Source organism: Camarhynchus parvulus, chromosome 2 (genome assembly GCF_901933205.1).
Source record: "Camarhynchus parvulus chromosome 2, STF_HiC, whole genome shotgun sequence".
NCBI classification, from domain to species: domain Eukaryota; kingdom Metazoa; phylum Chordata; class Aves; order Passeriformes; family Thraupidae; genus Camarhynchus; species Camarhynchus parvulus.
The window spans coordinates 6,260,119-6,385,722 of NC_044572.1; the positions used below are offsets into that span (position 1 = coordinate 6,260,119).

At 41.4% G+C, this 125,604-nt stretch overlaps 2 protein-coding genes across 5 annotated transcripts; one reads left to right on the forward strand and one right to left on the reverse strand.

Moving 5' to 3' along the window:
• Positions 1 to 21,020: 21,020 nt before the first annotated feature.
• On the reverse strand, positions 21,021 to 103,403 carry XYLB (xylulokinase). 4 transcript variants are annotated; one of them, XM_030971542.1, is made up of 20 exons: positions 103,252 to 103,403; positions 100,847 to 100,929; positions 99,958 to 100,027; positions 98,098 to 98,178; positions 96,743 to 96,829; positions 95,487 to 95,615; positions 94,180 to 94,245; positions 92,390 to 92,416; positions 91,219 to 91,291; positions 85,803 to 85,921; positions 84,212 to 84,293; positions 83,150 to 83,190; positions 82,630 to 82,745; positions 80,514 to 80,629; positions 78,163 to 78,236; positions 76,698 to 76,794; positions 35,830 to 35,888; positions 31,281 to 31,368; positions 28,991 to 29,085; positions 21,036 to 21,293 (listed from the first exon to the last, which is right to left on the reverse strand). In XM_030971542.1, exons 1-20 carry the CDS (start codon positions 103,294 to 103,296, stop codon positions 21,210 to 21,212), a joined length of 1,632 nt encoding a protein of 543 aa, XP_030827402.1. In that variant the 5' UTR covers positions 103,297 to 103,403; the 3' UTR covers positions 21,036 to 21,209. The 4 variants fall into 4 exon arrangements, with proteins under 4 accessions (XP_030827403.1, XP_030827402.1, XP_030827399.1 ...); XM_030971539.1 differs by lacking the exon at positions 103,252 to 103,403 and adding an exon at positions 102,500 to 102,725; XM_030971543.1 differs by lacking the exon at positions 92,390 to 92,416 and having other exon boundaries at positions 21,021 to 21,293.
• Positions 103,404 to 116,710: 13,307 nt separating this feature from the next.
• Positions 116,711 to 122,197, forward strand: C2H9orf152 (chromosome 2 C9orf152 homolog). Its single transcript, XM_030944155.1, has 2 exons — positions 116,711 to 116,939; positions 121,626 to 122,197. The coding sequence occupies exons 1-2, from the start codon at positions 116,711 to 116,713 to the stop codon at positions 122,195 to 122,197; spliced, it is 801 nt and encodes a 266-aa protein (XP_030800015.1).
• Positions 122,198 to 125,604: the final 3,407 nt, after the last annotated feature.

Consider the following 125,604-nt stretch of genomic DNA (forward strand, 5'->3'; position numbering starts at 1 on the left):
ATATTCAGGCACACACTGATTTTATACAGTGTGTGTATATATATATGTATAATTTCACACACACACATACATCTATAAATGAAAAAATTAATCTGAAATATGTCACCCTACAATCTGTCAAATAAAGCTGATATAATAAATATGTCACTTTATTTAACAACTGATGCTGAAGAGAACTAGGCAGAATGAAAGAAATGAAGACAGGGTTTAGTAAAAACACTGAGGAAGGCAGAAATTAAAGCAATCAATCACATTCTCGTGGAATGTCTACACCACTTGAAATAATATTTTATTGTCTGCTATTGATTGGATGCCACTGAACAAAATTACAAACTATGAATCTGGTGTTATAAACAAGAATCACAATAAGAATAACTTATTTCAAAGCCTTGGCCATACACTTTGTAGGCTGCAGAGCCCTGGGCATACCACCACAACCTAAGGGACATCCTTGCTCACTGGCAATGGGCAGGCCAGGCTGCAAGGGTGCTGAAATGAGGGAATACTCCCATCTTGCCCTCCTTTGCATTTTAAACATGAACATTTAAAGCTTGCAAAATTTGGTAGAATTAGAGGACCCCACTAATCGAGGCATGAGAGAAGTGACACTATTTTTTTCAAACATTGAGGTCTCAATTTAGGAAGGAGAAGGAGAATACCTTGAATTTTATTCTGATGCAATCATAAGAAAAAATAAATAAATTATGCTGAATCAGAGACTAAAGCTGTGGTACTAGCAGCCAGTCTCAGGCATCATCTTGGGAAATGAAAAAAAATTCCTATGGGCTTTCCATCAACCAGCATCCCCAAGGCTCTTGGCAGGTTCCTTGCCCTTGCTCCAGTGGATGCTGCCACTCTGATCCATGCAGGGACATGGGACATGGGTCAGGACACAAGCTGAGCCTGATGGAGAGAGCACAAGACATGTCTCATCCTCTTGCTGCTCACAAGTTACTCATCAAACACTTCACTAACAGCACCAGGACAACCTGGGCAGAAAGGTGCTGTGTATGCTGAGCACTGGTCTGAAAGATTCACCTCCAGAGAGGATGAGTTGACACAGCAGTGAGAAGCAGGACCCACAGCAGCTTCAAAAACCCCTCTGAGCTTGGCTTGTTGTAAGGAGCAATGAACATGTGGCAGGGAGTTTTTAAGCAGTTGGGGGAAAGTCCTTTCTCACCCCTCTGAAGCTCAGAGGATGATAAAACAGCACCACTAAAACATCTAGAAAAATCAAATGAGATGTTTAGATAGGCCAGTCATTCCTGATACTATCCCCACTCTAAAATAAAAGTGGGCAAATATGAATGCAAAATGCTGGATGAAGGAGCAAGCAGAGAGGATGGGATGAAAACCACATCTCCCCTTCCTGCATTGTTCTGTGATGCCACTGGGCTGTCACACATTAGCCATTTACAGACACATGCAAATGGCATGAAAACACTGGACCAAATCCATCCACAGTGAAATCCATTGAGTTCCAGCAGATCTATACTGGGTTCTAATTAAGCTTATTATGTATAACTAAACATAATTCTAATTGGCAGCTTTGATTACACCCCACATCATTTCTGCTCTAATTTACCCACATAGGGCAAGAAAGAGTTAACACACAGGTCTGGCTCCAATGGTGACAGCAACAGGAAGAAAAGGGAAAGCCATCCCTTGAGCTGTGCACAATGGCAAGGAATGGAGTTGGAGGTATTCCCCACTGGAGAAATATTTATCCTGCTGCTATGCTGGAATCAGGTTGTGTCTAATTTACCTTCGTGCAGCTTTACCTACCCAATGGTTTGCCACCCACCCCTGCAATATCCAACCTCTGTTACTAGAGATTTTACAGAATGGGAGTCCTTATAGACATTTGGGGAGTAAAAGTTCTGCTTGGAATGTGAGGAAGAGTGTCTTTGTGCATGGGTGAGATTGTAGTTCAAGGGATTTAAAGTTGATAATTATTTCCTCCCATCTGCCTCATATACTTCCTCTTCTTTTATAGAATCCACACGTCTCGAATTAGGAGACAATCTCAAGCCTACAGGAATCAGCAATTCCAACCCCACTTTTCTGGGAAGGAGAAGTACTTCCAAGGGTTTCCAATTAATGTGGATGAGAGTTGTGTACACTGAACACACCCATCAATCAGTTTGGAAGGAAAAGCTGTCCTCATGAATTATAGTCACCTCAGAAAGCTTAGCCTAGATCTTCACCAGGGTGAGATTGTGTTTGCAGGACTGGGACTGCTCAATAGAGTCCATAGGCAGATCCATGGGTCTTGGTTAATTCATCCTGAGGATGCTTTGGGCCCAGAAAGACAATGGCCCCAGGTTGCACAAAAGCTGTGGAGGTAAAGGCACAAGTGGTTGAAAGGCAAGATACAAAGTGATTAGTGATGGCTCACTCCCAAAACTGCAGAGGTTTGCCCCAGATTTGTGTCTGGCCAGCATCTTTATTGATGCCTTTGATGAAGGGTGAAGAACTTGCTTGTAAAATGCCTGGTGGGATCAAGTCCTAAAGGGGTGCAAATGTTGAAAAGGACAGGAGCAGAATTCAGACAGGCCTCAGCCTGAAATGCATCTGAAAGTAGCAAGAGGGAAATCCAGAGGAATGAGTTCAACCTCCTGCCCTTGGGAGGGACATCTCCAGAGCGCAGGAGCAGGAGGGGCTTGTTTATGGTCTGGGGGCAGGGAAAAGGTCCATAAAGAGCCAGCAATGAGAGCAGCATCCCATCAGAGCTATGGTGTACTGACTGGAGGGGAAGCCCATGAACCTGCCATGGTATAATGGGGGATAATCCCAAGCTTTCCTGTTGCGACTCCCTGTCCAAGACCAGGGCAGCTTCTGGGCTCCCTATTGAAGACCAGGGAGGCTTCCTGCTATCAGGTCAATGCACACCCCACAATCAGACCAATTTGCTCTTTGGCCACTCCTGAATTTCACGGTGCAGCTCTGGCTTTGGGACCAAGCCAGGCTGTGCAGAAGAGGACACCACATATCCATGGCAAGGTTTTTGGGGTGGAAAACAGTGCTCTGCACCCCGTCAGCAGCAATGCTGTGTGCACACAATGATCATTTAGGGGGTGGAAGGAGCCTTCAAAATGCACAAAGCCAAAAGTGTCCAAACGTGAGCGAGGGAAGGCAGCAGGGTGGAGGAAAGCCATCTGGCACCCTCTAGTGTGACACTCTGAGAAAAGCTCATCCCTCCTCACCCAGCTCTGTTCCTCAGCAGCCTCTTTCCTCACCCCCACACGGACCACCCGTGCCCACAGGCTCTGTCTCATCAACCCCCTTTAATCACCATCCACTGTAGCAAGACACGAAACTCATTAGTGCGAGCAGCATCTCCTCGTGATGAGCCTGCCATGTCCCAAGACATCCAGCATGTGTGAGCCCGACCAGAAGGAGATGCACAGCCCAAAGAGGCTTTAAAGGAGATTTTCAAAGCTTTGGGACCTGGGTGGCTGAGAGTAAAGTGCCAATGCCAGGACATCAGGGCCACCATCACTCACAGTGCCACACATGCAGGTTTGGGTGTGAAAACTGATGTGTCCCAGGGCACATCCTGGGAAATTAGACATGTTGGTGTTGGACAGCATTAAGCTGGGAGAGAGTACATTCAGCTGACTGTGTGACATCTGGGGTGGGACATTTGTATTAAGAGAATCAAAATCAAAAAAAACAAAACCACCAAGGGCAGGCCAGGGTGTCCCAGTCCAGCCCGTACCCAGCAGTGTAGGCACAGTCACCCAATCACATTTCACTTTTTATGATTTGGCTCTCAAGTCTCTGGAAGAAAAACAACTTTCTTCCGTTCCTAATCACCTTCACTGTCCTCCAGTGAACTTTTGGGTAATGTATGCTGTGTCATCGGAGCAGTGCTGCTCCATGAATGGCAAACAGGCACCCTTGTATTCCTCAGGATGAAGATTCCCAACCAAGGAACCAACACAGAGCCCAGGCAAGAGGAGATAAAACACCCCAACCCAGAGAGCACCACCCCCTCCCAGGCACTGGGACCACATCCACAAACACTACTGAGCAAAATGTCCTTCTCTCCCAGGGCTTTGAAAGCAAAAGGATTTAGGGGTCAGGCCACGTGGCAATGGGACAGTGGTTGGTGGCCTGACCTTCAGCACCTGTGATGGTGTAGGTGGGATGTAGGTCCTAGGAGCAGCTGCAGCCATCAGAGACAGGACAGGGCCAAGCCCCAAAAGGACACGTGAGTGGTATAGTCACTACATTATTGTGGCTGTCCCTGTTGACCTTGAAGACCTGGAATCTAACCAACCTTTGTGCCAGTGAAGGTCACCCCTGCCTGACACATCACTACTGGCATTTTGATGTGTTGGGGGTTTCTGTGATCTTCACAGAGTTTTGTGTTTGGTTGAGGGCCTGCTTGTTGCCTCAAAACACTTCTGTATCCTCATCCCTCACAGAATCATTTAGGTTGGAAAATACCTCTAAGATGATCAAGCCTAAACCTCAACCCAGCACTGCCAGTTCCACCACGAAACCATGTCCCTCAGTGCCACAACTACGCATCTTTTAAATCCCTCCCAGGATGGTGATGCCACCACTGCCCTGGGCAGCCTTTTCCAATCCTTGACAGCCCTTTCAGTGAAGAAATTTTTACCAATATCCAATTAAAACCTCCCCTGGCACAAATACAGGACATTTCCTCTGGTCCCCTCAAAGACACCAACCCTCCACCTCTCTACAAGTACATGCTTTTCCTTGTCCTGTTAGTCCAACACCAAAGGACTCTGTTTGGGTAGGGGAAAACCAAGGCCATGTATCTCCTGCATCACCTCTTGCATCCTCACCTCCCTCCTCTGTGTCCTGTGCTCCTCTGAAGCAGGAGGATATTCCCCCATGAAAATCAGCTGCCAGTAATGCAAGCCATGGATCTGTCTCAGCTCTGGGTAAAGCTGGATCCAATTTTACAAAGCCCATCTCACAAGCAAGTTCATCTCCTATAAATAAACACAAAACCTGGAACATTTGCCTGGCCCCTGAAACAAAAGTGATTTTGCTACATGGCTTAAATTTTTATTGCTAGTTAGTGTAAGAGATGCAGAAACACAAAAACACAGGCTGAGCCAGGACCTGTGCAAGCTCTCACAGGCAGATCAGCCAATGTATCCCCTCAATAACATCTAAAAAGCCTCTTGCCTGTCATGCTAAATTGCACGGCCATTTTATGATGTGGACACATGTCACAGAGCCCATCCATGGGACACACTGATCTCAACTCATCAACATATTCACAAAAGAGTGCTTTTCCCCCTCCACCTCTTAGAGACATAAGATTTCTTCTTAAAATCAACTATAATTTTCAAACCAGAGACTCACCAGAAATGAGTGTACTGAATTCAGTGAGCTAAAGGTATCAGAGGTAACTCGAGCCACGTTCAAGGCTTCAAAGTTATGACCAGATCACCAGCCCTCATCAGAAGCAGCAGGTTTTTTGGGAGGCAGGGCAGGAGGCTAAACATTAAAACAACTCCTTTATATCAGCCCTTCCATTTACAAACCACAGCTCCCTTGACATTTGTGATGCTTGAACCTTTCCGGGAACCTACAGAAAGATAGTCTTGACATAGAAACTTGACAGGAGCAGTGCTTCAGAGGACATCACTTTGAAAACAGGTCTTGATGGCTCTCTATCCTGCCTGCCACAGCAAGAACCTAAAGAAGAGTAGCAAACAGACAACTCAGTGTGTAAAATTGGATTGTATTTTCTAGTTGTGCACTTAAGTCACAAAAGGAAGAGAAACTGGTGTCCAAACCTGATACTTGATCTATGTCACAGTGATCCACACCCACAGCTGCTCAATGCTGCTGCAGTAGGAGAACTAATACAGTAATACCCAAATCAAATGGCACATCTTTCATCTTCCCTCTGCCCTCCCCAAAAATTTTGAAGAGCCATTAAAGGAAAGCTGGAGGGCAGGACATTGCTCAAGGTCAATCAATGCATCTCCCTCATGGAAATTGCATCTGGCAAAGGTTTGGCCACAGGACCTCAGGAAGGTAACAAGGGGCTGTGTTGGTGAGAGCAGAGTGAAATCAGTGATAATGAGAGAAACATGACTGTAAAACTGAGGAGCTGGAACCAGTGAATGGAATGGAAAGATGGAGAGGAGAGGAGAGGAGAGGAGAGGAGAGGAGAGGAGAGGAGAGGAGAGGAGAGGAGAGGAGAGGAGAGGAGAGGAGAGGAGAGGAGAGGAGAGGGAGGAGAGAGGAGAGGAGAGGAGAGGAGAGGAGGAGAGAGAGGAGAGGAGGAGAGGAGAGGAGAGAGGAGAGGAGAGGAGAGGAGAGGAGAGGAGAGGAGAGGAGAGGAGACTCTTTCAGTTAGAAAGGACATCCAGTGACCCCTCTCTTCAACTCCCTGACTAGTTCAGGTCTGACCATGATAAAACCTGTTACTAAAGTACTGTCCAAAAGCCTCTTGAACACTGACAGGCTTGGTGCATGGACCAAGGCTCTGGAAAGCCTGTTCCAGTGTTTAACCACCTCTCAGTAACAAAATGCTTCATGATGATCCATCTAACCTCCTCCAGTGCAGTTTTCAACCATTCCCACACAGAGGGAAGAGCTCAGTACCTCACTCTCCACTTCCCCTCCTAAGGAAGCTGTAGAGAGCAATGAGGTCGCCCCCCAGCCTCCTTTTCTCTGAACAGGACAAACTCAAAGCCCTCAGCAGCTTCTCACAGGACATTCCCTCCTCTGCTTTGTTCTCTCCTCCAGACACATTCAAAGACCTTCACACCCTTCTTAAATTGCAGGGCCCAGAAGTGCCTACAGTGCTCCAGATGAGGCCACACCAACACTGAGTACAGCAGGACAATCACCTCTTCTGACCAGCTGGTCCTGCTGTGTGTGAGGCACCACAGAATGGATTTTGTCTTTTTGGCTGTCCTGGCTCACTGCTGACTCACAGTTCACTGGCAACCAGCATCTCACTGTCCCCACATCTCAGCTGGGAAAAGAGAGGAGTGCTCAAGCAATGGCACTTACCTGTGTTCGTGCCATTAGGGAACAAGATTTAAACACAGCACATTCTTTATTGGTTTCAATTACTAAAACAGAGATAGATTTTTTTTTTCATTTTCCCTATTATCTTATTCTTCTTGCTTTTTCTTTAGCCATTACTTTGTTCAACTCAAACTTACTGTTAAGTGTAGTCCCATCAATGCTGGTCAACAAAGCATTTAAGCATGTGCTTAACTCAAAGCAGATAATTAAGGGGCATTCAGCAAAACTCACCAGTACACCTCACTTTTTTTCTCTGAAAGGGGCTCTCCATCATTTTAACAGCTGTATTTCTTTTCAGCATAAAGTACCACAGCCACAAAAATCAATCCACTCTGCTCCAACAGTGTGCATCTGTCACTCAGCTCCCAGCACAGGGAAAAGCAGAGACACACACAGAGAAAACACTCAGCCAGTCCCTTTCCTTTAAGAACAGCCAAGAGTAAAAATATGCATAATTTAGCAGAACAGTTTTATTTGTGAATCAGGTTATTTTAAATGTCAGCTGAGGTTATGTTCTTGTCTTCAGCTGCTGCTGGGTGTTGCTTCAAAGTCATTCTGAGTCACTGCTCTCCATCTTCATCTGCTGATGGGCCCCCAGGTAGTGATGGAAACATAACTTCCCTTGACATGGATAACCTCCAATAAAGGAGCACCCTCCCTGTTGACACGCTGATTAGAATGAACGAGGGGAGGAGGAAAGGAAGAGAAAGGTGACTGTAGCTCTTGAAAAGCAAAGACAATGGGCCACATCCTGCTCCCTGACTCTGTGCCATCAGATTCACTGCAAGTTATTTGCAAAACGGCAAGAAACTCATTAGATTGCTGCTAGGGCTATTGATGGAAATGCAAATCTTTACCTACAGGACCTTATTCCACAGCAAATTAACAGCAGGCTGGGGAAAACCAAAAATCTGTATTCTCAGGGCTGGGAGTCTGTCAGAACGAAGTATAATCTCTATTCTTCAGATAGCAGTCCAAAAAAAAAAAAGACGTGTCTTGCATTCAGATTTTCCATTAGTTGCATCAACATTGACCTAAAAGAAATTCTTCCATGTTTCCATGAGCCTGAATAAGGTGATGATCAGGGCCTGAGAGTTCCATAAATTGGCCTGGCACCATATGAAAAGGCTGTGCTCGGAGAGACACAGCCTGGCTGGCAATTTACAAGACCAAGGGAAGTCTCCTCCAGAGTTATTTTGTTTTGGTTTGACACAAGATTTTACCTGAGTTGTTAATTCTTTCCATTGTCTTCCATGGACTTTGGATAAGGCTCCTTATAGCAAATTCAGCTTTGTCTGCCCAACGTGATACCTCAAGATATCATCTAGCTGAGAAACCAGGCAGAAGTTTTTCAGAAAAATCCTGACCTGGTTTTCCAAGGATCCTGCTGGGATGGCAACTGAGCCTTTGCAGTTGTTCCCAGTAAGGCCACCTGCAACCAGATGACACAGCCAGAGGCTTCAGCTCTCTGAGAAAGAGCATCAACACCCCCCACCTCCACCCCTCCATAGGACCTGCACTCACTGTCACAAGCTCATTTTCCACAGAGAGCCAAACATTGTCATTTACACCAATAAAAAGCTGAATTCAGCACTCTTTCCATAAAACGGATCGTGAACCCTTAACACCACTTGCCTCTCCTTGGAATAATAAATTATGAGGACAAATGGCAGAATCATTATCAGTTTCAATATCCAGTCATAAATAGTCTTGTAAGAACACTCAAATGATGGTGTTTTATTGCATTAGATATCATTGCCATTAATTACAGCATGAAACTTTTGTACTTTGATGAAAAGCATTTTAGCCAGCTTAGTTATAAATTTAAAACAGTCTTAAAACAAAAGTCACCCCCAAGCTGTGGTGTGGGGATTTTTTTAATCTATAGATCTGAAAACCAAATAGCACTTTTGACTTGGAATGACACAAAAGACAGGTTTTATAAAAGCTATTTTATTGTCCACTCATTCAGCTTCAGTGCTTACAGCAAACTAACAGTACCCATGACTGTGTTTTACAATAACATTGTTGGCAGCCAGATTTCACTGCTACAGATACTTCATAGTTCATTTGGTTTAGTGGGGATTTTCTTCCTAATGATCAAGAGGTGTCGTGAATCAATGTGGTCTAGTTTACATTTCTGCCCTGTTTCTTTTGTTTGGATCATTTCTCCCTCCTTCTGTTGCCATAACTCACCACGCAGGACAGAGTCACAGCTGGCTGTGGAGCAAGCCTGGCACCACCAGCAGCTGCTGGGTCAGTCCCCAGAAAATCTGGGATACACGCAAAATCTCACAGAGAAAAATCTCACAACTTCAGTCTGAGAGCTAAATCTTCAAGCAATTGTGGGATCTGTCTTCAGATTTCCAGTTCAGAGGGATTCAGGCTGAAGCAATTTACATTGCTGCTGCATGGCATTGATCACAATTTGCATTCGTTTGCAAAAGGGATTAAAGGGATTATCCCAACCCCAATCTGGGCGTGGCAACCTTGCAGCCACCACAGCCAAATTCCCCAGAGACCAGGATTCAGAGCCTCTGCTCAGGTAGACAACAGTTTATCTATTATAGCAACACCTCTGAATCCAAACAACCATACATGAATGCACAGTCCCAAATCCAGGTGCACTGCAGGAGTTGTACTGGATCCCAGACATTTCTCAGTAGACGTGGAGAGCACACTTTTTTTCCTTTCCCAACCCTTTAGGAGGAATTATGAGTTGCCCAGTATTTAAATTATTCTCAGGAGACCTGGGAGACCAAAATGTGACCCTTGTTTTACCAAAAGGTTCCTGTTTTGGCCAGGAACAGAGGAAAAACACCCAGTTTCTCAGAGGTATGGTGGGAATCTGATCAAGCTTAAGAGAGCTAAGTTTAGGAGTCAAAATCCTGTGACAGTCAATGGAGATCAGGTCTCCACCACATTCCACAGCAACTTCTTGGCCTTCCCATGCCTAGAAATGGTCCCCAAGGAGATTTGCTGTGTGACCTTCATGGAGACAAAGGTGAAGCTGACCAGCCTGCAGTTTTCTTAGGCCCTCCTTGCCTGAGGATGACCTTGACATCAGCCTCTTCCCCAGTCACCGGGGACCTTCCACAATCACACCTGCCTTTCAGAAATCACATTGAACCATCTTGCGAGGGCATCAACCATCTTCCTCAGCCCCCTTCAACACATCCACCTGGTCCCATGTATGCCCATTTTGCTTCACCAGTCCCTAAGCTGATCCTCCTCTATGACAGGCGGCACCTGCCTCTCCTAAATCCTGCTCCTAGGCACAAAAATGAAGAGGTTTGACAGCAGACCTTGCCAGTAATGCCAAAGGCAAAGAGCACCTCAGCTTTCCCCATGCCCTTTGTCACTATGTTGGCCAACACATTCAGCAGCAAATCAATATGTTCTCATTTTCCCTTTCCTGGTGATTTACTTATAGAAATCCTTATTCCTGCCCTTCGCACCCTCACCAGTTTCATCTCACTTTTGGTTTTTTGAATTTCATCCACGTTAGAGCATATCTGAGATCTGAGGACAAGTGACATTGGCCAAGACTCATCAGCTCCTGTAAAAACAGATGTCATTGTCGCAACTTGACTGTTTCTTGAAAGGGTGACCATTTGCTTTTTGACACAAAAGTGAGAAATTGAAGAAAAACAGCCTAACTGCTCATTTAAGGCAGCCTGTTTTTTCCCTTCTGCTTAGCCAGTTAAAACCTCATTTGACAATCTGAGAGTTTAGCTCCCAGTGCTCTTGCTTAAAATATAACAGATGGCCTCTAATAAGTAAATTGAAAAGTGCAAATAAGGTTAAAACAATTTTTCTTTATTGAATATCATTAACTTCAAGGCTGTCCACTTTAAAATGCTAATTAAACCTCACTTCCTTTTGCAGGGTTCTAGTGAAGAAAGATTGCCGTGAGGTAAATTCCTCTTGTTTGTAGAGGACCAGCCCAACAAACTGATAGCAAACTGGCCTATCATTTCCCAAGATTAAGAAGTATAGTTGGAAGCTTTCCATTATTTGTTCCTTCCTTACTTTTTCCTTCCCACAAACCAAACACAGTCAAGAAGGAAGAGGTCAAGTGTGAAAACCTGCCCTGTCCACACAGCAAACAACAGTTTCTCTAAAGGTCGCTGTTGGTCCAAACCAGTTTTCACACAGGATTTCTAGCACCTTGTTACCCCCTACAGCATGTTGTGCTGCAGGTGTGGGGCTCTGTATTCCTGGCACCAGGCACAGAGTACAAGAGGTCCTTAAGCACCTCACCCCCACCTCACTCCTAATTTCCAGTGCAAATTTATTCCCAATCAGTATGTGTCACTTGCTCATGTGCCAACACTGTTCTTTGGCATGAAGAGCTTTCTCCACCCCCAACCTGAAGGATTTTTACTGAATAACCCAATAAATAAGTTTTACTGAATAACCCAACTTCTTTGTGCTTCTGTCAAAGCAAGTTGAACTTTCAGCCTGCTCTCCTAGGACTTCCCTTCCCCTGATCAAGGTACCAGCCCCTCTTTCACCTGTTCCAGTTTGAATTCTTCTTTCTTCAGCGCAAGAGAGCAGATCTGGCAGGGTCTTACCAAAGTTCTGCATGAGGCAATGCTCCCTCTCAACTGGGAAGGCACACAGGGGAAGTCCAGAATAACATTCACCTTCTTCATGGCCAGGTCATAGTCACAGTTCTTAGGCATCATGTAAAAAAATGAATGTTTTTTACCTTTTACCTCCTTTACTCCCACTGAAGGTTGAACTCTAGTCTAAGGCAGATCCAAGAGGCACCATGACTCAGCCCCCAAAGAGAGCCTCATGTCCAGCAGATGCAAAGCAGACAACTTTTTGGACAACAGCCTCAGGATGACGGCCTATCACCATGAACAGAGAGCTCTGGGTGCTCCCCCTGCCTGGTGGGTTTGACCCCAGGTGCCAGTTTGAAGACCACCTTTGGTAAGCTGCAAGAACCTCAGGGAGGGAGAAGTTTCCATGTCTGCTGTAAACCTGAGCTGCTGTAGATTAAAAAGTCAGGATGCATCAGGCCAGAAAAAAGAGCCTCTGAGTGCCTGGCTCTCCTCACCAAGAATTCCCGAGTCCAGATGAATTCTCCCTCCCTATCTAAACATGGTTCTCAGTCATCTGAGCAAGTTAATTTAGTTTGTCAATTAAAGATTCAGAGTATAAATTACAAAATGCAGAACTTGATACAAATTGCCTGTCCAGTCTCACCTCTGTGATTTCTCATTCAGACAATCTGGCTGAACATTAGCATTCTTCACTTCAAACCACTCATATACAGATAATCTAACATTGCCTGTCCAGCAAACCTGAGTTATGAAAAAAGTTTCTGGGCCAAGAGGGAAGGGAAAAGAGCCTTTTAACATTTACTCTGGTCTTCATGGGAAGTCCTTTGTCCCACAGAGGCTCATCTTTCTTTCTGTGGAAGCCCATGAACAAGGAAGGTTGACAACAGGCAGGGGCAGTTGTAGCAACACTTGTTTAACCAGTCCATTTATAAATCATGCCAAAATCACACACAACATAGAAAAATCTGTATTCACTGGACAAACAGCAAAATGAGTCTGTGCTGAAAGGTTTTTGGGAGAGTCTGCCAAATACAGAATCCCAGAATGGTTTGGGTAAGAAGGGAGCTGTCGTGGGTTTACAGGAAGCAGGTTTTCTGGGAATGGAGTGGCCAGAGGCCAATAGGTGTTCAGATTCTAAACTGACACCAGGCTTGGCCACTGAGGGTGGATGCGCCTCTGAGAACACAGGGGTTAGAAGCAGAGCACTCCCTTGGGCTCCCTCTTTGATTTCCGGCCAGCAAAGAGCCAAGGCCTCCCCTGCCCGGCTTCGAGCTGGGCGGGGGAGAGGAAACCTGCGGCCCGGCAGAGGTAGGCCTGACCCCTCAGGATGGAAGGGTGGTGGGGGCACCAGGAGGCGTTGGGCAGCCCCCACCCGGGAAAGACAGAGGGAGAGAGGCCCCGAGAAGATTTGGGCAGCACCCCCCCCCCCAGCCAGAAGACGAGAGAGAGAAAGCTGGTACAGGCCTGTGGCCTTGAAGCTGTGGAGAAGGAGGGGGAAGGGGGGAGTGCAGCAGGGAAGGAGCCTGGCCGCGTGCAGAAGTTTGTTAACCCCTTTCTGGACAATGAAGACCTCACAGAGCATTTGGACCTTTCCTGGAGGGGAGATGGAGTGGATGATAAAGAGGAAATGGGCAAGTGAATGACAGTTGGAGCAGTGAGTGAGGCTGGGAGAGTAAAGAAGAGGCCGGAAAGAGATGATGGAGTAGCTGGTTGCTGGACTCTTTTTGGTACAGCCATGGACAGAACCGTGCTTCCTCGCGACACAGATGCTGCATGCAGGGGGGAGGCGATGGCTCAGAACTGAGAGGGTTCAGTTTTGGAGACCCCCCCGCCCCAGGGGGTAGACAAGTATGGGGGGACAAGAGGTCCCGAGAGTGAGAGGAAACTGTGCTTTTTTTGGAACTGGTCAAAGCACCCTTAAAAGGATAAACCTTGAAGCAGCTCTGTTCCATGTCCAGTGGTGAGAGCACTAGGCATGCAAGGAAGAGGTCACCATGGCCCCAAGAAGGACTCCTCTCCTCTTGATGGACTGGAATTGAGTATTTACAGGGTGATGGATAGGGAGTTGAAATTTGGAAGATGTATTGGAAATGTGGTGGGGGGAGGAGGAAATGCTTTTTGTGGAGTTTTCATTTTCCAGGTGTGTGTGTGTGTGCGTGTGTGTGTGTGTGGTTTTTTCCCTTTTGTAGTTTAGTTAATAAAATTTTTTTTCTAAGGTAGAGGCCTGCTTTGCTTATTTCCTGGTCACATCTCACAGCAAACACCAGGGAAGTATATTTTCATGGGGCACTGGCATTGTGCCAGTGTCAAACCATGACAGGAGCTTAAGATCATATAGTTCCAATCCCTTTGTCATGGGCAGGGACACCTTCCACAAATGAAAAACAACAGCTGTATTTTCTCAGCCAAGAATCACTCTGAGGAAAATAAAATATTTTCACAGCAAGGCAGAGATTGAAATGAAGTTTATTTGCTTATTCATTCAGTTGAACTCTCTGACTAAATCACATATTGGATTAGCTGCATTCAATGTCTTCTCTTTCCTCTGCTTGGGTAGGTCTTCCTTCTAAGGGACAAAAATTGCAGGGATGCAAATAATTTAACTGAGAAATGGAAATTGGAAAAACACATTGTTGCCTTTTGACAACATCTTTCTTGATCAAAAGGGTGTTTCTGCTATGTGCAACTGTCCTCAAGCAGGGCAGTAACCCAGCAAAGAAATTATTCCAGGAGTGACAGGGGAATGTCCCACACTAACCTAACAAGCTGTGACAGCCATGTGAAGAGATCTCCCAGGTGGCATAAGATGTGATATCCAAGTTGTTACACAGCATGGCTTGGATGACTTTTTAAGGAGAATTCCATCTTCCAAAACACCAGTATTTACCAGACCTGGAAGAAAGTTGAGGTTTCAGGAGGATAGTGCATGCATGTCAATCAGAGAGTAAATAGTGTCCTCCAACAGCAAGTAGAGCAGACCTTTGTTTTCCTCTGTTTTCCTGTGCAAAGCTCGTCTCAGTCTTAAGGGAGCTGTCTTTCACTGAACCAGGGTTCTGAGCTTGCAGGCATAACACAAATGCCTGGGAGAGTCCAGCTTGAAGGGATAAACACAAGCAAGGGCATGCAAATAAAGGACAAAAAGCTCAAGAATGGGAGTACCAAAGCTCTCAAACTGTGTCTGCTGGGTACCTCCATGCAGGTGTGTCTGAGAGGAATTGGAGAGGTCAGTCTCCTGGGTTTGACAGTATAGACAGAGCAGTCGTGGAATAAGAGAGCTTTCCAGCTGTAGAGTGGCAAATGGGGACATATCTCATCTCCAAAACTGAGACAAGCTTTCAATCAAGTCTTCAGGAGTTTTGGCACAAGAGAAATCAGCTTTTTTTTGTCCCCTTCTCCACACCGCTGCCTTTCTACTCAGTAGGGAGAAACTGCTCACTCAAGAGACAAATCACCTGATCTGTTGTAGACATCTGCCACAAGTTAAGATGAACAACAGCCAGAAACTTCTCTCCCTCGTGGTCCTCTCCTTTGATTGCTAAAGGAGCCCATATGACAGCAGACAGAGATGTCTACACTGGTCAGATGAATCCCACACCTGAATGACCAGACTCCTGTTTGGCTGATGAGATGCTAAAAGAGGAATGACAACCAGATGGATTCATTACAGAGTACTCTGCTATCATACACCAAATAAAAGCATCTTAAGAATGTGTCACAAATACCTGCCATCTAAAGTTATTAGAGAAAAAACATCTCACACAATTAATGACATCCCCAAAGTAGTCAGGCATGAGCAGCATGCCTTTTGGGCTACTGGGCAGGCTGACACATCAGTGGATGAGGTGACTGTCCTGGATTGCCAAGCAAATTGTGTTCTATTTGCCACCTGTATGGCAGCTGTCTCCTGTTCAGTGGGCAGTTTTCCTTATCTCTTCCACACCCAATCCTCCCTCTGGGGGACATCTGCTGATAACAGGCTATTGAATGTCACTGCATGGCTGATAAGAACTACAGCATCCCACTGGGAGATGTGAGCCCAGAGGGAAGAGCCAAGCATTCCTACCTGGATATAATCTTGAGTTTCTGGAACCAACACGGCTTCTCCACTGGATTTCCCAGAGGAACAGCAGCTGCCTCTTCCACTGGATCTTCAGAGGAAGACCACACCCTTTTCTACAGGATCCCTGCTCCAGCAGAACCACACCTGACACTGCAGGAGGGCTGCAGCCACAATTCCAATGGAACTGCCACCAACACCCTGACCCACAGGGTGTCAGGTTGTGTTCTGACTCTGTCAGTGTTGTTTTAGTTTACTGCATTGTTTATTTTATCTTTTTGTTTTCTTCCCTTATAAAAAACTGCTATTCCTGCTCCAATATTTTTGCCTGAGAGCCCGTTAACTTAAAATTTACAGCAATTCGGAGGGAGGGGGTTTACATTTTCCATTTCAGAGGAGGCTCCTGCCTTTCCACACTGAGACAGTGATTCAGTGAAAGACTGGAATCAGAGACTGTAGCAGTATCCATAGGCAGTGATAGCTGCTCCTTCACCCTTTCCTCAGAATATGTGCTTCAAGAACACTGAAGCAAGTCACTGAGTTCCCGCAGTGGTTGAGACGTTCCCAGAAGTCTGGCATCACCACAAAAACATTGTTCTGTTTGTCAAGGCCAGCTTTTAGAAGCGGGAGAGAAGCAGAAGAACAAGAACAGCAAAATTACTCTTGGGGCTGGATTTCAACAAAGTGTCACATAAGAGAAGTTCTCAGCATCCCTCAGAAGTGGAAACAGCCAACAGGGTAAATAATCTACAAGAAAATGTAGTTATCTGCAGCAAAAAAGGAAAAAACTGGTTCTAGGAGGAAAAATAATTTAAAAATATTACATTCTAGCAGTGTAAGCTGTGATGGCTGAAAGCTAAACCACACGAACTGACCAACCAGAGGCTTGATCCAGACTGCAAAGTATGGAAGGTGAACAGGGGTTACCCAGAGTTCATTCAGACTTCTTTTGCCTTGCACATCACATAGTGCTTTTGACCTGCACAAAATAAGCCTAAAGTTATAAAGAGGTAAGAATCTTCAGTGCAGACATGATTTTGTGCCCAATTTGCACAGGAGCATAAAATTTCAAGCCACATGGAATCAGGACTACAGTCACCTTCAGAGAAGCTTGTTAGGGAAATGCTCCTCACAGAACAGTGGTGCCCTGGTATCAGATGAGTGAATGTTCTGCCTATTTTCCTTTGCCATTTGTTTGGCCATTTCAATTTGCATTGAAATGCAAATTTAACATGAGGGTCAAGATTTCACCAAAACCAAAATCAGACAGTTTACATGAAAAATCATTGGCCGAGGAGAAGAAAAATCCAAATTAGTCCCTTTCACCTAAAGAGAGATTCTAAACTGGCCTGGCATTGATGACAACACCAAGACCAGACAGTTTAGCACTCTAAAATGTTGGTCTTTTTTCCCTCAGCCCCTAACCTGCATGCAGCAGTCTGGGGATCAAGGTAATAGAAACGAGGATAAAACAAATTATTTGTTCAAAGTCCTGCTTTGGCTTTTTGCGGCTTTAGATGTACATCCTTCACTGCACTGCTCTGTGATCTGTGGTGGTAGCTCAACTCCAAAGGAAAAGCAAGCTGCAAAACAAAAAGGTCCCCCCGGGATCACACACAGCAGTATTCAGCTCAATTACTTATTAAAGCACCAACACAGCATAGATTTTTTTTCAGTACATTACCTATTCAATCAGGACTCCAACTCTCTCAGACTGATCCCTTAAGAAAAAGCAAACATCTTTCCCTGTTTGTTTCCAGCTGCATCACAAAAGAGTTTAAAGACTTGAGGCTGCAAAGAAAACTGTTTGTCTTTGGGTTGTTGTACAGCAAGAGCTTGTGGGTGAATCCAGTGAAGCTCTGATTGACTGCTGAGAGCACAGGGCCATCGAGCTGGGAAAGGTGTTTGGATTTTTCCAGGTAACTCCATGACCCACCTCCAACCTAGAGCAGATTTACCTGTGTGGAACAGGAGCTGCAGGTAAGACAGCAGGGAACAATCCCTTTGTGGAAATCAAGGGTTTGGGGTTTTTTACAGGAGGTGAGATCAATTTTCCAGCAAGTTATTCTAGACTGGGAATAGTTCATCAGATATTTAAACACAGAAGCTGAACTTTCATCTAGGTAACATGGGCATGCTGTGTTGCTCACCTTGAAGAACAGTAAGGTCCCCTGTGGAGGAGGGAGGGAATCAACCTCCATCAAATATTTAGAGGTAGAAGCTGTTGCCTTGCCTTTAGATTTCTCTTAGCTAAGCTGTTAAGTTGTAAAATCACTGAGGTTGGAAAACAGCTCCAAGATCATCGAGTCCAGCTGATGCCACAACACCACCTCTGCTCCAGACAGCCAGAGTACCAGAAGGCAGAGAAGCTGACAAAAAGCCCACGTGGTTTTGGAAACCAAAGGGCACCAGATCCTTCCATCACTTTTTTAAAGGGATGTGAGAGTAACAACGTGTGTTTCCTTGGTGAGCTATTGTGCTTTCCTAGAAGGACAAAAATAAAAGACTAGTAGAAGTCTTACAACAGAATTTCTTCAAAGGACCTTTCAAGGGGGAGATTTATTGAGTCTTATTCTATCAGACACTAGTCAGTGAACATGTGCAACTTGGGTGAACTGGAAAAAAAAAGAGATTGTCTATAAATTCTTGTACTCCAGACACTGTTCCTCAGAGGCCAGCCCTAATAAACCCATCATCACAGCAATACCATAATTCAGTGGTGGCTCACTCTTCAGAGCCCTGCATCTTTTCTCAGGGACTCCTGCAGCAAACACACCATGCATCAGCTGCCCTGAGGACACAGTGCTTTAGTGCTAACATGGGACATGTCAGAGAGCTCCAGCCCAATAGCCAAGGAAGAGTCTCTCTTCTCCCTATCCAGAGAAGAGCTCAGGCCCAGAAAGTAGTTCAATCATCCAAACAATATCCTACTAGCACCACAAAATACTTTGCTAGGAGCCAAGATATTAACTAGAAATGTTCTACAATGTGCTATGAGCTGGGAAATGTGAGCTTTAATCTTCCCCAGCTGAATAAGAAACTGATCTTGAGCCTCCCATTTCACAAGCAAATAAAGCCAGAAAGCTACAAGAGACGATAATCATTTCACCCTGACAAAAGTAATGAGCTACACAAGAAATTGTCACCAAAACTGCACAAAGCTGAAAGATGTAGAGAAGGCAGAGTTACTGAATGCCTTCCTTTCATCAGTCCTCACCAACAAGACCAGACCTCAGGAATCTCTGACCCAGGAGAGCAGGGTAAATGAATATCAGAGGGAAGACCTTCCTTGAGTCGTCAAGTGTATGGAGAATCTCTTACAAGGAAAGAGTGAGCTGTTCAGCCTTGACATAGACCAGGCTTTCCTCCAGGCTCTTCTCAGTGACACCCAGCAATGGGACAAGAGGAATGGGCAGAAACTGATGACCAGAAAGTTCCACCTGAACATGAGGAAGAACCTCTTTACTGGGCAGTGACCAAACACTGGATCAGATCACCCAGAGAGGGTGCAGAGTGTCCCTCACTGGAGATATTCCAGAAGGATCTGGACACAATCCTGTGCTGTGTGCCTTGGGTTAACCCTTTTGGAGCAGGGAGGTGGGACCAGATGACCCCTGTGGCCCCTTCCAACCTGACCCATCCTGTGATTGTGACCTCTCCAAACCCCTTTCCCTTTGTGGTTAACTTTGACATCAAACCAACCAGTAACCTGGCAGAACTTCAGGCTAATGATGATGACAATGCTGCTTAAACTAGCAGGCATTGTTTAACTTGCATTAATTAATCCTTCTGCATTTCTCTACAGCCTTGCTCAATGACAAAACAACTGCTGACAGTGGAGGCCTGCAAGAAGTATTATATGCTTTAGGACTGTACCTTTGGACCCAGAATAATAAGCACATAAAAGAGATAGATGTGTATTTCTAATGCCACCTTTTAAAGCAATTGCTTAAAAGAATCCTGCTTTAGCAACTCGGAAATGTCATCCTTGACCTTCCTGAGTAATCATGCTAATATCAGGAGAAGTTGTAATTATTCAGTCATGAAGAAAAGAAGGTACTGTTTGTACTCAAAAGTGGAACATTTAAATATAAAAGAGAGACCAAAGGAGGAATGTGAGTATTCCCTGGCCACTCCAGGGGTGAGTCATAGCAAGGGGTTCCCATTCTCAACAGGATGTGGCAGGGATAGGGAGAGTGCTCCTATGCCCCCAGAATGTGAAGAATATGAATTTGAGTCATCCAGCTCCAGCAGGGCACAATCCAGCTCTCAGTCAATAAAGAGATCCTCTACTCTGCAATTCCCTGGCTTATTCCCAAGACACATTACAGCTTCTAGAGGAAGGGAAGAGAGGCTTCAGTCACTTTCATTAAACAATCTGCTTTATTCCCATGAGAAATTTTATCCTAAGGGAAAGATACCAGCTCCACCGAATGCAGTAAAGTGTTCCCACTTGCACAGGGATGTTCATTCAAATTCTGCAACTTCCACACATCTTTGCAGAAAGATCTCCTGGCTCACATTTTCTAAGATTTCTTCAGCTAAAGGCTACTTAAACCAGACTAAAACATTTTAAGTGAAATTTTAGCAACAGAGCAAGACAATCAAGCTGTTCTATTCAAGATATCCAAGAAAGAAAGGGGATATTGGGAGTGTAAGAAAAAAAATTATCTTCCTGCCCTGTTGAGAGCAGAGCATGACACAGAATTTCACAGCCATGACAAGGAGGAGGAAGAAAGAGAGTAACCCCAAGCTGATGTGCAGATGGACTGACTCTGCTTTCTGAAGCAGAAAGGAGGTGTATGAAACTTGCCATGTTTGCTCTCTTATTTTCTTTTTTCACAAAACTGATGTCAAGTAAAACATTGCACACTGGTATCTATATCACAGAAGATCTCTGTGCTTTCCACAATCCATAAACCCCTGCCATATCATGCTTTATCACACAACAGGCTTTCCATAGTATCATGTGACAAGAATTTTCCTTCTCAGAGGATCCCAGGGAGTCTTTAAAGACTTTAATCAGCCTCCTCCACATATTAAAGATGGGATTAAGTCAGTGCGCTTATGCTTTCTGTGTAGGCAAAGATATAAACATCTCCGAGTTACAGACGAAGAGAAAGATAGTCTCAAACATTTAAGCAAGAGAAATTGAGGAATTGAGACACTTTGCTAGAAAGGTATGCAGAGGCTGGCACACCAAACACATGGAATCAAAGCTGACAGAGATGGGTAGAGTGACTCACATACACAACGAACTTGACTTTGTCACCCAGCTCTTCTGAAACAGCAAGCACAGTCTGAAAAGTACCTAAGAAAAATTGAGGCCACAAACACACAGAGCAATATGATGCTTTTTTAATCAGGTTTTCAATCACAATGCAATTTTTTCCCCACCAACACACTCAAACACAGACATTTAAAAATTATTTGTCTACAAAGAGGAATGAAATGATTTAAACAGCTCCAGTAAATTCTGAGCAAATCTCTTCTGATCTTCTCCTTGGGAGCCTGCTCAGACAACATATAAATTTTATTTGCTTCTATTTCACAAGACAAGAAGAGGCTGGGTTGTAGATAACCTTCTGTTCAAGCTCAGCATATCTTTTCAGAAGTGGACGATAGAGCTAAAAAGGAAAAAGAAATAAATATGTCTCATTGAAAAATTAGATTTTTAAATTACACTGTAGTTAAAAAGCATCTTCAGACATGAAAAATGCAGCATCTTCACAGGTACCTGAAGATTTGGGCTGGTTTTTCCCCAGTTTGCTCATGAAAGTGAGGCAGAGTTTCCCTCTTTAAATGTCACAGTCCTTTTTACCATCGCCTTTACAGCTTAATTTTATGACATGCACAGGTTGTTCTTATTGTGACTGGCTTCTTGCTATAAGCAGAAGCCATTACTTCCAGCAGAAGCAGCTCAGCTAAAGTCACCTCTCCCAGTGTGCCATGCCCCCTCAGTAATGGCTGTGCTAATCACCCAGGCAGAACTCCTGTCCTTGCCTCCCTCCACTGCCCCAGGATGGATCACTGCCTCTGTCCCCTCCTCCTCTGCCTCACTAATCACCCCACTGCACCCTCCAGCACAGTCAGCTGGGTCCTCCTTGGCCAATGTGCTGACCAGAGCCTTCTAAAATGCACCTCACCCCCCCTCTCAGACTCCTGTACCTGTTTGAGCTGCTTCTATAATGCACATCTTTCACAGCCACATCCTTTCCCATCCACAGGCTGCTCCACGGCCATGTTCCTTGCTCCCCAAGCCCACAGGGACAAATGCAGACCCAGCTTTTATCCACAGCTACACCAAGAATCTGAGTAGCTTGTTTGTATTCTCCTAGCTAGAATTTTCCAGCAGTTTTTAGGTACAGTATTGTTACAACCATAAAAACAAGAATCAAAACTCAAATGTATTCAAAACCTCAGACTCAGGCACTTCCTGCACTTTCAGATATGGGTGAGATCCATGACATGAGAAACCCTGAATAAATCTCTGCTCTGGCTCCAGCCAAAAACTGTACTTCATCTAGATCTTGGAGATGCATTTTTCTCCTTATCTCCTCCCTTATCTGTCCCTCTAATAAAACCAGAAGTGTGACAAGCCATACCAGGACAGCTTTGCACATTTGCTGGCTCCAGCACAAAGAAGGGAATGCCATGAGCAGGGTCTCAGGCTTGAGCACTCCCTAGGAGGATGCCATAAGGTCAGATCCCTGCCACAGTGAATCCTAGAGGCTGCCAGTCTGCTCTACAAGCCCTCTGCACTGACTCATAATCAGGGCAGCCTCGCTCCTGGCTCCAGGTTCAGAGAGGTTATAGAGCCATAATGAATCACAGCCAGCAAACTGAATTACTGCTCTCATCAGTAAGAGAGATCTAGCATTTCAATGTGGTTTATCCTTTTCAGCCAACAACAGTGTGTGCACATGTATGAAAAATCCAGGAGGAAAATGTTTCAGGTGTAAACTGTGGGGATGTAGTAAGAGATCAGCTTCTTCCTGGGCAGGTCTCTGTACAGTCCTGCAGTAGCCTCAGTGTCTGTAACAGCCACACTTGCCCAAATTAAAAAAAAAAAAAAGAAAGAAATCACAAAGTTTTTTCATCTAGGAAATAAAAAACAGTGGGTTTTTGTTTTCTGTTTCAACTGATTGCAAAATACCCAGTTTTTATGCTTCCCTTCTGTTGAATGGTAGTTTAAGATAGACCAGTGAAAAAACTGGATTTATCTCTTCATTCCCATTTCCACCTTCCACAACAGCAGGGGGAAGTGACTTAATGGACATATTCTGCAGATGGATCTAGTTTTGACCAACTCCTTCCTTTTTACACACCAGATGTTACAGAAATTACAGTTTCATTTCTACATTTCTATAACAGATTAAGTACAAGAAGGGGTAGAAGAGAAGGAGCATCCACAGCAAGTGGAAAGAGACACTGTTTGTTAGCTAAGACAACAAAAAATGGTTTTTAAAGCCATCTCACAGTGACTGAGTCTTACAGTGCCTTCCACTGATTAAAGCAGAGAATCCTACTCACTCCTGCCTCTGCATCAGACTCATTCAGTGACCCCAGGTCAGGCATTTAACATGTGTGTGCCCCAGCTCTTCTTCTCCACAGGACAGTGATACTGAGATCCTGGAGGTTTATGCAGATTTATGGGGTTAGAAAATAAAATGCACCACTATTATGAAATGTCACATTACTCAGCATGGTATTTTTAACTAACTACATGAGGGCCTGGAGGGCTCAGAGAAGTACACATATATATTCTTTCCATGTTCCCAAAGAACATGAAAATATTGCTCCCATTTCTGGTAAATATGCACATCAGAGTAAACAAAACATTGAGCAGGCAACTATGGCTACACTGGGAGTATCAGTATTTCAAATAAAACCAGCTCCTCTATTCACTGAAGCATCTGTAATGAAGACTGGCTATTTCTTACTTCACTATTCTGTAAATTTGATAAGTGCTAAGTGCTTCTCAGCAAAGATTCAGCACAGCAAAGCTGCATTGGTAAGTGACCTCAGGCACTGAGAAAGGCTCCATATTATTTGCCCATCAGTATTTTTACAAAATACACACATTTACCAGAAGGCTGGGAAGTATTATTGTTAATACATCACTCGAAATTAAAATGTGTCAAAATAAATGAACAACCACATTTACTGACACGGTTTCTTTTCCTGTTTATTGGACTTAAGCACTTAGTTTGCTAATTGAGAAAATTCAGGCATTTGCAATAAGCTGCTCAGCCATTAGTGTAAATGAATCCTGCATTATGGACCATATGAAAAAAATTGCAAACAAATAGTCAAGAATATTTCCTGTATTCCATTCCTGCTCTTTGGGATAAAAAGCTGTGCAGTTCAGAGGGATAAGCAAAGCCTTAAATTCCTCCTCCTCGGGGAATTGGGCTGTAATACCACCAGTACATCATAGCTGATAAGTGCAGCAGCACCACAGGCTTTTCACAAGCAGTATTTTTCATGCCAGCTGAGGTTTGGGGCTGGGGCAGTGCACCTCCCATGAAACACAGAGAAGAAAATCCAAAATCCAAAAGAAAATCCAAACAGCACCAGCCCAGAGCATGGCCTGAGTGTGCACCCAGGTGTGTCTGTGGAAGGTGATTCTCCACATCTGCCATGACTGAAGTGCCTCCACAGCACCTTGGGCAACTCCTCCTGTGCAGTTCTGGGAGTCTCCTTCCTGAGGCAATTATAGAGATGTATTCTTATAATTGAGGTCCAAAGGGAATAAAGGACTCTCAATAATGCATAAAAACCCAAGGACATAAATTCCCTCTCTGCCACAGCCTCAAACCTAATCTATCAAACCACGATATTTAATAAAAGTAATTACATGTATCACAACACAAATCTTATTATTGTCCATAATTCAATTGTCCTTGCTTAATTATGGCCCTTTCTCCAGCTTATCTTTATAGCCTACTCCACAATGTTGACAGTACTCTGACTGTTTCATTTACAAACCCTAAACTTCTCTCCTGGGACAATTTGGTCACATTCTGACAGTCCCACAACTAAAGAAAATGCCAATGATTAATAATACATTATAATAGGAAATAATTTATCTTGCCCTCTCTGAAAAATGCATTGCTACAATGCTACCTTGTTCTCTAGAACAAATCAAATGTTTCATCCTGTTACTACATCTCACCACATTACCACCCTATGTACTCAACTGGGCTTTTACTGTTTAGATTGTCCCTGCCACCTTCTAAGAGCAAAAGCAGCTACAAATTATTACTACAAGGGACAATCCACATGGATCCTCCTGTCTCCTGCAATGCTCTGTTAGCCAATCACTGGAGCAATTCAAAATTTACAAATCACAAAGATGATGCTGATGATTATCTAATTTTAATCTACCCAAGTACATTTAATCTACCCTGAATAGATTAAAATTAATCAGTCTCTCACAAACACTTGCTACTTTTGATATGTTCCTTTTTTTTTAAACCAAAGTCAAATTAGGCATAGAGATTTGCTTAAGAAATCAAGGGTTCTCTTATTTTTCAAATCATAGCAGTTGTTCACTATTCTTAACAGAGAAAGAATACTCATAAAAGCAGAAACAATAAAATAGTGTTCTGAAATACTCTGAAGACTTCTCCAAGGACCACACCTGAAACAATTACATTCCTTACTTCAAATATCCATTCTGCAAGCCTATCTTAATCAGTTTAAAAAATTATTGGCTACACAAATCACCTTAATCAAACTTATATCAATACCTATTATATTTTTGTGGTTGTATTATTATTACCTACTTTGCACTAAATAACCAACCTAAACCAATTCTAGAAAACAACCTCCCCCCTCCAAAACCTAACTCAACAAAATACAATTATTTTAAATCAATAAATAGGTCATTATAACCTTCCTGGGTTATAGGGTCATTTCTATAAATCCACCCACTTACAAGGCAATTCACCAAAGTCAAGAAAACCTGTTAGGTTTACATTTTCCCTTCCTGAATTTTTGCAAGATTAATACATCTCAGCAGAGTCAATAACACAATCAAAAATCACATATCCAGAGGTAGTGAGCTGCTCTGTGCCTTCTCCCTGCAGAACCCCACAGGACAATATCACAACCAATCTGGCAACTCTGTCACACAGCTCGTATAAACACAAGTGACCAACTCCCAGACAATCATGTTCCCTCTCATGTTTTATTTTTGCTTAATTAACCAACTAGCCAACCACCCCTGTTTTAATAGATGACTAAAATAGATCTGAATTCTAATGCTAAAATAACAGATTATTTCTGTCTGTTAACATCTATTTATTGCTCTAGAATCTCCTGGTTATTTTTGTCATGCTTGGTGGTTCTGATTAATCTTTTTCCTCGGGGAAGAGAGGAGGCTCCAAAGAGGTGAAATGACTCTTTAATTTTTGCTATGCAAAAAAAAGGAAGAAGGATTAATCAGATTAACCCACAGATGACTGACTTGAACTAGTCTGGTTGAATGAGTGACCAAGGACTATCACCACAGTGGTTCCCACCAGAACACCTCATGACCCATTTGGGTATTGACAGAATTAGAAACAAGCTCAGATTAATACCCCTATCCAACAAAAATACTGGGAAATGAGGTTCAGCTAAGAGACTTGGGGTCATACCCACAGAGAGGGATTCATCTCTTTGAAATGGTCTCTTCAAGGCACCATGGTCTGCTGCAGGACAAAGTCACATTGTTGCCAGGCAAGTTGGAACTTTTGAGACTTCAGTTTCCACTAACTACTGATTCATGGCCCACCACAAGCCCTGTGTTCCCCATCTTGTGACTTTATTCTATTTTACCTGCCCATCAGTTTAATTGAACCAGAAGAGCTGCTTTGTGTGCCCTGCCCTTGCTTTTTAAAATCACATTCATTATCGCAAATGATCCCTCAGAAATCAAAGAGAAGCTTTTTGCATTTTTGGTTCCTGGAAACCCCTGCTGTGGGCATAGGCCTTGGCAAGGAAGGAGAAGCTACATCAAACTGTCCCATCTGACCTCTGTCTATAGGAGGTTTTCCTCTCTCCAATGATCTAACACATTGTCTCCAACCTATACCAGGAAGAAAGGATGAAACCAGAGCAGATTGCTGTGTTATGACCTGTTTTTTCTCCACCCTGCCAAGATCTAGCTGTAGCTGTCCAAAAAATGTAAAGAAGTGGTTGGGGGAATTTCACATTGGTGAGCCAGACTCTTTCACAAGAGCTCCTCAGCAGGACAGGACTTAACCTCAGGATGACTTTGAAGTTTATAAAAAGAACTATCATTTAAGTGAAAGGCTCTAACCTCAACAGAATGAAATTGGATGGACAGGGAGATGCAGCTCTGTATGAAACAGAATCAAACTGACTCATTGCATTATGAATTTTTGCTGCACTGTTCATGTTAGCACACTGTATTACTGACAGGCCCTCTGGCTTTCTGCAGTTTCACAGCCAGGAAACTAGCCAGGGAATCCACCATCAACTGCAAAATTATAAAGCAGGAAGAAAAAAGAAATGGTGTGGAATATATAACTGCAAGAAGCTGATTTTAGTGGAATGAAGCGGGAAAGCCAAGCTAAAGAGCAGGAATGGTTACTCCTTCCCATGCTGTTTGGCCACTGCCTCCATGTCATTCATTCCTATCTACTGGGGCAACAATTCACTACTGTACATCATTTAAAACCAATAAAAGAGATGTGCAAGGAGAGCCAGGTCTAACCATGCGGAAAAGGAAAGTATTGAGAAGGAGATTATTAACTCTTTTAGCTTCCAGGCCATTTTATGCAGAGAGCAAAACAGAAAGAGGTAGCTGAATTCCCCAGTGATCTCTGCAGTCAGGTTTGCTTGGCCCCTGCAGGGGTACAAGGTGCTTGCAAGGCCCCTGTGAGTGACAGCTGCATTCTCTGCCCTTGAGTTTTCTAGCTGAAGCAGCACCAGGGGGTCAGAAGCAGGTCTCTGAGCACTGCCCACCTCCAGCCCAGCTTTTCAGCACGCAGCATTTTGGGGAGGAACAGGGCAGCGACGTGAGGTTGAATCAGGCACCAGGGAGCTGCTCCTGTGCTGTGCTCCCTGCAGAGAGCTTCAGCTGCAGCACACGTGGCACAGGCCACTGCTGTTAATTATTTTATCTTTTAAAATGAGGGGGGAAGGTTGAGTAAATGAGATCAGATCAATCAAGTTTAAATTATTCAATGTCTTAATATTTCTGAAGGGGACTTCTATTCGATTACTGAGCTCCTCCATCTCAGTTAATAATTAAATAATATGCTGGCAGGCACAATGCAGCATGATCATTTCTATTACTACTCATGATGATATCTGGTGCTCCTCTACACATGTAGCTAGGAATTAGTAGTTTTGGCAGACCATTAATTTCCCAGTTTAAATAAAAGCTTTAAAACCTTGTTGCCTGTAGTTAGGCCACTTCCAAGTCTCATAAATGGTGGAGTGTGTAAGGCTGTGCTGATGTAAAAGAAGCTTTTGCACAGCTGAAGACCTTGGTGAGATTCACCTTTGTTATTTAAACATGTATTCTCCAGGAATCTTGCTATATTGTATTGTTTATTTATTACTGTGCATTATATTTGAAAAGCTGTTGTAAACTAAAGCCTTTGGCTGGGTGAGAGACGTGCAGGGCTGCACTGGGGAGCCTGAGACAATGATTCCTTCCTTGGTTTTACAAGGGCTGGAATCACACAGCTACCAGCAGTGACTCTCTCCTCTTCTTTGTCTACGTGGGCCATAAAGCACAAACCTCACCTTCAGACGTGCCAAAACTCACAGGATGGGCACAGGACCAAAGAGCTGTGCCTACTGAATCCTCCCAGCTGCCATGGTTTCACAGGAGCTACCAGTGATTATATACAATCGCTGAGCACTGTTTACAGACAGGAAGGGTTTTTGGAGATGTTTTCCAAGAAGCCAGAAAGTACAATCACCACCCTTTTGTCCATGCTGCTTGCTGCAAGCAAGTCCAGATTATTTTTTCAAGATTATCTGTTACAATCTGACTGACCTGTATCCAAATTCAATCTATTTTATAAAATTTTCTGTCCCTTAAGGAAGATATTTTGCTCTCTGATCACCCCTTGTTAGGCAAATGAATTCTCACAGACCTGGATGGTGAGATCAGATTAATGCATCATTACAACACCAAATACCTCTCAAAATCAAATCTGTCTTTACAACAAGGAATAAGAACCATATGACCAAGAGTTTCCTAAATTAATCTATTTTACCAGAAGAATTAGCAAACCACTACATTTTGAAGCAGACAGGAAATGAAAAGAAAAATGGTATTCCCAAACTTGCTCACCTCCTCAGCCCCTGGGGTGGGTGTAACAGCCAATCTGGGCTCTGGTGCTAATTTCACAACATCAGCCAAGGGCACATTCCTCTCAGCTACAAGTCCTGCAATGAGAATCACAATCCTGATCAATGCAAAAAAAACACCATGAGGGATGTGCCTTGACTCCCTGGCAAATTAATACATTATATTGATCTTCCCTGGTCAGGTCAGCATTCAGGATTGAAGGATAAATGGCAGAAGATCTTACATTCCTATGAGCTAGCCTGGGAAGTGGGGACTCTGTGATTGAGTTTTTGCCAATCACTCAATTCCTACCCTGGGGAACAGGTAAGCAGCAGAAATGCTACTCAACAATATCAGTAATTATTTATGGTTACAACAGTACAGTAAACAGCAGTGAAAATAGGTGGAAGCAAGGGATTCAAGGACAAAATGTGACTAAACATAAAAATTAAGAGAAATGAAAACACTTTTAAGAAAATATGCTACAAAATGTTAAATATATTTATACATAAGGAAGCAGAATAATAGGGGAGTTCTGCTAAGACAGCATTTTGCTTTGTGAGCAAATCACAAAGCATTTCAGGAGCTCCCTGCACACCTGCTAAGAACCCCAGGCTAACTGTGAAACACCCCAGATGCACATTGCAATATTATTAAAGAACCCTTGCCATCAGTATTTCATTTATGGTAGCAAGTCCCCGCTTTTCCTCAATTCCTTTGCCTGGCCAGGAGTGAGGCAGCTGAAAGCATCAATCAAAAATGCCATTTAGGAGCACACACAGCAAACACCCTGGGGCTTGGCTGGCAGAGGATGTGAGCCCAGGAGTCCCTCCATCAGCACAGCAGCCCAAATCCTCACTCAAACGCTCTGTCAGCCAAGCCTCCACTGCTCATATGCCAAGCTGGCAGAGGGAATACACATCACACACACATAAAATATCTGCACAAACTTCAATGGTGGCTCCACACTTCACGTGCATTCAAGGAGAAGGAATCTGCCTGCAGCATTAAGTGCTGGGAGGCTTCTGAAGCTGAAGGCAAAGTTTGAGTATAAAGAAAAATAGTTTGGAAACTCGACCCACAAGGTGCAAAAATGGTTTGAAATATAAAGATAATTCAAGTGTTTCCACTGTCCTGCAAAAGCCTGCTTGGCCTGACAGAATCCTTGTGCCTTTTCTGGAGATAAAGAGGAGAGCATGCTGTGTGCATTAAACACACCAATTCAGGTTTTGGTCGTGCAATTTTCTGTGCTGTTTTCAAATGCAAGAGATCGTGTAGTCTTTAGATGCTATAATGTGACAGCAGAATTTGCTTCTAAAATTAAAGCTTGGTTGATTTCTTCTGATAGTTGGTGCTATCTTTTCCATGCTTGTTGCAATCCCATAGTCTTACATGAACTTGTAGAAAAGTTACCCATGTCTTAAAAGCCCAAATCCTAAAAAAACTGAGGCTAACTGAAGTTGACCTAAACAAGGACTTCCACGCTCCTTGAATTGTTTAGTTGTAAGATATTAGAAACCATTTTAAAATACATGGATAAAAATTCAAGTCTTAAATAGCTGATGGCCCACCCTTAACACACACCCACATGCATTAATAGATATAAGTTAATTAACATGTAAATCCTGGGGCTTGGACTGTTATATTACAGTGAGTGATGTAGCACAGCAAGCAAGATGACTGGTCAACCTGAGTATCCCAAGATTCATGCTTTTACAAGAGAAAGTGCATGGAGCCCAGGACACCTTGCATATCATTCAACTTGATGTTTAAAAGCTGGAAGATAAATATAGGTTTAATATTGGCCACCAGTATTATAGGTCGTCTTGTCCCTGCCCTCAATGATCTTCTTTGCTGGGATCAACCTTTTGTGCGGTTTGGCCATTTCAGCAACCCAGTTTACAGCCCAGTCCCCAGACTGGGGCAGCAGGCTGCACCAGCACCTTCAGTTGGCTGTACTGGATGGATGTTCACCAGCCCCTTCAGTTGGCTGTATTCTTCCATGGATATAACTCAACATGTGAAGGCCCTAGACCGTCCCTGGACAGTACCAACACTTCCCACACCCCATCCCTTGGCTGAGAAGCAGCCACCAGGCTTGGAATCACAATGTAAATTATATTCTCTGCCCTAATCCAAGTGTACTAAGCAAAAATCCCTCTTTGACCTGTGTGACTTCCAGTCGGATGCGCACAGCTTTACTCCCCCCTCATGCCCAGTAACATTAATCCCAAGTATTATCCAAGTGAAATTAAATTCCCTGACTGCTCAAAGAGTCTCCTGGCAGCCTTACCATGGATTGCTCTGTAGGCACTTCCCAGACAAGCAGAGTTGGCCGTGTCGATGGTGAACACAGGCGCGTTGAACACGTCGGACAGGACCTGAGGGGCATCAAAGCATCCATGAAACACAAAGGGAAAGGAAAAAAATCACTGCTCAGGAAAACAAGCAGCTGTCCAAGCCCCAGCCAAGCACTCAGGAATCCGTGGAAAGAAGCACTGCAGGCAACAGTGAGGTCTGAACTTGTCACACCACAGGGTATTGGTAATTCTGAGCCACAGATGTAACTTTAGCCAGGAAATAAAGTCCCATTTCTCTCCAGATCTCTTGGTTACAGTCCAGAGGAGCCCTGGTTCAAGCATCATTCCTCCAAGCTCACACAATCAGCCCATGCTAAAGGCTTATGTCAGGGCAAGGAGACCTGCTCAGGAGCCCCCAGCTGGAGCCTGTTTGCTTCCATCATGTTAAGGCTGATTCAAGTGGGAAGGAACGAGAGAAGAGGAAGGAAGGAAAGAGGAAAGAGAGAAGAACCAGTCACAGCTCCTCAGTTCTAAACTGGGATAAAAACCTCCAGCAACATGAAGGCCTGCTAAGCCTTTCTTTATCTCCACCATTCCCATCCTATTAGGGTCAGCAGGGAGAATGACACAGGAGCTGATTACATAGTCTCTAAATTTACCAGTTTTCCTGTTTTTAAGGGAACCTTAGCTATGAAGATATATTGAGACATTTGGCTTGAGTAATACAAATAAAATTTTACAGGCAAAGAAATTATTAGGGTATCCAACAGATAAAGTTATTTGACCACACATCATTCTGCACTGAAATCAACATCATCAGCACCTCACATCTGCTCTTCCCCACAGTTTAGGTTTAGAAAAACAATACTGAATTGGGAAAATTAAGACATATTTGGATAAGGGCATAGGAGGTTTAATAATTCCTTTCCAAAAACATTGTCAACAAATGCTTTCCATTTTGGTTTCATCACTTCTAGGACTGCAAGTGCCCCTTGGGCTGAGCAATGCAAGAACCAGGAAACAATTCAGATGTAACCTGTGCTGATTTTATTACTTTTGCCAAAGGGAAGAGTGTCTCACCTGACTTAAATCCATACAATTGAGTCTAAAATAAAGCCAGAATGTCCAGAATTCCAAACCATTTGGATTAGTGCAAGGCAACGCTGATCCTGGAATTTATAACCCTGCTGGGGATGGACCCCAGGGCTTCATAAAAGATGAGTAAGAAATTCAATCCATATCACCTCTAGAAATATATAGTACATGGGATTTCTATAGGATTTTTCTTTCTGAAATTTTGTGGACAATCTTCAAATCAAAACCTTTGAAAATCATGAATTTTCACAATTTAAATGAAAGTGGTTGTTTGCTAACTAGAACCCAGTGGAAGCCTGAGCTTATACATTTAAAACTGTCTTCTGGTAAGACCAAAAAGTCAGGATTAGCTAATTTCATTTGCAAGCAAGCATTGAGCAGCCCGTGAGCTTCAATGCTAGAGAACAAATGAAAAATGAATCATGGTCATCTATTAAAAAGTACTCTGGAAATTGTAAGGTCACAGATCTCTAGTCCCACTGCCCATCCTGCAGGCCAATGCTACCACTTTGTTTAAACACATTCCCTAACCCCATCCCAAGCAGGTATTTCTCAAGTTTAAATTGTACAATCATTAGGACAACAAATTATTTTTTTTGCATCTCTGAGGAGCCTCATACAATGCAGCTCTACTCTATACTGATCGCTAAGAAGTGCAGTAATACTACAAATAACATTTTAATAATTCAACAAATAACATTTTTTACCATAATTATAAAATAATAATTATTCAAAGTTCATATATTTGGTACGTAATTTGGAACTGTAGTATCTCTCACAAATAATTTAAAAATAAACTGTTCGAAGTTCTACTGCTTAAGATAATTCACTGTGTTCCATGTGGTCATTAATCAAGCACCACATATGCTATAAAAAGCTTCCTGGAACTGTGGAGAAAGCTGCCCTACTAAACTTTTTTTAACAGATTTTCCTAAGTTGTCTCCTTTGTGGTGTAATATATAGGAGTTCCTGAACGTTGATTAATTAAATGATAGTCTTTTGTAGCCCTGGAACAAATTATCCAAAATTGACCATGATAAGGGTGGAAGCTGTTATTCTTTATGCAACTGATATGGTTTCTGAGGTTTTGATTAAATTAAAAAGAAAGATCCAATTAACCAGTGATTGAATTAAGTGAATGACACTGTATTGATCATATTATTTTAAGGCACTTCTAATGAGTTTTAAAACCAGCTGAATTGTTACACGTGAAGAGCAAGCACCCCAGCCACCACTCTCCCAATCCCATGATTTTTCAGCTGTGTCTGTTACCAAATTATGTATTTTAAGAACATTTGTTTCTCTGCCTTCGTTGCACAGCAAGGAGATCCTCCTGGCACCCAAACTGAAATACAGCTTTAAAAACAAACTCATCTGCAAATCCACTGTTTCCTGATGTACCCTTAGCAGAATTACTCCTGTAAGGACCAATATTTTAAGCAATTAACCAATCAGTTAATTTTCCAATGTCACATTCTTAGGCAAAGTAACCAAAGCAGATGAAGAGAAGTGACATCTGCAGGCAAAACAGGCCAAATTTGCTGCTCCCCAATCAGCTCTACAGGCAGCAGTTACACACACATGTGGTTTAGATGCCTTAGGAGAAAACAGCTTTTTGCTTTTTTGCTCTTTAACTCCCATTTAATCCAGCTCAGGTTTTGTGGAGCAGAGAATTGACTGCAATTGTCAAAGAGAATGGTATGCAGCTGAGGCTGGCCCTGACAGGAAGGGATTGGAATCTCCAGAAAACATTTCACCCTGTGTTCACTATGTGATAGATGAGCAATGCCATGGTTGACTCTCACAATTAAATGGAAAATATTATGTATAAGTTTTATAGATTTATTGTAGGAATGTGCCCCTTGTTGACGGAGTGACAAAACTATTCTTTGTTCTTTTAAAAAGGAAATAAGCCCAGAAGTTTCTCTCCTCGATTAGGTGAAAAAGGCATCTCATAGGAGCCAGAGGACTTCACCTCAAACTTAAAGATAGCTAATTAGACAAGAGCCAAAAAGTCCTGCCTGAGCGATTTACTAAAAAAAGAAGTAAACAAAGAAACTACAAGGGCAAGAAAGCCTCTTGCACCTAGATCAGCTTTTCTCTGTAAAAAAGTTTGTTATTTTGCCTTTTATTAAAATTTATAGTTATGTTTTACCCCCTGCTTGCATTGTAAGCATGGGATGGCCTGGGTAGTTGGGACATTTGGGAGGGTTGGTTCATTACTATGGCATCACCTGGCCTCCAGTCAAGATGTAAGAAAGTGATCACCACCACCGGACAGCAAAGAAAAAATCAATGGACAAGAGTTTGGGAGGGGCTAAAGGGTTAAAAACTTTACCATGGTGGGAAAAAATCCTTTGCTCCTGGCAATGTATGATTTTCTCTATTCAGTCTTCTGCTGTATTTATTGATAAGGTTTTAATTTTTGGAAGTATCATTTCTCACGTCTATCACCAGTGATAAGATCTAGCCCAAGATTAGGACTTCTGGTGTACATGTTTACCTCCAGGTCAGTGTTAGAGCCTGAGGTTAAAGGGGAGCTTGTCAAGGCAGCTCCTGGAGCCCAGAAAGCTCCTGGGATCCCCCAGATGGAGATTTTACATTTGTTAAGTTAAAACACCAACCCTGTTGCTTTCCTCTGTGCTGCAACATACGGATCTCCCCCAACTGCTCCAGGGCTGACAGATCATAACCAGACATCCCACCACAGCTGAGTGGATTTGGGCAGGATCAATCCCAGCCCAGATGCCTCTCTCTGTGCTGCCACAGCCAGGTGAGAGGCCTCTCACCGTTTGTGAGTGAGGCTTTGCCAGGTCCCAGTGGGTAGAAGCAGAGAGCACACGGTCTCTGCTCTCCACAGGATGGATGAAGCCTCTTAACCCAGGCTGGATGTGCAGCAGCAGCAAAAGAGGGGGTTGGGAACAAACAACAATCCAACAAAAGTGTAGCCTCCTCACAGCAAATGATATGATGCTAATAAGTAACACAAAGGCAGGGGGTTGAGGTTTGCATGAGGGTGTGTGTTTGTTTTTGTTGTTGGGTTTTTCAGAGTTTACCACCAGCATAATTCCCCTTCAGCTGAAAGAAACCAATGGTTCAACTTTGACCTGAATGATAAAAAACCCCACAATTATTACATAAGAAGTTTCTTTGTGATTTCTTTGCTGATTGATTTGATTTAAGTGATGAGACCTGGAAATCACCAGTGCTTCAGATACACATTCACAAAACCAGTCAAGTGTGAAAAAAACTCTAAGTTCAATGTAAAATTAGCACTGGGCTAAAGGTTTTCACACTAAACTTGAAGAGAAACCCCAAAGACCTGCAGCAGATTCACAATTCCATATCCACACCTTCAGTGCAGCTGCAGTGATTTGGATCCAGTACAGCAAAATAAAAATGGAGATGTAAGTGCAAGCTCAGTTCAGGATTTCATTTTCTACTTACCTGTAAGATCTTTTTATTGTGGGATGCACCGCCAGTAGCCAAAATCCTTGTTCTAGGCACTGCAATGCAATAAAAAGTACAAATCAGACTGACAAGATTTGTGCTACTGAACCAAGTACAGTGAGAACAAGGAGGTGGGAGTCAGGGTTCTCTCTCTGTACCTCTCATTTACCTTCTGTAAAAAAGGAGATAACACTAATTACCTACTTTTCCAAGGCACCATTAGAACTCTTCCTTAGAAGAGGCAACATAAATATTGCAGATCTATTATTATTGTAGTGCTATCAGTGTCAGGGAGATTTGCAAAGGAGATACAGAGTAAGAAGGGCAGTGTTATTATATTACAGCTCTGCTTTGAGGTCAGATTGGTTTGGCTCATAGCTGCATATATACAAACTGACAGATAACCTTTAAAATCAGCAGTATTTTCCAAACTTATCTCCTCATGACGTTCACAGTCAGAGTTCACTGAAACCTGGGCAATCCCCATGCGCTTGAGTGACAAGGAAGTGTGTCAAAAGGCAATTAGAGATGGTCTAAATCACTAAAATAATTTTTAAAAAAATCTAAATCTTCATCCAGTGCAAACCCAGAGCTTTGAGGGACTTAAAAAATATACCCTGTGTTCTTTAGGCTTAAAGAAACTCATCCTTTCTTCTACATTCCTGAATGGTCTGCCTCACCATTTATTTGTGTATGTGCTCCTCAGGAGCACAGCATGCAACAAGCCACACAGCTATCCAGAATCACAATTCAGAAAGGCATTCCAAACATAAATAGTTCAAATGCTCTCACTGAAGTTCTTCAAAGGCTTAAAACAAAATAAATGCATAAACACTTTGATATCGTACATTTAAAAAAAAATCTAAACACTTAATTACCCTGATTTATGACAATAATAAGTGATACCATCATGTATACCCTCCCAAAAAGGAAATTTCACTGTGGTTATTGTTTTGTTATCTTAACTTCCTTTTTAATAAAAGCTAAAGATAATTTATTTCTCACAAGGTAAAGTTGGGCAACCTACACTGATGCCCTAAATAACTTATTGTCATTTATCCTTTCAAGTATCTTAATGACAAAAGCCCCAAAGACAGAATTAGAAATAATCAGAAAATGGAGCTCACCACACCATTTCCAGACCCCCATCTGGGTGCTCAGGTGGAGCCCAAGACCCAGACAAAGCATTGCATGGGGAACCCTGTTTAACTGATAAATTTAATTTTATTTTCCTCTTTGGAGGATATTCAGTGATGCACAAATTGGGTTTTAAAAGCCATTAGGATCTCTGTCAATGTCAGTAAACAAATAAAACAAACAGCAGAGTGATTCCTCAGGGAAAACAAGTTTCAATTATACCAACACAGAGTGACAGATTCCTGCCAAGATTATCACAACAACATAATAGCACAGAAACCAGTGAAAAATAACCAGTAAGCCTCTGTTCCTAGAAACCAAACCAAACTCTAAATTATTTGCCTGGTAGTCACAATTGTGCCTTGTTGAGAATATAAATTCTTGCAGAACTACCACATCCAACGTGAAAGCACCACATTTCAGAGACAGACAGCAGGACAGGATGAGAAACAGACACACAGACTGCACTTCCCAGCAGCTCCAACCAAAGAATAAGCCAGGCTTGCTCTCCAGTGCCTCTGGAAAGGGGTCCCTGCTGGGCTCCCACCATCAGGAAAGAACAGTGGGCAACATGAAAGTGCCAAACAGCATCCACCCTGTGAGAGCAGCACACACAGCCCAGCTCAGCTGCTTCCTGCACTGCCATCTGCACACCAGCTCTGCCTCAGGGCTTCTGCTCCACAACCTCCCAAATGTTTGCATTTGGAATCCAGGAATGGACAGGAGACTTACTCCTTGCTAGGTCAGCACCTTCAGGTTTTGGCTGTGTTATAAATTCATGCCACCACTGTAATTCAAGCCACTTCTGTATCAATAAGTTATCAGAAACATAGGGGGATATTTACAGTGCACTTTCTATTTAATACAGACCCACACAAGTAAACATTTACCCCACTATCAGTTGAGTTAGGTGTCTTCCAAGAGGCCAAATTAGATCTCAAGTCTAAAATTGCTTTACATACTGCTATCTGCACACCCACCTTAATCCAGACTAATCCTTTTGCAGCAAAATGCTAAGAATTATTTCAGAATATACCTAACCTACTTGATAAAAGAAGGTAACTTAATTTACACTGTGAAGTTTCTAATATTGGTTAGCCAGCTCATGCTCTAAATTGGATCCACTCATGAGTACAAACACCCACAGACACACAGTAAAAGCACCCAAAAATCTATGCTGAAGCTACATGAAGGACAAAACCATTCATCCTCCTCCTCTTTGAGTAAATAAGATTTATCACTCCCACTGAAACACATCCCAGCAGGTTACAGCCAAGCGAGCTTTAGCCATCACTGTGGGATGACTGACTCTGAGCTGCTGTGCAGGTGGGGCTGATCCATCCAGGCCACAGGGGAGCAAAATCTCAGGTGAATGTGGAGCTCTGCAAGTGGCCAGAGCAGAGACAACATCATTCCTCCTTGAGCTTCAGTCACTTCTTACAGACAAGAATTAGGTCTCTAAACAACTTCTGGAATTTGCTGAGTTTTAGGTTTACTTCTTATTCCGGTCTCTCTCCAAAGAGCAAGGAAAATACATTGATCACTGATTTCAGGGATTGTCTTTTTAATGCCAATACCGTGTGCTTTAGTGAACAGTGGACATTTGCTCTGAGATGTGTAATTGGATACATCTTATAAATAAATAAAGCAAGCCCATCATTTATGTATAAAAGGCATTAACAGAGACGCTGTTCATCCATCACCAGCAGTGTTCTCAGCCAGCTGTGTTTGAATCTGTCAGGAGCTACCATCCATCCCCTACAGCACTGCACAAAGAGAACTTCACAGCGTTACTAAAAAATCCCCAACAACAACAGTAGCAAACATAATTCAAGAATTCAATTCTTTAACAGTTGAGAGAATCAGATTTAAACATCTTTTAATTAAAAACTCCCTGCATACTACCTAACCAACCAGTTTATTTCCTTCTTATTGAAAAACTAATTATTTTTTAGAGAGCTGATGCTGATTTTTAACCCTATCTAGAAAGTGCTTGCAGCTGCACATGGCACAGTGTTGTTCTGCCATATGCACATCTTCTGGAGATCTATTGTCTTCTGTTGAACATGGTGATTGACCTAACAAAATAGAGTTAAAATAATGGCTCCCACTGGACAGGAGGAGGGACAAAGCCCCAGGTAAAGAAGTTTATGTGGGAAGTCTGAGCAAAAGGCACTTTCCCACAAGGATGAGAAGGCAGCACACTCTATGTGCACATTACTATGCACACAAAAATACTCATTGTACCTTCCACAGAGACCCAGCAAGAACCGAGCGATGTTAAAGTCCAAAACGAGAATTTGATCTTTCATTTTGAGGCTGAAAACCCTTCAACTTTTTCATCTAAATTTTCAGTGCTACCCACAGTCCTGGTTTGTACCCCAAACTCCAGGCACACACTGACTTTCAAAGCTCTTAAATGACAGTTCCAAGAATTCATCCAAACAGCTTCATAACATCTTTCTCATCACAACTGAATCCATAAATAAAACAGAACAATAGAACATGTATTCAAAAAGCAGCTGATTATGCACATGAACCCACGCCAGTTATAAGCATGATTGCAAATAACTGCAATTTACAATTTGCAAGCAACAAGAAAAGCCCCTCCTTTATTTCTCTGATTAACTTCAAAGACTATAATTTTTTTAAACAGTATTTGCTAGCTTTTCATTCAAAAAAAAAAAATTGGTTTTTTTGTCCCATTTATGAAACAAATATTCCAAAATCATCCTCGTTGCTTATTAACTCTTCCAAAATTCATGCTAATCTTCTTTATTCATATAAAGACACTGAAATTTAACTCCTGCTATGGTAAAAGATTTCTCTTATCTAAACCCTTTGTAAACATGGCCTTTTATTTCCCTGAGACTTCTAGGACTGGGTCCTAAACAATATCTACATGAATAAGGCAAAAGTAATGGAAACTGGAATGTACCCTTTTTCTCCTTTTCCTTTTTAATTTAGACAAATACAACTGCCTAAGTAAAAGCCATCCAAAACCTTTTTTTTAATTTTTTGTTTTTAATTTTTTTGAAGTGTTTCTAACTTTCACTTTGAAGCATCAGCTAATTGATTACTGACAAAAGCAAGCCAGGTTTGCCATAGAGGATGTCTGCTTTTTAACTGGCAAATGAAGAAGTTTTCATATATTTTGTAACATGCTTTAATGTCACTGAGGGTTGCTCAAATGTTTGTCAGAAATTTTCCAGACACAAAATTTAGTCTTATTTTTTAAATGCAGTGCCTGGGGAAGAAAAACAACTTTTACAGATAGAATTGATCATCAGCCTCTAAGGCCACTGTAGTAGAGCTACCATTAAATCAGCTGTAATTCAACAGGGTGGGGGGAAAGCCTGGATTTTCTCAGCAGCAATGACAAATTTGCCTAATATTCTCAACATTTATGCTACTTACATAGATAAAGTCTCTACAATGATGTGGGGGAGATCAGGCATGATTCTTCTTGCTCACACTGCTGCAAGGCAAGAATAACACCACTAAAACAAGCAGAGGAGCAACAACAAGTTGAAACAGAGTAGGAGCAGTTTAGTGACCAAGGCTCATGTGCCACTGATAGTCACAGGCCACCTTATGTTCTCAAGAAATTGTTCTTCATGAAAATGTCAAATTTGGCTTTCCTAAGACCTTATTTCAATCAAGACAAAACTTTAGGGTTTCAGAACCTGAAGCTTGAAGACCTCAAATAATTTATTGAAAATCCTCCTAGTCCAGCTCAACTCAGATTAATTTAAAATTTAATGTTGACCCAAAGCCCTCTCCTTTTTTGTTTATTTCTTCTTGAAATCCATCAAGACAAACATGCACATAAATTACCTCTTAAGAGGAGCTTAAATTACTGCAGATCACCCCAAAAAAACCCCACACAGCCCAAGAGGTACTCCAGAGGAAACAAAATCTACTCAAGATACAATTCAACTTCATTGACTGCAGCAGAATTATACTGCAGGGAAAACTTTGGTACATGAGTGGTAAAGACTTCTTTGGGAACAAGCAGATCAATAGTCATAACATTGTTATAACATATACATTGAAGCTGGCAACAAGGCTTCTGAAATATTTGCAATTCTTGTAGAAATACTGCAGAGCTGCAATTGCTTATCAATTCACAGTGATTTTTAATTTATTTTTTTAGACACAGATCTCTATTTGGCAGAATGTTATGATGAAGCCTGGGACAAATTCCAAAGGTAAGGTATTAAAAAAAATTCCACAGCTCAGCACTAGAGCTTACAGCAAGGGAAAAAAAAAAAGCAGAAGATTCAGACAAATTTTGTAGATAAAGGCTGAATATTTTGGAAAAATATTTCTCTGAAGCTTTTAAGGAAAGAGATGGAAGAAATGGCAGAGGGGTTGGAACTAGATGATCTTTAAGGTCACTTCCAACCCAAGCTTTTCTGTGGTTCTATGAACACAAAATCTGTTTGGTCAACACTGAAATTGTATTGGGGGAAATCTTCTCCTGAAGACATTATTACTAGAAGCTTTTTAATGAACTTTTCTCTCTTACCCATTTAATTTCCAGGTTTTTAATGAATTCATTAAAGAAAAGTAACATTTTTCATGAATTAATAAGGTAAAAAGGATTCATGTACCAATGTAACTGCTTACATCAAGATTAATTTTTTTTGGTTTTTGGCCACTCAGTTTTCCTCTTTTGTTACCCAAAGTTTGGATATTATAAGAACTGTTTGTTGGAGAAAAATACTGATAACCACAAAAACTATTCAGGAGTTGTTCAAACATCTATAAAGTCGCCAAGGCTCCAATTAAAGGCTTAACCTAACAAAGATCAACCTGCTTTGAATTACTCTATATTGCCACAATTATTTATAAGACTCTTGGCAACATCTCTACCTTCACCTTCCACTGCAGAATCCCTGTTATTAAGCAAATAAACAAGAGATCTGGAACGAATGTGACAAATTAACTGATTCCTAAAAAATGTTCTGAAGCAGGTGGTGCCAGTCTGAAAACAAAACCTAGAGGAGATGCAAACCAGGCATTTTAAATCTGGCCAACACATCCAGTTTTTTAATAACATACCTGCAGACAGATCCAAAATAGTAAAATAACAGAGTGGACCATTTGCCTAAATGAGATCACACAAATTCCACACAGTGATCCCAGAGTCCAGATCTGTAATCACTGAGCTACAGGGACCTTAGAGAGACACAGAGCCTCAGCTAAAATGATTGAGAATTTGCTGTGTCTACTGACTGCTTTCATGTTTAATACCTTTAAATAGTTGCCCTCTTCTCATAATTTATATTTTTATTCTTTAAACTTCTAGTCACTTAATCTTTGTGGCTTTAGCCTTCCAGTCAAAATGTTATTATTAAAATTAGGTTTCCCCTTACATGTTGGCACTTTACAGACCACAATTAAATTACATCTTGTATTTCTTTTTAGTGAGCTAAGGATATTATGTTCTGCCACTCATTAAAAGGCATAATTTCAAGACCACAAACCACTGATGCTTAGTGCTGCTGGTCCAATACCATTGCCTTGGTCTTCACCTCTGCAACCACTATCAAAGAAATAAGCAGAGTTGGTAAGAGCACTAAAAATGTCTGTCCCAGAAGTGCCTGACTGGGTGTTGTCATGGTCTATACAGATATTCACCAGCTTATAAAAACTCCTGATAAATTACAGAGGACCTTGCACTGGAAAACCTCCTGGGAGAACACTTTGGAGGGAATGTTCTGGCTCTGTCTGTAGCTCCAAAAGGCTCATTCCCTGCAGGGCCATGTGAGAGGAGTGTCCTGTGGTCCCCACCACAAAGAGCCCAAGGTTCTGGAGAGTTCTTCCCTGAGCTACATCCCAGCACCTCCTGATAATTCCTGCTGCTCAGCTCCCAGGCTAAGGTGGGACACTCACCCAGAGACAGGCACATGCAAGATATGCTCACAAATCAGTTTTAATAAAAAGGTTGCTGCTACCTTAGGCATTCTCCACTGACTAAAACCAGCTTTTCAATGTGCTCTGTAGGCAGCATTGCAGCACAGTTCAGTATCTCCTCAAAGTATTCTGACACAGGAGAAACTTGTACTTGAAACTCAGCAAAATACACATCCTCCCACACATATCACAATTCTGATGTGTGTAAGTACCACATGTGGCTTTACAGATCACCCTTCAGTAAATAATGCTTGTTACTGGCTTATTCACGAAGACAAAGAACAGAGTTTTTAATAAAGATTTGTCCTCGTACACCAATATCCAGCCTTGAAATTCTTCTAAGGGAAACAGAAAATTACATTGGCATATCAACACATGACACCATCCATCGAGGTTAAAATGAGAAAAGCAAGCAAGGAGATAAATGAGCCCCCCAAGGTCACACAAAATCAGAAGAACAAGCAGGAATAGAACAAAGGCTTCTTCATTACTTAGATCACAAATGCATTCAATTCTGCATTAGTTAATCTGCAGAGCATGAGCATCAGTAGCAAGACATGTCCACAGGAGAAAATATAATAATAATGAGCTGCAAGTTCAGCATTACCCAAAGCCACAGGATATAATTAAAAGGCACAGGGTGCAATGACCTGACCTTGAATGCCACTCAAGTGATGAGAAAAAAGAATGTGCTATCAAGTATTTTGATTCTAGAGAAACCCAAAGCACAACAAACCTGGGGGGGAAATCTGTTTGGGATCTAGATTTGCAAAGCAGATCTCTACCAGGTCTCAGGTCTGCTCTGCTTCCCTCCGCACCAGCCTTTGTGCCTTATCAACAGTAGCAATAAAAGCCTCTGGAAATGCAACAGAAAAGAGTCAGGCCCAAGCAATAATTTATTTTTGCAAAGGATAAGCCTGATAAAAAAAAAAAACAGAAAAGAACTCCCAAAACAAGGCAATTTGGGTGTTTTCTTTAAACAATTTTTTCAAAAGAATTATTACAACTGTTTTGGCATCCACAAATGTTGCCTGTAGCTTTTCATCTCCTAGTCCAGGAAGGCTGGTTTGTGTTCATTCAGTGCCTTGTGAAGAATTTTTCTTCTTGATTTTTTGTCTTTCATACCTCCTCCTCCTCTCAATAGAAACAACCTACAGCTTGAAAAGTACTTCACAAGAATAAAATTAATTGATAGGAGGGTGTAACTTCTCACCAAACAAGAGCTGAGGTAGCAGAAAATCTGTTTGTTTGTTAAGTTCCATAAATCAAGAAGAAAAGAAAATAAATTGAAGCAGTAACATTTTTCTCCCTAAAAACTACACCAGACCTACTCAGAGAAAAAAAATCCTGCTGACCTGCTCTATGTGACTGTGCTGAGTTACTTCACTCCTCTGAACTCATTCTTCCTGTGCCTAAAGAACACAGCACTGGGGACCACTTGTACCAGTTGGGTCTCTGAGCAGCACTAAAGCCTTCTGTTATTAATAAATCTCCTCCTTTCCAAGTGGATTATTTATAAATGAATTCTGTGACCTCTGGCAGGCCAGAGCTAAACAGAGAATACAGTTTGTTCCCGTTTAACTGAAAAACAAAGGCTATGGAAAGATGAATAGAGAGAAGCAATTAATATTTCCTAATAATTGTCACGGTGAATGGGAGAGCTGCTGCGTTTCTCAGGGTTTCTGCTCAGAAAGGTTCCAGGTAACTATTCATTCACAGGGCTGGGTTCATGTAAATCAGATGTTGTTGCCAAGCAACTATAGGTGCTAAGGAATGAAATACAGTCTGCAGAAACCTAATAGCCTGGAGAGAAAAAGGACTACAATCAGAGATTTATGGCATATATAAAAGGGAAAGAGTCATTCTCCCACACACAAAGAACACAGATATTTTATAATAAATGTCCTTAGCATGTTTTTCTAAGGCATAATTAAGCAATAAAATTCCCACTACACCCCAAACCAAACAGGTAAATTCCTTTTTTTTTAATCTTTTGCTCATTAAACTTTCTAGAAATAGATCTTGAGAAATTAGCTATCAAGACAAAAGATAAAATTTAACCCAAAGATCTTTCTTTTGTCCAAGAAAGGTGTTAGGTATACAGACAGCACTGCAACTGCCAATCAGCTTCTCACTTTACCTTCTTATGTTTTTATACCATGCTCATTAACATTGCATCTGATCATCAGAAATTCTCTTTAAGCTTATTAAGAATTTAAAATATTTTTAGCAGGTTAATTAGAATACATTAACAGAGCTCATCTGTGTTCACCCATCATGCATATTTTATTTCATTCAGGCAAATTGCTTTTAAATGAAATATTAGATCTAGGAGGGGTGCACTGTTGGGTACTGAACAATGCAACCCCTCAGTACAAACATACTCTCTCACACACCCTAATAGCTTCATGCCACTGAAAAGTGGGGACTTCCTGATGACAAAGGGCTTTTTAAATTCCTATTATTCCAATCCCCTACAGCTGTGCATACATGGACCTGGTGCATCATCCTTGTACCTGAGCCATCTCCTGTTGCCCTCACATTCCCTGTACAATCAATAACAGTTAAAGACCAAAATTGCAATGGGAACCAGAGGTCCAGCTAAGGAGAAGGAAAGAACGTTTCCAGCCCCTCACACTGTAATTTTTACAGATCCATGTTTGATGGGTTTGTTTTTCTCCCGCTGATGGTGCCTGAGGGTCTCACTGGATCTAAAGGCAGGAGCCCAGTCAGAGGCTCTGGCACAGGATTCTGACAGGCAGGGGTGCACGTGGGTCTGGCAGAACAACCAGAACAGCTCACAAAGGATGAACCTGAAATACCCTGAACCCTTGCTTTAGCCATCATTGGAAATGCCTCCCTCTAATGTGCGCTCGGTGTCACCAAGTACAACTAAATAATAATTTCTGAGGAAGAAGGAGATGACAAAAATTACCTTGGCATATTTTTGGCATGCCTCTTGCAGAATTTTACTCAAGTCAGATGAGGTCCATCACTGGCCACTGAAACTTAACTACAACTCTACTAATAATAACATGTTCCTCAAGCTCCTGACATACCTTCACTCAATCTAGCCAAATAAGACATCTTTGAAATTATTCCTTTATGGCCCAAATACTTCCTATGTGAGGAAGGATGGAAAAATGACACTAATTTCACCAACAGTTCTCAAGTTAAGCAGTTGCTTTAGAGATCTGCAAAAAATAAAAGGATAAACAAAGTTTGCCAACCTCATGCTTGATTCAGATTTTGCACTCTCACTGCATTTCAATTAACCTGCCACAGATTGCAGAGCTGACATATTTGATTCAGATAGTAAAGAAAACACTCCTAAAAAGAAAAAAAAAACAGGTCTGAATCCTTTGATGAGTGATCACACAATCCATATCAAAATACACATTTATGTCTCAGTCACCACACATTTCATGATCTGCATCATTAACGCTGTCTGGATTGAGGGATTTTGATAATCTCTTTGACAATCTATAGCAGTTCTTTATCTCCAAGGCACTGATGCCTTTTAACCAATGATCATTATTTAGGTATGCTTTGTGCCTGTAGCCTTCCCTGAGATGTTAATCTCCATAATTCAAGAGGCTGCTCTTTTATAAACTGCTGCCATACTCCCCATGTTTTTTCCCACTGGTGAACCCCAAAATCAGGCGTGTTTCGTTTAGCATTTGGCTGAGCACATCAGCCATGCTGACATGGGGATATTTTAAGTACAGCTGAGCAATTCTATAGAAAGTTCTTCCAAAGGCCAGGAGAAGAGAGCTGTCTCAATGGATGGAGTCCCTTTTCTCTGGATAAATCACTATTGACTGCACTGAACCCAAACCCACCCTGCCATAACCTCTTCCTCCTATTTCTGCATTTATTAATCAGCTCACACATGAAAAGCATAAGACACAGTCGGCACTTTTTTCTCAAGCTTGACCAAGCAGTTTTATGTTTTATATTTTAAAGGAATTCTCAGCCTTTGACAGCTGGAGAAGAGATTTCACCTCCCTGCCACAGAGCTGGAGTCCAGCAGCTGCCTTGGCCACAGGGATCAGCTGGGATCTCTCCCCAGATCTCTCTACATGCTGAGTAGCGAGCCACACAATCCCAAAAACCTATTTGCTGGCATTAAAAAGCAAAAACTGCCTTGGTTTATTTTTCAGCATTTAAGCAGAAATTTGTCCTAGCCTAAGAATTAAAAAAAAACCACACAAAGAAATGAATATAAATTTCTAGTAGCACCCTAATTGCAAAGAGTTGAGCTTGAATGAGCAATGAAGGCAAATCAACATTTAAGTGTCATTTAGAGTGACCAAAGACACTGAAATATGTATACAATTAAGAGTATTCTCTAGAAAAAAGGAGTGGGTAAAGTAAAGCATGACTACCAGACAATAGTAAAATAAAATGCAATTTAGCAAAGCGCATTTTGTCATTGGCCTACCCTGGCACACACTCCTTGTTCTTACAGCAGAAACAGTGACTCATTTATCCCAGCCAGCACAATTTTAACAAACCCCTATAAAATCACTGCTAGAGCTGCATCTGAAGCACAGCTATGCTCCAGCTCACCTGGCTCAGGGTTTAAACAACATCCTGGAGCTCTCCACTGCTTTCAGAACCTTCCCTGTTAGCCCAGCCTTCCCTGGAGCAGCTCAGGGCGTGTTACCCACCCCATTCCCCACCTGCCTCTGTCACCCCTCCAGAGAAGCCTCAGCAATCTTCATTAAAAAGCTGAAAAACTCCTCCTGTCCATTCCCCCTCTCTTCCCCTTCTCCCAAAAGCACAGCACAGACGGACTCAGGGCCAGTTCTTTTCTTTGAATTTTCTTCTGCAAAGGCCAAAATCTTCCACTACCTAAACCCCAGCCCCAGCTAAGTATGAGACATCACTGAATAGCCCCCAAAACTATCAATTTTAATTTTCTTTTAATTATTATCATTAGTGTTGTTAAAGTAAGAGGGTGCTCACATTTTTTTTTTCCAAATGCAAAAGGATAAGCTTTTTCCACTCTGGGTACCTGAGATGTGGTTCACCAAAATGCAGCATACTCTGAGTCCCTTTCTGTACACCACATCCAATCCCCACATAAAACAGCAGTCAACAAAAATGTTCAACATCTTTTCCCAATTCCTCACAGTTAACACATTAAGTGGCAATAAAGGGTGCAATGACTTTCCAAGGGCATGTACCTGTTTAATTATTCAAAAGAAAATTGACTCAGGCACCATGGTATGAAACACTGAAATATGCAAACGAAGTAAATTATGGGAGAAAGCAACAAAAGAGCAAAAAAGGGAGAGGAACATATGGGGGCAAATTCTGATCGTCTTGTGTCTCTGAGTTTCTCTATATACATGTGTGTAAGAAGGAAAGCTTGTGAAGTGACAGAGAAATTATTATTTACTCATCTCAGTACTCTGACCAGGGTCTTGAAACAATCTATCCATGCCTAGAATTTCCTAAGAGAGTGTTATTTTCACCTATATACATGAAGCAATTTCAGAAAAAGGAATGTTTACACCTTTCTCAACAATCAAATCCTGCTGCTGAGAAAACACTTCTTTCAACACAGGCTGCGTAAGCAGAAGAAAAGGATGCAGGACTTGATCCATGAGTAGATCTCATTTATTCTAAATTAAGGGTCTGAAATAACTCACTAAAGTAATAAGACCGGGTTAACAGAAAGGTATCATAACACCAATTCTAGCTATTTGTCCATAAAACATGAATATCCCATTAAAACAATGAGCATTTGCTTTTGCCTTGGACCAGAGCAAATGTCTTTCCGATCAAGACATCCAGTGAATTGAATGTCTCATGTAAGCAGGTGCTACTGTGTTATATTTTCATCCAAACTGCTGAGAATAAGCCAGAAGAAAATGACAAAGTAAATTGAACAAGAAAGTGTCTGATCTTGATGAATAATTCAATGATGCAATGCAACAAATACTGATTTTTTTTTTCCCTGGTAAAGGCAGTTTACAACTGTCCTTTGCTTAGAAAAATGACCTTCTGATGGTAATCATACTTTTGTCTTTAGGCACTGGATGACAGTCTTAGTAATGCTCACGATTCCAGTTCACAGCTCTGCTGCTGATCTCAAAGCACTCCATTCCTGCTATATCATCTAATCCTTTTTTAATAACATAATCCAACTGCTGAAGAACTTCAACTATAATTTCAGGCACACTGGTCATTGACTGTTCTTGAACTATTCTGGTAAGTTTTCTGAAGTTCTAAAAGGCACCAGAGAGCCACAGAGCCACAACCACCACTCCAGAATTCACAGAATGACCAGGCTGGAAGAGACCTTCAAGATCATCAAGTCCAACCTGTTCCCTGACACCTCAACTAAACCCTGGCACCCAGTGCCACATCCAGGCTTTGTTAAACACACCCAGGGATGGGGACTCCACCACCTCCCCAGGCAGCCATTCCAGAACTTTATCACCCTTTCTGTAAAAACCTTTTTCCTGATATCCAACCTGTATTTCCCTTGGTGCAGCTCGGGGCTGTGTGCTCTGGTTGTGTCAGTGCTGCTGGAGAAAGAGCCCAGCCCCAGCTGAGCACAGGCACCTTTCAGGAGCTGTGCAGAGTGATGGGGGCAGCCCTGAGTCTCCTTTTCCCCAGGCTGAGCAGCCCCAGCTCCCTCAGGGGTTCCTCACAGGGTTTGTGTTCCCAGTCCCTCTCCAGCCCCATTGCCTCCTCTGGATGCTCTCAAGCGTCCCAAGGTCCTTCCCAGCCTGAGGGGCCAGAACTGGACACTGGACATTCCCATTCCCTGAGGAGCTGCTTGACTGCATGCATAACAACAGGCAGAGAAAGCCATCACTGCCACCCCACAGCCAGCACAGACAGGAGGGAGCCTGGCAGGATTAGGCTGTGACACACCAAAGGTGGACTTGTTGCTAGAAAAGAATCTGATAGCACAGCAAGAATAACAGGAATAAGTTAACCACCATTCCCTGAGGAACTCCTCAACTGTGTGAATGACAATGGTGCAGACACAGAAAACCTTCGCCCTGCCACAACAGAAAAGTCACTCTGCAGCCAGGACTGCCAGAGCACAGGTCCAGATCCACATGGCCATACAGCCTAATGAAAACAGAATTCACCAGGAAAGGGCTGAGCTGGAACAGTCTCTGTTCCCAGAAGTATGGATTTTATTACCAACAATTAAAAAAGGCAAATAAGAATTCCCCCGTAGCATCCAGTGATGCCTTGTGAAGACTGACCTAGAACAGAGCTAGATGGATCTAAAGAATAAAGCAGGAATTTATTAGGAGGCCTTAATGGATGCACCTTGGGCAGCACAAGAGCCCAGCCAGGGCTACACCCAAGATGAACCAAAATGGCCACAAAATGGACCACCAGTCACAGGGTCTCCCACTTTTATAAGTTCTGCTCCATTTGCATCTTGGGGTTCATTGTCCAGTTCCAGCTTTAACCTATGAAGTCCCACCCTGCTTGTTTTTCTCTCTTCAATCCACATTGTTTGTGCTCTTGGGCCTGAGATTTGGATCATTTGTCCTCGGTCCCCAGCTGGAGAAGGAATTGTTTTGTCTCCCTGTTCTGTGCAGAGAGCTCACCATCCCTTGATATGAAGCTCAGAACTACACTCTAAAGCAGCACAGGACCTGAAAAACATAAAAGCTAAGACCTGAGGCATCACCAAAATAAACACTATGTTGGAAGAGCCCCATCACTAGGGAGGTGAGCTCAGCCTGGTGATAACCAGAGAAATCTTCCCTAGGGCTGTGGCACAGTACAGTGTACTCAGGACTTTCTGTAAGCCATTCTTCACATATCAGTATTAAAACAGGGACTTATTCACTCGAAGATTGTGACTGAGAAAGGCTCATTTTGCCTTTTTAATTTAGTCTTCACTCATTGAGCTCTGCATCTCTTCCTTGGTGCACAATCTTATTATGACAAAAACATACAGCAAATAATACAGTCTGCAGTGCATTATCAATACAGCCAGAAAAACAATAAAATTAAGAAAAAATTAACCCTACTAAAATCTGTCACTCTTGACATAACCAGAACTGTCTTAAATACAAGTAAGGACACAGGCACTCAGGTATCTCTTTTCTGTCCCCTGCAATATTTCAGCCTTTCTTGCTCATGAATACTCAGATTACATTTGGCAAGTTGGCAGCACTTCTTAGCACCTAACGATCTAATAAAAGTTTTTTTTTTCCTCTGTGCTAGACAAATCTGCCCACCTTCAACCTCTGCTACCCATAAAACAATTTATTCAAGTACCTTTACTCTGAGCACAGTTAACCTTTGCAATGTACAAAAGCTTCTATGCCTCATAAATGAACAAAGAGCTCCTAATGAACAAAAAATACTTTCCTGACTAAAAGTTTAATATTAATTCTGGGGATACAGAGTACAATATTACTACCCATGTATTGTACATAATACAGTATATAGCTCATGCATCTTCTTTTAAAAGGTTTCTGTTTTCAAATAACCATTGTATAAGATTTCTGTACACCACAAGGATACTTTAGGTTATTGTGGATTTACACTGGCAATCAGAAAAAGAATTATCATGAAAAAGAAAATTCACACTCACACTAGTTAAAAAGCCAAAGGATGAATGTAAGGGGAAAAACAAGATTAATTTTGTTTTCTTCATTTCAAGGCTAAACATCAAAGAACCTTAACATCTCACACATGGGTGTAAGTTTTCAGTGCATGGTCCATGAACTCCTGGCAGCCCATAATGTAAGAGAAACACACTGGTTGCCGAGGAGACTTGAACTTAGCATGCAAAAGCCCAGTCCCACACTGAAAAATTTAGGGAACCTAGAAATTTTAAGTTTGAAAATCAATGATCAAGAGGAAAGAAAGTGGCATGTGAGCAGTTTTCACCCTCCTTTCCCCAGTTTCTTACAGGGATGGGGGATCAGTAGTGGACTGGAAGGTTTGAATTCACCAGTGTCACACTTCTCTGCAGAGACATTTTACATTAAAGCAAATGCTGGCTTTAGTTCTGTATTTTTAGCTGTATGTTAACTGAAAAACTGCACTGAATTCTGCAGTAACACAACTGTTGATCACACTCTGTTTTGTAACAGAAGTCCTGTCAGATATTTAGCCTTAGTTACTAAAAACTATCTTCAGGGAGTACAAACATTTCCCCTCTGGCATCCTGTCAGTCACAGCAAATCTGTAAATAAACTGTCAAACTCCATTCCAATCATTCCTGAATCTGCAAGGGGGAAAAAAATAGTAAAATTGGTGCAGCTGGTTGTAGTCCCTGTAGAGCAGGGCTGATTTCACAGCTTTAATATGGTTCACTACTTCACAGCCAGTCTGATCTGATATACAGCATGCAGAAATGAGTGACACCTTTGCTAATCATTTTCTTAAACTTATCACATGTGGAGGTAATAACAGATGCAATGACTTTTCAAGGGCATGGACTGGTTAATTTTTCAACAGCAAATCGACTCAAAGTTCTGCAAAATTAAAAATCCACTAAGAAACACTGTCAAGCTATCTAAATTATGGAAAAAAATCACACAAAAAGGGAAAAACAAAGGTCTGGTCATGAGGAAGGCAGTGTTAGACCCTCTCCTTACATGGTCTCATGCAAAGTAGGGCTATAGCAGTAGCAAATAAGCCAAAAATCTAAAGCACTGACTTCAGCAAAGACTGACTAAATAAAATGGGAAATCCTATGTACAATCACCTGGAACATATCAGCACCTTTGTTCTGTAACTCATAACTTATCAAGTAATCCTGAAGGAGCTGGTCAAGAATTTTTCTGCCAGACACATTTTGTTGGACCAGAACAGCTAACTGAGGAGTTTTTCAAGGCCACACTGGAAAATGTGCTACTGAAGAAACATCACAAAGACAGTAAATAAACACTATCACCTAGTTGCCTATGGACTCAGTTAGGATATAAATCCCCTGATTCAGAGCAGGGACAGAACCTGAACTGAGATCTGCTTTATCCTACAGATTTTCCTTCACCATCAAGTTAAACAAAGTCACACTGTCTCTCTGCATTGGTGAATATTTCATAAGAGGCAGAATAGCCCCAAGCAGAAGACAGACTGACTCAAAACCCAATAGCAAAGACACTGGCTTGATTTATGTTAAATTTAGGTTCAAGAATCACTTCTGTTATCACTCAAAAAAGGGATCTCAGTCTCCTAAAGGAGATGCATCCTTGATTTTTCCCCACAAGAGGCACCTAAAATGTGACTTTAACTATGAGACAGTTTGAAGAGAAATTTTGAAAGCACATCATTTCCTATGAAACAAAACCACAAGTGTTTGATTGCAAATGCTCCCTCCGTCTCCCTGCCCAGGAGAGCAAACTTTTCATGCTGAAATGCACCATAGGAAAGCAAAGAGCACTGAGGTCACCATGACTGCATTAAGTTTGAAGGTAGAAAAAAACTAACATCACCCCCTTAATTAGGGTTGCCATATGGTCAGATTTCTGCTTTCATGTTTCCTTTCTTAAGCTCAGATTTTGACTGGCTGGCAAGGGAGGAATACAAAATGCATCAAGGTTTACCATATGGGCCCTGGTCTCCTGTGCACTACATGTGTCAGAGATGTGACATATCAGAGACATCAGGCTCACCATGCAAAGGCTTCATGGCCTATCAGCTACTATTTCCTTCCACAAATTCCCAGAAGAAACCATGAGAGCCCTACCAAGCATCTTCCATTTTCCTACCACACAGAAATGCAAACCATATGCTTCAAAGTCTGCAGAAGCAACAACTGCTGCTCTCCAGAACCAAGTGCCAACCTCACATAAAGTGAGGTTTATTCTCCTCTGCTTGTGCACAAACATCTCATCCAAGCTGCAAATAACCCTCTGTGAACCTGAAAACTTCAGTGATCCAGGTCTGGACCTTTGTACATGTTGGTGTTCAGGGTCCTTAGCAGATCTTTCATCTGAGAATTAAGCACCAAAAAAAGAAATTGCCAGGTCTGAATCTCATTTGCCATTTAACAACTGAGGGAGTTGATAATCCCTGTCTAAAAATAGTCAATTTGTGCTCAGAACACCCTTGATAGATAGGAATTATCAGCATCCTGATTTCAAATGTGAGAAAAATAGAAGATACTCATCTAGATGAACTGGGACTGCAGGCCAAGTCTCCTGAGGGTCAAAGCAGCACTGAAATCACCCCACGTTTTCACTGTGAGCTGCAGCCATGGCTCTGCTTGACAATCAATGAGACATAAAAATCCAGCCTCCACACGTCTTTCCATCCAAAAAAAGCAACGTTATTTCAATTTCCAATAAGAAAGAAAATGGTTTATTGGATTGTCCTTCCAGTATTTAAAAAAAAAAAAAATTGCGTTGCATACAGAAGTTTCAGCCCTAGAAAAGTCCACAGTGAGATACATCCCTCTCTGGCAGACAGCACAGCACAACACAGCAACCTCCTGACATGAAATGAACCCTAAGATAACACCTGACAAAAAGGGGACTTTAAAAAGAATGCAATTATCCCAATGGGAGTTGCTCCAGGGCACCTGTGTTAACCCCCCTGCCAAAAGTATTTTGAACTCCTTAATGGCTGCAGATGATAAGAAAAGTTATGATGAGAGAAAGTCTGTGAGGCAACACCTGCAAAGTGAAATATTTTTAAGAAAAATGCTTCAGATACAAAGACGGAAGTAATTAAAAACCCAGAGAAAAACGTGTACTGCCGTCTTTGTTTTCACCCAAGCTGAACTTCCCCTGGAATTGAATTGCTGGCTCGCTGGGGCAGCTGGCTGACATCCTGAGCCATGAACAGGAAAAGCTTGTCTGGGAAATCAGCACAAAACTCAGGCTTGTTTGTTTGGAAAGGAGCCCACAAGTAAACACACACACAGAGGGACAGACAGCCAGGGAATAGGACTGGGTGATGAAGGACTAAAATCCCCTGTGCTGATTTTGCCTCAGTCTGATTTGCTTTCAGGAATGGCAGGTCCATGAGGCCAGGAGGGAAATCCAGAGCAGAGGAAACTCTCAATGGAAGAGACCAGGTTAGGGAATATTTATATAAACTGGATGCACAGACATCCATGGGACCTCATGGGATGCACCCCTGAATGGTGAGGCAGTTGTCCGACGTAATTGTGAGACCATTCTCAATCTTTGAAAGGTTATGGCAATTCAGGGAGGCTCCTCAGGACCGGAGGAAAGCAAATGTGGCTTCTGTCTTCAATAATGGCAAAGAGGAGGACACCAGGAATCTCAGGTCAGTCAGTCTCACCTTGATCCTTGGGAAGATGGAGCAAAACCTCCTGGAAACCATTTCCAAACATACAAAGGATAGAAATGTGACTGCCATGGGTCAGCACAGCCTCCTAAGATGAGATGACTGGTTTGATGGATGAGGAGAAAACAGGGAATGTTGTTTATCACTATCTTAGCAAGCCTTTTGACCCTGTCTCCCACAAGATCTTCACTGACAAGCTGATGAAGTGCATACTAGATACATGGGCAGTGAGGGGGACTGAAAATTGGCTGAACTGCTGGACTTAAAGGTTGTGGACAGTGGAACTAGGTCCAGCTGGAGGCAACTCACTAGTGCTGTATCCCAAGGGTCAGCACTGGTCTGATGCTCTTCAGTATTAACACCCTTGACGATGGGACAAAGGGAGTCCTCGGCAAGTTTGCAGGTGACACAAAGCTGAGGGGAGTGTGACACACAAGAGGGTTGTGCTGCCAGCAGCAGGACATCAGCAGGCTGGAGGAACAGACCAGGAACCTCATCCAGTTTAATAAGTGGAAGTGAAAAGTCCTGCAACCAAAGAGGGAACACTCCATGCACCAACTGGCTGAAGATCAGCTGGGAAGCAGCTTGGCAGAAGAAGAGCTGAGGATCCTGGAGTACAGCAAGGCAAACAAGATCCAGCCCTGTGCCCTTGCAGCATCCTGGGTGGCACTAGAAAGAACAGCAGCATGAGGAGCTGCCCAGCACAGCAGGGCTGGGTCCAGGCTGGGCAAGTGAGTGCAAGGACATGGACACGCTGGAGTGAGCCCAGGGGAGGAATGTGCAGATGATTCAGGGACTTGAACATCTGACATCCAAGAAAAGGCTGAGAGAGCTGGGACTGCTCAGCCTGGAGGAGAGAAGACTCACAGGGAGTCTTATCAATGAGAATATTTGATGAGGGAGAGCAAGACAAGAGATTCTTCTCTGTACGGTCCAGTGATAGAACAAGAGGCAAAGGGCCCAAACTGCAATAGAAAAAAATCCTTTCAAAGATAGACTTTTTTAAAAAGATTCTGCAGCAAGTTTCCCAGGGAGGCTCTGGAACATCTACGCTTTGAGACAAAAGGTAGGTTTAGACTAGCTACAAAGAAAAAATGCTTTACTGTTGCATTAAGACACCCTCTGGTTGCCCAGAGGACTTGTGAGTGCCCCATCCCTGGAAGTGTCCAAGGCCAGGTTGGCTGGGGCTTGGAGCAACCTGGGACAGTGGAAGGTGTCCCTGCCCATGGTAGCGAGGTGGAATGAAATGACCTTTAAGATCCCTTCCAACCCAAACCATTCTGTGATTCAAACCCAAACTGGACACAGTCCTGGGCCATCTTCTGCAACTGCTCTGACTAGGAGAGCTCCTGAGATCATTTCCATCCTCTTCCACACTGTGATTTTGAATTGAATTACCCTTAGTATAACACTACATGTAACTGCAAACAGTGTAAAATATCCTAAAAGATTACTTTGCAAAATCAGTCTGGGTGAGATATTAATGTACAAAGATCCATTTTTCATCATTATATTCTTCAGTCTGTACAGACAAAAATACTAAGTTGCATGTAAGGATCTACTTTGAAATATATAGAAACCAAATATCTGGGGAGCCAGGAGTTAGAGCAAACCAGAAATGTGGTCATATGCCTCTAATTTAAAGTACATCTTCAGTAGACTTAACAAAATCAGGACAGAACAAGCTCAAGATGACAAAATTACTTAAGAAAGCACCATTATGAAGGTAATTTTTTGACTAGTAAGTAATGACACTCTTGAGGACATCACAGCTATTTTGGAGAGCAAAAGTTTGTGAAAGTAGCCATCTCTACTTTGCAGGAGCCTTTGACTCCAACCAAGCCAACTGATTTCAGTGGGAATTGGGTGGGACCAGAGCAACACAGTGCAACTTTGCAAGCTGGGATGATCTAGTCCTAAAGACTTCAACAAGAACCAAACACATTTAGAGCTGAAGAACTTGAAGACACCTAATTTACATTTTGACATCATACAATTGAGATAATTTTCTATCCCCCATTATAAGCAGGGAACTCTTCATTTTCAAAGTCCTCATACATTTAATCAGAAAAACAAGTGGTACATCCCAGCATGCATAATACTGTGGTTTTTAAGTGAGTAAAAAGGACAGAATATGCACAAAGGACATGACTAAATTCATTTTCAGAACCTCCTGACTTCCAAGTGCCTGGTATTTAACACTGTGATGACTCCAGGGGGGAGAGTCGTCTGTAACTTTGTAAGGAGGAAACAAAAGGAAGCGCTTGGATGCGGCAGGGAAACAGACAGACAGATGGACACATTCACTTGACACGCTCCCCAGAAGCCCTGCAGGCTTCATCAGCTGCACTTGTAAGGCCTTTGAAGTGTGGCTGTTGCACAGCTTGTAAGTCCCTTCCTCTGGAGCTCAGGAGCTTGTGGTGTTATAAGCTACTTAAGCTCCTTAGTCCAGATCTAAGCAAACAGCTTGACGCACTTACAAGCTTCACTCCCTCTTATTCTGAAGATGTTAAGCTGCTTACTTACTGTCTTCAACTTTCAAATTCCTACAACCAAATCTTACCCATATACCATGAATCTGCCTTTTTCAGCCTGATTCTCCCCTCTGCTGAGGACTCTGAATGTCTTTTGCCAAGTCACCAGTAGAACAGAATGTTCTTTTATAGCTTAGTTCTTCCAAAGTCACAGCCAACACCTGAATGCCCATTGCTTTGGTAACTACCACTCTGCATTTCCAGTATCCATAGATTACTCTATATCAATAATATTCACCTGTTCTAACAAATATCTTTCCATTAATAAAGTCTGCCAACTACTTCAGTAAGTATTTAAAAAACCCCTCCATTCTGGTGTAACTCTCTCTTTGTTGTTACTTTGAACTTGTGTTTCAGTAGGAGTTGCAGAAACTTTTGGAAGAAATTCTGCTTAAATATAAAATATGGTTTTCATCCAAATCAAATTGGTACCAAACGACCAGCATTTACAATTAATAATCTTACAAAAGTATCCTTAAACTTAGAAGTACAGCAAGGCTGGCACAAATGGACATGACATTTTCTAGGGCTGAAATCATTAAAACTTTGTATCTATAAATAAAAGATAGGGCAGACATTAATAAATCTTAACAAGTAACTACAAAGAGGAAACAATTCCATTTTAATCATAGCATGAAAATAAGCTACTGAGCTAAGTGTGGAAGTGCTGTTATATTGACACTAGAAATGTAGAAAGATAAGATAGAAAGGCTTAAAATGCCTAGTTTTCACTGAGGATATTGATAGAATCAACACACTGGTAAAAGGCAGGCGATCACTACATGCTGTAAAATAAAAGAACAAATTATATTGCAAAGATATAGGAAAACCACAGCAGTGAGTGTTGCCATACACTAATGAAAACCTGAAGGCAGAGCAGACAAAGCAGTTATTTGTACCAGCTTGTAACGCAATCCATATGGTCTGAATATCACATCAACACCAGGACCATACAACAGCCCCCTTGCCCAGGATGGTGGCAGTGATCAAAACACACACAAAAATCTCACAGACTGCCTGGACAGGCAATACAGGAACCATGACACCCTACAGTTATCCCTATATTAGGATAAATTAAAAAACTAATAAATATTAGGCTAAACATCATGCTCACATCTGCTTTATGCTACAACATCTCAAGAACCCTCGGGAAAAAACTCAAAGCAACTTTTGACTTAAGCACAAAATCCATGGGTTCAGGAGGTCAGCAAGGGACGTTTAGAAGAAATCATGTTACCCAAGCAAAAGTTGTGCACAACTGGAGTGCCCAATTATTATAATGTTACCTGTGGAAAATAAAAATGCTTTACACAAGCATAAATTTCCAACAGGTATTTAGATGAGGTCCTTCACCAAAGTTTCTTGTAGAAAGAAGGCTGCCACAGGACAAGAATGGAAGTGATGTCACAAATTAAGGATCACTTTTTAAAAAGATACAACACAAAGAGTAGAAGTGATGAGTTTTCACAGCTAGTGAAAGGTAGTTCTAGTGAAAGGTAACCTGGGAAAAAGCAGAGAATTAGACAACAAACCCAACACTGAAGAGGCCTACATTTGCACACCCAACAAGCTCTGAGGTATTATCTTTGAGTAAAGCATGGTAAAATTTAAAAATTTCATACAAATACCAGATCAGTACTCAAAAAAATTGGAAAAAGCAAGTACATTAAAAACTTTTATAAAAGGAATAAAGCCAGAAACAGCAGTTAGCCACCAGTTACATAAAAGCTGAGTCTCTGAATACTCAGTGCAGCACCACTCTTACATCTCAAAAAGAATATAGGAGAAATGGAAACAAAACAGAGAGACAACAAGGCTGATCAAAGGTGGGACAGCTTCCAACCAGACTTGAGTAATCCTGATGACAATTATTCAGCCAAGAAAAGAAATGGCTGAGGGGACACCAGGAGGAGGCCAGCAGGACACAGGAAGTCAGAGAAGATAAACACAGAATAACTATTCTCTGTTTCTCATAGTACAAATCCAACCAAGGTGCAAATGCAGTTATTAGGTGACATGTTTAATACAAACAAAAAACAGGGACATCTCGCACAATGCACAGTTCAGGTGAAGCTCTCATGCTGCAGGACAACATGGGTGCCAAAAATCTACATGCTTTTAAAGAAATCGTGGGGAAAAGCCCATCAACAAATGTTACATAAAAAAACTGAGTTTTGGGAAGTTGTTAAGCTGCAGAGCAGGACAACATTCAGGCCTTGCATGTGTGTGAGAGACTGGCCACTGTCAGAGGAAGACTTTGGCCCAGCTCTCCCTTCAGCCTAACTCAGGACAACCATTTCTGCCTTCACAAACAGCAGCAAAACAATTTCATCTCTGAGCACTCTTGAAAGAACCTCTCCTTAATTCTCTTTTGAACAAAAGCCTGCAAATCAGATCGAGCCAGAGGTGATGCAAAAGACTTTTCAGCTGGAAAGACACAGTATAATTTTCCTTTCCTTGTCACAAAATACATGAAAGTATTGTATAATGGGTGTTTAAAAAATTCACTATCAAGCCAAAAAATAAGGCACCTTCAAATCTTGCAAAGAAATATTTGATTCTACCAGCCCCAAATGTCCAAGTGGAGCCATTCCCTCCCTCAATAACTTTGTTTTAAAAGTTATAAAAAGACAAAAGTCTTATAACCTTAATTATATTTATCATAATTCTGGAGATTGCAACAATCTTGACCTTTTTACCCACATGCTAATGCAACTTCACATTAATCTTCTCTGTTTAGCAGGAGTTATCAAATGCCATATAGCATGTAAACTACATCTTTATTGCTGAGAAAACATCTCTTTGCCAAACATTATTTAGGCAGGCACTGAAGTTTCATTGACACGAGAGGTACCTAAGCACCTTCTTGCATCAGAAATATCTGATCCTGACAGCACTGAGCCAACTGGAGCCAAAATTCTGGACTTCAACCCCAAAATTTCAGCCCAAAATATCCCACCCAAAGGGTGGCTGGTCAAGATGCTGCTTTGCCTTCTTCCACTGTTGTGAAGGGTAAAACACAAGGCAGATAGAAGAGAAAGCATTCTCTGTTTGTCACAAATAATTAAACTTGTCACTGACTTTCTGTAAAACTCAAAAGCCATCTGGGAAAAGAGCAGTAGTTCTCCACATCTTGTGAGTGACAAGGTCAGAGCACCCCTCACTTCCTTGGTTGCATCTCCATCACTGGCTCTGTTCATCATGCTGTAAATTAATCCATAAAAATTTGGATGGAGTACCTACTGTAATTAGCTCTATCTCTCCATAGAAGGCAAAATGAGATGGGGTGGCAGCTGAGGGATCCAGTTGGCTCATGGCTGCAGAGTGACAGAACTAGGTCAATTTACCAACTTTATTCAGGAGGAGGACAACATAAAATTAGCCTTGTCGTGTTACATTTCCCAGACAAGGTTTTAAGACCTTCAGTTAACAAGAGCTCACTAATAAAATGTTATACATTTATCCTCCTCCCTGTGATCTCTTTTTTTAGATGTCCTATTAGAAACTTTCCTCTATCAGTTTATGGACATTGTCTCACCTTTTTCCGCTGTGTACCTCAGACAAGAGCACCTCAACAAGCTGCCATTAGGCCCTCCTAAAACCTCCTGTTCTTCAGCCTTTGCCCAGAGCAGGTCCTCCAGCCACAAGGCATTTTGGTGGCTTTTGGTTCAGCTTGTCAATAAATTTCTTACATTAAGAGACCCAAATGAGGCACAGCACTCCAGATGTCATCTGCTGGGCTGCTGAATAAAGGACAATATTTCTTCTCCCTCAACAGCCTGGCTGTGCTTCTGTTGGTACAGTCTGCATATTCTCAGCCTTCCTTGCTGCAAGAACACACTGCTGGCTCATTTTTAGCTAGACCTCCCACATCCTTTTCAGCTGAGCTTTCCCCAAGATCCTTATCAAGGCAGGGAGAGCCTATGTGCCCCAGGTGCAAGACTTGACATTTTTCTTTGCTGAATTTGACGAGGCTCCCAATGGACCATTCCTCTGTTTAACATGCAACTTCCATGATTTATTCAAGTCACAAGCATGAGCTTCTCATCATCACAGCAGAGGATAAGCCTGGAGATAGAGCTGAATGTGCAGGACAGGATTAGGTGTACACTGGGTGGAGAAGTGTGTTGCACAGTTCACCTCTTTGGCCTTTTCTCATTAGATCACTAGACCTCTCTCAGTGACTGACACACTGGGGGTCTCACTGCTGAAACTTCTCTGTTCTGACAGACTCACACCCCTGTTTGAGGGATTTCCGCCAGGAATTGCTAAGCGCACACTGGCTCACAAATGACACAACTCAGTTTTCTTGGTGGCTTTCAGGAGGAGGTGAAAAATTCAAGTCAGGAGCTTAGGAAACTGCTTCAGAACATGCCTAAACACAAGTAGCATCATTGGTATCAACAAGTCAAAGAGATGAAAATATCTGTATTCAAATCTAGGTTCACAATAAAAACAAAAAAAAATGGTCAGACTGTAGCCATGGTATTTCTGAAAAATCCTTTCCTTAGGATTTTTTCTCCTGAGAAGCCTCAGGAACAAAATGTAAACAATGGTTATCTGCTGCTGTGGAATGCAACAGGTGCATCTGTGATTGGTGTCATGTGGTTGTTGCTAATTAATGGCCAATCACAATCAGCTGGCTCAGACTCTCTGTCCAAGACACAAGCCTTTGTTATCATTCCTTCCTTTTCTATTCTTAGCTAGCCTCTGATGAAATCATTTCTTCTATTTTTAGTATAGTTTTAATATAATATATAACATAATAAATCAAGCCTTCTGAAACATGGAGTCAGATCCTCATCTCTTCCCTCATCCTCAGACCCCTGTGAACACCATCACAGTCAGACTAGAGGTAAAGTCTGTTTTTATAAAGATATGTACATTTTCTTCTAAAGGCGCTTCCTTAAGTGACAGCTGCAATTGAAGCATAGGGAAGCTTCACTGCTATTGGCTCCACACAACCTATTCTACAACTAAAGAAGCAGCTAAATTTCCACCAACAATCCTGCATAAAGTGTGTTCCCTTTTGGTTTTGTTTGCCTTCTAAACTTTCTGTGAACTTTGAAAACGCCTCAGGAGTGGCCATCTGAACTTGTAATGGCAAATGAAAGAATACAGGAGACCCACACAATTAAGTGTGAGGGAGAAGCTGCCACTACACTGACAAGTCAAGAAGTGCATGCACTTGTATTTATGCAAACCCATGGATACTTATGGGTATCAACCAAATATGTCTCAAAGTAAAACAATTTCTGCTGCTAAGATCAGAATAGCAGGGACACCTGTGTAATTTTAAAAACAGTTTCAGAATATTTAAAGTCTGCCTTTCCACCAAAATACACATCCCAAATAACTTCCAGGGACTGTTTACTAAAATTATTGGTAACATTCATACACCTGGGCATCTCCTTTGCATCATTGTCAAGACTAACACATCAGCTAACTGCTGTGCTTGCAGCCCAGAAGCACTTGGGCATTTCATGCATGAGCAGCACTAGGTCAGGAAGAGGTTAATGTGTGGAAACACAAAATGGATTTGGCAAGAAGGAAGAGGAGAAAACAGTGCACTTCAGCAGAAGAATATGACATTTCAGCACATGAGGATATTAAAACATCAGCTATTTTCTTTCTAGGCAACAAGGGATGTGCACCACTATATGCTCCATATCTTGGCAAACTGAGTGTTACAATTTTCAGAGAACATGGAAGGGAATAACAGAATAATTTCTCAATACCGTGTGGGCTTTGGATGACCTAGTATCCACTGAGGATCTGGAAATGTCCTTTTTATCTCTCAGTCACAAAACAATTTGAAACATTGGGGGAGGAAACAGTTATTCCCTCCCTGTTCTGTAGCTGAACCTAAATCAAGACCTGAAGTGTCAATTTACCCTCTAGAATCTTTTGTTGCAGTTTAATTTACTTTTCCTCCAATGTAATCCTGGTGTCACCTTACTGTTTAATATTGAAAGCTATTGACAAAGGAAATGCTGATTCATGAAAGTGAGATTTTGCTCTAAATGTATTCATGTGAAAACAAATGAGCCTCTACTGCTACATGGTTCTTCCTCTTGCTCACATTTCATTTCAGCCCTGATAGAATTTCAGATGGGGTGAGTGAATCCTTCACAAATGCTGCAGCAAGTTTTTCTCAGCTGTGGGCCAAGAAGCAGAGCAGAGCACTGGAACAGCTGCCCAGGGGGCCATGGAGTCTCTCTCCCTGGAGACATTCCAAACCCACCTGGGCACATTCCTGTGTCACCTGCTCCAGGTGACCCTGCCCTGGCAGGGGAGTCAGACTGGATGACCTCCAGAGGTCTCTTCCAACCCAAACAGTTCTGCAATTCTGTGAACAAATTTGATTTCAAAGAAAAGCCTCACACCCAATGCAATAAGAATGCTCCTTGGAGTGTAAAAGGGCACAACCACTCGCAGACTGAAGCAGGGCTGTCTCTGAACTTAAAGAATCTCTTTATCTGGCTTCTTCCCTATTCATACAGCACATTCTGCTTCATAGACAGATACATATTTGCTGAGGCTTAATCCTGATTAAGATTTATATTCTAATCCAGCACTACTTATCCTCGCTATTCACAGCAGCTGCACTATTCATAACCCAGTGCTTTCATTGACACTGATTTGCAGGAGGAAGCAGCACAAGCTTCTGTTGTGCAGCATGGTCAAACCTTAAAGGTCAACACCAACCAGGCTTCCTCTCTCTGCCACTGCTTCCAGGGCTTCTCCACAACTGATTCCCATGTGACACTATGCATTAAAATAACCTCTGCTTGCTCTGCCTGGGTGCTGAGATCCTCATTCTTTGCAGGTTGCTGGCACCACAACATTCAAGTCAGTTCAAGTACAAGATGTTGCCATTGCAACAAGAAGGCCAGAGGATCATTCTGGTAGTCTAGTTATCCTCTGACAGCAGTGTGGCAAAAAGGCCCCTAAGCCTGGGAGAAGTACCTAAAAACATCTCTAAGAGCACATTCAAAAATCCTCAAGAGGAACAGGTCAAACAATGTCAGCCTCAAAACCACAGGACATCTCCTGGAAGGTAAAGATCTGTCTCCAGCCCAGAAACTCCTTTCTACACACCACCACTGTGAGGAGACACCCTCCAGCTGCCATCACCCTCAGCAGCAATGCCAGCAGAACACCCAGGAGCTTATCCAGCCAGAATGGTCTCATTTCTATTCCCATCACAGATCAGGGATGACCATGGGAACAGAGTGGGATGAATAGGCTACACTGACAGATAAAAGCATTTCAGAGACTCATTCTGCAGCCATGCTCCATGGATTTGTGCAATGAGGAGCATTGGAGGAAACCAAGAAAGGGAAGCATTTTGCTAATTGTATGGTAGCAGTTATTGAGCATTCAAATGCACAAAACAAAGCAACATGGCAAATATCCTTAGGGTCCTCATCATGATGCAGAAAACAGGGGATTTTAATTCTTTCCAGTAATAAAACATTCTGGTGTCTTTTAGTGCCTTCACAGAACCCTCTGAATGGCTCTGGATGCAGGATGATTCAGAATTCTGAGAAACTAAAACAAGAGGAGGAGGACAGAGTATGGGAAAAGGATTGAGTTTCAATATTTGGAGTACAATGGGCAAAAAATTCTCTGGTAACTGGGAAGAAGGCTCACAAAACATGCTCAGTGCTCAATGTCTTGTCCTACTTTGCCACACACTCCTGGTGTAAACATGAACATAAACTAAATTCCAGCATTGGAACCCCATCTCCCAAAGCCAACTAGCACTTGAACACACTATGCCCACCACATTAGGCTAAAACAGAGCAGCAACCTCCTCACAAGCCTCTATCACATCAATTCCAGCAGTTATTCTGCCAGGAAAAGGTTAACCACAGGCTGAAGCTAATCAGTTGTACTCACATGGTTATAGAGCTTCTTGCACTGCTTACACATCACACACTGGGAGAAAGAAGAGATCTGTGTAGAGAGAAACCAGAGCCTCTGCTGCAAGCATCAGCTGTCAGCACTGCTCTGCCAGCATGCATTCCCAAATGCAACCTTTCCAGAAGGTTGAAAAACAGTGATGAGGTCTCATGGTTTTTGTCTCTACACCCTGCTGCGAATGCAGAGCAGCCAGAGAAGAGGCAGCTCCTGCACTTGGGCTGGACAGGTGCCTTGACATTACCAGAATAACTTGAACTGAGGAGCACACTGTATATAAATCTGTATATAAATCATTTATCACTAATGCTGACAGAGGTAAGAGCACTTCTGCGTGGGGGCTCAACAGGTCAGGCAAGTTCTTCCTCAGTGTACAATAATGGGTACAATAATAATTCTCTCAGCTCAAACAGGAGTTCTGGAGAGCAGTTGAGAAGCTCCATCACCTGATGCAGAGCCAAGCAGCACCAGGTTGGATGCAGAGGCACAGGACAAGCCTGGCACAGCTCAGGAATGTGGGTCCCACCACATGTGCCCAGCTTGTCCAGTCATGCAGCCAGACCTACCCCTGGTTATGAGGTCCTCTCTCCACATGGGACTGTCACAGGGAGGTTTGGCAGCTGGTGTGCTCCATTTCACCTTCCTGAAGAGCTCCTGAGGAAAACAGCAGCTTAAAAATGAAAAATGAGCTTTGACAGAGGCGAGTAGCTTAGCTGCGCACAAAGCAGGCAAGCCCAAAATGGCACACACATTTTCCTCTTTCCTCCCTGGATTTCTACTGATTCCAGTCAGTGTTTTATAAATACAAAAATTATTTAAAAACATAAACCAAAGGATAAAGAACAACTTGGATCAATCCAGTTCTGCTATGTGGAGGCATGCTTCATTTCTTTTGGATGTTTTAATCATAGAGAGAGATATATCATGTGAAAGGAGCATTTTCCTCGCTAGCTACCAGTATTTAAAGTTAGCAAAACAGAAGCCACTGAACATTTATTCAGGTGAACTCATGTATGTAATGGAGTTGCCTTCAGCAACTCTCCCTCACTCCTGGGCCTCCTGTGACTCTGCTACCTACATTTATCTTCCTCTGATGATCACAGCTGGGCAGGATTTTCCGACTTTAAACCAGAAAGCCTTGAAGCCTGCATTATACACAGTGCTAACAGCCCAAACAAAGAGGCAAGAGCAGCAAGAGGTTTATTGTAATAGTGGTATTTTCCAAGCTTTTATCGAACAAAGCATTTAATCTAATGTATTACACTTAATGAAGAGTCAGGAACTTGTACTGCAAATAACAGATCAGATATAATTGGAATTTGCTCCGCACCACTAGCCTACATATATCAATAAAAACAATAACCACATTGGATTTTGGGCTCACTTCATTTGCATTTCTTAATTTAGTGTTTAACTAATTTAACAATAGTAATGATTTAATTCAAATTACAATCTCAGGAAAATAATTTTAAAAAGCCATTAAAGATTTCATTAAGTTCCATCTAAATTAATATTAGCTTTCTTAATATTTTCAGTAAATGATTTTTTTTCTCTCACCACTGAAACAAACATGAAGTTTCCTTTGTGCAGTGAAGCTTTAGACAAACCTTGTTAGATTTATTGGTATTATTTCAAACAATTAATTAATATACATTAGGATTATTTAGAGTAAAGGCACAAAAAAAGGCAGGAAAATGGATGAAGCTGTTTTTAAAACACTGCATTCAACTTAGGTAATTGTTCTTTGAGCCTTTTATGCGAAGCTCTTAGGTACACCATCCTTTAAATCACTTTTTCCACAATTTTGTGGCATTGCTCCAAAGCATCAGATGCACATGATTACTAAAGGAGTTATTACTTGCAGTTTACTTATAAACAGAGCTCCACATTTTCCAATAGATATGCCAGCAATTTCTTATTCTAATGTGTCATACTTAAAAACAATGGTTTCAGATGTTCACCTCCATTTCAGTGGGTACCAAGCCTTTGTGTTCACAACATTAAGTGCCCCATATGAGCTTTGTATCACTTTCTCTGCAGTAAAACTGTTCATTTGCAGGTAACCTTAAGTCATTTAACTAGAAGTGCTCTTAATTTGAAGAGATTAGTCAAGCAGCTCTTCACTTGTACATTTGTATTGCCATTATAATTAGAACTACTTCAAAATAACAAAAAGTTCATTTTTGACCAGAATAAACACAGGGGAAAAAAAAAAAATCAAGAGCATCTTAAGGGAAGAGAATGGATGCTTTTGAAAATATCCTTCAAAATCCCTCAGGCCCTGTGACCAATGACCACCTTCATTCCAATACCACTCACAGGGCTGCTGCCACACAGGATAAAATACACAACATTTCTGTATGTTTTAAGCTTCCCACCAAGAAAATGGCTGTGTGCAGATAAATTCTGACATCTGCCCTGCTCAGTGACAGATGTTGGCAATGGAGAGGGAAGGAGCTGAGTGACCACTCCTGGAAACACAAAGAAGGGATTGCCCTGGAGTCCCCAGGACGTGGATACCTCCAGGGTACAAAGCTCTCTACCAACAAAGCCTATTGTTAAAATGAAACAAAAGTAAAATGAAGCTGTTGAAAATAAGATATCAGAACACCATGAGGGAAGCTGCTAAATGATGGAGTGCCTTGGCAAGATAGACAAGCACACAAACTTTGGCTACCAACTTTAGAAACTGAACATGTTTACAAGCCAGTTCATTTATTACTGTTACTGCAAAAGTGGAAATGAAAATTATTTATATTTGAGAAAGATGCAGCTGATTTCTACAACCAGGAGCTAATTGAACTTTCATCCACCAGAACTTCTGAAAATGTCTAATATATATGCATTTCAGAAGACTCCATGGAAATAGGTACAATCAGAGGTGAAGCATGAGGTGCTAAGCCACAGTTTAGGAACATTTCAGATAAATATTGACAAGTGAAATTATCTGCAGTAGAGGTATTCTCTAAAGAACTAATTCACTTTGAGATACTATGAAAAATAAAACCATTACAAACCTACCCTTTGCTTGTATGTATATTCATATTTGTATTTTAATTTCAAATTTCCAGCTTTCAGAGATTTCTTGACATTTCTTATTAATCTTCAGATATTGTCAAATGGAACACAAATACTTTAAAACCAACAGAAGTGGTAGAGAAGTGGCCATTTTTAAACTCACTTTCTACTTGTGTAGTAATTGATGTACAATGCTCAGCAGGTACTCCTGAGTTTAGTTTTTTACTTTGTCTGATGCTGTACAATCACTCTAACTGCAGTCAGAAAAAGACAATTTCAGATTCAAGCAAACTTTCTTTGTGTTCTTTTATCCATTCTTTGGATTTTCCAGCTAGGAAAGTTATAGCACTGACAAGCTGGAGGTCACTGCAAGACACTGGCAAGTCCAGCCTTTTGAACATCAAAGACAAAAGTGATATCACTGTCCAGAAGCTGGGATCTTAATTCTGTGGATACTATAATCTCACTCTTCCACACACCAAATTTTCTTCCTTGGGTTTGTCCTTTCACTGATCCCAAATTCCAGCCTCCAAGTGCAAAGGTAACACAATTCTGTTCTTACCTCAGACAACTGGAGAAGTACACACTGCACTTGAAGGTTGTTTTTCATTAACTTTACACCTTTTGCCACCTTTTACACTCAGACTAAACTGAGGGTGGGAAAACCTTGGGGCTGAGACCTGTCATTTTACATTCCCCACACATACCTGTGCTAGGGCATAAGTTAGACACACCACACACAGGTTAAATAACATTATAGTTTAAGGAATATCCTTCATGTGTGTTCTTGAAAACCACAGGCCAGAAATAACTTCAGAAGCTGTCCAAATTAATTCCTCATGTCTGAAGAGAATTGAAGTTATGCAAGTCAAAAGCAAAATAATTCTTGTCCACAATTGTGTGAACTTTACTTGGGTCTTACTTAAACAAGAAATGTGGGAGGTGGTTGGCTATTTTTTTCCTTGAGATAATCTGAGTAAGAACTGAGTAGCTGTCCTCTGGAAATCAAAATCTGGATGGAAACAAAGCTCTAGATATCCAAAATTGTTTTTGAAATTTAGGCAGTAATCTCTTTTTAAGTAAGGGGAAATTGCCTTCCCTAATTTCATGCAGCAATCACAGCAAAAAATCACTGAATGTGCAGGCAAATAGAGGAAGCAGGAAAAGAATGGCTTGTCTAGTAGGAACCCCTGTTAACACTGAAAACCTCAGCTGTGGGTTGATGCATCTGAAGGCATTGAGACAATGCTCAGGGGTGATGCATAACCTGAGATGTGTAAAAGAAGCTGAATAACTTTAAACCAGAAAAAAAAAGGAAAAACAGCTGGAAGGACTAGGAAAGTCTTGGGAGAGCTGATTGGAGCTCACTAACAGGACTGTGACATTTGAACAACAAAAATGAAAATACAGGAACACACCAGGAGAAAGATTTAAAGTAATAAATATGTGGCATTTCACCAAGTGTCAACTAAGGTAAATGTAGTATTTTACAAGCAGAATGATTATGAAAACAGGGCTTCATTTACAGTGATACCAGAAGCTGCTATGGGTATAAATGATACTACACAGCAATGTTATATAGCTGTGAATCAGATGAACTTATTTTTCTTACAGATTCCCATGTGTCTGAGGTGGAATGGACAACTCTCATCTTTTAAACTCACTCTTCTGTAACAGAAATGATCTCTTTAGACCAATACACCTAGTTTTAGGGGGGGAAAAAAAATCTTGTTCTAAAAACTGCCAGTGCTAAAGAATTCACTACACCACTGTCAATTGCTGCAGTTTGATTTCAGTTTCTGTTAAAAATCTGCACCTTCCTTGTCATTTGAGGTTTGCCTGCTTTCAGCTTCCAGTTATTGAACCATAATGTTTCTGTCCGTAAGGCCCAAGAGTCCTATACTATCAAGTTTCCTTTCCCCAAGAAGGCAGTTATAGACTGCAGTCATGTCATTCCCATTGAATTTAAATCCAATTAGATTTAAAACTGTAGATCAGTCTCAAAAAACAAGCAATAAAAGGAGATTTAGTAGATAACCCAGCTGATCTCCAGGTCCCCAGCTTCCAGAGATCCACAAAGCTCTAACAAACCCAGCAAACTGACAGCTTGACTATTTTCCTGAGTACTGCCTGAACAGTACATCCCCTGACAGAGCCATAAACAATCTCTCCTAACATCAGGGCACAGGAATTGAACCATTTACATACTTGGTCTTTTGCTGACCAAACATTAAAAGCAATTGTTCAAAGAATGACAGCATTTTATCATTGTGTCAGAAAAGAAAGACAGATAGTACCCCTTCTAATCTTTTTTTATTAACTCTTCAGATTTTCTGTCTTCATTGTATTTCCTGTATATGCATGACAACAATAAAGCAAAATAAAAGCAAGACAATAGGCACTGCATGAAAAATTCTAGAGCACGTAAGCAGCTTCCTTATAGCACATGAGGTCATTTCCTTCAGAGACATTTTATCTAACCCTTTAAAAATTAGTTAAACTAATACTTTACTCTCCTGAGCCAAGTAATAATAAAAAGCCACTTTTTTGTGAAATACTTGGTCAGGGAATTGGTAATGAGCTAACCAACCTTTCCAGATCACTGGCTTAAAACCAAGCCTTGCTTGATCATGCCTTGAAGGCTCAGCTTTGTGATAAAAGTCTAATGCTCTGTGAAAAATAAAAGTGGATAGAGTCAAGTTCTTGGCAAGCTATTGCCCATCTCGAACTGGCACTCTTATCAGGCAGAAGTTTCATCAGAAAATACAAATATCCTCTGCAGCAGAATGACTGGCTTATCTGGGAGGAAGATCCTGCCTCTGGCGAATTTCAAAGTACTTTTTGAGCCAACACTCCTCCCTCAAAAATATAGGTTTAAGATGTAATGGCAAGGCATTTCTGTTTGTACTGCATGCCAAGCAGCACACTCTGCCCCATCTCTGTTCCACATTTGAATCTCCTGTTACTGCTATTCACTATTGTTCCAAAAAGAAATCTTCAACCTGTCACTGTCCTCTAACAATTTTTAAACTGTTTTCACAAGCTTGCTGAAGCAAAAGGCCCCTAACAAAGCCAGCACCCTCGTGCTGCTGAAACACCATCAGCACGCTCAGCAGCAAACAGCAAGAGACAAGCACGAAGCCAACACAACATTTTAGTATTGATTTCTCTAAGAAATTTAAATCCCACAGGGCATAAACATCAATTTAATCTGTATGCAACTACAAAATGGCCTCACTCCCAATGTTCCTTATTTCAGCCAAAACACTGCTACAACTGGAGTAAACACACACTCAGCAGCGCAGGCAAAGGCTGACAGAACAAGAATCCCCACGCTCCCAATAATTCACAGAAGTTTTGGAGAGCACAGTCACAAATGCCAGACAATAAAGGACAACCACTAGCGGGAAAATCTGTCACAGCCAGACACAAAGGCATCCCTGAAGAATCCCAAGGACCAGTGACATCCTGCCTTGCTAAGCAGGAGAGCTACTTCCTCCTCCCAAGCCAATATTTTGCTGTGGAGTAACAGCCTCAGGTGTCACCTTTGGGTTTCTGTGCCTCCATGTGACAACAGGAACAATGAAACACAACTGCTCCATGTTGTACTAAGTGATAGTTTGGAACAAGGGAAGTGGTGGAGTCACTGTCCCTGGAAGTGTTCAAAAAACATGTAGGCATGACATTTCATGAGATGTCTTAGAGGGCATGGTGGTGTTGGATGTGATGATCTTGGAGGACTTTTCCAACCTTAATGATTCCTTGATTCTATTTTCTGAGCATCCCTGACCCCATCAGACTGCCTTCCCTGCAGGAAAAAGCCCCACATTACTGCTACTTCCAGCCTGCTGAGAACAGCATCAGAAGAAAACACCACCTGAAGAAAAAGAAAATTCATCACCTTGGGGTTTACCCTCACCTAATCTTAAACTGAGTTCTTCAGAAATTTAAGTCCTCCCTCTATTTCCTGAGACATCAGGCCCAGCATGCTCTGGCATCCCTCTTTTTCTTCTTAGCACTGCAGCACTGCTGGGGTTTTTTCCCAAGAATGTGCCCCATTGAAAAAAAGTCATTCTTACAGCAGTGCAAAGCCCCAGGCATGTCAGCGTCACTCCAGCCAGCACTTAAGCACCAATACAGTCACTAGAATTCAAGGCACCAACATCATTTGTGAGTGATGGATTTATGTAAGAAACTATAAATTACACAATAATCACAGACACAAGGTTTTATGGACAAAGCCTGTGCTCATAAAATGTGGCACCTTCTACCCACCTGCCCTGCTGAGCACAGTTAGGTGGCAGAATCAGATTCCTGAAGGTATAAAGGTGACAACAGCGCCTTGGGCAATTGGAGTGTTAGTGCCTACTTACAGATAGGCACAAAAACAAGACAGCCCTGTCCAAGGTTAACAGCTTCAACACAGACCCCACCTCAGATAATCAGCCTTCCTACATGGCAGGATTTATTAATTGCTGCTGCAGCCCACAAAAGCTGACTTGACTCAACTCTAGCACACGTCTGATCCAACATGTGTTGACTCAGGGCTCAGGTTACCATTGTCATGAAGGTTCCTACAATCTAGAGCAGAATATAATTTAAATATCTACTGACTACATGTGATCAACACACAGCCCTGACCTATGTGCTATTTTCCTTCAGCATATGTAAGATACATCATGGCATATTTACTTCACCTATCAGTAAGGTGGGGGATGGATTTTGTCCCCAGAATTACTCAGTTTTGTGGGTTTTCACCAGGACAGCCTCACTAGGTCCAAGCAAGAACCATGGCAACATTCTCCAGCCAGTGTCAATTTTAGGATGAACTTTAGGATTGCTTGGTCAGGAACAGAAGCAACTCTGAAGTGATCATCAAGATTATTGAAGTCTATACTGGCAGATCAGTCCGTACCACTGACAGCTTTATAGCTGCTGTGACCACCTGTGTCACTGAGCTGCAGACACTTATTTCTCCATAAAGTTACCATGGTTTTGACTTCAGAGAGTCCCCTAACCATGCAGCAAGAATGACTCTAAGTCCAGCCTCTGAACTGCAGTTGTGAGCTTGGCTTTCCAAGGGGGATGGCTGCAAGCAGTAAAAGGAAGTGAAAAAATAGAAGGTGTTTATGATACCATCAAAATTCAGGAAAATAAAGGCAGAACAGCAAACCCTCACCTTATCTTCATGAATCTCTGAATGGGAGGATGTAAACAACAGGGACAGACCAAACTTCACTTGTTTGTTTCTAGATTCAACACTCAGTCCGCCCCTTAAGCACATAAGCAAAACAGGATACAGGGTGTTACTGAATGATTTCCTCTGAAACCTGATTGAGAAAGATTAGAGCAATTAGAACAGAGTGACACACACTTTGAAAGCCCTTAAATCACAATTAATATAAGGTTTAACCTTTCTCCTAAGGATCATCTGGTGACTGTGTGCCATTTTCAGAACAAGGCTGACACGTCCCAGCCTCAGAGACAAAATTCATGAGACAGAATCCCCTGCCCTCTACTGGCACCAAAGCCACACTGAAATCTGAGCTCGTGTCACAGGCAGCACAAACAGCACCTGAGGAGCTGCTTTAAGGGGTATTTTAAACCATTATTTGTCATTTATATCAGATTTATAATGTGCTGGACACATCCAACTGGGAAAAAAATCTCACATATAAAAAGCTCTTTCAGCATCATTGCACTCCTTCCCACAGCACCAGCTAGACTGAGGATTCAAAATACTGCTCCTTGTAAGATAATATATTCATTAACTGGGAGCTAATTCTGAGGGATTATCTAATGTTTGTCATGTTCACAGTGCATAACCAAGAACTCTATATGGCAGCTTTTATTTGTTTGTTTTTACAGAATTCTCTCTCACGTACGCTGCTGCTTTTCTGATTACAGCCATCCAAACTGCATTTGGCCCAAGAACAGAGAGGCAGGTTCAGAGCTGCCAAAATCATTTTCCAGCACCTTGGTGCCAGAGCTAGGGAAATTCTTAGCCAGGTTTCTGACTCATATGCACCACTGTGACAGCACCACACAAACCTCAGGGCACCCCAGCAAGGCATTTGTTGTGACTGACCATGCCACATCCATTTCTCTCACACATTGATTTAATGGGTGTCATCATAGAACCTTCCAGAGCTTGTGAGCACTTCTTACTGTATTCTCACATCAGTGCAAACAACAGCAACAAAAAAAAAGAGCCAAGATTTACCCTGCTGTGATTATATTTCTGAATGTAAATCGGCTTGATTCCTGGAAATATCAAAGTAAATCCCCCATGTAGGCAAGGCCTAAAAGGAATTGAATAAACACAAGGGTCCCAACTGCATATTTAATCCAAAAAATAAATAAGCTTTTAAATCACATTAAAAGGAAAGAAAAAAAAAAGTCAGCCTGAAAAACAGCAGCTATTAAACAAGAGCAAGTCTGGCAATGCTGGAGTAATTCCCACAGTGCTCATCCTTACCCTGAAACACATTGAGAACACACCCTGTTTCCAGAGCTGTCACACAACAAATGCAGATGTGAGCCTGCCATCACTACACAAACAGCAGAGTATGACATTTAAATAATACCACTAAGGAGAAGTGGGAGATGCACACAGCCCACACTATGTACAGCAGTTCCTTTTTAAAGCAACTCATCTGTTAAGTTACCAAATAGCTAAAAGGCTCTAGGGATGCAACAAAAAAGTATCTAATGTTCCAAAGAATCCATAGGAATATAATCCAATCACACCTGTCTCCTTTTCATGGTAGGCATCTACAGCATTTTAAAAAACACTAATGAAGAATTCTTAGAGCCTATTATGCCACATCCTAAAACAATTTGGATTTTTGGCTGTCCTACTCAGCCTAAATGTATTTACAGATAATTTATCCCCATTTGCTCCTGTGTCAGGGTTGTCTGATATCTCAAATAGTTCTTCTCACACTCTGGTGCTTGTCTAACCCCTGACATTTACAGACTGCAAAAGTATCCTCAGCCATGAGCTTTCTGGGCTATATAAGCCAAGATTTTGTTGCAGCAGAATCTAAGAATGAAGAATAAACAGGCATTTTAAACACAGTCTATTTGAAACTCTGCCTGTCGCCATAAATCCCCACAAATAAATACAGTTTCAACTGTATAAGAAAATATATAACACAAAAACCTTTACAGCATAAATTTATGAGGTGGTGTTGTCAAGCCTTGTGATTTGTTCCAGTATCTCTGCATTTTTTTCAACTTTCAGCTCCTGGAGTTCTCTCTTAAAAACAAACAATAAAAATATTCTGTCCTTCCTGATTATTGATAAAAGCCTGGGGGTAGGAATGACTTGTGAAGAAGGAGATCAGGATATAAATAAAAATACTATTATTTTTTAAAATAAAATATTTATTAAAAATCCTCCAGATGAGTTAATTCAGTGTGTTTAAGATACCACTGGCTGATACACTGTCAGAAAACATAAATAAAAATCTTACAGGCTTGCCTGTATTATTTTTGTAGAATTGTACATCTAGTAATGATCTGAACTCACTTCTCTAGATAAAATACTGGCTGACTTTTCTGTTCCAATGTGCTAAAAACTATTCAAATCATCAATTCTAGGAAGTTGGATCTCTGGCTTTCTAAACCACAAGATAGGGAAAGGGCTTCTGCCTTATTAACAGAAAACTGAGGTAAAGAGGTGTGTAACCAGCTGATGGCATATCCAAGAACTCAACATAGATTTCAGATTTTCTGAGTTAGAGTCTTGTGCTTCAGGCAGGCTTTTCTTCTTCTCACTTAACAAGCTAAGGCCAAACTCTTATTTAAAAAAGGACAATGCAGCTCAGAAACAATGAGACAGCAAGAATACTTGAAAAATAAGTCTTCTTAAAGCTAAACCTCCTTGGTCCTTCTAACACCTGCAAAAACTTGCACCCAGCACACCATCAATAATTTTTCCAAGAGACCAAACTCAGCATTCATACCAATTTCTGTATCCATCAGGCAGGACAGGAGTCACAGTGCTGACATTACTGCCTTTGGCCCCCAATGCCAGTAGTTAGTTCTCATCATACTTACAGACTTTATATCCCAGCTTTTCAGCATGAATCCTCTTGGCCATGAACTGCCCTTCAATCAGTGCCCGTATTTCTACTTCCTTTGGAAACCTTGGAACCTGTACCAAAGAGGGAATGAATTAACAACTCCTTACCCAGCACACACTGCCAAGCTGCAGAGCGGTTAATCAACTATAAACCTGCCTTGTGTTTTTATCTTTGCCTTCACCCTGAAGTCTGCTCTTATCTAGGCCCAGCTCTTCACTCATACACACAAGAGGGACCTAAAGACTCATGACAGAGAACACAACCCATATCCTCAAGGCTGTTGGCAAATACAAACTTGAAGTTGATGCACAATGGGAAGAAGTTTAGGGCAAGTTGTAAACTCTTCCCTAAGCATTTCCCATCACCAAGAGCTGCTTAGGAATCAATATCTCAAAAATATAAATTTAAAGCAATTATATAATATAAAGTTATATAAAATTCAGATGAATTAAGCAATGGTACAGAAGTCTAAATCTATGTCTGCCCAAAAGTGAAACCATGTAATCTTTTCATTAATTTATTTTGTTTCTATCTATAACACTTTTCTGTCCTTTCACCAATGAGGCAACAGAAGCAGAAGAATATTGAACTGCAAACAAATAGAGGGAATCCTTCACATGAAGTTGAGTTTCTCCATGCACTGCAGTAAGTGCCTACATTTGTGTAACAGCTAGAAGTGATTAAGCATTCATTCATTTAACAGCCAACACTTCAGAGAGTAGAGCTGCACTGCAAACACCAGATAGCATCAATCTCTGTTCACCCACGTGAGATCTGATCGACTGGGAGTCATGATTGATCAAAGACATCTCCTGAGTTTCAGTACCACCCAGAAAGCCAGGCATTTAAACAACAGCCATTCCTCCAAAAAAAAACCAAACAAAAAAACACAATATACAAAGAACTTTCCATAACTTAATTTCTATTTCATTCCACTTGGACTTGAGCCTGTGCTGACTTCAATACCATTATGTGGCTTGTAGATTACTCCAAGTCATGCAGGGCAGTAAAATGTGGTCTTTAAGTTCACACATATATAGACAAAATATTACAGCCCAAAGTTTCAATACGCCCTTATCTATGTGCCTAAAACTTAAAAAACAAGGCCTAAGTCACGTACATGTACTAAGTTCTCAGTAAGCTTAAAGTTAATCCTGTCTCAAAGACAGTGTTGGTTTCAGTAAATCCACATTTTCCAGTAAAGAAAGTAGACCATTAAAAAAATACCATATAAAGTTCTAGTTTAGACATTGCTCTGTAGATGCTCTCAAGCTACGGACCAAATAGTTCCTTATGAAAATCCTCCCAGGGATTTGTATCAATAAATGAAACTGGACAGCAAATATTTCAGACAGAAAGAAAAAAATATATAATGGCAAAGAGTTGAAGCCTTGACAGCACTCCTTCAAAGTTTGAGACATTAACCAGATTATTATTACCTTTTGGTTGTCTCTGTTGAATCTGTGAATCCCAACTGCTTCAGGAGTAATTTCCATCACATCAAAGTAGAAACCTGCATCAAGAAACATTAAAGATGTCATGTTTGCTCCCAGGCCCAAAGCTGGAACCTTATTTCTGCACACAGCTAAAATGATAATAGATGTTTATCATGTATTTAGACATATGAGTCACCACACAGCCTGTTTCTTTACTAATTTCAGTCCACACATCAACTTCTAAATGTTCTGAGCCATGTGGTGGGATTCCTGGGGCTCTCCTGTGCAGAACCAGGAGTTGGACTTTAATGATCTCTACCAACTTGGGATATTCTATAATTCTATGTTTGTCTCAGTTTCCAAAGTATGGATATTAAACATGCCAAACAATGTAATAAACACCAAGCCTACAGGAGAGGTTACATCCACCACAATACACACATTCACAAGTCACACAGCTAACACATAACTCATAGTAGAAATATTCTGAGTAAGTCATATGCAAGGGTGAAAAGAGAAAAAAAACCACACACAGAGAAAAAATGGGAAGTTGGTAAGAAGAGTACAGGAATATTGGAACATTTCATACCCTGGATTAGATTTCATGAGCTTATTAGAGAACATCAGATATTTTAAGTCACGAAGCAGAGCTGGTCTCTGAATAGTTTTGATGAGATCTGAGGAAATGCTGTAATGCTTTGTAGACTGCTAGACAAAGATTTCTTTGGGTTGGCCAGAAAAGATATTCAAGAAAGAAGACCAGAAAAAAAAAAAAAATGAGGACAGAAAAATTGAACAGAATAGCTAAGAAACTAAGGACAGTTTCTGAGGTTCTAACCTTGGAACAAAACTGTGCTGCCCTAGCAGACCTGGCAAAATAAAACCCAAAATAATACTGTGCTTTAGCACACATAACCTTTCTGGTTACACATTCTGCAAAGTTGCCAGCAAGCAACTCTGTGTGCCACAGATCTGCAGGGGAAGCACATCCCAACATTCCAGTCCTGACCTCCAAACCTCTGCAGAGGCCACTCCCCACACCCCAGGGAGCACAGGGAACAAGGAATAAAAGGGGGGCTATTTAACCAGCTATGCCTTTGCTTTGCTCCCCCCAGGCATTTAAATTATGGAGATTATTTCATTTTTTACAGATATACCAGAGGCTATTCTTGTACACAGATTACTGAGGATGACTTTCATGAAACACCCATTTTACAGAGGAGTGAGATATTCAAGTGAATATACTATAACACAAGCTTTAAAACTTTAAGGCGCTGTCCTGGTTCAGTAACAATATTTTCATCAACTTCCATTTTTTTTAATATTGTCTTAACTGGCTGACTTTGGGGTTTTAGAATAATTTCTTCCCATTTTCTAAAACACTAGAATTGATTTGTCTTTTAGTGAAAAGAGATTCCTGGTCATTTTAATACCCCACAGAGACTGGATTTGACAGACAACATAACAGAGCTTCTAAAAATGAAAAATCTAATCTTAAAGTGTCAAGAGGTTTTATCTTAAATTCACTTTGCTAAGGAGTGAACCCTTCTATAGCTTAAATATCTACATTTTAAAACTTTGCTGTCTATAATTTTCACATTAATTTTACCTATATCAATTCACACCTGAGGTGATGGTGATGATTTCATACCCTGCTCTGCAATGGGTCCATTTTAATCTTGATTAGACATGTGCTCACTTTTCAACAGCTTATTTCAGAGATATATATTAGACTTGTAAAATGTTAAACTGTGGGAGAGAAAATAATGAAAAACTTGAAATCCATGAGTTTAATAGTATTTTTAAAATATTTCCATAATCAGAATTTTGTTACATTTCACTTACTAACCATAACATGGAAGAAAAACCAGGGATGAAATGATTCTGTGACACACACTAGGGAAAATGCAGGAAATCCAGGCATCCCTTGACATCACTGCTTTGTACACATGCATGAACAAGATTCTAGAGCAATGACTGAGAAAGAAATAACATGGAGGTACTTAACTCACTTGGTTTAAGTCTTCAGAAAAAGAAATAAACTTTAATGAAAACCTCCTTCAGAAATTACTAGTTTTAAACATTCTACAGCTTAGATGTTACTAACATCCTTCCAACAACCACAGGAGATCCATAAATATAATTTTCTTAGTCAGTGAACATCGAAGGAAAACACTGTGATGACACACTTAGGTTGTCAACAGAGCATTTCCAAGTACACATTAGGAATTTCTCTTGCTCTAGTTAACTTGATTCTTGACCTTTACGATGACCCAGTAACAAGGAGGTACAACACCTACTGCAGAATGTGTCTAAGCAAACCCTCAAAGCCCCAGCCCTGATAAGGTTCATACCCAAGTTTCCACTGTTTCCAGCATCAGTTGATGATAAGGCTTTGGAGAATTCATCCCAGGAGCCTGAAGCACACTCATCTCTGATCCTCTCTCTCATCAGAGAGCCATTCTTAAAACTGAAACACACAAACACACCATATGCATTTTCCAAAACATTTAGCTCTGGATTTTTAAAGCATTTTGTTTACTTGGTATTGTTGTTTAGTTTATCAGCTAAATAAAGCTAGGCAAGTTAAAAGATGCAAACACTTCATTATGGAAAGAGATAGAGAAGGAAGAACAAGATAAGTAAAAGCTTTTCCAGGAGGTGCTGGGGAGCACAGTGCAGAGATGTGGGTATGCATTTCTCCAGTGAGTCAGGTTAGATCCATGGCAGGCCATGCCAAACCCAGGCTAGCTCTGCACAGCTGAGACATCTCCTCAGAGAGGTGTCCTGCCACCACTCACTCTGAGATGACTCTGCCAGGAGCAGCAGGAGTGTCCCCACGTTGCATCTATGATTTCAGGAACATGGTACCTGTATGGAACCAGCTTGGGTCCAACAAGAATTATGATGATGTCTAGCTCTGTGCCAGGATCTGGCAAAGGAAAGCACCACAGCCAGTTAACAAACCATGCAGTAAAATGTGCATCTCTTCATTTTTTATGGTCTTTGCATAGTTCATGCTGTCACCTTCTTTGTGAATATCACACTCCTGCAAAATACTGGACTTGTATGCAAGGGGAAGCAGTTTAGACACTCTCCAGCACAGAGTTATCAGAGCAGCTCAGCAGAAGAGGCACAGAAATATCAAAAATGAGGGCAAGGAAATCATTGAACTTGCTCAGTAGCACCAGCTGAAGCTATTTGAGTTTTCTATACAAATATCCTGTCTGGTAGCTCAGGCATTCATTCTCTACTGAGAGTCCCCTATTAACTCTAATATTCTAGAAATAAAGAGACCTTGGTGCCAAAGGGGCAGGGCCAGCTCAGAAATGACTACACAGAAGGAGCAGGAAGGATTAACTCAGCACTGCCAAGGCCACCACCAAACTGCATGTTAAGCTGCAGTGAAAGAACAGGAGCGTAACATTTATTCAGAAAAATGCCTCAGTATCTGCTTTCCTATTATGAACAGGTTGTTTATACAGCACTTTTACACAGCAAAAGTAAAGAAAACATTGGGTGGGAGAAAAACTCAAATGTAAATTAAAAACAAAGCAAACAAACAAACAATCCTACACAAAACAAAACATAACAAACAAAACCTGCTGGGAAATCACAAAACAAAACTCTAGTAACTTGCAATTGACATCTTGGTTTTGAACTCAACTTCATGAACACTGTTCCCACTGTCATTTACTACTGTGCAGGTGGGATTCAACACTACAGCTCCAGGGCAGACTTGAGCTTTGCTGAAGTTCTGAGTTTCAAGCATCTACAATCCAGGGCATTTAGACACAAAATTTATCTGTATATTACTTGCAAATACTTGACCTGGATTGGAAATTTTAATCCAGAATACAGTGGTTCAGTGAGGGCAAACACAGCTCCAGTCCACCTCCTTGGCTGGCCAGGGGCCAAACAACTCCCAAATCACAGCAGCCAAAAGCTCCAAGAGGATCATTTTCTCAGCTGGGTGTCCTGAGATCTCAATATTTTCCTGAAGCACAGCCTTAATGCATCCCTGAGCAGCACTGATTATGCTCCTCTCTGGAAAGGGAATCTTCACCTACTCCTTTATGCCCCCCTGGACCACTAGAGGAGCACAGAAGTTCCACAGCCTGGTGAGGCTCCACACATTTCACATTCCATCTCAGCAGATTTGTTATTCCTGCACATTAAATGCATTACCTGAGATACACAGAGAACTGGCTCTATCCATTCACCAGAATAATTTCAGCTTTCTATTGCCATGAGAATTTATCCTCCACAACTCTGCAGTTTCAGTTCCTCAGATTAAACAATAGGAATGCTATAAGGTTGATGGAAATGTTTCAGCAGTAGATTGCCATATACCATAGAGAATGCTGAATGTTCTATTCATTATCATCTCACAAAAGAAAGAAAAAGCACTAACACAGAGCAAGAAATATATGTTATTGATCCCAGATGTAAAAAAATAAATTATATTACCATAAAAGGGCCATATATGTTTGAGAATCAACAGGATTGCAGAGAATATGACCTTCTAAGGCAGGAGTTGGCTCTTGGATCCACAGGAACAATGTGTCACTTGTGCCAAGGCTAATCTGCAGGGGAAAAAAAATAATTGAAGCCTTATCACGATGTGCATGGAAAGCAATACAGAAATTAAATTAAAACCATTTGTTATTGCCACTAATTGTTTTTAAATTACACATTAAGTCAATTGGATTCGTGCTGAAGCTAGCTCTGACTTAGGCTGTCATGGCAGTGAAATACATACTAGGTGGAGACTTGGGTTTTAATGTCTGCAGTGTTAGTTAAAAATAGTCACAAGAGTTTACTTAAAATCTTTCAGGCAGCTTACAGATTGATAGAAATAGAACAAGCATGAATCCAATAAGCAGCAAATCAACACTAGCAGGTATATTTAACTGGCAACCTGCAGCTATTTACATTTCAGGTATTTCAAACATCCAAGGACAGTTTTCAGGAGAGAGTTTTGACTTACTGCAATGTCTCCTTCTTGAAGTCTCATTCCTGCCAGTGATGCTGAAAGCAAAAAGAATACCAGGTATAAAAGGTAGTTCTTTGACTTAATTACAGCCTGTTACCTGAGACATCATAGCACATTACAAACACCATCTCAAAGTACAATATAAATGGCAAATATGCTTCCAGTGGCCTTGGGTTATCCACCATAAAACATGGGCAAAACTTTTGTGTGAGGGTGTGATTTTTATTTTAATAAAATCAAAATGCTCAAGACAAGACTACAGAACACCATGATTTTTCTGGTGGTCTATATATTCAGGTTTACGTACAGTGGGCCCTTGATTAACAACACACTTGAAAGGAGGAACATTGCCACTCCAATCAGATTAATCACATATTTATTGGACTAAGTTGAATTTGGGTGTCTAGAAGAAAAAATTGGACTTCAGGGAAGTGCAGAGTTTACCCAACTCCCAGAATAAGAATGTAAAATATATCATAATGAACTTCTATCACGATTCAAACCTGCATAAGCTACTGTAATATGGGAAGTATTTTATTTTCACAGTCTGGAGAAACAGAAACATTTGCTTTACACTGAAACAGGCTCCAGGATTCAAAAAACTGACCCTGAATTAACACCTTCCCTTGTACTGAGATCTATCAATCTGACAAAAGGACAGCTCTAATTCTTAGAGAAAGCCAACAAAGTCCATCTCCACCTTTTTGCTTGAAAACATACAAGATACATTTTAAAATTCATATTCTCCAAGCTAAAATGTTAGTAGTTCATAGTAGGGATGGTTTCTCATAACAAAAAGTGAAGTTATCAAGAGGCAAATGAATTCACCTCTGATTACTTGGCAAAAGAGAATTAATGTGTCATACATAGCCTATCTGAGATATCTCTATCTCAAAAGAATCAGTGATGGAAGGGTGTTAAAAAAAGGAATTAATGCTGATAAAAACAATATTCTTTCATTTTATAGGCAGCATCTGAGAACCAGTAGGATGGATTCAGAATTTCAGTACATACATAATCATATCCACTGAAATCTTGCCCAGTTAATCATCTCACCTGGATTGTCTCCTGTAAACGCTACTATTTTACAGTCTGGGCTAAACCCATAACGTTGACTATAATATGGAGAAATGGGCCCCTAAGGAAAGAAAGAAAGAGGAAAAAAAGCTCAAAAAAATGGAATGCAATCTTACAATATATGACAATGTATTGTAACACAGAACTGAAAAACCCTAGAGCAGCTACAAGAATAATTTCTGAACATTTAAGGTATAAATGAATATTTTAAAATTTTGTAATGCACTTTTTTCATTGTAGTTGTTGAGAACCTCACAGGAATACCCTCAGATTAGATTTGAAAGTAGGCTAGTAAATAGGAACACTTTAGCTTTGGGTCTTTCTTCAGTTATTCACATCAAGTACCATAAACACATCTATCTGTTTTGCACACATACATGAATATTAATAGCTAGAAATTAGAAATTCAATGCAAACATAAGAGGAAACACAACATTAATATACATCACAGCATCAAATGCTGGAATATGACCCCTATTATTTTAGAGGTCAAGAACTGTATTCTTTTAAGCCACATTTGATAGCCATTGAGAAAAAAACAGAAGAAAACTATTCATAAAAAACACAAGGACATCTATAAGGATTTTTTTAATATGTTCCTCTCCATTACAGATCAGCAGGGAGCTCAGAGGGCTCAGGTGATGGGTATCCCCACTGTCTCACATGTGCACAGCTAAAGAATAGCTGCTTTTGTGCTGGGTAGTAAGACTAAACTCATTTACTCAGGAGATGTGAGGCTTGATTTGATTTCACCATTATGCTACATGAACTCAGGAGCTTTAAATATCCCAAATTATTCACAAAGATTACCTCATTAACTCTACAAACAGCTTAAAACAAGATCTCTGTCGAGAAATGCAAATGTTGGGTTCTGTTTCTGCAGCAATAAAAACCCATGCATGTGACAGTGGTCACAGGGGTTTTTGAATGAGGGAAGAGGTGAGAATGTTGACTTCATATTTCAGAAGGCTAGATTTATTATTTTATTATATATATTACATTAAAACTATACTAAAAGAATAGAAGGAAAAGTTTTCATCAGAAGGCTAGGCTAAGAATAGAAAAGAATGAATAACAAAGGTTTGTGGCTCAGAGAGAGCCAGCTGTGCCGTGATTGGTTATTAATTCTAAATAACTCCATGAGACTAATCACAAATTCACCCGCTGCATTCCACAGCAGCAGATAATCATTGTTTACATTTTGTTTCTGAGGCTTCTCAGCTTCCCAGAAAGAAAAATTTCAAAGAAAGATTTTTAATAAAAAGATGTCTGCAACACATGCACAGCTCTGCAGTGACCAGGTGCTCTGGGGCATGGGAGAGGACTCCAAAAATTCTTATCGCTGGAGCGTCTACCAAAAAGTCTCTCACAAAGCCAGGACATGCAAGAATCCAAAGAGACCAAAGCTATGATGGGTGCAAGTTTTCAAAGACTTGGTTAACACCTTCACAACACAGCTGGAAATACTAAAGCAGCAGCATTGCACACAGAAATGCACTCCAAGTGCCATTAGCAGAACTCCCAGCAAAGCTCCTCTTGTTGCTGACAATTGTTCTGGCCAGAGACATACCAGGACTGAGTGGGATGGGACAGGGCATCCCAGTCTCTTCTCTAATCCAGGGGCACAAGCATCAAGGCAGGGCTTTGACCATGCCTTTTCCCAAATCTGCAGCAAGTTCATACCAGAACCTACAAGACAGATCAAAAAAGAAAGTGCATAGGATCAAACAAAAGACCAGAAAATTCCAACCACAGAAAATTCACAGATGTATGTTTTCCATTTAAAGAGAATGATTTCAGCTCTTCTAAGAAAAAAGGATACTGATAATTTAGCCTTTGGAGAGCTTTCACCTGCAAAAGTAGCAGAAAATGCTTCTCTGGTGTACAAAGCACTAGGCAATTCAGTCATTCACAAATTACGAGTAAAGACAAGGATATCAATGCCTCCCCATCAACTCCTCCCCAAATCTTCCACCTTAGACAAGGACTTCATCCAAGTAACTAAAAGTGATGGAGCAATGTCCCTTGAAGATGTGTTGTGCTCAGAAGACCTAAAAATGAAGAAGTTACCCCTCAGTGGGATGGCTTTACATTATTCCTGCCTTTGAGCAGAGTATCCTATAAGCATCTAAATCCACACTGACTAATCTTCCTCCATATCAACATTTCCCTTTTCAATTTCTCAAATAAAGCCTCTAATTTTGAGGATAATTTGGTACCCAGTTTTGAATACCAAAGCCATGATTTTCAGGCATGCTGAGCAGTCCAACTGAAACCTGCAACACCTGCAAGTGTGCAAACCTCTGAAGGCCAGATTCTGTGAAATGATTTACAGGATGCAAAAAAACCTAAATAACTGACTTGGTCACCTGTTTCCTCACCAGAACTATCATTGGATCTGGGAAAGGCCTCTGCAGTTTTGCTTTGCTTTCTCATTGCTCTTTTCTCACTGTTTTATTGCTGGTTTAAAAGTCAATTGAAGTTGGTTAGTGGCCAAATCTATATAACATACTGAGCATTCCACACCCCTGGCTTATGATTCTAAGATGCCTTTAATTGAACACTTCATTAGACATGAATATCTGTATTTCTGGTTAGTGCTGCTCAGGGATAGAGTAGTCTTATTCTAGATTAATACCAATTTTATTCCAAGGACTGCTTAGCGCTCAATTTATTTATCTCAGAAACGCAGCCCCATCCTCAGTTGAGCACAGTGGAAAACCTGGCATGTCCTTCTGTTCAATACATTTTTAAGCTTCCCAAATCACAAAGATGGTGAAGCTGATGCCACATGCAGTGCCTGTGGAACAAGACTTTGCTTGCAGTGCTGGGATGCAGAGGAAGAAAAGGATTCAAGCCCCATCTCAGGCAGCACATCACAAAGCTCCAGCAGCGCTTCTGCTCTGAGAAAGAGCCTTCAATACACTCCACACACACTCTGCAAGCACAAGTTAGCCCACCCTATCAACTCCCAGCTGACTTTTTCATACAGACTTAAAAATGGGTTTAATAGCATTTATAAACTTTATATTTATCAGTACAATCCTAAGCACCCCCAGTGTTGTCTGGACCTAGTGCTCCACACGGTGTTTTAAACAGAAAGTGCTGCACACTTGAGCTGAAACCTTGGAATAACCCAAGCCAACCAGCAGGATATTTGGATTATACTTAATAACATAAAAACAGAATTAATTTTATCCAAATCAATCAATCAATTCAATTTATAATTTTAAATATTTGGCCTATGTTGAAACAGCAGGAATTTGACAGAGCACAAAGTGCAACAACCCTCCCACAGGCAAAGGATCCTTGTCTGCCATCAAAATCACTACTACACACCCAGAAAAGGAAATATGGCAAGATTTACTCCAGCATATCTGATGTCTCTATGAGAGATTACTCTCAAATCCATCCATTCCCTCCTTCCCAGGGTAAACTGTGTCCTGACAAGGCAAACTGAGCCCAGAGTCACCACCTGCACCTTTCAGAGGTAGAGGGTGTGAGCAGCCACGTGTTCCATGCTCCCAGGCATAACAGGACTTTCTACAAGGAAATACACAAATTTATAAATTTTCCTGGAAGAGTCCATGATTTAAAAGGCCAAGAACCTCTTCCCTAAACTAAAGCAGTGAGGAACAGAATCTTTAAATAAATAGGATTTCTCTACAGAAAGATTAGCTGTTGTTTTCTGCAGGTTTTTGTTTGGTTTTTTTCATCCTTCTTTGTCCACATACCACAAACCTAGAGAAATATTTCACCAGAATCCTCCAATACAATTTTACAAGACATTAGGGCAGCCTTCAATTTTTCCTGCATAAAACAGAAAAGCCTCTAATCTTTATAACTGAATGTTTACATTATACAGAAACAACAATTCAGTTTATTGACTAGTAGCTGCAGTGGCACAAAGAGTTTCATATGCCCTGAGAAAAGAGAGGTGAGCAATTTGCCCCAACCTCAGAAACTCATTTAAAAAGTGTGAAACAACTGTTTTAGAAGAACTATTAATCTGTTGGGCTGGATTCAAACTGTCCAGCTGTGGGCATGGGGGTCTCTGTGGAAAATAAAAAGAGCTGAATGCTCCTCTGATTATACAAGGAGTGATCCACACTGAGTTCCTAACTCTAGCACCTCTGCTCATGTTAAACATCACAAAGTTTAACATACAAAATCAGTAATAGTCTGAGGAGTAAGGGTAGAACACCAGCAAAAATCAAAGGCAGCCCAGGCTCATCATCCCATCAGCAGTGAAGGTCAACGGCCAAGGCCATGGCACAGTAAGAACTGAGGAGAGGGTCAAAACATGGATTAATACATTTCCATATTTCACTGCAAACATCACTGGCTTTTAGTACAGAATGACCAGGAGCACAAGCAGGACTTGCTAATATTTACTACAAATACAGAAGTGCTTGAACACTTGGGGGAAAAGGGAGAACACAAACACTTCCATTACAATGACCCAGCCATGCAGACTAACTGGTTTTATTCATCCACAAAGTAAAGATCAATATTTGCATACATTTATAAGCAGTTAATGTTTCTGCATTACAGCCCTCTAGATTGCCTTTTCAGAGAGCTAAAGCCATGAGAAGTGTAACTGCTGACACCACACAAGCTACAGGAGGAGTAAATTCAGCCCACCACACCCCTTTGGAAAAGCTTCAGTCCAACACATCCTTTTTTGGTAGAACAACAAAAAACAAATATGCTAAGCTACAATTTGCCTAAAGCTCTTGGAAAAGCATTTCAAAAGAAAAAGTTTCTCTAGGTCAAGAGCTGAATTTCTGTTCCTTAAGGTGTCTTCTAAAAGAAACAATGGCCCAAGCGTTCGACTTCTTAGGTCCCGGATGTAGCTTACTTTTAACATCTGCACAATAGAAATCAAAATCATTCCACTACAAGGTAATTTCACTTTTTAAAATCAATCACTCAGGGTGCTCAGCCATTCACAAGTGATTTGAACCTTAAAAGATTGGACCTTTAAGAAGAAAAAGAAAAAACTCTGAAACTGAATAGCACATTTCCCACAATAACCTGCCAATGTGGAGATAAGTTATTGTGTGGAGCTAAACAATTTGACAGGATCTTTTAAAGATGATATGACCTGAAGTTAAACCTACAGAAATGAAGAATAGGTCTATTATCTGAATATTATTTTGAGAGATGCATTTTAAACTACAATACACAGGTGCTAAGTAAAAGATCAAGTGAATTGCAAGAAATTGTAAGTGACAAGAAAACAACTTTTTCAGTTGCATCCAAATCACTACTGCATCCACTATACTTATATTTTATTACTGGAATTAGAATTCTCTCTCATTATATTAACAGAAGAAAGGAATGAATGAGGCAAAATATTGCTTACAATGCCAAAAAATCTTTTGTCTTGTAAAGAGAACTGTAACATCCTGCTTGGTTCTCTTATCTCTTTTCTCACAAAGATTTAATAACCTTACATGCTCTGAATAGCACATAACATTTATTCAGGTTCTGTAAATACCCACAGGTGTAACAGAACACACTCTTCTGGAGCTGTTTGAAAAAATGTGACTCATTTTCTAAGGAAATTTTCTAATTAAGGAAATTTAAATTTTCTTTACTTTTTTGTTTTCCAACAATTTTTCATGTTCTGAAACTGGAGAAGCATGGCTTTCCTCCACTTGCTTCCAAGCAGAAAAGGAAAAGTAACATTACCAAAAAATTTAAAAAAACAAACCCAAACCAGAGATATTTCAAATGTTTATAATTTTAAACATTCAAATCAAAATTAACACTTCACTCTCATTGAAAAATAAAAAACCAGCATGTTTCTTTATCAGAAAAAGCAACTAAAGATCTCACTATCTCCCTTTGAAATACCTAAGTGGCTGAGCAGCCCAAGTGCTCAATATTTGGACTTGCTGAGGAGCAAAGTGAAAATCTCCAAGGAGTTGTTGCCAATAATACACAAAAAATAAAATAAAATTCAGCTGTGCAATACTTGGCTAAAAGGACAGGACCAGAAAACAGACATCATAATCTCACAAGTGGTATGAAATAAGCATGGATTGCCTTGCCATTTCTGAGGTCTCAAGTACAACTGGAACCTCTGGTAGCAAGTAAGTTGTCCATTAGCTAAAATTGAGGCATCTTGTCTTTTCCTGTAACATTTGATGGAATAACAAAGGAGAAAAAAATGAATGGGTCTTAACACATGGGTGTCAACCATGACTCTAGAATACAAAAATTCTGTAGAGGGCCTTGTTATCTAACCTTTCAGCTCTGAAATATATCTTCTTTTAGTTTCAGAGCAGAAATCAGAAATGTTTTTTAGAAATAACAGCAGAACTCCCAGGAAAATGCTTTCCTTTGTAATTGCCATTTAAAAGCAGGATAACTGAGATAACACAGAACAGAAAAGAGACAGACTTGTCACTTTTTTGTCTTTGTTATGATGAATGGAGAGATATGGAAGTTTTTTTTTAACTGGTTTAGTACATTTTGCTTCATTTATGCTTTTTTTTCCTGGTTCATTTTGAAAATATACTTCTCTGGTAGATCCATACTCCAGTTAGGTGGGGAAGAAATCATCACAATATACAACACGTTCACATCCTGTGCACCTCTGAGCTAAACCAGCAAAACCAAAGAACAAATAGCAGAACTCTAAAGTTCAGTTTAAGATTCCACAACTTTCTGATGCTTCTAGGAGATCTTTCACCACTCCTTTATACATCACAAAATAATGAAACAAGCTATAATTCCATTTATGGATATTTTCTGTGGATCCATTTGATAGAAATGGGAATCAGTATGATGGGGAGAGATGAGCATAGCAAACAACAAACTGAAAGGAGTAACTGAGCTTAAAATCTAATATACTTGTCATTAAAATTTAAAGATTGAAAATAAATACCAGACACCTTGTCCCCCATCTATGGAATGTGGGGATGGGAAAGAAAATATCCTTTAGTAAATTTACTGTGAAAAAAGCCCACACTTACCATCACTGTAATCAATGGGTGCATAAGCTCCTAGGAAAAGGGAAGCTGCAAAGCTGCTGACCAAAGAGATTCTCTGCAAAAAAAAAAAACCCAACACAGTGAAAAATAGTGAGTCACATCACTATTCACTTCAAAGAAAGTGGAAAACAAATAAAATAATTGGAAGCAGCAAATGTTAATAAATGCTTAAGGTTAGGCCCAGAAAGCACACAAAAATACACCTACAAGGATTATTCAGTTCTGACCATCACAGTAAAACAGCACATCTCAATCTAAAAGTAACCCCATGATAAAAGCTGTTAATAGCTCTGCCTTCTGAAACATGCAAAACACACCTAGTATGTTATCATACTGTGTTAGCATGAATCCACCACTTCAGTCTATCACAGAAAGAATTTTTTAAAAAAATAAAGAAACCTCATTTTCAAAGAAAAGCACTTTCTAAGAAAAAAAAAAAAACACAACACACACCAAAAAAAACCAAACACCACAAAACCACCTGTGTGTTGATGACAGGGGAAATGCTCAGAACCCTGCTCTGCCCCACCCACAGCACAGGTCTGGAACCTTTCAGAAGCTCTGTAAACACCTTTAGCACCTCTTTGTGACCCCTTGCCTTCCTCCCAGCTGAGCCCCCGGACCTCCCTGGAGTTACTCTATAACAAACAGCTTTGAACTGAGCCCCTGCCTGCAGCTCTGCCTCAGGGCATGCTGCAGCTGCATGACATCCAGCTGCAGGGCTGGCCAAAAAATGCCCCCTAGGACACAGGACACTGATCCACCATGAACCTTCCTCCTCTTCCCATCTGCTGTGTGAGCTACCAGGTTAACCAGCCACCACCAGGCTTTCTGCATGATCAAGTACTGCCTGATCCCAAGAAGCTGGCACAAAAGCAGACAAATCCCTCATTCTTGTGCTGTGACTCACTCAGAAGAAATATGGTTTTTACCCAATAACTAAATAGAATCAAACTTCCACAGGTGGAGCAAGCCAGAAGTGACAGGTTTTTATTAATGAACACAAAATCACTGCTTCACAGCATTCAAGGGCAGCCTGTAGCCAGAGATCTAAGAGGTGGTTGTAATGGCCAGGAAATTTAATGATGCACTTGCTCTTTGTGCATCTCTCCCCAAGAATACATCACATTGTGCTCAGGTAACAAAGGCCTACCTTCTGTGGTGCCCCAGCGGGCACTAGCTGCCTGAAATGGAAGGAAAAAAAGGATGAAGTTAAACTGTGAATCAGCCAGCCAGTTTAGCAAGCTGACCTACAGAAGCAAAAACATCCACCTTCCACATGTCATTGAGACTGCCAAGCTGTTAAGGGCTCCTTGATGGTCCCCAAGAGCAGCTCTGGCAGAGAGATGTTTTGTGCTTGAATGCATTTTGCATAAGTTTTATTGCTAGAAGTTGCCATCAGTTCAAACAGCCCTCAAAGTCTGAAATTGGTTTAACCAGTTCTCAGTCCCACTTCCCCCCAGTAACATATCTTTCTCTAAATTTAGTCTTGAGCTTATGACCAGACCATATCAGTGTTCTGTTTAAACTTATACCTTACTAGTTACAATGAGAATGCAAAAGAAAAGGGGAAAAAAATTAAAAATCAAGCATTCTCCAACAAAATGCAGAATCAACGTGCAATTCACTTTCTCATGAAATGAACTGCTTCATACAGGGGTGAGATTTATAAAAACTAAGCCCACACAAAAAAAAATGCTATCAAGAACTGAAGTAATGGAAAACCAGGTCTTCTTTACTCCCCTTTTAAAAAAAACAGGGTCTATGTTTCTCCTTTTCCAGTCAATGGGAACTTCACCAGACTGCCACAACTTCTCAAATACAATGGATAAGGGCTTAGCCTCTTCACCCACCAGTTCCCTCCCAGGACATACAGAAGTATTTCATCAGGTGTAGCTTCCTGTTTCTTAAATGGTCTTGAACTCAATCTTCTCCTAAACTGGGTGGTTCTTCCTCATCCCAGTCCCTGTCTCTGCCTGCTGTGACTCAGGTGGCGTGGCTGGAATTCTTACCAGTGAAGGTCAAGGCAAAAAAGTCCTTGAGTACCTGGCCCTCTTCACAGCCTAGGTAACCAGGTCTCCCATTTCCTTTGGAGAGGGCCTACATTTCTCAAAAATCTTCTTTTTAACACAGACATACCTATAAATGCTTTTCTCATTGCCCTTGATGTCCCTGGCCAGATTTAATTTTGTCAGAGCTTTAGCTTCCCTGACCTAACCCCTAACTGCTCAAAGAGCCTCTCTGTACTCCTACCAGTCTACTGCTTTTATTTCCACCTTCTGTAGGCTTCTTTTTTGTGTTTGAGTTTGTCCAGCAGCAATTTCCTCATCCACACAGGCCTCCTGATGGTTTTGCCTGACTTAATCTTAGTTGGGATGCATCACTTCAGAGTTTGGAGGAGGTGATCCTCGAATATGAACCAGCTTAGGAGAGCCTGTATCCTTCCATTCCAACACTCCAGAAGGCATCCCTATGATGCCAAAAGGACCATGACCCTCTAGCTCCTGTTTATTCCCCACGCCATGTGTGTTTTCCCGGACATTTAATCTGTTCCACCCATGAAGGTGCCTTTGCTGGCTGCTGCTGTCCTTCAGGTTCTCTCCTGCTGATTTGCCATGCTCCTCCAGGCTCTGGGTATCTCATTCTGGCACCAAACTGATAGGAGTGGGATGGTCTGAGGTTCTCCTCCCCCAACAACTTCAGTTTACAGCTCCATTCACCAGCTTGAGAAGTATAACACTCAAAATAGAACTGATGTCGGATTTTTATCTACCTAACCACTAATAATTTAACAGAATTTTTAACATTCTATTTTCATCTTAAATTCAAACACAAGAATCAGAATAATCTTTAGCAAAAAGGTCAGTAAAAACATCTGCACAAAATAAATTTTAAGAGACTTTCAACCATGTTTTCCAATAAGGGAATTGAAGTTAAGCCAACCTCAGTTTGCTTGTAGACCTCAGGATTCTGGCTGTAAATCTTTGCTATCTGGTTTCCTGTAAAACGCTGAGAAAGAAATGCAAATTATTAGAAACACAAACCCTAAATGGAGTCAATAATCATTAACTCTCTGTAATGAGTTCAGAACATTGCACTTTGGATATTTAATTTGCCTGATGCATGATGAAAGTCAGTGCACAGCAGGCAATCTGCACTAAACAGGGTATAACACATAGTCTCATTATGAGAATTTTGTTCACCTTTTGAAAAAAAGGCATGTGGAAAAGGATTACTATCCATAATTTACATTTCAGAAATGACAGTTCAATGGAATGAATCACACTTATTCTGTGCACAGGAACCAGCACAATTCAAATGCTGCCTTCAAATCCTTGAAAAGGTTTAAGCTACACAATCTATGTACCTGCCTGTGAGGCAGGTGAATTGAAATTAAAGCAGGAAGTTTCATACTCAAAGCAGAAACTCCAGCACAGGCTAAAAACATAAGAATATTTATTTTTCATCCATGTATTGTGTCAGATAATCAAAAAACCTTTTAACACTAAAACCTTAACATTTAACAAGTGAAAAAAAATGTTAGTAGTATGCAAAGTCTGATTTCAACATCAGCCATGATGATGATTCAGAAACAGAAACATCAGTTTGGGAGGTTAAAAAGCCTTCTTCTGATTAATCAAGAGTATATGTAGCCAGGGGCTGAGGTGCCTGCAGGGCAGCCCTGATCCCACTCCAGAACTCATTGTCACAGTTACAAGGAGGGAAGACTCAGGGAGAGGAGACAAGTGACAGTGAATCTCTGACAGCGTCCCAAGCCTCTGAAACACTTCTCTTAGGTCAACAGCTGCTTGTCAGCCTCCGAGGAATATTAAAAGGCCAATCTTTTAATTGCAGAAGTAACCTAGAGCATGATTCACAAATAGGTGGATGGATTTACCCTAAACAAACACGTAACACAAACTGGGTTTCCATTCCAATAGAAATGTGGCCACACAAGATGCTCCCAGGGGACAACCAGGCCCTGAGACTTCAAGCATGGCCACCCAACACTGCATTTGGGAACCACTGGCCAAATGCAGCAAAAAATCCAGTGTTTGGTTCACTTCACTGTGAAATTTCTGCATCTCCCTTTGTGAGACTAATGCAAAGCACAGTATGGTTGAGGTTTCTCCAAAATCTCTGTCTTTCCTGGATAATGGCTGATAGTTACCTGCTGCAGCTCCCTGGGGTGACAGAATTGTTTCCAGCACAGGATTCTGCTGGGAACTTCCTCCTCATCCATTCCTTACCTCATAGGCCCTGGAGCCAGTGACACTGGCCAGGTGCTGGGCTCCCCCCAGGGCTTTCTCCAGGGCTCTGCACTGGGAGGCTGTGCTGGAATCCATCCAGATGGGACTGTCACTGACTGAAAAACAGCCCTGTAATCAAGAACACCCTTTATTAGCAAGTCTGATCTCTGAGAAGTCCCTGCTAGAGTAATGAAATACAGCAGCCATACATATCAGCTCACAGCTCAGCTCTCTGACACGCCTCCTGCCCTTCTCTCAGCAATTACAGAAAGCAGATATTGGGTACAATGTTGGCCAGGGATGAAAAGTTCAACCCAAACTTGGCATCAGAGGAAAGCAACATTCTTTTCCTGCTGTCACTTCACAGACCCTGCAGCACACCCTCTGGTAGCCAAAACCCCAGGCCCCTTTTAGAACCCCTCCACAAACCATCAGATTATCTTCCCACAGCTCTGCTAACACATTTCTCCTTAATGCATGGCACAACCACCTGGAAATACAACTGAGGCTTAATACACAATTTATTCCAGCATTCTAATGCCATTTCTATGAGCTTTACACAGATGAGACAGTAACAAAACTAATGATTCAGCACATTTAACACAAAAGTCTCCCTTTCAGCATACATCTGCCCTTTCTGACACTGAAGTAAGGGAAGAAGGGTCTTCCAGAGGAAAGCTGAGTTCTCCAAATTTTTCTTTTTATATAAAAGCTTGTCAAGTCTGTGTTCAAAGCTCACCAATCACACACATAAAATGTTGAGGTCAACAAGGAACTTGGTTAGGATTTTAAGTCTACACAACATTACACTTCTATCCCTTCAGAGGCAAGTGTAAACTGGTCTTTTCAAATAGGCATATTTTCTTATGAAATCACTTGCACATCCTGCAAGGAAACTCGGGTACAGCGGTCCTTTTCACCAAAATTTTTTGTTAATATAAATAATCTTAAAAATGTAAAATATTTACAGATTTGTTTAAAAAAATAGTACAATTTCTAGAAGAACAAAGAGGCTGTTACTCTGACAGAGAAAGATTCTGGGACACCCACTGGCACCTGTAAGCTTTTAAAGCAGAACATACAGCCATTCAGGAGAAAATGAAATGTCAAAAGTCCTGCAACTGAAGGAATAACTACTACATTTCATTTGTGCTGCAGAGGCTTGCAGCCCAGCCAAAAAGGAGGAAGAAAAGCAACTTGTAAGGATCAGAAAAAGGACAGTGTAGCCCTCCCTTCACAGCTTTTGTGCACCTTACCTTTACTGATTGGTGTAAAGGCAGTTCAGATGATGCATTCTTTAAAATCTGGATGCTTCCTTTTTTCCAGTACACACTCCCATGTTGCTGTAGAAAACACAGAAACGGGAGCTGGAAATGCCCTCCCAAGCTTCAAAGTTTATATCCTGGTCTTACATTCTAAGGAACAAAAGAGCTCTCTCCAAACCAGGACCCAAAAATGGCCCATTTCAAATCAAGAGTCTCATAAAAATCTCTTATTTAAGATTGAGCAAATCAGAACATTATTTTGAATTGCAGAATTATCTAGTGGGGACAACTATTGCATTGCTAATGGCTTTAGATACTTATTTGAGGTCTCTTTGAGCTGTAGCCAGGGTTCCACAGCCAAGATTTAGTTCTGTGCTATTTCAGCAGAGCACCCTGATCCATCAGTTACAAGCCTGTGCCCCTTGCTGGACGGGGCAAAATAAAAGGAATATGGGCAGTCTGGAAATGCACTCCACTCCCTTTATTCACTTGAGTAAGGTGGGGGTACTTGGCAGTCCCCAACTTGTGCTCCACTGAAGAATTCATAACAGAGCCTTGATACCAGCTCTGATTTTCAGACACTTTGCTCAGACTTTCAACTGCAATCAATGAAACATGGAGATAAAAGCAAGGGTTTTGATTAATTAGTCCCAGATACATCAAGATGAATAACCTAAACGTCACATGACAGATTTAGCTATTGCTTTGGTGCTGTCCTCACCCTGAATATCATCTGTGAAAGTTATAAAAGCCCCTGTTGATTCACTGGAGTACTAGGAGGAGACTGGCTAACCGACCAAATGTCAGGGTGGGTTCTATAAATTTAAAAAAAAAAAAGGCATTTTGCTCTACAGGCTAAATCATGGACTCATTTTTGTAATTTCTGCATCATTTGGGTTTCGTTGTTTCTGTGCTGATCCCTGTCCAAGCCAACAAAAAACTGCTCAGTGAGATGTTACTGTGCTTTTAGCAAACTGTCCTCCTTGCTGGCTTTCCTACCCCATTTTCCACAAGCACCTGGATCTGCTGAAATTCAAAATTAACAGAGAATTAAAACAACATGAAGCCAAGTAGCTCTGCACTAAGCTGATCTAAACAATTACACTGCAAACTTCATCCTCCACTCCCACCATCTTTCAGTGATTGCTCTGTGTGCTTCAGGTGTCCAGCTCCCCCAGGGAATGTCTGTGTGTGGATGCTTATGTAGAAGTTTAGATATTATTTTTTACAGGTTTAGATATTATTTTATGCCATTACAGTCTTCTGCCATACAATTGTTTAAATTTATCACTCCACCTTACACTCAAAGAAATGCAGTAAAACTGAACTTTTTTGTATAAACTAACCTGGCCAGCACCAGACATTGCTCTGACTTGAGAGAAGTCAAAGCCTGAAGACTTCATCTTTTCCAAGATCATATCCAGTGCCTACAACAACAAACAGAATCAAGAATGACAGTAACGAGCTATCAAATTATGCATACTCACAATCCGGAATTAAACAGTAAATTCATGTCATCACTGATAAGAGTTCATTGGCAGATAATGAAAAATTAGTTAATGACTATGGACTTTTCAAAAATCTGCATAAATTAATTTATTGAGAGTCCATAAAAGAAAAGTTGAGTCACACAGGGGAAAAATAAGATCCTTAAAGAAACTAAATCACAAAGATTCACTCTTTGAATCCTAAATAAGAGCAAAAAATTAAAGAACTTCAGTTCATTAAAAAGCGCTTTAAGAGTGCTAGACACAAAGCAAGATTATCCTCTCTGTTCTTACTTTTGAAAAATCTATGAAATCTTAATAGGGTACACCCTGCACCCCATCCTACAAGACATTAGGTAACCTCAATACCAATGCCACCAGTGTCAACAAATTCACAGAGTCTTGAACGGAAAGATATTTCAAGTGATTTCAGCACTTCAAGCACCTAGGTAAATTTTGTTCTTGACACATTTTCCTGAAGTTTAAAGCAAAAAAAATTAATCTATCTTTAAATAGTTTAATTTAGATCAGCATTTCCCAGACTCTCTTGACAAATGGACCACTGCAAGACTTTCAAAGAAACATCACATATACCTATACCACCATATTATTAATTTAATAATCAAAACAGTGCCTCTTCATTATGGTTCAAAAAACCAACATCAAGCAAATATAGGAAACCCTTGTCAGCTACTGTGGATCACCAACTGGGGGTTCTGTGACCTTTCTATTATTTTAACTACTCAAACCTCCCTAGTAAGAAGAATTTACAGAGTACCATGTAAGTGTCACAGCATATGCCACAGTTGAGATGGCCAGGACACACAGAGCATCACCACACAATTCCAGAAGGCTTTAAGCATTTGTCCATACACAGCAACACCTTACCACATCAGAAGGCTTCAGGCATCTGCCCATACAGAGCAACACACTCCCACTTCAGAAGGCTGCAGGCATCTGCCCTTCTTGTTCTTTAGCCCAGCCTTTTATACCCTCATGTTAATGCATTGCACCAGTGTGCCCTCTGCTCCCTTTGGTGATTAATACACCTGGGCTCTCCATGGCTCATTGCTGTCAATGCTGCTTTTCAGAGCTGTAGCCCATTGGGGATGAGGCTCAGCCCCATCCCCAATTACCCCAAACTGTGTGCCTACATGTAAGTACTGCAGAATCTGCACAGAAGTAAGAAAGGCCTTATTTTAAAATAGAAAAAAAATGCTGTACTTCAAAATAAACATCAGTCAAAGTAACTGGGAGCCAGTAAATAAATGGCCCTTTCACCACTTACCAGCTGCAACATCAATTGACAAGCAGAACTTATCTTCAATTAAATAGTTTAAGTAATATGGGTTCTACACAAAAAAAAACAGTTTTAAGCAAGGCAAAGTGACAGCTGCCCCATTTGTGTATGAAGGGGGGAAAAAAGTCTTTTTTTCAAATGAAGTAAAGTCAGGAAGGAATTTCTCACACTGTAGAATGCTGTAATAGTAGAAAGTGAACAAACAAACAAAAAAACCCATGAAAATGTTAGCAATTTCTACTATGTTTGTTGAGAGCATCACTATTTGCATACCAAAGACACAGAACAACACTTCAAAGAAACAGAATGTGAGCAAAAGGACTATTTTTATTTGATGATGGGTTCCACTATTGCTCACAATAAACTTTCATTTCTGTAACAGCAAGGAAAAAGTTGATCCATATAAAGTTTGTTCATACCTTGACCCACATTAGCACTGGTGAAGTGACTGTCAGTCTGTCACTGTGAATGTAGACTCCACCTTGAGTCCTACAGAAAAACAGGATTTTCTTTTGGTAAATTCAGCAATTTTTTTCCCTGCCAAGTAGAGTTCTTCAAGTTTATAATGACCAAAGAGAATTTGCAATGCTTTTATGTTAAGAGCAAGGATCAGTGTTTGAAACATGGAAAAGTAAAAGCCAGCTCCTAGGAGGCGACATGTTTGACACAATTGCAAAATAAGTGATTTTAAAGGAAAGGCCCTGATCCTAAAGATCTGTGATAGAATTCATTCCTGATATTGCTCATTGGCTGCATGTGATTCATAATTATTCCTGTCACAATTATTGACTTGAATCTCAAAGATGAAGTTCAATTCTGCTGTTAAACTATCAAGTAAATAAATGTGTTTTATTGGAACTTGTGACTGGAGGATGACATTTTTCAATTCTATTCTATCATTTAAGTAAGCAAATACTGCCATCCCACATTTTAACAACTGAATTTATCTCCAAATGCCTTTTAGATGTTCCCCTCATGCAATTTACATGCTGTTCTGAGAGCATCCCACCCAGTCATGTCCACAAGTCTGAAGTTCCAAAAGAAAAAGAATGGTTTATTTATATGTAATATTTTGGAGTATATTTTCTAATTTATCTCTTGTTTGGGAGCTCTTGTTACATTTACATTTATTCAATGAAGGAAGAGCATATACTATCCTTGCAGAATGGGAAACATGAGCATTGCATGATTTTTTCTATGCCTCCATAAATATCAGTGAGACCAAATAGGGCAACAGTCCCCTCACCCCAATCTCCAAAGCTTTAAATTACATTATCCAAATAAAATATAAAATATAAAAAGCCTTACTTAAATTCTGGAAGGTCCTTATCAAAATGAACATTATCCTCATAAATGACCCTCAGCTGTTCATCAATAGCAATGACTTTCAACTAGAAGATATAAAACAGGAAGTTAACAAAATCTAGCAAATTTGAATAGCACTGATGACTCATTTATTATAATTTAATTCCCACAGACAAAATGAAAAAAAAATCACCCCAATCCATACAACTCACTGAAAGTAGGGCATAATTTTACATTAAACAAGTTATTATGCGAATTTCCAGAATGTTACCTATTCAGCAGCATGCGGGTTTGTTTGTTTGTATTTTCTTTCTCCTGTAATGCACAAGATCAGGCTACAGGCATGGTTAAAGAATGGCAAACATGTTACCAGGCTCATGGCTTGCATCACAGTAGCCAGCTTTTCCAATTCCTCCCAAGAATACAGTATCTTAAAGACGTCGTACACCTTCTTTTTCTTTGTCACCTTCTTTTTTTTGCCTTATCTCACCAAGGAACCTCGCAGACCCTTTAGGGTACCTTGAACACCTTTCCTGCTCCCCAGGTGGTGAGCAAATCAAACTCTGCCCATTTGGAAAAGCTCAGAGGGCATTATATAAGTGTGTTTTGAGCTACTGCAACAGAAAGCAATATCCCCAACTCCATAAAGTTGAGCCTTCTTGTAAGCACAAATTAGAAGGGTACCACAACCTCTCCTCATCTATCTTCACTTAAGTTCACCTAGTTCTGAAGAAAGACAGTAAGAGCTGAGAAGAAAGGCAAGAAGGAGCTCACATAATCCAACCAGGGGGAGAGTGCAAACTGCTGCTAAAGAAACTGATTAAAAAAGAACCTACAATTCTGTCATCTCAAGGAGCTGCATTCAAATAACAAGGCCATCCCCATTTTTACCACAGTAGTGTAGAGCCATTATCTGTGCCCTGGCACAACTCATTACCAACCTGCACTAGCTTAAAAATGGCTCTGACCCACTGCAGCTTAATTGGCTCTCTGCTTGCAGCATGTCCCCATAAAAACACTTGATCAACCTAACCTGGATGTGTCTTTTCAAGCTCCTAAACTTCAGCACAACCATAATGGTGATTTATGCTCCAACACCTATTTTTAACATGTTCAGGTCTCTGCACAACTTGGGCAGAGTTTCCATTTGCAGTGCAGCAATACCCGGATGTGCCTACAAATCAGAATTTCAAGCAGAAACCTGAGCATCCAGGTTCAGTGTCTTGATTCACACAAAGACACTGGGAAGCCAGGTTTGGGTGCAAATCCCAGCTCCTACAGCAGCAGGCAGAGGGGTCTATATGCAGCCTGCGTATAAAGAAGGACCACAGCACTCCTCCAGGATTTAACCCATCCCTAGCCCGATGGGGAAGCAGGACACATTTGGATATACAACCCACTGCTTCAGATGGGGCAAATGGAAAGGGATGAAGGTGAAGGGGATATGAGAACATCCAGATACATGCACTGTGTGCGTGCCATGGACATATTAAAACACACAAATCACTCGGAATTATTACAGCCATGAGCTAAACCACAGGAAGTTCCACTTCAAAAAGGAGGAAGAACTTTGTTACATTGACTCTGGCAGAGCGCTGGAACAGGATGCTCAGGAAGGACGCGGAGTCTCCCTCTCTGGAGACATTCCAAACCCACCTGGACATATTCCTGTGTCCAGGCGACCCTGCCTTGGCAGGAGGTTTGAACAGGATGATCTCCAGAGGTCCCTTTCACAGAATCGGTCAGGTTGGAGGGATCACAGTGGATCATCCGGTCCAACCTCCCTGCTTTAGGTGGATTCTGAGTAAACATCTATTGACTATCTCCAGTGACGGCGACTCCACAACCTCTCTGGGCAATCCAGCCCTAAGGATTGTGTAATTCCGTGAATAATTTGGCACCGGCCGCGTGGGGCTGCAGCGGCTGCGAGCCCCGGGCAGGGAGCCCCGGGCAGGGAGCACCGCCCCGCTCCCCGCAGCCCCGGCCGGGCCCGGGCACCGCGAGCAGCCCCGCCCGGCGAACCCAACCCGCCTGGGGAAGGAGGAGAGCGGGGACGGAAGGAGCGGGGAGGGGACGGAAGCGGCGAGAAAGGGAAGGCCTGGCCCCGATCTGGCTCGGCAGTGGCGGCGGCGCCATCCCCTGCTCATCCCTCTGGGGCAGCCCCCGCTGCCCGCAGCCCGGGCCCGCGTTCGGAGCCGAACCGGGCAGCGCAGCCCCGCAGCGGGAAGGGAAGGGAAGGGAAGGGAAGGGAAGGGAAGGGAAGGGAAGGGAAGGGAAGGGAAGGGAAGGGAAGGGAAGGGAAGGGAAGGGAAGGGAAGGGAAGGGAAGGGAAGGGCAGTCCCGGCCCCGCCGCCGGCCGAGGGAGGGGAGAGCAGGGGAGGGGAGAGGCGGGGGAGGTGGCGCGGTACCTGCTGCGTGCTGAAATCCCAGCCCAGGTAGCAGGGAGCGGCCATGGCACGGCACGGCACGGCCCTGGCCCTCAGCCGGGAGCCGGGAAGGGGGCGGCTCTGCTGGCCCGGCCTCCCTCCCGGGGCAGGAGCCGCCAGCCCGGCCCCGCCGAGCGGCGGCACCGCGGTTAATGAGTGCTCAGGGGGCAGGGAGAGGGACGAGAGCTCCATCCCTCGCATGGAGGGGCCGGGCAGAGCTCGGGAGGTGATGCGGTGGTGGATCGAGGCCGGGGTGGGGTGATGCTGCGGTGGGATTGTCCCAAACACGGCCCGTTAGAGCTCGGGGGGTGATGCGGTGGTGGATCGAGGCCGGGGTGGGGTGATGCTGCGGTGGGATTGTCCCGAACACGGCCCGTTCCCCGCTGCGCAGCCCCAGTTCACACACCGGGGCGAGGTGATGCTGTCCCTTCATTCCAGATTGAGCAAAGCAGGGAGCGAGTGGTAACCTACAAAAGGCTGGAGCGCAGGTCTTCAAACCTTTACACTGTTTATACATTATAACAAAGGTGTCAGCCTTTATTGGTTACAAATTCTATTACTTTTCCCACCATTTGAGTCCGTTTCGAGCAGGTGTGAGTTGATGGTCGAGATTACCTGCTGCTGTGATCACTTCTCCCCCAGTTACTGCTCAATTCTGCTGAATTCACTCTTGGTGGCTCTTGTCCAGCCCATTCATCTCAGGACCGTCTTCCCTGTTCCTTAAAACAACAGATTAGCCAAGCATACAGAATTCACAATGTAGTTGCTTAATCCTAACTGTCCAGCTACAGCTAGTGGTTAGCAACTGAAAAAAAAAAAAAAAACCACCTGCAAAGTTTTACACAGACCCTTGTTCAAATCTTGAGGGGCTTGGGATCAGGATGATGGGATGGTGGGATGATGTGATGGGGTCGCACTGTGCCAGGGTGGTACATGGGGCGGCTGAGCGTGGATAACCAGCACCCATACACAGGGATCCCCAGGGGCAGCACCCAGGCCAGTGAGAGAACACCAGAGCTGCCGTGCAGGAGCCACCCAGGGTCCAGAACCAAATCAAAATGAGCAACCTCAAGCCACAGTCCCAAGGAATTAATTAAATTTTAATATTGTGTTATTGCAATTACTATCCCACAGCCCTGTTGTGGTATCACACTCTAATCAGCACAAACACACATGGCATTCCATTAAAAACCCCACTATTGTTAGTTTGGCTGAATTATTGTTTTCTAGTTTGCCTTTTTTCACTTGGGAGGGTTGGGAAGGTTTTAGGGGTTTGCATTACCTGCCTGTGACAATCAAAGTGGTATTCCTTAATCAAAAGAAGACTCATCTAAAATACACTTCCATTCTGCAATCAAGGCAGTATCTCAGCAGAGTCTTAATGAAATCAAATAGGTTTTGCATGCCCAGGATCTTAAAATATTTTTACAGTACTTAATTTGAGATAGCTCAGTTGGTCAGAACATGGTGCTAATAATGCCAAGGTTGTGGCTTTGATCCCTGTATGGGCCATTCATTTAAGAGTCAGACTTGATGATCCATGTGTGTCTCTTCCAACTCAGAACATTCTGTGATTCTAACTATAAAATATTACCAAACTTTGTCATGGACTGAGCATTTAAAAATATATCCAGTGATTTCCCAAAGCCTTAACACCCATAGGTTTATACTTACAATATTTCTAGTTATTGTTATAAAGAGCAACCTTTAGAACAATGGCCACAAGGTAGTGGTGGAATTTGCCTGCCCCTGAAAAGCTCATGCTGGATGAACCTGTCCTGAACAAAGGTCTCACTTAACCAGAGGCTGTGAAGGAATTAATGTTTTTGAAATGTTACCAAGAACTGTTTCCTCGGTGTAATTTATACCAGAAAACAAAGGATCAAATAACACACAGAGGCTGGGTTTTTTATTAATGCAGAATGTGGCTGGTGAGCCAGAGAGGAGAGGTTTGCTCAGCCCTTTCATTGGCCACGCAGTCCCTGTAAACAATGACAGATTCAAAGGCTGAGGCTGGAAGCACTGCAATTTTCAAAAGATTTGAAAAAACAAATCAAAAAAAGAAACTGAAGTCTGTAAGTCTGAATGTAAGAATGATTAATGACTTCTGAAAAGGAGAAATTAGTGGATTTTAATTTTTTTAAAAGAGGTATTGGCTAGTAGAAAGAGAACCAGAGTTTATAAATAAAAAAAGCAGTCTTGTGAGGATGTAAGAATCAGTTCTGTTCTTCAGCAATCATGTCAGAATAGTAACAAAAAACAAGAAATAGCTTGACTTAAACAGCACAGAAAAGCTGGGACTGGAATAACCTCCCTTGTATTATCAATGTCCTTAATTAGGAATAAGGGGCCAAGACAAGTCAGGAGGCGAATCCACTGAAGGACAAAGTGGGAATGTTATTGTGGCTACTTTCACTGCCCATGTTTCTCAAAAGAAAGTAAGAAACTTTGTAGAATCAATGCCTCACCCAGTCAGTCTGTTGCCTATCTTTTCATCAAGGCAGCATTGTCTCAAATTTATTGTCTGAGTATGGAAAATGTGCATTGCTGCTGTTCTTTCTGGACTCAAATTCATGCCATAGCCTCCAAAAATGTCCCCTGAAAGCAAAGAAGTTTTAGCTGTGCATTTATCAGTGAAGTTGCATTCATGTACTGGTGAGGTTTTAGCACTGACAAATCCAGAATTTCCAGAGGGGATGGACAAAATGCCGTTTATAATTGAAATGTCAGCACTGCAGATTAACAGCTCGAGGCAAAGCACAGATTAATCACTCAAGACACGTGGAGCAGAGTAAAGGGAAAAGCAAGTTTATTCCCCTTTCCTATTAACTAGTTTCTGACCTGATGGAGAAGCAATACTTCCATGCTTTCCTAGGCCCCTGGCTGTTTAGATAAGTTACAACTAGGATGCCAATTAAAGCTATTTTTTCTTACCCCACTGTCAGTTAAGTGCAACTGCACATTTATATCAATTCATTGCAAAACACAAATTAACTGCATCCCACATTCCTACATACTGAGATTTTTCACTTTTTATTCTCAATTCCAGAATCAAAGCTTGCCTCTGATCTCAGCTGCTCCCTGATATGAACTTAGATTTAAACACCCTCTTCAGCTTTGCACAGGGGAACTCCTTGGAAAACAGTGATAGCCTAAATTCCAGGCTTCATTATCACCACATCATCTGAGACATGACAAGCTAGAGAGGAGATAGACCAGACCTTTGCTCTAAATTGGGGTGACTGTATTGACAGCAGTCCAGCCAACCTGATTTATACCAGCTACATAATTTAATGGGATGTGGAAGGACTTAAACCTCCACAGGAAACACATGGGCAACTACAAAGCTAACAATCCTCCTGCTCCCAGAAGTAGATTTTGGGCACCTAACTACTTATTTTAAGTAGCAGGCAGCCAAGTGTTTCTAAGCCCCAAGCAGGTATTCCACATTGCATAGGTGAGTCCAGGAGAAGCAATGGGACAGGTAAGAGTCACTGCAAATAGAGACTTAAGTTACAAACATGCAATAAACCACAGCAGCCTGTGTGAGTACAAGCATTGTTAACTCTGCCAGCACAATTATCCTTTACCCAATAAGAAATCTTGTGGCTCTTTAATTACCCTCAGAAACACAAGCATAGTAAGCTGGGTCAGATGCAAGCCGACTTTTTGGCCAAGAAACCTGAGTCACGTGCACTGCTGCTATGAGGAAGGAGATGTTTACAATGTTAAGCTCCAAGTAACACAACAGTAACACATTAACACATCACATTAAAAAAAGAAATAGTCTCAGCCTGAGCACTGGACATACCTGCTAGGACAATATCTGAACAATGGCAATGCCCTAAAGGTCATTCCCTTTCTACTTGGCATTGCAAGTACTCTTATCACAAAATCTCCAGCAATGTTTAACCAAGTACTGAAAATATAAAATACTTCAGTACCATAAAAGAAAAGATGAAGTTTCTGTTCTTTTTCTTTTATTTTGGCATTGTAATAGCAAAAGCGTTTTTCTTTCCCTAAATATGTGCTTATCTGTGGAAGTTATTTTTGCACATGATCTTGTGGTAACCATTATGTTTGTCCATTCCTCCAAAAGCAGTGGAAATTCTTCACTCTGCAAGAATAAGGACTTGATGTTTAAAGGCAATGGATTGAGGTGGCTGGTTTTTTACTGACTGTGTTGTAAACACAGGAGTGTGAGCAAGAACTTCGTTGCTGTGCTGGCTGCCCAGAGTGGCTGTGGAGATGTGGAATATCCCTCGCTGGAGACATTCCAGAACCATCTGAACACAATTCCATGCAATGTGCCCTAGGACAACCCTTGAGCAGGGATGTTGGCCAGGATGACCCATTGTGGTCCCTCCCAACCTGACCCACTCTGTGGTTCTATAAAGGCACAATCAAAGATCCAGTGAAATCCCTGTAAATGAATTCCACAAGAGGAAGCCCAAAGCACAGTTGTTGTATAGAGACTAAAAATGTTGATTATTTAAGTATAGTAATTACTCCACAAACTTACTGGCTGAGTTAATTTTTTGACATGTGCATATTCAATATGCCAGGTGTGGTACTGCATTAACCAGTTAAAGCCTTTACAGAGAGCTCATGAGGAACTGGTGCAGGATTCCATATAAAAGCACACACAAGCACATATATAGTGGGTACAAGAAAAGAGTTTAAATGATGGCTCAATCTCTACTATACCATCAGTTTCATGGGTATTGGTCAGTTTGCAGGTTTTATTTGATCATGTGCATACAATCCTCTAACTGCACTTTTATTGAATTCAGCAGAAGATGTTTTTACTTCCGTGGATACTGAATCAGGTGCTGTGGAATTGTATCTGGTTTTACTTACTCTAGTTTATATACTCTAGTTCATATACTCTAGTGTTACAGTTGTAATTTCCTTGACTCAATTAGGCTATCAGTGATTATGAAGTGCAGTACAAAGTCCTCCTGAGATTTCTGTGTGGAAGTGAAGAATGCTTCTGAATAACAAATTATTTTTAGGACACTTTCCTCCTCTGCACAGACTTCAAGTCTATATTCATTCTCACAATAGTAACAGTACTTAACCATCCTCTTTGGAGGACTATCCTAACTACAGCCATTTGCAAGGCTTATTAAAGTTAACTTATGCATCCAGCAGTGCTTCTTGAAGATGAATACCAAAGTGGTTTGTGTTCTAGTGCTCAAAAGCAAATATATCAGAAGCAAGATGGTGTCATCCAGATAAAACTTTTCATTAACAAGACATTAACCAGTTCTTTCACACTGTATTTGATTCTTATCAAACTTCACTTAAAGATAAGTACATCTTATTGATTAAAAGCAATCAAAGATAAACTCATTCCTACTCAAACAATGCCTGAATTGGACATTAATAAGGGACATTCCTCTTTTCAGCACCATCCTGGACAGACCAAAAATCTTGCAATCAAAATCCTGTCATTTTTAGGTGGAAAAATCAAGGCAGATTTTTAGGTGGAAAAGTTACATAGCTTATACAATTCGTTTTAGACCCTGCTTGAAATTCCCACAGATTTCCTATATGCCTGTTATGTCTCCTGGGAGAACAAATAACCACAGGCTGTTGTCACCTCCCAGAACTGTAGCCTTCATAACTCCATGGATAGGAAACAGTCAGAAAAGTAGTTGGTACAGAAGAGAAGGAGGCCAGGGGAACTGTGAGGGAAGATATCAAAAGTTCATTTGTTTAAAATCTCTAACTGGTAAATATGTTCCGTTTCTTCTTAAACTTGCCTCTGCACATTGTCACTTCTAATTTCAGAAGTTCTTGGTGGGCAAGGATAGCAGAGCTATAAAATGAACAATTCCTGACCCTCAGTTTTAGAGGCTGGTTTTTTGCCCAGGAGAGATTCCAGTCCTATCAATGAGACAACCAACAGAGGGAGCAGCCTTCTAACAAAGCACATTTCAGCATTTTAGTTTACTTTTTGTAGCAACTAACACTCCAAAGGAATATGATTTAATCCTCAGCAAGTCAAGACAGAAGAACAGAGGTTTTTAAATGCTGTTTATGTCAGGCACAAAAAGCACATACAGAACATCTGCTGCATTTAGCTCCTCAAGAGCAGCACTAAATTTTACATGCAGGAACACAGTAATTTCTGTTTGACCACATTTACCATCCACAAAAGGAAAAAAAAAAAACCAAGGAATGTGGTTCTGCAGAGGAGACTGGATAGCACCAAGCTCCTGACACCTGCAAAGCCAGGTGAGTGAATACTGAATCATAGAATCACAGGATACCAGGCTGGAAGGGACCTCAAGGATCAGCTGGTCCAAGCTTTCTTGGTAAAAGCATGTAAAGCACAAGATATTTGGTATGAAATCCTCAATGCTAACTTGGTGTGCTTGATTTAAGCCTTTAGAGATACCCAGGCAGAGTGCAGCACCAGAGATATTTGGGATATGCCTACCAATACACACTACCTAATTATATTTACCTAAAGACACAAGGAATAAATAAAATGGGTATTTACAATCCTGTCAAGGAAACGTAAAGAGGGACTACATGCGACCCAAGCTCACCAAAACCCAAGCTCACCAACCCTTCAGAGGGACCTGAAGGGCAGCTGGTCCCTTCCTTTAAAATCCTCGAACCCTTTAGGTCTGAAAGCACAGAAAAGATCAGAACAGAGGAAACATCTCAAGATCATTTTGAAAATTTCCATCATAGGATCCTTCACCCCATTAGCAAGGACACTCAGAGAGCACCAGAAATAATCTTGCCCCATCAGAAACTCCTGTGCTCTGCTCACAACACACCGTAGCTGGGGCATGCTTTAAGGTTGTGCTTTCAAACAATAGAAATGTGTGCGCTCTTATCAAAAATCTCACTAAAAGTAAACAATTACTATTGATTCTACTAATACTGCCTGGAATCCAAATAATAGCAGCAACCTTGTTTCTATCTTTCTTTGTGCTGTTACATTTTCTAACAATAAAATAGTCACTTTCTTACACCTGAGGACTGCACTTCAATAAAAATTTTAAAAGCACTATAGAAAGCTAGAGAAAGGGGATTAGCACAGTAACTTTGATTTTTCTTCTCAGAGCCAGCTAAAATCTACAGATATTTGTATTCTGTCTTTTTAATCTGCATGAACAGTGCTGAACATGTCTATAATTCAGCACACGGATATCACGAATAATATACCTCTAGTCTCAGGTGTGCAGTAAAACCCAGTGTTACAGGAAGTGCATTCAGTCAGTTAACCATCATGAGCATTTTTAATTATCTTTAAATCAACAATTATTCCTAAAAGGTCCTCCAAACAATTTTTAATAAAAAACTAATTTACTACACACAAATTAATTAGTTTGAGATAAAATTAGTGGCATCTTTTTAAATGAGATTTTGCAACCAAGGTCAAGGGTGGTAAACATCTACTTCAGGTTCTAAAAGACACAGCTTTTGGACAATGAAGTATTTCAAATTTTGTTTTGCCTCAAGGAAATGAAGAATTGGTTCCATTGTGATGGAAGAAAAGCCTTAAGGGAAATAGAGCACTTCAGACTTCAGTGGATAATCAAGTGAAAACCACTCAGATGATGTTTTGATCAGGAATTTGTTCAATTAAAAAAGAACGAGTTTTGACACAAACCTAATCATGGCAATAAATTTTCAGAACCTGTGGTGCTGCTCAGAGATACATGCGCCAGTGCTAGAAAATGGCTTGGCTGCTTATACTCTTCTGCAACCTAGAGCAACCCAAATGGAGATCTCTAAGGTGTCAGTCTCAGGCAAACACAGTCATGCCACTCCAATAGTGCCACCTGCTGCACACTGGGAAAGTGTACAGGGCTCTGGAGCTCCAGGTAACTTGATTTAAAGATTGACTGATCTAAAAAGAAATCACATGGTGTGCATGCATGGCAATAGGAATTTATTTTTATTTATTAGTAATACCTAAAAGGAAGTGTTCCACTATGCTGTAAGAACAGAACCTGTGGGTAATCTGTTTTCAAGTTTATCCCAGTGGCATAACAAGGATTAGCTGCATCAGCTCACTACAGATCAAAGTCACAATTAACCTCATGTATTTTCTGACGTCATGGAGATTAGATCTGCAATTTATTTTATTAATCATATCCTGGTTGCAAATTATTCACAAAAAACACACACGTGTGTTTGTATACAGACACAAGAGACATGCCTTGATAGCAAAGTGTACCTGCACAAACACACATACAAACAAACCATACACACTTCCAGAAACTGATTAACTGTTTCAATCACATCTCAGATCCTCTGTGCAGTTTTGGGCCTGTCACGACAAGAAAGACTTTGCTGGAGTGTGTCCAGAGAAGAGCAACAGATCTGGGAATGGGCCGGAAGCATAAGTCTGATGAGGAGCAGCTGATGGAGCTGTGGGGGCTCAGTGTGGAGAAAAAGAGGCTCAGGGGGGACCTTCTCACTCTCTACAGCTCCTGTCAGGAGGTTGTAGTGAGGTGGGGGTTGGTGTCTTCTCCTGGGTAACAGGCGTCAGGATGAGAGGAAATGGCTTCACATTGCACCAGGAGAGGTTCAGACTGGATTTTAGGAATTTTTTTTCATGGAAAGGGTTATAAAGCACTTGGGGAATGGCACCTGAGAACATAGTTTAATGGTGAACATGGTGATACCGGGTCAACTTGCTGGTCTGAAAGGTTTCTTCCAGCCTTAACAATTCTGTGCAGACTCTGTTCACAAGTTTTCCCTGAGAAGCAAACAAACTGCAGTGTATATAGGATTGGCTGAGCTAATCCTGTTTGCAGTTCCTCCTCTCTGCTGTACCACCTGGGCCCATTCCCTTTGTCTCACTGGCCATCTGGCTCCTTTACCTGCTTTGTGGTTCTGTTGCTTACCCATGGCACTGCTTGGGAGGGGACTGACTTGTATAAACCATTCGCAAGAATATGTGTGATGGCTTTTCCTGATGCTGAGGGAATGGCACAGCACAAATAATCAATAATAATTTCTGATCAGATAAAAACTCATTACATATTAAATGCTCTTCTAATGAGAAGTGAAGCTCACATCTCTGAAGACAGAGCCTGTGTTTCTAGTTTAAGGATGCTATCCCAGTAATTCTTCCTACCACACACAGGCAGGGTGCACAAGTCACTTTCACAGGAGGTCAGAGAGTCAAGCGGTGTGACTGGAATTTTAAAAAGGTTGGGTAACTTTTATGACCATTAATAATGTTTGTATTGAATGCCAGCTCCAACTGTAATGAGGTTAATGAAATCTCCTGTCCCAATGTATAAGCCAACTGCCTGAAGGTCCAGAGGCAGACTCCATGTGACAGCAACTCAGAACACTGGACAAACAAGGCAATTGAGGCACTGCTTGCTAGAGACCACCAGGTGCTTGTCACTGCTGAAAGCAGAGTATCAAAGTAGATCTAACAAAGCCATGATACATCAGAACAATTCTAACATGACGTGTGCTTTTTCTAAGGTAGAGAAAAGCCAACTTCAAGAGTACCCACAGTGTCTGACAGAATATTGTATTTATTGTTCTCTGCCTGGCTAAGGCAGGAAAGGACTGCAGCTGAGGTAGGTAACCCAACTGTAAGACACAAGCACATTGGAAAGGCAGGAGTAATTATTAACAAGTTAGCTACAGCAGATTTACATATGTGAGCCTGCTGAGCCTTCCCAGAACTCTGTGCACTGCATATCTAGAGTCTTGTCACCTGCAGGCACAAAACCTCCAAGGGGATTCCAAAGATCTGCAGGATTTCAGCCTGATTCAGTCAATCATTTATGTGCAACCCAAGGAACCAGCAGGAGCAAGTGAACTGGCTGAGCTCAGGCAGCTGGGAAGCTCAAGCGTGTTGAACAGTCTCAGCAGAGACAACGGCTGCAACATTTCAAGCTCCTGCCAAAAGCCTCCTCTGAAATCACCCACTGCAGCACTTTGGGCACATCAGCAGATTGCTGCTACAAAAGGCATGCCAGCCTGCAACAAACTGAACTTTTACCCTTTCCCAAATAGGAAAGGGCCCAGAATTTCTGAAGCTGCAGGAGGCTTGGGTTGTATGTCTTAAGATATTCAGTAATACCTAAAACTATGTCAAGTAGATCTCCTACTTACATGGGTCAACCTGCTGAGGGTTTACTTCTTTTACTAGCTACAGAAGATCGTGACTACATCTTTATTATCTTCATAACTTTTAAAATCAATGAAAACAACCTCTGCTCATTTCTGTTGTTGTTTAATGGGTCTTAGTAAATGGCATCCCTTTCTTAAATATAAATTTTATAATAACATATTGTTGCTTCCCAACCAGCCCCAGTATTTTGTTAGGAAGCAAAACTTGGAATTTATTACTCAGTTCCCTGATACCATGTAACAACACACCTTCCTTACCAGAGTGTAACACATCTTCCTGTTCTTCCCAAGAGCGCACAAAGGGAATGTAACCATTTCAGCAACACAGATGTAACTGTTGTAGCACAACTGACTTTTATAGAGAGGATTTAACATCCTGCCTGGTGAAGAGAAGGTTGTGTGGAGACCTCATTGCAACCTTCCGTTATCTGAGGGGAGCCTACAGGGAAGCTGGAGAGGGAGTCTTCATCAAGATTTGTAGTGACAGGACAAGGAGTAATGGGTACAGACTGATAGAGGGGAAGGTTAGGCTGAATATTCTTTATTGTGAGGGTGGTGAGATATTGGAACAGATTGCCCAGGGAGGCTGTGGATTCCCCAACCCTGGCAGTGTTAAATGCCAGGTTGGACAGTTCCTTGAGCAATCTGATCTAGTGGGAAGTGTCCCAGCCCATGGCAGGAGGAGTTGGGACAAGATGGTCCTTAAGGTCCCTTTCAACCCTTAACATTCCATGTTTCTATGAAATTCCCTTGTGCCACAATTGCACCACAAACCTGTGCAAGTTTTCATAAGTGAGTGGTTATTACCAGTCTAACAGCTGTGGTTTATGTCCTTCTAGACACAAACTCTTCTCAGCCAGAAAAATGAAACATCCCCTCACAAAGTATCTTGAAAAGAGACCAATGGATAAATAAAAGCCTATTGTCAAAGTGACAGGAGTGTTATCCATTTCCAAGAGAAACTACCATTTTCTTTCACTCAAGGCAACCTCAAACCACTAATCTTCCCTACAATTCCACTGACTTTAACTCAGTGGGTTAGAGCATGGTGCTAATAACACCAAGGTTGTGGGTTTGATCCCTGTATGGACCATTCACTCAGACTTGATGACCCCTGTGGGTCCCTCACAACTCCAGGATACTCTGTGGTTCTGTGACTTCTGTTGTGCTTTATCGTATGCAGGGCGACCCCAACATCTGGGAATGTTTGGTGTCTGACTCCATTGATTCAGAAGGCTGAACAATTGCTTTATTAAAACTATACTATATTACATTAATACTATATTATAACTATACCAAAGAGATATGAAAGAATACTAAAAAGATACTAAACAAAAACCTGTGACTGTCTCTAGACAATCAGGACACAGCTTGGACCTCATGGGCCAATTAATATAAACAACCATCACCAGAACCCAATTCAGAACTCACTCTCAGTAAACAATCTCCATAACACATTCCACATGTGCAAAAACAACACGAGCAGAGACTAGAGATAAGAATTGTTTTCTCTTCTTCTCTCTGCACTTCTCCAGGAAAAATCCTGGGAGACAGAATTATGTCTCTCTCTGTTCAGAGAATGTGAATGCCACAGTGCTTGATGGAGGATACCACATCTGGAGATGTTTGCACAGACCCACCTGAGCCTCCACTTCCAGCACAGGAGATTCACAGTTCTAAGTGTATCGCAGGGCTTGAAGCCCACAAAGCTGGAAAAATCCCACTGCTGCTTCCTCCAGCCATACATTACACTGTCCATTGTGACAAACACCTGCCTGGCTCCTGTGTCCCCAGGGCCTGGGTTCCATGGGAACCTCCTCCTGCAGCTGCTGTGCCCGCAGCCCCAGCCCTGGCTTGGCCTCCAGGCCAGCAGCTCTCACCTTGCTCCTGGGAAGGAGCTCAGGGAGCAGCTGGCTGGGTCCCCAGGACCCCCCGGAGGCTGTGCCAATTCCATGGGGGGCAGGTGGGTGCCCAGGGCTGCTGTGAGTGATCCTGGCTCAGGGGGATGCACAGGATGCTGCTCTGGTGCCTCTGCTCCCCCAGCCACGAGGGATGTGTCAGAGCTGTGCTCAGTGCCTTTCCTCCTTGTCTCTATTATTAGCCTGCATTTCTTAGCCAGTCATTCTGACAATTCTCTGCCCCTTCCTTCGACAGTTTGGCTTTCAAGCCTTATTTCTCTATTTGGTTTATGCCACACAAAAGGTAAATTGTCTGTAGAGGATGACATTTTAGTTACAAAACCTCAGTCTTGCATTCAAAGCAGCTCTTGGGAAATACCCGACTGTTTACTCAAATTAGTTTTTAGATAGTCCTTTTAAACTCTTACCAAAAATGTGTCACTGCATGAGAATGAGCAGATGCACAAATGTATTAAAACTACAGTAGAACTGCATAATTTTTCACATAATACAGTCTTGGGCCCTCAATGGACCTATTTCAGGGATAAAAACTTGCAGTACACAGCCCAGGCAAAGCGTTATACTTTACCTGATATGACAAAAAGCCACATATTTTTCACATTTTTGCCTCATTGTGAAATAATACTGTTAACATTGAGTTTCAAAATTTAGCTTACCACGCATTTTAAAAGTCCGCTCAGCTCTCATTAACAAAATTATTATTTCTGCAGTTTATTTCATTTTAGAGAACAGCAGAAGTCCTGAATTAATCAGAATAAGGTGTTCCTGTCTCCAGCTTCCCAATCCAAGTGTTGTTGGCCCATATTTTTCTGACTCTGCACCCAGGCATGAATACTTTTAACATATTATTTGAAAGGCAACAATAAGCACAAAAATATGAAACCTTGATAAATCCTCCCCTCCCACCCCACTGCCCCAAGAAGCATCAGCAAGAATGTAACTGAAAGTTAAGGAAGGGAGAGTGGGGGGCAAAGACACAAAATACACAGGAAAAAAAAAAAAATATTTCCCAGGTGGAACTCCTGGCCTCGGGATGCCTCCACAACAGCATGCATTAAGAATTAACTTTGCTACACAAACCAGTATTACCCAGCCTTTCCTGTGTTTGGCTGTGTTCAGTGAGGGTTTATACTTCACTGTTTTTTTTGGCAAAGGTTCATATGCTCACAACCTTAAGTAAACATTGAATCCAGCTATGCAGTCCTGATCTTGAACTCTTGTCTGCAGGAGCTCCAGGCACTCGGCATGAAAAGAACCTGAGTGACATCCACAGCTCCAGCGCAGACCAGGCAGCTCCTGACACAAGGCACCGTGCTTGGAACAAAGTCACTCCTTCATTTAGGAAGATTTCAGATGCTTCACACCTGATTTGCTTTGTTTTTGCCAGCACAATGAAGGAAATGTCCTGCTTCTGCTTGGCTTTTTCTTCCTTGTTGGAACAGATGGTGAAGGCTTACAAATACGTGACTGGTATTTTTTCAGTGACTCATAGCTCAGAGCCACAGGTTTCAGATGGTGATAAGAAGCTCACCAGGATGGATGTAAGCATGCTTGAGGAGCAGTATGACCATATAAAACAGAAGCAAAAACTGCAACCACACATTATTGTATATAAAACAGGTACGCTTCTATTTGTAGAAAAAAATGCATATGTAATGTAAAGATAATTTCTTTAAATCTTTAATAACACCTAGTTTGTTCTTTTTGTGTTCAGCTTCAAGAGATGTAGAAGTAAATTCCTTTTCTGGCATTTTGGGGTTTTATTTGTTTTGCTGAAAGGTGGTTTTATATTTATATCAATAAGCTTCATGTCAGTGAAATATTATTAGGTATTTGAAACAGACGAACATATTTGAGGTAAGGTTTTACAGGTTTTATATCAGTAAAATAAAGTTCTAAACATAAATAGTAACCCTTATAGTAACCATTTTCTTCATGTCTGTGATAAGTGTATTTGTGCAATGTATTCTGTAATATTTCTGCTCTCTTGAATGCTTCCATCAGAACCAGCAATTCTGGATCATCTTTCTCTTTTTCCCTTCTCTATCTGTGTAAAGAAAGACTACAGGAAGCAATGGCAAATGTCCAGTAACAAGCACAAGCTGGGGGTTTGTTAAAATATAACTTTAATTAAAAGTCATACTGGTTAACTAAGATGCAAGCTTTGAACAAAAGGTCCTGTTTTGAAAGTATTTTCGGTGCATATTGCTTGGAAAGTGCATAAATAGAAAAACAAGTAAGAATATGTCTCACTCATCTACGTTCCATGTCAAACAGATTTTATATAAGAAACTTGCAATTATTTTAAAGTTTTTAGTTAGGCTACTGCTGACAATACTACACTGATACATTAGCTTTCCAAGTTAAAGTGATATTGAGAATACTAAGACAACTAATGGTCTTCTGAATTTAATTTTAAATAAACCCCATGCTTCATTCACCTTTCATATTAGTATTTACCTCAACAAGTGTAGGACTTAGTTTATTTCATTGTTTACATTTTCCTCTACATTTTTCAGCAGTTCTAGCATTTGGCTGTGTAAGACTTCATGATCAAAACAATCAGGGAAAAAAGCATGTAATTATGAACTATATAACAGATCTGCTTCTTCAATATTCTTTCATCCAAATGGTTTGAAATTCTCATGTTAAAAGAATTAAAATCTCTGTGAGGAAGAAAAAAATATATATACAGCTTGTTTTATCAGGTATCAAAAAGCAGCTAACTTGAAGACAAAACAGCCCATCTAATCAGTTATACCAAAAATGTGTTAGTTAAAGAAAGGGAGCAGAAGCCTTTATTCAGATTAATTCAAATGAAGTTTCAGATATAATGAATGTAATTAGAGCAGATTTTTTGCAAGGACATTTTTAGATGAAGATTAAAATATGTAAGAAAGTAGAACTGCACAAGATTCTGGGGAGTTTAAAATGTAGTAGGGCTAAAAATCCACGTACAAATATTTTTATACACACGCACATTCCCCAAAACATTCACATAACCTGCTGCACTTAAGTTCTATCTTCAAACAACCTGTGTGGAAAGAATTCATGTCATTGTTAGAAGCAGTCAGAATTTGGGCATTTTTTTTAATACTGAGTTCTCAAGGTCCTAAAAGTTTATCTTACACATTCTTGTGGAAGCTGGGAAAACTTAATACATGGCTCAGCACTTTGCACCTGTTACATGCATCAGTTTTCAGGAAAATGTGGAGCAGAAATGAACATTGCCATATCAGGACTGCCCTATACCATTCTGAAACTCCAGGTAGTTCCAAAAGGCAGTCCATGTATGGATCAGTGATTTGTACTGACAGGAAACTGTTTCCCCTAGAGGGTAAAATTATGGCTGTGCTGGGAAAGGGGTGACAACAACAGCACCACCACAAACCCCACACATACCCACAAACCTCAAAGGAAGGACAGCACCTTGTGGTCTTAAAAGTCCCTGCCAAAGGTCTTTGTTCTTACCAGTAAAACCCTGCTTTCCTCCTGCCTGGCAGAGCTGCTGTCCTTCCATGGAACCACAGGGATTTTGAGCACTGCAGGTTTGTTGCACCATAGTTGGAATGATAATTCCAAGTTTTCTGGAGGACTTTCAGCTTTGTATGTCAATTCCTGTCTGCAGAAGTAATGAAATTTTGGGCCTTTTAACAGAACTTAAGACTCTCTAACTTTGGTTTTTTGGATAGAGGGGTTAGAAACAAAGAAGTCACCTGAAAACAACTTTGTTCTGTTTCTTCCCCAATACACACAGCCACATTCATGCTTCTGCCCACTCCTGATTATTTGAGAACAAAGACCATGGGAAGATTTGAAAGGCACCAGTTAGGGGATAATACATTCATTATTTATTGGCTAAGAAGCTGAAAAACTGTATTTACTTTAGGAATTAAGTGGGAGTATTCAGCACATGCAGTCATAACAGAATAAATACTGGGGTTCTAACTGCAGAAATCTCTTCCAAGTATTTCCCAAGCTAACTTGAGATAAGATTAACTTTTGCCACTCCAGAACCTTAAAAGAATCTATTAATGATGACAGCATATGGCCAGAGGGTAAACAACTGTGCAATGAGGCACAATTTACATATAAATATAAATATACAATTTACATGGAGGAAAAAAAGAGACAAAAACAGAAAGAAAGATCTGTATAATTGCAGCTTTCTTGAGAAGTTTGGACTGTGCTGGAGGTGTATTAATTCAATACCCAGTGGTTCAGGACTATCACATTTCTATCCAAGGTCATTGCTCAATTTTGTGTGCTGCACCTGTAGCCAAGCAAGGAATCAAATCAACCTTGAACTCAAAACCAGTGCACACTATTAAAATTGAACTAGATTTGTCACTCTGAACTTTCTGATCAGCTCAAGACAGATCGTAATTATTCTGATGACCAGTTCATAAAGTTCTAGATGTTCTGATGTTGCCTATCAATGTCAGTCCAGCCAAGAGCACAGTTAACAGCACAAAAGCATGCAAAGGTGCTTCATCTCAGTCTCTCAGTTCCATTCTCTCTTGGTTTTTCTCTCACATACAGAGAACAAGCTTTGGTTTTCACAATTTGGTGTTACACTGTGCTGTTCTGCAGAAAACACAGGGCTCTGATTTGCACGTGGACCTTTTTGTAGCCAGCCAAGCTCAGCTTTATTTCTTGGATAAGAAATAGGCATTCAGCTTCATTTCTTGGATGAGGTCCAGTCATAACTTTGATTCTCCCTGTTGCATGGTAGAGAACTGTGTATTCTTAAGTCTCTGAGTGGTGTCACCTTGAGAAATTCTGTTAACACACCTCACTGTACAAAGGGATGCACAAACACACCTGTGTCTCAAAGCTCTGCACGTGCCTCAGTCTCCTTTCTCCCAGTAACGTGGCATGAGAGCCAGTGTGGTCTGACACGGTTCTCCCTCCCAGCCATGCTGCAAAACAGCTCTTATCAGATCAACCCTTCATGGCCAAGGAGCAGAAAAAGTTCTGTGATATTATGCTGGGGTGGTTGTTTTGGCAGTGGGAGAGAAAGGCAGCAGTGCAAGCCCTCGCTTAGCAAAATCCCTGTTGTACAGGTTCATTTACTGCCAGTAAATCAGCTGGGTCTGACATCTCCTATACTTATTCGTAAAGGTCACACAAAAGGCAGCTGTACAGCAGAAGTTGTGTTGTTGGGTTTTTGTGCAGGCAAAAAACTGGCCCTCCTACTCAAACTAGCCTTATTTCAAACTCAGGGTTACAATCCTTTTAAAACAGTTGTTCAAAGACACTCAAAATATAATCAGCACTTTTCTGTGTCTACTTTTCTCCCCTTAATGTGTTTCAGAACTTATACTGCAACAGACAGTCACTATAAGTCAACCCTGTAAATAAGGCCAGCATTCTGTAAACCCCTACTTTATATTTATACCATCTGAAGTATATTTCAGTAGTGTCAGTGAATCATCTTTAGGGTAATAGATCAGTTTCTGCTCATTTTCAAGGCACAGAAAACCAGTCATGTCCAGCAATTTGATGACTGCTGCATGTAATTAAAGTGGCATTAGCATTTCTGTACCTAATATCTTAAACATTTTTAACAGTAACTTTCATAATGCTTTAGAAATTAAGCTATAGGGGTAGAAGAATAAACAAAAAAGGAGACCAGAATCTCTCCAGATGTTACAGCTACTCTATACCATTCACAGAGGAAGTGGATTCCTCTAAGTTATCTTCAGGCAAAACTAGTGTGATAAGCTATTTACACAATTTACACCAACTGGAATACTAAAATTGCAGTAAAATATTAAAATACAAGCCTATAACGTTAATGATCCCTCATTAAGAAAAAGAAGACATTCACAACTTTTTTCATCTTGAAATAGTCACAATATTATTAAGCTGTGAATACAAACTTCAAACAGTATCAAACAGAACATTTTAGTCTTTCAAATTACAGCACTTGCCAACACACTGAGTAAGTCCCTACTCACCTTAAGAAGTTTTGCTTACAAGCAATTAATTACTGAAAGTCAATTCTCAATCTGTGCTGTTAATGAATCTTAGAGTACCAGTTAGATCAATATTGTCTTGATAAATTTCCATTTTCATTTGACTAAAACTAGGATACCATTTATGCCCTCAGAACTGCCAAAGCAAGCATGAAGTAGCTCTACTCCTTAACCTGGCACCAAAAAGACTTGCACTACTCTCAGCCACTGAAAGAAAGAGCAGTTTAAACTCATGTTGAAGCTTTTCAGATGAGTTAATGCTGCTGAAATCATACCCTTGATTTTTGCCACCATAGTAACGTGCACAAATGCATTTCTCCTGCAGGTGGACATGAATCTGTTCTGCCAGAATCAATGATCAACCCTGTTCTAATTAATAAGAAAGTTAAAAGATCAAAGTCATGTAGAGGAGACATCCCTGTCAGAAAGGTCCCCCTGGAGACAACCAATGGTGGTGACTCAGAAGAGGATTTGCTATGGCGCGTCCACCTGGGAAGGCACCGCCTCGGGCAGGCCCTGGGACAAGGAGATTCCTGGGATCTCTCCCACTGCAGCAGCACACCATGGAGTTTTGAAAACCAGAGACTGCTTTCAAAGGGAAATGGCACACTGCAGACCAAGGAACCAGCAGGAGCAAGTGAACTGGCTGAGCTCAGGCAGCTGGGAAGCTCAAGCGTGTTGAACAGTCTCAGCAGAGACAATGGCTGCAACATTTCAAGCTCCTGCCAAAAGCCTCCTCTGAAATCACCCACTGCAGCACTTTGGGCACATCAGCAGATTGCTGCTACAAAAGGCATGCCAGCCTGCAACAAACTGAACTTTTACCCTTTCCCAAATAGGAAAGGGCCCAGAATTTCTGAAGCTGCAAGGAGGCTTGGGTTGTATGTCTCACAATGAGGACATTCAGTAATACCTAAAACTTAGTCAAAAACTTGACTAAAACTTAAAATAGTAAAGCAGTCCTTCTAGTTACACAGATCAACCTGCTGAGGGTTTACTACTATTATTAGCCATGAAAGATTCTGACTATATAATCTTTAATATCTTTATAATTTTTAACATATGATTTCATCACTTTCAAGATATTCAAGATAATTTCTGATGTATTTCGAAAATCAATTAATAAAACCTCTACTCATGTCTATTGTTGTGATGAGACTTAGTAAATATAACTCTTTTCTGAGACATAAATTTTACCATAATATATTTTTGGTTCCCATCTATCCCCAGTGTTTCATTAGAAAACTAATGAGGTCTCCCCTTCTGCAAGATCTTTAGAGGGAGCAGACTCTTTCTTGCAGGTGGTTTTCACAAACAGGACCTCTGTATCACCCAGTTCTGGCTGCAAGTGTTCAGACACGCCTCTTTTTCAAATGTAGTCTTCACAAAAATTGGAGATGGGAAATGTCTCCCTGTTTCATGATGGGTAGCCATGGCACATCACAGTAACTGGGTTTTTTTCTTCACATAGTTAAAGTATTTAAAGAAGGATTAGGAAGGGGAGAAAAATAAGATAAAGCATAGATGTACCTAATAGATATAACAGGGAAAAATACTAGATAACAATTAGTCCACATGAAACAAGAAATTACCTGGAAGGAAATACTTCAAAAACATCATTATCCTTTGATTGATTTAGTTATCTTAATTAAACACGGACCTTGAAAGCCTTGGTTTTAAAGTCAGCGCAGGTTTATGCATGGACTAAGTAACTAACTCCTTTGTAAACTCTTTCATACAAACACTTTGTCCTTTCCTCAGGCTTCTCTAGGATATTACTGTGCTTTGTACTGACTGGAACTAATTTAGAAAAGGCATTTTGCCTTTGGAGAATCTTTCAATTTAATTTCCAAGGACATTAAGAAAGAGCATTTTCAGTAAGTTTTCACTTGTTAGTGGGGTAGTTTCAGTTATGAGAAAAGTTTCTATACTAACATTTCAAGAGACTGGAATATTACACACACACAACTGTCTAACGAGAAAATTACAGTTTTTTTCCTAAAGCAGCTGTAGTGAAAATGAAACAGAAAAATAAGAAAAGAGCCTAAAACTTCAGATACTAGGAATTCCCACTTCTGAAAGGCACCTGATCTGCAAAACCTTTCCTGTTAACTTCTTCATGTTTGGCCATCATGGGCAGGAGATTTCATCTCTGTCACCACAGATGTAGTCAAGTTTCAAGCACTGAACTCAAGACTGCCATAAAGCAAATTTACTTTACCAGTAGGCAAGCCTTACTGATTTATGCACATGGGGGAACATGGAATCCTGAAATTCTAGTTCAGTGTCTTGTTCACAAGCCCATTTCCAAAGCTGGAAACGGGACTCTCATGGTAGTTTGCCTGACTTCCTAAGGAAAATGTTAGGACAGTCCTGCAGGTCCATCCATTCTAGAATAAATCACACTGCTGAGCAATTATTTCAGTCACACATAAATAAAATAGAGTAAAACAGAATGAAATCCCTTTGCTGCTGGGACAAAATGCTGCTGGTCACATGAAAGAATTAACCCACATGAGTTACTTGTAACTGGTGTTACCCATTAAAAGAAAAGTTTGTCTTTTACAGGCACCAAAAACATTCCAGGAATGAGCCCCAGCTCAAATACAAAACACAGTATTGAGCAGTCCATGTTGTACAGCCAAATCCCTGAAGCTTTGCTCCCTGCTCCCATTCCCGGATATTTTGGGGACTGGAAGTGACACTGGAGCTCTGCCTCAACCTGAGCTGGTGTTTAGCACCAGGGGGTGTTTAGCACCAGGTTTTCCACACCCCTCATGGATTCTTCCAGCCCAGTCTCTGAACCCAGGTTAACTTCTGACAGCCCCACAACCATGCAAGACTCTGCCACCCCCACCGATGGGGAAATACAAACTCCCACCCTAAATCTCACCTGCAACACTGCTGCCTTCAAAAAATACAGAAAAAAACCCCAACCTGCACATCTCTGCCTCACACACACAGAGGTGGCAGATGAGGGGTGGCTGCAGAACACTCACCCCCAACCCAGAACCAGCCTCTCCTGGAGGGACAGTCCCTCAGGAAGCCTTGGGGACCCCCACCACATCCCATGGATGAGCCATCAGATGCTCTGGACTCAGAAGGTCGTGCTGTTGTCACATTAACCAGTGTGCAACAAGCCAATAATTACACAGCTGAGTGAGACATTATTTATTTTGGAGTTGTACAAGCCTGTGTGCTCGTGGTCTTCCACAAATCAAGCACACGCACTATCAAATACTATTTTTAGTATTTATACATTTTAGCAAACAAAGCCATTATTATTGATCTGCTACAAGTTGCATAGTTATTTTCTTAATTAGTATTCTATCTTCTACTGGTTAATGATTCTCTCACTTCTTATGCTAATAAGCATTTTCTTATCTTTTGAATCTGTGGGTTTCTTGGGTCAGTTGTTGTGATGTTTCCCTGCCAGAATCACTTTTTACCCAGTTGGAGCTGATTTCAGCACAGTTACTGAGTTGGTTTTATTTGTTTCTTCCTTATCTCGGAAGTTCTGCCAAATGTCCTTGCGGCTTGTAAATTCTGCATTCTTTGTGTCCACTATCAGTAGTAGTTCCTGCTTCCCAAGCTCTGTTAACCTTCCCCAAGGTCTGAGATCATCGAAACGTGTCAAGCCCTAAACCTTAACATGGCAATTCTACCAATAATTAATTTATTTTTCTAACACCTGGATGTCACTTAGAACTTGTAATGTCACTTAGAACTTGTAAGTTGCTGTTTCATGGGTTATGTCTCACAGAACCACAGAATGGGTCAGGTTGGAAGGGGCCACCATGGTCACCTGGTCCCACCTCCCTGCTCCAGTAGGGCCATCCTAGATGGGACAGGATTGTGTCCAGAAGGTTCTGGAATATTCCCAGTGAAGGAAACTCCTCAGCCTCTCTGGGCAAATTGTTCAGTGCTCAGTCACTGCTCAGGGGAGAAGTTTTTCCTCATGCTCAAGTGGAATTTCCTGTGCACCAGTTTCTGCCTGTTGGCTCTTGTCCTACTCCTGGCCACCACCAAGGAGAGCCTGGCCCATGCTCCTGGCACATCTCTTACACATGGATGGGGTAAATCTCCTCAGGGACAGGAGAACAGAACACGTCCATGCTCTTGGCACCTCTCTTATACATGGATGGGGCAAATCTCCTCAGGGACAGGATGACAAGACAGGGCCTGAAGCTGTGTCAGGGAGCTTTGGTTGGATATTCGGAGGAATTTCCTCATGGAAAGGAAGATTAGACACTGGAATGGCAGCCCAGGGAGGCGGCGGAGTCCCAGTCCCTGGAGATTTTAAA

Bases quoted from the DNA above. Each gene is read 5' to 3' on its own strand.
- XYLB (XM_030971539.1), bottom strand. From the start codon at position 102,655: ATGTTTACTCAGAATCCACCTAAAGCAGGGAGGTTGGACCGGATGATC. The intron at 35,889-76,697 runs GTAAGTATGATG...ATTGCATTGCAG, and splicing joins AAAGCTGGGATATAAAGTCT to TGCCTAGAACAAGGATTTTG. The intron at 21,294-28,990 runs GTGAGCAAGTTT...TTTCCTTTTTAG, and splicing joins CCACCCCAGGGGCTGAGGAG to CTCTATCGTCCACTTCTGAA.
- C2H9orf152 (XM_030944155.1), top strand. From the start codon at position 116,711: ATGAAGGAAATGTCCTGCTTCTGCTTGGCTTTTTCTTCCTTGTTGGAA. The intron at 116,940-121,625 runs GTACGCTTCTAT...TTTCTCCTGCAG, and splicing joins CATTATTGTATATAAAACAG to GTGGACATGAATCTGTTCTG.